The sequence below is a fragment of the Pelobates fuscus genome, chromosome 5 (assembly GCF_036172605.1).
Source record: "Pelobates fuscus isolate aPelFus1 chromosome 5, aPelFus1.pri, whole genome shotgun sequence".
Taxonomy (NCBI): domain Eukaryota; kingdom Metazoa; phylum Chordata; class Amphibia; order Anura; family Pelobatidae; genus Pelobates; species Pelobates fuscus.
The window spans coordinates 13,140,166-13,284,344 of NC_086321.1; the positions used below are offsets into that span (position 1 = coordinate 13,140,166).

Consider the following 144,179-nt stretch of genomic DNA (forward strand, 5'->3'; position numbering starts at 1 on the left):
AACACACACACTCACTAACACACACACTCACTAACACACTCACTAACACACACACTAACACTAACACACACACTCTAACACTAACACACACACTCTAACACTAACACACACACTCTAACACTAACACACACACACACACACTAACACTAACACACTCACTAACACTAACACACTCACTAACACACACACTCTAACACTAACACACACACTCACTAACACTAACACACACACTCACTAACACACACACTCACTAACACACACACTCACTAACACACACACTAACACTAACACACACACACTCAGTAACACACACACTCACTAACACTAACACACTCACTAACACACACACTCACTAACACACACACACACTCACTAACACACACTCACTAACACTAACACACTCAGTAACACACACTCACTAACACACTCACTAACACTAACACACACACTAACACACTCAGTAACACACACACTCACTAACACCAACACACTCACTAACACTAACACACACTAATACTAACACACTCAGTAACACACACACTCACTAACACTAACACACTCACTAACACACACACTCTAACACTAACACACACACTCTAACACTAACACACACACTCTAACACACACACTCTAACACTAACACACACACACTCTAACACTAACACACACACTCTAACACACACACTCTAACACTAACACACACACACTCACTAACACTAACACACTCACTAACACTAACACACTCACTAACACACACACTCTAACACTAACACACACACTCACTAACACACACACTCACTAACACTAACACACACACTAACACTAACACACACACACTCAGTAACACACACACTAACACACTCACTAACACTAACACACTCACTAACACACACACTCACTAACACACACACTCACTAACACACACACTCACTAACACACACACTAACACTAACACACTCAGTAACACACACACTCACTAACACACTCACTAACACTAACACACACACTAACACACTCAGTAACACACACACTCACTAACACTAACACACTCACTAACACTAACACACTCACACGTTTTTTGTTTGTTTTTTAAATTTAATCCCCCCAGCCTCCTTACCTGTGGGAGAGCTGGGGGGATTCCCTGGGGTCCAGTGGTGTTGCTGGCCCTGCTGTCACCCGGCTTGCTGGCGGGCGCGCGAGGGAGCACTCAGTAACACACACACTCACTAACACACTCACTAACACTAACACACTCACTAACACACACACTCTAACACTAACACACACACTCTAACACTCGCGCGCCGCGTACTGATGCCGGAGCCGGAAGATGACGTCATCTTCCGGCTCCGGTTTCAGTGCGGTGCGCGAGGGAGCTGAAGAGGGAGCACCCAGGGGACAGTGCTCCCTCGCGCGCCCGCCAGCCAGCCGGGTGACAGCAGGGAGAGCCTCGGGGGGCCCGGAGGTGGCCGGCTCCCGGGCCCCCCAGCAGAAGAGGCTGGCCCTGTGGGTACATACCTGGGTCGCAGGGCGGCTGGGCCCCCTGGTGGGCCGGGCCCGGTCGCAGCCGCGACCCCTGCGACCCTGGTATGTATGCCACTGCATAGACACATACATACACACATACATACAGAGACACGCACAGACACACATACCCAGACAGACACACACAGACACATACATACAGATACATACACACACACATACATACAGAGACATACACAGACACACATACACAGACAGACAGACACACAAACAAATACACACATACATACAAACAAAAACACACATATACAAAATGTTTAAAACACCCTCCTGTTTCCTACCTTTTGGGTGCAGTAGGGTGACTTTCCCTGGGGTCCAGTGGTGGCTCAGGCTGGTGGGAATCCCGGCTCTGTCTGGTTTGCCACGCGGGCTGGGGCCACAACACATGGCGGTGAGCACAGGCTCGCAGGGGTCCGCAGGGCGGCCGGGCCCCTTGGCGTGATAGGCCCGGTCGCAGCTGCGACCCCTACAACCGCGGTATATACTCCACTGCCACAGACCTTTCCAAACTCTTTTACCCCGCATAATATTAATGAACTCCAATTCCACAGGCTGAAGCAATATCACTGGTTATAGAACATACAGTGTTACAGTTTCTTAATCAGATGTTTGGAAATCCATAGAGTATAAGATGTTCATTGATTTTAAGATTCTGTGTTCACTTTAGACAGAAGCCTATGGTGGGAAAATAGAGTTTGGGACACACGGAACAGAGGGATGGAGGGTGTGGCGAAACCAACCTCGCCACTGGGCCCTGGAGAAGCCTGTTTGCTAGCCTCCTACCTGCTGACTATGGCCCCTGGGTTATTTGGGGCATATTGTACTTTATATTGCTGCTACTGGCCCTTTAAAATCAGCGATGGACATATTGGGACTACTGTCCCTTTAAGACTGTGGAGCATATTCCAGTATACTGCCTTTAATATTACATATGTATTTATGTGTTGAGTTTAACCTGGGATATGTATGCAGCATTCATCTGATTGTTCGGTAGAATCACTCCCTTCAGTATATTGAGTGAAACTACCGAACAACCAGACCACCCAGGAATAAGTGCGCCTCCAATTACAGGTTGCAACAATGTTGCAAACGGGTAATTGGCAATCCGTGTAATGTGTTCTTTGTCCTCTGGGTGGCCGCCATTCGGGAAACAAACACGTGGCGGCGGCCATCTTAAACTACCGAACAGCGGTGTTTTGCCGTCGAGTGTCTGGAACTAAAATCGGACACTTGACTAGGCAAACACCGCTGAGACCTCCATACTTCCAGAAATTCGTATAGAAACTACCGAATGACCCGCCGTTCGGTAGAAAGAACCCCACAAACAAGGGAATTCATTCAAGCCCTCTCCAGGCTCTATAACACAGGCAATTCGTCTGTTTTCATTCCCTTGTTTGTGACCGACCGCAGGGCCAAAATGCATGGAACTGTTTTCGGATACTTTACCCATGCGGTCGGTCAAATCTTTGGAACCCCATATCTCACGAACCATTCATCCGAATGACTTGAATTTTGAATATGTTGTCCCCCTGAATAAGGGCTATCCAGCGATGCTGGATTTAAAGGTGTACCCCCGGGTTTTGGGGTACATCCAGAACTTGGCTGAAAAGGTGTACCGGATAATTGGGTTTAATGTTATCTGAGGGGAGGGGATGTGTGGGCTGAACCATGTATGTGTATTCATTTTATGCCTCCCCCTGGGTGTGGACTGTATGTGTATTATTGTAATAAAAGCCGGGCTGGATGAGCCAGACCAGAGTTCCTGTTTTACCCTCAAAGTGATGTGTTGTCTCATTATTGGGGGAAGGATTTATTGCATGCTGTTCCAGTTGACTGCTAGGAGTACAAGCCTATTCGTATGGTTCTTATTCAATGGTCTACAGCATTCATATGCTTGGGAGATTTTAAAGGTTTCTCGGATTCGGTGATTGTGGTGTCTGCCAGAGTGCTTGGAGTCCTCAGGAAGCACTAGGAGCATCCATTAACGGAGGTACTCAGTCGGGGTGCCAGGTGATCCGTTACAGAGGGCTTTGCTCAGCTTACATGATAGAGAGGGAGTGGGGTATAGTGACACAAGAGGAAAGGGTAGGATGTATTTCATGTAAGTAGGTTACTGGAATCAGGGCCGGATTTAGATGAAAAGAGGCCCTAGGCCAGTGATGGCGAACCTATGGCATGTGTGCCACAGGTGGCGCGCCGGGCCCTCTCTGTGGGCACGCGGCCATAGGTTCACCATTAATGCAGAGTAGGCACCTGCCTGCCCAAAACGTCAGGCGCCTACTCTGCTTCCGTGTCAGGAGGTAAGGGGAGGGATCTGTGAAGCAGCTCCCCTGTCCTCCCGCGCGATGCTGTGTGGAGCGTTGCAGCGCGTTACCATGGTAACGCTCCACATAGCATCGCGTGGGAGGACAGAGGAGCTGCTTCACAGATCCCTCCCCTTGCCTCCCGACACGGAAGCAGTGCCCCCTCCTTCATTAAAGGTAAGCAGGAGGGAGGGGGGATACAGATTTAGTATACTTTTTTTTTTTTTTATACGTTTACCCACCACCACACCCCTATCACCCCCCCACCACACAGCTCCCCTACCCCCCCACCACACCACCCCTACCCCCCCACACAGCACCCCTACCCCCCCCAGCAGTACCCCTACCCCCACACACACAAACAGTACCCCTACCCCCCCCACACACACAGTACCCCTACCCCCCACACAGCACCCCTACCCCCACAGCAGTACCTCTACCCCCCCACACACAGTACCCCTACCCCACCCCACACACACAGTACCCCTACCCCCCACACAGTACCCCTACCCCCCACATAGCACCCCTACCCCCAGCAGTACCCCTACCCCCCACACACAGTACCCCTACCCCACCCCACACACACAGTACCCCTACCCCCCACATAGCACCCATACCCCCCCAGCAGTACCCCTACCCCCACACAAACAGTACCCCTACCCCCGACACAGCACCCCTACCCCCCAGCAGTACCTCTACCCCCCCACACACACAGTACCCCTACCCCACCCCACACACACAGTACCCCTACCCCCCCACACAGTACCCCTACCCCCACATAGCACCCCTACCCCCCCAGCAGTACCCCTACCCCAACACACAGTACCCCTACCCCACCCCACACACACAGTACCCCACCCCCCACATAGCACCCATACCCCCCAGCAGTACCCCTACCCCCACACACAGTACCCCTACCCCCACACAGTACCCCTCCCCAGCACCCCTACCCCCAGCACCCCTACCCTCCCCACACCAAGCATCCCTCCCCTCCCCTACCTCCCACACACAGCACCCCTACCCCCTACACACAGCAGCCCTAACCCCCACACACAGCATCCCTAACCCCCATACACAGCACCCCTAGCCCCCCACACAGCAGCCCTACCCCCCCACACAGCACCCCCACAACACACACAGCACCCCTACCTCCCCACACAGCACCCCTCTCACACACACACACATACAGCACCCCTCATACACACACACACACACACACACACACAGCACCCCTCATACACACACACACACACACACACACACAGCACCCCTCATACAGCACCCCCCCACAAACACACACAGCACCCCACACACACACAGCACCCCCCCACACACACACAGCACCCCTCATACACTTACACAGCACCCCTCACACACACACACACAGCACCCCTCATACACTTACACAGCACCCCTCACACACACACACACACACACAGCACCCCTCACACACACACACACAGCACCCCTACCCCCGCCCAGCACCCCTACACCCCACACAGCACAGCACCCCTACCTCCCCACACAGCACCCCTCTCACACACACAACACCCCACACACACAACACCCCTCATACACACACACACATACAGCACCCCTCATACACACATACATACAGCACCCCTCATACACACACACAAGCACCCCTCATACACACACACACAACACCCCCCCACACATCACCCCTCGTACACACAACACCCATCATACACAAACACAGCACCCCTCGCACACACACACACACACACACACACAGCACCCCTCACACACACACACACACAGCACCCCTCACACACACACACAGCACACCCACAGCACCCCCCCACACACACACAGCACCCCTCACACAGCACCCCTCACACACACACAGCACCCCCACACACACACACACAGCACCCCTCATACACACACACAGCACCCCTCACACACACACAGCACCCCTCATACACACACACAGCACCCCTCACACACACAGCACCTCACACAAACAGCACCTCACACAAACACTACACCCCTCAATGCAGTATGTGTGTGTATTCAGCAGTCTGTGTGTGTGTGTGTGTGTGTGTGTGTATGTATTCAGTAGTCTGTGTGTGTGTGTGTGTATGTATTCAGCAGTTTGTGTGTGTATGTATTCAGCAGTCTGTATGTGTGTACTCAGCAGTCTGTCTGTATGTGTATTCAGCAGACTGTGTATGTGTGTATTCATCAGTCTCTGTATTCAGCAGTCTTGTGTGTGTGTGTGTGTGTATTCAGCAATCTGTGTGTGTATGTATTGCATTTGTTGGAGATACTAATAAATATAAACTTAATTGTATCTATTTATATCATTATTTAAATTGTATTTGTATCATTGAACTCTCTGTTGTGTTCTTCTTTTAAAACAAAAGTTGTTAATTAGTTCGGACAACAGTATGAGTTGTTTTATCTAAACTTAAACCTCAGTATTCAGGTTTAATTGCCGTGTTGGCACTTTAAGGAAAAAAAAGTTGGCGGTGTATTGTAATGTATTGCGGTTTGGGCACTCGGGCTCAAAAAGGTTCGCCATCACAGCCCTAGGCTATTCCACTTATGAGGCCCTTTCACCTCCCATTTTTAAGTTTGTAAATTACATGAGAGACAATAAAATACATCATTACTGTGATATATATCAATATGTTAAATGAAACATGTGATTGGTACTAACCTTTATAAAAAATGTGGCACGGATAATAAATTTAAAAAAAGTCGAGATGGGGGGGGTGATTGTAAGAGGGAGGGGGGTGATGAGGAGAGGGGGGTGATTGTGAGAGGGAGGGGGGTGATGAAGAGAGAGGGGTGATTGTGAGAGGGAGGGGGGTGATGAGGAGAGGGAGGTGACTAAAAAAATTACCTTAAATCCCTGGTGGTCCAGTGGGGGCTGCCTGGTGGTCCGTGGGGTCCCTGGTGGTCTGGTGGCCCTCATTTCCGGTCTGCAGCTCTGCAGAGCTGCAGACCATGGATCTCGCGAGACCCAATCAGAGCATTGCAGTGGTAACCCGCGGCAACGGTCTGATTGGGCAGTGCACGCGAGATCCATGGTCTGCAGCTCTGCACATTGCGGAGCTGCAGACCGCGATCGCGGCAGGAGGGGCATTGCAGTCTGCCCCGGGCACCCTCTAGTAAGTGGCACCCGAGGCGGACTGCCCCTCCCCGCCCCCTTAGTACGCCACTGGTCATATCATATGCGTAGAATTTCTCCTTATTTCCGGTTCAGTGTTTTAGTGTTCACTGTTTTTAGAATAGTGTAATTTTAATTTTGCTAACAATTTGAATGTAGGCCCCTCTTGATCTTGAGGCCCTAGGCTGAAGCCTAGTTAGCCTATAGGAAAATCCGGCCCTGACTGGAATAGTTTACAATGAAGGGTTAGTTTATTGACACAGTTGCAGGTGAGGAAACAAGGTTGGTTACTAAGGTGCGGGGAGGGAAAGATATTAACAGTTTAATTGATACCTTTTGAAGGAAAGAGACTGGGTGAGAGTCTAACGGAGAGGGGAGGGAGCTCCACAGGAATGGTGCAGCCCTCGATAAGTCTTGAAGGCGAGTATCAAAGGTGGGAGTACGGACAGAAGATAGATGTAGGTCTCCGGCAGAGCGCAGGGGCCTAGATGGGACATACTTGTGTAGTAGGGAGATTTTTAAGCAAGTACTAGAAAATGAATCTGTATAAATAATACATTATTCAATAACAGTTACGTATTGAGAGCTTGTTTTATTCTGTGTCTGATGTCATCATTTCAAGAATGTGGACCTAATAAAACCAACTCCCTCGCTAATTCTGCAGCTCAAGAATGAGTAAATATGTCAACCAGTTTCTGGCCATTAATACCTCTCATATATTTGCACCTGGAATATGTAATGAAAGTAATTAAGTAATTTCATTTTTTAATTCTCTGATAAAGCTTTTTAATGATTTTAGAGAAAATGCTTTGTTTTGTAAAGTCTAGAAATAACCAGGAATACAACTCTCAATTATATTCAGGGCTATCTTTAATAGTGTTTGGACCCTGGGCTAACATTTGCTTGGGCCTCGTGGACCACACATACACACACACACATACACACACACACACACACATATATATTATATATCCACACATATGTATGTGTGTATAAAACTATGGTTATATAGCTGGTGATATATATATATATATATATATATATATATATATATATATATATATATATATATATAAATATTCTATAAACAAACCATACAATGTATATTACAAGGGTATGCATATTATGACTGAGGGGGCCTGTATACAATATGCTGGCGGGGTAGGGCTGTGTGGGTGGGTGAGGGCAGTGGGGACTTTTTAGCTGGCCGTGGGAGGTTTGTGTCTGGTTGGGGAGCCTTGGGGGGCTGTTTAGCTGGCTGGAGGATTGGGGGAGCCGAGGGCCTGTTCAGCTGGCTGGGGGTTTGAGGGAGCAGAGGAGCTCTTCAGCTGGCTGGCAAATTGGGGAAGCTGAGGGACTGTTTAGCTGACTGGGGGGCTGCCCGCTGACCTGTGTCTTGAGCACACGGGTTGCCTGCACGCAGGGGAGGAAGGTGGAGATTGCGCAGTCACAGTCTGACCTTAGAGTGATTGTCTCCATGTGAGACATCACGCCACACGCAGGGGAAGAGCAAGTTTAGGTGAGTGCTGGCGCAAACGCTCAAACTGCCTTGGGGCCCCCAGGAATAACTGGACCCCGTTTGCCACTTGTTAAAGATGGCCCTGGTTATATTATGTCTTGTGTTTTAAATTTAATACGAGTGAATAGCAATATCGTGACAGTGGCGGATCCAGGGGGCAACAGGGCGATTGCCCCCCCTCCGAGAAACTAGTCTGCTCTGTGCTCTCCCTCTCCCTTGCCTCCCCTCTGCTCTCCCCTGCAGGGGAGAATACTAATTATTATTTTTTTGTAAATATAATTTTTGTTTTTATCAGCAGTCATACAAGTATAATATGCTCAGAAGATGTAATTCAGGACTTGCAGGTCCCTTCCACATTCAAGAAGAACAAGTGCAATAATCATACAAAATCTTTAGCCATATGTAGGCACGCAGGCCCCAAGCATCTGAGGACTTGCAGGTCACTTATTGTGTCCCATTACCGTGGTAACATTGATAGTATATTGTAGGGGTCTTGGGTCCTGATATTCCCACCCTTGCATTCCTGCTTTGTAAGTTTAATGTTGATTGTTATATTCTACTTAGGTATGTTACATAACTTCAGGAGTGTGTCAGTGTGGAATTCGCTGGTCTCAAGTGTGCCATTTAAGGTTTAGTGGCAGTCACATAGGGTGAGTGTGCCTGCAGGCTCGCAGGCCCCTGTCAGTTAAGGGCTTGCAGCACCCCTATCTCGTCTTGTAGCAGTTTGTTACAGTGGCATGGTATGCCTTAGATCACAGGGTACCTTCGTTATGATTTTCCATATATTAACTTATCGAGAGAGTCCACCCAACAGACCTCTCTGTCGAGTCCCAGTGGCCCATTCAGAGTCTCAGTCTACGCGTGAGGATAAGGTATGAAGGGGAAGGCAGGGTAGAAGGGGTGTGAGGGTGTCGGGGAAGGCAGGGTAGAAGGGGTGTGAGGGTGTCGGGGAGACGTCAGCGTCTTTGCCTTGGGTAAGGTCGTGATCTGTCCCTGTCATTTAGTAGCATTTTGTTGTCGTAAGCAGCCACTTTGTCCATGTGTTTTGGTATGATCGGTGTGTGCCCGCTGCGGTGGCGTGAAGGTCTTCCATTGATCTTAGCTCTTCCATTTGGGAGAACCATGAGCTCAGCGTAGGGGTTACCTGTTGTTTCCAGTGTTGTGGGATTACTAATTTGTTCACAATGTGGATTGTGCAAGATTTCTTATAGCGGGTTCAAGGGGTCTTGGTGTGATGTAGAAGCATTTCTGCAGGTATGAAGGGGTAAACTTTCCATGAATAGCTCTAGCACTGTGTATATCCCCTTCCAAAATGGGAGGATCTTCTTGCATCCCCACCATATGTGGAGCAGTGTGCCTCTCTCCTCCCCGCATCTCCAGCATAAAGGGGAGTGCTCCGGGGTGATAGTGTGAAGGGTTGAGGGAGTACGGTACCATAAGGTTAACAGTTTGTAAGCTGTCTCTTGTGTTTTGCTAAAGCTGAAGCAATGGTATGTGAGATAACATATTGTTTTCCACTCTGCCTTGGTAAAGGTGCGGTTTAGAGCTGCCTCCCATTTCCCCTGGAAGCTTGGTTGTGCAGTAGGAGTATGTGTCAACAGTATGGAGTATATGAAGGAGACCCGATGAGCCAATGGTTCTGGGTCTAGGCAAGTGCTTTTGAATAAGGTAGGGGCCCAGGATATTGCTGTCCCTTCGGTAGGTGTGGCAATAAAGCTCTGTAATTGTTTATGCTTCAGTCACATGAGAAAGGTTATGTTGCCACTCATGTCTTTTAGGGTCTTCAGTCCCTCTGTGGAGTATGTATGTGTCAGGGTACCTGAGGTCTCTACCTCCGAAAGAGGTAGAGACTTAGCCGTTCATCCATCCGGACGGTCTGATTTCCCCCTTCCTCGCGGTTTATCCGGTCATGCAAAGCCGGCCGCGAGGGAGTGACTCCCTTTTATAGCATGACGTCCGGAGGTCGACGTCAGGACGCCAACCCGGAACGACCTGTCACTCAATTGCTTCAGGACCAATCAGGACGCCTCGGAGGCGTGTTTACTTCTCTGAACAGGGCATTTAACAGTGCTTCTTTCATTAGCTCATTGCCCTGTCGTGGTTCTAGCTTGTTCTAGTCACTCAGTGCTCGTGTATTCTAGTTATCCCTTTTGGTTTTGACCCGGCTTGTTTGCTCTACTCTGCTTATCTCTGTTACCCTTGATTCGGCTTGTCTCTCGCTTACCTGTCTTCTGTTACCCTCGACCTCGGCTTGTCTTTGACCATTCTCTACTGTACTACTTACGTTAGTCCGGCCATTCTAAGGTCCGGTATACGTATCTGGCTACTGTTTGTACTCTGCGTGTTGGATCCCTGTCCCGATCCTGACATTACGACAGAGCCTGAAAGCAGATATGACATCGGCGACAGGGAACTGTTAGCGGTCATTAAGGCTTTAAAGGAGTGGAGACATTTACTAGAAGGGACATTACACCCTGTTACTATTTTAACGGATCATAAGAGTCTTATATTGGGGAGGCTAAGCGCTTGTCCGCCAGGCAGGCTCGTTGGTCCTTGTTCCTCACTCACTTTAATGATGTACTTACTTATAGACCTGGTTCTAAGGACCTGGTTGCTTTGTCTCGTCAATATGAACCGTTCACTGTAACTGAGCCAGTCCTTTCCTCCATAGTTCCTAAGGGTAATATCATCGCTAACACGACTCTCAGGATTCACTCTCCGTTGCTTGCCGAGATCATGAAATTTCAGCATCTTGCGCCCAAACAGACTCCTGGGGATCGACACTTCGTTCCTGCCACTCTCGAACTAGAAGTATTACGCTGTTTCCACAACAGCAAGGTGGCTGGACATCCTGGCATTCGCAAGACGTATGCTCTGATCTCTAAAGATTTCTGGTGGCCTGAGTTACGTAAAGATATTAAAGAATTCATCGGGGCATGTGAGGTTTGTACCAAGACCAAGCAACCTCATTCGCTTCCATGCGGATTTCTGCACCCTTTAGAGGTTCCTGAAAAGCCATGGTCCTGTTTGGCTATGGACTTCATTGTTGATTTGCCTGTCTCTAAAAAGCAGACTGTTATCCTCACTGTGGTGGACAGATTTACTAAGATGGCTCACTTCATTCCCTTACCTAAACTCCCATCTTCGCCCGAATTAGCGGAGATATTCGCTAGGGAGATTTTCCGTTTACATGGGATACCTTCCCAAATTGTATCTGACAGAGGTTCCCAATTTGTTTCCCGTTTTTGGAGATCCTTCTGCTCTCAACTAGGCATCAAATTGAATTTCTCTTCTGCCTACCATCCTCAGTCCAATGGAGCTGCTGAACGCACCAACCAAAAGGTTGAACAATATTTACGTTGTTTCGTTTCTGAACACCAGGACGATTGGGTCGGTTTGATTCCTTGGGCGGAGTTTGCTCACAACAATCTCGTCTGTGATTCTACGCATTCTAGCCCCTTCTTCATGAATTATGGCTTTCATCCTTCCATTCTTCCTTCGGAGCTCTCTTCCCAAGGGGTACCGTCGGTGGATGTCCATGTTGCCAATTTAAGGAAGTTATGGGACCAGACTCGACAAATTCTTCTGCACAGTTCTATGCTGGTTAAAAAACACGCTGACAAACGTAGGAGGGCAGCACCGGTGTTTGTTCCTGGCGATAGAGTATGGTTAAGTACTAGAAACATTCGGTTAAAAGTGCCTTCCATGAAGTTCGCTCCTCGCTATATTGGACTTTACAGGGTACTGACTCAAATTAACCCAGTTGCGTATCGTCTAGCTTTGCCTAAGGCCTTACGCATTCCTAACTCATTTCATGTTTCCTTGCTAAAACCACTAGTATGTAACAGATTCTCCTCCACGATCGCCCCTCCTCGCTCTGTTCAGGTGGAGGGTCAGGAGGAGTATGAAGTCAATTCCATCGTCGATTCTCAAATCTCCCGGGGGAGAGTACAATATCTGGTCGATTGGAAAGGATATGGTCCTGAGGAGAGAAGTTGGGTACCTCAGGAGGAGGTTCATGCTCCCCGTCTCCGCAGGGCATTTCACTCTCGCTTCCCTTCTCGTCCTGGTGCCTTCCGCCCGGTGGGCGTATCTGAGAGGGGGGGTACTGTCAGGGTACCTGAGGTCTCTACCTCCGAAAGAGGTAGAGACTTAGCCGTTCATCCATCCGGACGGTCTGATTTCCCCCTTCCTCGCGGTTTATCCGGTCATGCAAAGCCGGCCGCGAGGGAGTGACTCCCTTTTATAGCATGACGTCCGGAGGTCGACGTCAGGACGCCAACCCGGAACGACCTGTCACTCAATTGCTTCAGGACCAATCAGGACGCCTCGGAGGCGTGTTTACTTCTCTGAACAGGGCATTTAACAGTGCTTCTTTCATTAGCTCATTGCCCTGTCGTGGTTCTAGCTTGTTCTAGTCACTCAGTGCTCGTGTATTCTAGTTATCCCTTTTGGTTTTGACCCGGCTTGTTTGCTCTACTCTGCTTATCTCTGTTACCCTTGATTCGGCTTGTCTCTCGCTTACCTGTCTTCTGTTACCCTCGACCTCGGCTTGTCTTTGACCATTCTCTACTGTACTACTTACGTTAGTCCGGCCATTCTAAGGTCCGGTATACGTATCTGGCTACTGTTTGTACTCTGCGTGTTGGATCCCTGTCCCGATCCTGACAGTATGCCCAAGTCGGGGTAGGGGGTCATCTACGAGTGTTTTAAAGGCGTTTGGGTCTAGCCCTGGCGGAGAGTCTGTGTTGTACGTCAAGGGGAGTAGGGGGGATGGGTATGTCGAAATTGCGTGTTTTCCCATGGTACGATGTCACACCGGTAAGGTGGCTCTGGTGTACGAGGAGCAGTTTACCACATCCCCCATGGCTCCGGGTGGTAGCCATGGCAGCAAAGCAATGGGCATGCGTGCCGCATTCTCCTCCGCTTGTTTCCATAGTTTGTGTACCTTTTGATTGGACAATTCCATGATCCGCAGGAGATGACAGGTCTTGTAGTAAAAGGAAAAGTCAGGCATTGCCAGGCCACCCTTATCTTTTGGTTGTGTTAAAAGAGTATGTTTTAATCTGGGCCTTTTACCATTCCATTTCATTAAGGTCCCCACCCAATGGTCATGGGTGGGGCCTGGGGGGGGGCACTAGGTCCCCCCATTTATATTAATGGCTCAGGGTGACACTATGTCCTCCCCATTTTTGTTATTTGGGTTCCTCACCATGGGTGAACGGCACCATGGGGGAACAGCACTAGTACTCGCGGCCAGGGCCGGATTAACATAGGGGCTGAAGGAGCTGCAGCTCCAGGCCCAGGCCCATGGAATAGGCCCATTGATTTAAAAAAAAAATATATATTTTTTTTTTACATTTTTTTTTTCCCCACACACTACTCTTAGGGATTCCACCTGGATTTTATTCTATTGGCACAGCCAGTATTTGAAGCTGCCTGGCTGGTGCCAATAGTGCAGTGATACTGGCAATACAAATGCTGGTATTTTCCTCAGTATACACAAGAGACTGCTATGCAATTGACCAGTAGGGGGTCGCTGTGTGTGGAGACAGGCAGGGATAGGAAGTTCCAGCATATCCCTCCCTGCCTATCTATACTCACTGATCTGCAGGGGTGCAGCTACAGAGAGTCCAGATAGCAACTTCCACCCTACAGAGACAGCCTACAGCTCAGCGAACTAAGGAATGGGGGAAAGGCTGCAAGGAGACATACACTGAGGCACTAAGGGACATTGGGAGACTTTATGATACAGACACATGGGGACACAGGAATCCATCTATACAGCAGAATCAAACTAAGTAGTTTTTTGGTGATTTTACAGCATTTTCTCTTATGTCACTCCTTGTGATTTACATCATGTGATGTCACCCATACATATTTAATTATGCAAATTAGCAAGGCCGGTATGTGTTTCCAAGAAAGGTGGCAACCCTAACTACTTTTCACATACTCTTACTTAAGTATGGAAACTTAAGAGGGATGTATGGGAACAAAACTTGTGTGAACTGGCTGACAATGAATATGGTTAAAGGGACCCTATAGTCACCAGAACAACTACAGCTTATTGAATTTGTTCTGGTGAGTAGAATCATTCCCTTCAGGCTTTTTGCTGTAAACACTGTCTTTTCAGAGAAAATGCAGTGTTTACATTACGGCCTAGTGATACCTTCACTGGCCACTCCTCAGATGGCTGTTAGAGATCCTTCCTGGGTCATAGCTGCCTAAAATACATCCAAACATTCAGTATCTCCTCCCTCTGCATGCAGACACTGAACTTTCCTCATAGAGATTCATTGATTCAATTAATCTCTATGAGGAGATGCTGATTGGCCAGGGCTGCATTTGAATCATGCTGGCTCTGCCCCTGACTTGCCTCTTTGTCAGTCTAAGCCAATCCTATGGGGAAGCACTGTGATTGGATCAGGCCACCAATTCTAATGATGTCAGCAGACTGCTTGTTTTTCTGAGTCTAACAGCATGCAGAGTTACAGCTTCAGGCTTGAATACAGTAAGATTTTGCTATATTTATGGAGGCATGAGGGGCCCAGGGGGGCTAGATGGTGGTGTTAACACTATAGGGTCATGGATTTATGTTTGTGTTCCTGACCCTATAGTGATCCTTTAAGGTAATGCTGACTTTGGTCTCTCTAACACTGTGGCATGTTCCCTTTCTTCTACACTCACTACATACAGCTTTTCTCTGTCCCAGACTATATACCAGGAGCTTCTGCCTGCTAGTAAGAAGGTAAGGAGACAAGTGGACCAGCGAGTGCTAGGGGACAGTCCTTAGAAAGCTTTGAGCGAGCGCATCATTAGATGCATTTATGTCAAGCTCAGGGTGCTGTCTGCATAGTATGCCCTTAGTTGGCCAACTGCATGATAGGCAGGCAGCCTGACATGCATTCATGCCAGGCTGGCCTTCTAATTCTTTGGGCAGACATGTCCTCTTTTTGGGCATGTTCGCCCCTTTTGGCAGGTTACATGACTTGTGTCAGTGGCACACCCTTTTACCGTGCCCATTGACTTCCTACTTGACTGGACACTGCTGTTAGGGGTTATGGATTTACTTGAAAGATGAAAACATAAATTAGAGATTAGCCTAGGGTATGTGTTTTCTTATAGCTGCTGTTTTCTTTCTCTCCAGCACCATCTCCATCAGATACATGACGCTTGGGAGTGTTTTACTGTTTTTGGTCAATATGATTCTGTAATTAGGCCCGTCATAATTGTCAGCACCAGGCCCACTGGGCTCTTAATCTGGCCCTGCTCGCGGCATACCGGAGGATTTAACCTCCCTTTTCTGAATAAGGGGGTCATAGTGATCCCCATAGGTTTTAATACAGGGGGTGTATGAATAGTGATTTATTACAAGGAGGGAGATGGTAGTGCTGCCAGATCTCTCCTTTCTATTTTTATTTTTTTGCACATGCGCAGTGGTATTTTTGTCCTAATGAACAAAAACTAATTATTTTTTTACCGAATTTCGTCTGAAAACGAATGGTTTACGGACGAAATTCAGAAAGGACGAATTACATTTTTATTAAGTACGACTTTATTCGTACGAAACGAAAATTACACTGGTGCACGTGTCTAGTTTCCACACGCGGATTCCAAAAGTTGTTCCCATCCGGAACATTCTTCCCAAACAGACTGTTGGTTGTCTCCCTGGCAAGTTGTGTATTAGGACTCCTTCCTGCTACTGTTTGTGATTTCCATTTGTGACCACCAGCCACTGCTATTGAACTTTCTTTATATTTTTCTCAGTAACTTTTGACCTTTTGTACTATTTCTGTCAGTAGACCATAGAGGGGGCCCTACGTTAGGTTTGCTCCCTTCAATATATACCATCTTTTTAGTTTTGGTTTCTCTAGCGCTGTTTCCCCAATCCTGTACTTTCTTACCCTATAAAATATTAGATATCTTTCTAAATATGAAATCATTTGTAAAGTTTATCCAAAAATATGACATCATTTGAAAAGCGCATCCGTAATTTGACAAATTTTGAACGTACATTTTTTTGAAAGATATAGAGCATCCCATAAAAAAAGGGTAGCACAAATTATAGGTGTATTTCAATGTTTTATTTTGATTTAATTTCCAGAAACGTTTCTTCCGTTTTACAGCAATATGAAATGCTTATTTAGGTTTCTTTCAGAAAGAGATGTTAATGTGAAAACTTATTCAATACTGCCCCCTAGTGCTATATTCTTAAAAAAACATGAACCAACAAATATTGGTCATTGCATTCTTGGCTGTGTGGCACCCGGGGCACACCACCCACCCGCTCACCTCCTGTTAATACGCCACTGGAGAAATGTGAAAACATTTTAGAACTGTATAGATAATCCTAAACCCTTAAGGACCGGACTTTTTTTGCGATGTTGTACATTTGCGACCAGGCATCTTTTTGACACTTTTGTGGTGGTTGTGTTTAGCTGTAATTTTCCGCTCTCTCATTTACTGTTCCCATACAAATTATATATTGTTTTTTTCAGGACAAAAGGGGCTTTCTTTACATACCATTATTTATATAATCTCATCTAATTTAATTTTTAAAAAATGAAAAAATATGATGAAAAATTGAAAAAAATACATGTTTTTTGACTTTTATGTAAAAAATCTTTTACTCATCTACAAAAGCGAATGAAAAAAACTGCTAAATAGATTCAAAATTTTGTCCTGAGTTTAAAAATACCCAGTGTTTACATGCTTTTTGCTATTTTTTTGCATGTTATAGGGCTATAGGTACAAGTAGGATATTGCGGTTTCAAAACCTATATTTTTAAAATGTATCAATAGTGACATTGTAACACTATTATCTGTCATAAATCGCTAAATAACACCCCACATGTAAATATTTTTTTTAAAGTAGACAACCCAGGGTATTCAATATGGGGTATGTCCAGACTTTTTTAGTAGCCACTTAGTCGCAAACACTGGCCAAAGTTAGCGTTCATATTTGTTTGTGTGTGAAAAAAGTAAAAAACTAAATTGAACGCTAATTTTGCCCAGTGTTTGTGACTAAGTGGTTACTAAAAAAGACTGGACATAACCCATTTGCAATACCTTGGGTTGTCTACTTTTGCAAATGGTATGCCATCATGGGGGTAATTCTCATTCCTGGGCTACCATACGCTCTCAAAGGCAACGTAACCAACCTGGCCATTTTCAATGTAAAAATATGATCCATATATTTGACCCTGTAACTTTCAAAAACGCTATAAAACCTGTACATGGGGGGTACTGTTATACTCAGGAGACTTTGCTGAACACAAATATTAGTGTTTCAAAACTGTAAAATGTATCACAACAATTATATCATCAGTAAAAGTGCTTTGTGTGTGAAAAATGCAAAAAAAGTCACTTTCACTGACAATATCATCGCTGTGATATGTTTTACTGTTTTGAATCACTAATATTTGTGTTCAGCGAAGTCTCCCGAGTAAAACAGTACCCCCCATGTACAGGTTTTAGGGTGTCGTAGAACGTTACAGGGTAAAATACAGTGATAGCAAATTAAATTCTCTGGACTTTCGGCCTGGGTTGGCAGGCAGGTCCCTTACATTGCAATCAATAAAATAACTTAATTATGTAAAAATATTACATAAATATGCACGTAGAATTTAAATATATATGCATATTTGTATATTTGAAGTCTACGTGTATATTTATATAATTATTTATGTAATTTTGTATATGGACATATGAATAGTTCGTATTCTTTTTATTTATTTATATATACATAGATATATATACAATTTCATTCTAAGTGTATTTTGATATAAATATATATATATTAATATCAAAATACAGTTAGAATAAAATTTCGTATAGATATATAATTTTTTTTTAAATTTTTATTATTATTTTTAATTTTTTTAGTTTAATTTAAATTACTTATTATTTGTAGTTTATAATAATATATATACAATATATATAGTTATTATATATATTATATATATACACGTGTGTAATTTAATTATAAGTGTATTTTTATATTAATATATGTACATATTAATATAAAAATACACTTAGTATGACATTATATATATGATATTTAGACGTATATTATATATATAATATACGTCTATATATCATATATATATATATACACATATATAATTATTATTTTTATTTATTAACTTTAAACTTTATTTTTTTTATGATTTTACACTAAGCAGGGAGACTGCCTGTCAGCACAGACAGTCCCCCTGCAGGCAGAGACTAGGACACCTATTGTGACCATGTGGTCGCCCTGTTGGGCGATCACATGGCCACAGGGGTCCTAATCCGCCATGGGGAGACTGCCTGGGCTGCAGGCAGTCTCCCCACAACGGGAGCACCGCCGATCGCCGCCGGGGGAACGACGGCGATCGGGTAAGTACATTGGACCGTTAGGACGGTTCAGGACCGTCCTCGGTCGGCAATGCAAAAATGCCGATGACGGTCCTGAACCGTCCTCGGTCCTTAAGGTGCTAATATCAGTAAACAGTCACCAAACGTATTGTTTTAATATCTCAGGTTTTATTTCATCGAATTTAATTACTAACAAAGTCAAGAGATTATTTTTTTGGTAACCTACACATGGTCAATTGTCATATCACAAGTCTCGTCCATTAGTGAAAATACAAAGAGGAGCCAAATTTGGCAAATTCCAAAAATAACTAGAAAAATGAAACATTAAGACTCTGGTAGATATGTTTTTTACTTTATGTAAAACATTGCAAGATGCAGCTGTGATAGCTCACTTGGTTAATACACCTCTTAAAATAACTGTTTGGTTTGCAGGTTCTATGCCCAGTAGGGTCTTTTCCTACATTGAGATGGGTAGTGATGTCACCTATTAACTGTATTGAATAATCTTGGGAGATACAGGCTATGGAAAAATAAATTAATATCGTTATCATCTCTATATTTACATACGCAGGGCCTACGTATTTGGCAAATATGGACAATAGCTATATTAAAGGACACTTACTTTCTATGCTTTAGTTTAAATTAAACATTTATTTCCCCGACAAGACTGAAAAACAACAATTTCATTGGAGAGAACTGAAATAAAATGACATGTTGCCTATATATAGAAATCTATAGTAAAGTAACACAGAGTTGTCCATTGCCTTTTGCTTAGAAAACCAGACATCAATCCGAAGGTTTAATGTGGACAAGACAAGATCCAACACGTTATGAGGAAGTATGGAAATGCTTCACACTTACTGCATTAAAGGGACATTTTTGGCCTCACGACCACCCACAGCGTAGTGCAGTGTTTATGGTGCAATGGATGTTTTCCTTTTGCCATTTAACTAACGTCTCAAATTGACACAACAGAGCTTTAAACCGGAGAGTAAAGTTCTACATTGAAACTCTGTCAATCCGAGAGAAAGGAATTAACCTCCTTGCTCTCAACTTTCATACTGGATTATTCACTAAGATGAGAACTGTCATGACGTGGAGGGAGTCCCAGATGCTGACGTGGAGGGATTCCCAGATGCTGACGTGGAGGGAGTCCCAGATGCTGACGTGGAGGGAGTCCCAGATCCTGACGTGGAGGGATTCCCAGATCCTGACGTGGAGGGATTCCCAGATGCTGACGTGGAGGGAGTCCCAGATGCTGACGTGGAGGGAGTCCCAGATGCTGACGTGGAGGGAGTCCCAGATGCTGACGTGGAGGGATTCCCAGATGCTGACGTGGAGGGAGTCCCAGATGCTGACGTGGAGGGAGTCCCAGATGCTGACGTGGAGGGATTCCCAGCTGCTGACATGGAATGAGTCCCAGATGCTGACGTGGAGGGAGTCCCAGATGCTGACGTGGAGGGATTCCCAGATACTGACGTGGACAGGGTCGTCTTTATGCATGGGCATTCTGGGCAGTTGCCCTGGGGCCCCACAAGGATAGAAGTCACACAGCATTGCCCATGCTACAAGGCCGACAGGGAAGATACTTTCATTTCCCCTGGCGGCCCATGCAAAGCCGTCCTCGCTGTGTGCCTTTCTAGCCGATTGGGAGATCTAAGATATTCCTCACCTCACCACCCTCTGGGCACTTCATGCTTGAGAGGGGGAAGAGAGGACACGGGAGGCAAATAGATCCTCTCACGACCAGGCTGTGTGGAACGTAGCCACGCGTTACCATGGCAATGCTCCACACTACTCACAAGAGGAGAACAGTGAAGTCAGCCTAAAGCCAGAGGAGCTGCAGGCTAAATTTCCTTTGCCAACACTGGGCCACCAGAGATTTCCAAAGGTAGGAAGAAGAGGGGGGGAGGGGGGACGGGGACATAGAGCTATTTCTCTTTTTTTTTAAATTAAAAAGAATAATATATATATATATACATACAGTTGCAAGAAAACGTATGTGAACCCTTTGGAATGATATTGATTTCTGCACAAATTGGTCATAAAATGTGATCTGATCATCATCTAAGTCACAACAATAGACAATCACAGTCTGCTTAAACTAATAACACACAAAGAATGAAATGGTGCCATGTTTGTATTGAACACACCATGTAAACATTCACAGTGCAGGTGGAAAAAGTATGTGAACCCCTAGATGTCAGCCAACTGGAGTCCAATCAATGAGATGAGATTGGAGGTGTTGGTTACAGCTGCCCTATAAAAAAAACACACACCAGTTCTGGGTTTGCTTTTCACAAGAAGCATTGCCTGATGTGAATGATGCCTCGCACAAAAGAGCTCTCAGAAGACCTACGATTAAGAATTGTTGACTTGCATAAAGCTGGAAAGGGTTATAAAAGTATCTCCAAAAGCCTTGCTGTTCATCAGTCCACGGTAAGACAAATTGTCTATAAATGGAGAAAGTTTAGCACTGCTGCTACTCTCCCTAGGAGTGGCCGTCCTGTAAAGATGACTGCAAGAGCATAGCGCAGACTGCTCAATGAGGTGAAGAAGAATCCTAGAGTGTCAGCTTACAAAATTCACTGGCAAATGCTAACATCCATGTTAGCAAATCTACAATACGTAAAACACTAAACAAGAATGGATTTCATGGGAGGATACCACAGAGGAAGCCACTGCTGTCCAAACAAAACATTGCTGCACGTTTGCAGTTTGCACAAGAGCACCTGGATGTTCCACAGCAGTACTGGCAAAATATTCTGTGGACAGATGAAACCAAAGTTGAGTTGTTTGGAAGAAACACACAACACTATGTGTGGCGAAAAAGAGGCACAGCACACCAACATCAAAACCTCATCCCAACTGTGAAGTATGGTGGTGGGGGCATCATGGTTTGGCGCTGCTTTGCTGAGTCAGGGCCTGGACGGATTGCTATCATCAAAGGAAAAATGAATTCCCATGTTTATCAAGACATTTTGCAGGAGAACATAAGGCCATCTGTCTACCAGCTGAAGCTCAACAGAAGATGGGTGTTGTAACAGGACAATGACCCAAAGCATAGAAGTAAATCAACAACAGAATGGCTTAAACAGAAGAAAATACGCCTTGGCATGACCTCAAGAAAGCGATTCACACCAGCCATCCCAAGAATATTGCTGAACTGAAACAGTTCTGTAAAGAGGAATGGTCAAGAATTACTCCTGACCACTGTGCACGTCTGATCTGCAACTACAGGAAACGTTTGGTTGAAGTTATTGCTGCCAAAGGAGGTTCAACCAGTTATTAAATCCAAGGGTTCACATACTTTTTCCACCTGCACTGTGAATGTTTACATGGTGTGTTCAATAAAAACATGGCAACATTTCATTCTTTGTGTGTTATTAGTTTAAGCAGACTGTGATTGTCTATTGTTGTGACTCAGATCACATTTTATGACCAATTTGTGCAGAAATCCATATCATTCCAAAGGGTCCACATACTTTTCCTTGCAACTGTATATATAGTGTATATATACACTTTGCTCTCTTATCACACGCCCGACACAGAGTATAGACCCTATTCACACACACTGCACCCTACTTACACACAACATTGAACCCCAGCACACACACTGCACCCCCTCATACACACACCACACACTTCACTCCCTCACACACCATACTGCACACCCTCACACACACACACAGGGCACCCCTCACACGCCCACACTTAACCCCACACACAGAATAGACCATATTCACACACACACTGCACCACCTCACACACACTACTGTCTGTGTGTATTAAGCAGTCTGCATGTGTCTGTTCTCAGCAGTCTGTGTGTGTATTCAGCAATCTGTCTGCGTATTCAGCAGTCTGTTTTTGTGTATTCAGCAGTCTGTGTGTATTTGTATATTCAGCAGTCTGTGTGTGTATTCAGCAGTCTGTGTGTGTCTGTGTATTCAGCAGTCTATGTGTCTGTGTATTCAGCAGTCTGTGTATGTCTGTGTATTCAGAAGTCTGTGTGTGTGTATTCAGCAGTCTGTCTGCGTATTCAGCAGTCTGTGTGTGTATTCAGCAGTCTGTGTGTGTGTATTCAGCAGTCTGTGTGTGTATTCAGCAGTCTGTGTGTGTCTGTGTATTCAGCAGTCTGTGTGTTTGTACTCAGCAGTTTCTCCGTGTAAATGTATTCAAAAGGCTGTGTGGCTTTGTGTATTCAGCTATATGTGAATGTATTCAGCAATCTGTGTGTATGTATTGAATTTGTTGGAGGTACCAATACATATAAGCTTAATGTTATTGATAATTTAGATTTGTATTCCTGTGAGTGGTTGTGTAGGCAGGGCCCCACTGCTTTGCCGGGGGTCCTATAATGCTGTTCAGATGGCCCTGGACGTGGAGGGACTCCGAGGTGCCCCTTTCTGGGAGTTAACTATTGCAAGTCCAAGAACTGTTCTTGTCTGTGATGATTTGTGCTGGGCGCACTTGGCCTCACTCAGTGTTTGGACCTGCAAGCATTTGGAGCAGTGTGTGCAAGGGCCTTCTCATCAGCAGTGACTTATCAGCTAATTGGTGGCAGAAGTTCAGAGTGACAGGGCTTGAGGGAGGAGTTATAAGCTCCATTTGTCAGTCTTAGAAATTATTTAGACAAAAGACCATAGGAACAGTATTCTGGTACTATAACTGCTACAATAAGCTGAAGTTGTTATACTTCCTAGATTGTACCTTTTATAATAGAACCAACCTATAAAATAACGCACGCTATTAATTCCAGAGGAAATGGTGGAAATTGCGTTCTATTATTTACGAAATAGAATTCCGATTTAACAAAAGTAAAAAAAAAAACTGTTTGTAAAGTTAATTCTACAGATATTGAGTGAAGTCCAATTACATTACGTTTCCATTGTTATAATAAGTAGTTGCAAACAACAAATATGTTTTCCCAATCCCACCAAGTCAGCCCTTAAACCACGATGGTTAATAGCAAAGCCTTTTCTCTTCTACTAACTAGTAAATCACTCCCGTTATCTGACCAAAGAGTCTAGTGAGCAAGACTTCCTGGAGAGTCTGCCGTATGGGAGGCCACATTTGCCGTTCGGCAGCTGCCTACAGGCACCTGTATACTAGAGTCCCCCTACCCTGACTACAAACACACATTTTTTTTCTTATTTAATGTGTTTTATGCACTTTTTCAATTTTGCAACATGATGATTAGACGGTATTATTTGTGGTGGGAGGAGGTAAAGCTCTGCAGTATGATAAATTAAGAAGAACAAATGAATGACAAATATATTCTAAAAACAGATTAAATGTGCACAAATCGCTTCCCATTTTAATATTTCAGAACTTTCTAAGTAAACTTAACTTTTTGCATTTAATTTATTTTCTTACTAATCTGCAGAGACTAAAGGACGCCCTCATTCTACTTTATATATTTATTTGTTTGAATAACCTTGCCGAAAGTTAAAGATTTTCTTTTTTTCCTACCATTAGATCAAAAGATCTCGTTTCAGATTTTGTCAGTGTTAAGTTTACGTTAATTACAATTATCTTCAAAGACCTTCGTTAAGGTTTCATTGATGTGAACTATTAGCCTCTTTGCTAAAAAAAACCCACAGATCATCTACACATATTTAAAGTAAAATATCCTACTAAGAATTAAGAGGGCTTTGCTATTAGTACATTTATTGCACGTTTAACTCGTCTGAGACTACCCTGCTTGCCCTAAGAAACCCCCCCACCACCCAAAAAAAACTTTAAAGACCAACTGTACACACAAAATCCAGGTGCCATGTGTATTTCTAGGGGGACTAGCACCCCAAAATAAATATGTTACTTTTAATCATGTATAAATTAAATATGAAGCTAAACTGTTGATAATGTCCCTTCAATGCCTAATTGCGTAATTCCCATAGTCTGCCTACACAGGGATGTTAGGACAAGCAGAGATTTATACGAGTAAACTTTGGTTATGGCCTTCAGCAAGCAATGGTCTCCCTAATGAGTAGTTAGCTGTCTTTGGCAAAACGTGGCAGTTCAATCCCAGTGTGTAAATGGAGTTCCCCGTAGGCCTCCAGAGCGAACGTAGGGTGGGCGGCCTCTGTAAACCTGTGTCTGAAGGTGAACAGCAAGTTTCCCTTCTGGACGTTGTAGAAAGAAAGTCTTCCGGTGGTGTAATCCAAGAGAATCCCGACCCGGACTGGAGGCTCCGTCAAGTGAACTTCACCCAAAACTTCATTGTGGAGGAACTTGTAGGAGAAACTGAAATGATAGATAGATAGATAGATAGAGAGAAATAAAGTAACAAGCCTTTCTGAACTTGTGTTTTGACCTAGATCCCTTTAATTGCACGTCTCCTCCCTTACATGAATCCACCAAGTGTGGGACGTTAAGCAATCACTAGTGAGCTTGAATGAGGATACTGTATTTCACTCAGTCCTGTTCCTCATACTGATAAACTAACATGCAACATATACTGTCCTATTCACTGATTTCATCAATCACTACAGCAAAACTGCGGGGCGAGCAAGGGGAAGACATTGGGGAGCAGGTAGAGGTGCAATAATGGCAGATATCACTTGGAGTGGATTTTATTGAACCATTATATGTAGTTTAATTACCTGTGTGTCTGTAACACAACCAATTGCTAAATATGTAACGTGATTTGGATACCTATATAAGAACTCTTAAATAAATAATTTAAAATGGAAAACAATGTTAAAGTGGTGTGAATTGTTCCTCTGCACAGCAGATCCTATTTTCTCAGTATTTGGGCACTAAATCTTCAAACTGACAGGCTGATATAAAAGGAAAAATATCCCTTTCATCTTTTTTTTTTTTTTTTTTTTTTTTTTTTTTTTTTTTTTGAATTTTTTATTTTTGCAGTGCATATGAGGGTAACATACAAGCGAGCGGTACCCCAAAGGCAGTCCGCATGCATATTTCAGCACAATGTTAACAGAACAATATGAACAGTGGGGTATGTCATAACAGTGCACTAATTTTTTTTTTTAAATGCAGGGTTTTCAAGTTTAAAGCATGCTAGTTAGATATACATATCATGAGTTTCTCAAGCTGAATTAAGCCACCAGGTGTGCGGCCCACGGGTTCACCTGCAAAGTTATCTGTCGCTGGCCTAAGCAGTAAGATAGCGCCTCACACCTTTAAACATACATTCTTGCCATTGCTGTCATATGTGACTATCTACGTGATAAACAGGTTGCCACCAACTAGGTTCCACTCTTATATGCAAATAGTTACTGATTACCCTGACTGTGCGTTTTAAGGGCAAGCCTAGTACAATAAACATGCTTGACAAGATGGAGAATGGGTGCAGGCTGTATTAGCATGTCCAACCTGGTGGGTCATGTCAGGGTCTATTAACTTACGACCGTGAATAACTGCTCTGGAGTGTACACAGAGGCTTTAGTGCGGATGGCTAGGGTCACCACCAGCTCCAACCGGGCACAAAGTGAGAGGCAATGGGAATGCAGTCTGTGCTTAGTTGTGGGGAGAGTCCCTGCAGGTCCCCTGAGCTCTCTTCATAGCCTCCCGGTTGCTGTGTGCGTCGAGGAGTCTAGCTTCACAGACCCTCGTTTTCAGACAAGGGTTGTAGCCCTGCGTGGTCGGTGGATGAGGATGTTGTCCCTGTGTTTTCTTCCAGCCCCGATTGGTGGTAAGGCGTGCTCAGTCGGAGGTTATCGCTTTGGCATGGGCAGGTGGAGTAGGTGTGGGCTGTAGGGTTTTCTGCCTGTCTTCGTTCCAAGGCTTGTTCCAGCGCGGCCGTCGGCCATTTTGGTGCCACCGCGTGGGAGCTTTTCTTCTGCGGCTTCAGGCCGCCCAGGCAACACGTGCAAGGCGTTAGCCCACCTGATGGGGACCGGGATGACCCCCCCGGCCCACAGGGGGGGGAAACGGGACCGGGCAGGAGCCAGGCCGGCATTAATAGATCGGGACGGAGAGCAAGGCAGCGGCCGTCCGCCCCACTCCCCGCTCGGGTAGGCCTCCATCTCCGATCCCCAGAGTCTCTCACCAGGACCCAGAGCCACCCGTGGACGGGCGCTCCAGCTGCACCGGGACACTCCAGAGCTTCGTGCCATGGACCCCCGGGTTGGTACAAGTCGGGTAGGTTGGGTATATACCCCAGTGTTTAGGTTTTCCTCGGGAGCCCAAGGGATTTGCAGCCTGTCGGCATGGCCGCCCGGCCCCGCCCCCCCTTTCATCTTTTTTTTTCCCGCAAAAACAAGGTGACAGTTTTCCTTTAACCGATGATGGGATTAAAAAGGTGCATTATTTTACGATTTTTGCTTAGGATTCAGCTTGAGACAGGGCAGCCCAACCTGTCTATATTAATGTTGACTTTCGTTAACTAACAAGCATACCCTGTAACTCTCAACTACCAGTACATGTCTAGAGAACATTCCATCTGAACATTGCCACTAGCATAACCGACGTGTAGGTGTAGTTTTCTTGATGTCTTACTCCACACATAGAGTGTACATGTATAGCCTGAATTTATTCCTGAAGTTATCTTGTCCTCAAAAAAAAAAAGTGCCAATGTTTCTGATACCATGCCAATGTTTTATTATCTCTGTTTTTGAATAGCTGGCAACTACTGTTGCGGTATCGCAAGCTCGTCTGTTATAACGTGCACTACAAAATTAAAGAAAAAAAAAATAAGGTGCATTATTATGTGTGTTTTATAGATAGAGAGCTTGCCACTTAATAGGCATGTGCATGGGGAAAATTTTCCGTTCGGTTCGGCATTCCGAAATTCGGGATTACGCAATTCGGGACTTTGGCAATTCGGCACTTCAGCACTTCAAAACTTCGGCACTTCGGAAATTCGGTAACTTTGTAAATTCGGTAACTTCGGAACTTCAGAACTTCGGCACTTCGACACTTTGGAATTTCGGAACTTCGGCATTTCGGAATTTCGGGACTTCGGCACCTCGGGACTTCTCACGTTATTAGGGAGTTATCTACCAAAAGGCTGAAAGACCTAAATTGGTCTTTCACCCAAATTTACTAATACTAAGTAAAAATTAGCAGCCTGTGACTGCTCACTGCTCACTGTTTTAAAAACAAAAACAAATAGTGCCCCCCCCAGCCCCCACCCCTGAGCGGCGGGTGGGGGTCCTAAAGTAAAATGATGGCCCCCACCCCTGAGCAGCTGTTGGGGGCCCTAAATACTAATAAGGGGGGGGACCTAATGTCCTCCCACCTGGCCGCCACCCCGCCGCTCAGGGGTGGGGGCCAGGGAGGAGGACATTAGGTTCCCCCCCTTATTCCAATTTAGGGCCCCCACCTGCCGCTCAGGGGTGGGGGCCAGGGGGAGAACATTAGGTCCCCCCCCGTTTAGAATTTAGGGCCCCCACCCACCGCTCAGGGGTGGGGGCCAGGGGGGAGGACATTAGGTCTCCCCCTTTATTCTGATTTATGGCCCCCACCCACCACTCAGGGGTGGGGGCTCGGGGGGAGGACAATAGGTGCCCCCCCATTATTTTACATTAAGGCCCCCACCCACCACTCAGGGGCTGGGGCCAGGGGGGAGGACAATAGGTCCCCCCCATTATTTTACATTAGGGCCCCCACCCGCCGCTCAGGGGTGGGGGCCAGGGGAGGCAATAGGTCCCCCCTTTAGTTTGACGAGTGGGGGCTCGGGAGGGGGGGCCTTATTTTTATAAACAAATTTTTAATAGATATGCCCCTACTCGCGGTATAGCGAGTAGGGGCATAATTTACTAATACTAAGTAATCTTTACTTAGTATTAGTAAATTTGGCTGAAAGACCAATTTAGGTCTTTCAGCCTTTTAGTAGATAGCTCCCTAATACCATGGGAATTAGGGAGTTATCTACTTATTCATTCATGTCATTACATTGACTGGCCAAGTAACTTACATTTTATATGAATGTATGTTACTTGATTGTTGTAAGTGTTGCAAATGCTTACAGCTGAATCCTGGCTATGTTTGTATACTTTTTATTTAAAATTGTATACAATGTAACATTCTTCTTCTTGGGGCGTGGTTTGGCCGTGAATGAAGATGGCCGCGTAAAGGACGAGCTCCGACCCACTTAGCAAATAAAGCAGGCTTACCCATCAGCACGGCACGAAAATGGGGCGCACTAAACGCCCTGACGGCTCCCAAACACCCAGGCATCCAGCGACTGCCACACACACGGGCCCCATGGATGGATATCTGGCCCCGGCACCCGCCGAATACCACGAGGCTGCGGGCGCAAGCATGGCCGACTCCCCGGCCTGCTCACCAATACCGGAGACGGCTGCACCCACGCTGGCGGAGATCAGTGCAGACATAAAGGCAATTAAAGCCCTGGTAGCAGCAATGGTCACCAAATCTGACATGCAGACCCTATCTGAGAACCTACACTCGGCGATCCGCACAGAGGTAAACTCTATTAAGGCCGAAATCTCCACACAGGCCTCCAGGATACAGGCAGCTGAGGCCTCAGTGCAAGCTGTTGGGGAGAGGGTTGAGGCTTCAAATCTGGCTATACATAGACAAGGCAATATTCTCCTACACCTGAGACGCCAAACTGAAGATCTTGATAAGAGGGACCGCAGATCAAACATTAGGGTCCGCGGCCTACCAGAACCCGAAGGGGCGGAGGCCGTGGAAGCAACACTACAGACGCTGTTCCGCGACATATTGGGCCCAGAAGCGCCAGACTCCATAACGTTTGACAGGGCGCATAGGGCTAACAGAGCACGCACGTCTGATAACACGCCGAGAGACATTATATGTTGCCTACACTCCTATAAGCTGAAGGAGAAAATAATGAACAAAGCCCGCGCAAGGCCCACCTGGCGTTTCAATGGCGCAGAAGTTGCCCTCTATCAGGACCTATCTCCCCTCACGCTTGAGGCTCGTAGGGCCCTGAGACCCATCACAGCGCTACTCAGAGATAGGGGGATCCCATACAAATGGGGTTTCCCCTTTATGCTATTGGCCAGACACCATGACGACTGGTTCCCGCTACGCTGGCCAGAAGAGGTGCCCAGGTTCCTACAGCGCCTCAACCTCCCGCCTACAGAGGTCACCGACTGGATCCTGGGGCCACTAGACCAGAGGCAGGGAATTCACACCCCGAACTTGCAGCGAAGACGACGAGACGTCACACCTAGGCGCCCACAGGCCCGCAGGCAACTGATGCCCACGGACCCGGAGGAATAAAGTTCTGCTCCCCACTTATATCCACCAAGCAAGGAAGACCGACCAGGACACACCAACATACCACGGCCCGCTGACAACCACAGATGACAACGCCATCCCGTGTACATCAGATGCCAGATAAGTACTGTTTACGCATACACATGTAAGGGGTCTTATCCATGACCGGGTGTTACAACACTCTTCTAACACGCCCTTGGGTAAGGAAGGCTACCCCAAGTTGATTGGGGAGGGGGGCCTGACGGGGGGGGGGACGCACCATTTGGCCTACCCGTGGGTTGGGGTACTTGCAGGGAATATCCCACATATGCACGTAGGACACAAACTATGTCGCTATACGGGACTGTTGAAATGCTGTATACACGTGCACATATATGGAGACTTACGCATGGCCGGGTGTTGCCACACATTCCTAACACGCCCCTGGGGAAGGGAGGCTGCTCTGAGTTGCTTGGGAGGGGGGCCTGAGGGGGATGGGATGCACCACCTAGCTTGCCCGCGGGGTGGGACTCTTGCAAGACATGCCCCACTTGTGCACGCGGAACACGAACTGGGTCGCTTCATGAGACTGTTGGTTACTCACGGGACGCTCCAGCACTTGATATATTGTGGTTTTACTGATGCTACAAAAGTGATTTGGTCTGGTCATATTAATAACTTACCACTGCCTAAAGCACTATAAGAGGGACGGATAGAGGGAGGTGGGGATCGAATGGGGGATTTCTATGTGTATGTAGATCTTATTTCGTTGATACTGATATGCCGGGCTATAATGGGTGAGATAGCTTTATGGGTGGGAGAATGGCAGGGATGCTATAGAGCCCTAGGGCTACGAAGGGGATAGGGGTCACGCAGTGAGCTTAACTGGGACTACACCTATGAATACGCTAGTAGCACCAGATTTCTAGGGTTGGGGGGGTGCGGGGGGGTCGGGCTGGGAGGGGGGGCGGTTGGTTTCTGAATAATACTAAGGTGTGATGTCATATGTTTACTATGTAGCATTGTTTGTTCCTTGCACTGTACGATAGGAACCAATTGAGACGTTCACCCATGGCGGACAAACGCACACATACCCATGCCACCTGACACCTCCCCCCCCCCCTCCCCCACGGACGACCAGCTCCGCTTCCTGTCCCCGGAATAGGGGACCAGGGACGGAGCCCGCTGTGGGAGACAGGGAGACTCTGATCGAACTCCCTGCGCGGCCAGCCCGGCCAGACACGACCCACAATTCGAACTACCTTAAGACAACAATGGGCTACCCGCCCCGACATAGGGTAGGACCAGCAGCCACTCGCACCGTCTATCCCTACAGTTGTTGACCCATACCCCCATACTACGTGACCGTACTAATCGATATTTTCACAAGTATTGGCCATTGAATTCAAATTAGGAACACGTGGGACACGGACACTCCTCTGAGAGTACACACACTACTACACCACTGGACACTGTGCCTCTACTACCGACCGGACAGTGACACTGGACTTCTTCGGCCACACCGCCACCCCGACATACACCTGTGTAGACCACATTACTGGGGGCCCCAACACCGTGGCTGCCCTAGCTTGCTAGGGAACGGTACGGTCTTGTAATCCACCCAGCTACACAGGACACCCTCGTGTTGAGGGGATAACTCTAATTCTTATTGACATCGTAACACTGAGCACTTACACCAGGGGCCTCCTGGGACGGGCTGAACTGGGAGTGGGCCGAGCCGCCCCCAACTCGTGGGACTTGTAACTTACGAAGGTTCTACCTTTCCTCTTCTTTAACTGCACTTGTATCCTTCTTTCCCATCCATCCCACCCCCCCCCCCCTCTCCCACCGCTATTCAGTGTGCGCGAGGGCCACTGGACCCAGAACACCTGAACACGACTGCGGAGACACCAGCGACTTCGCCCGCACTATCCCAATGGCGTACACAGCAGCGCCTCTACATGTCCTCACGCAGAACTGCCGAGGCCTTAACTCACCTGAGAAGCGCGCACACCTCCTACAAGAACTTCATCGCAAACGGATCTCGGTAGCAATGTTACAAGAAACGCATCTCAAATCCTCGGATACCCATAGACTGAAAGACAGAGATTACCCAATCAACTACCACAGCACTCATCCCGAAGCCCGCAAGGTAGGAGTTGCGATATTGTTGGCCGCTAATCTGGCCTTCACTTTGCTAGACCAAAAGACAGACCCCAACGGTAGGTTTCTCTTTATCAAAGGCACGATTACGGGGAAGACATACACCTTTGCCTCTATCTATGCGCCAAACGCAAAACAGGCGATGTTCTTGTGCAAAACATTCCGCCAACTGGCAGCATTCACGGAAGGCTCCCTCATTATAGGGGGGGACTTTAACGCACCACTTGATCCGTTGCTGGACTCCTCGACAGGACACAGTAGTATCCCACAAACCGCGATTAGGGTCATCAAGAAGACCATGCGGGACTCGAGATTGGTGGATGCGTGGCGGACCATGCATCCAACAACCCGAGATTTTACGCACTATTCAGCCATACATAGGAGATACTCTCGCATTGATTATGTTCTTATCCAACAAGAAGGCCTCCAACACCTACAGTCGGCTACAATCGCACCTACACCGTGGTCGGACCACAGTGCAGTGTCCGTGAAGCTTGACTCCCCGCTGTTCAGGCCCACCAGGACGGAGTGGAGACTAAATGAGTCGCTCCTATCGGACCCAGGTGTGCTGGCTGACCTGACAGAACACCTCACTAATTACTTCAGGGAAAACGACACGGAAGAGGTATCAAAAGTGACGCTATGGGAGGCACATAAGAGTGTACTTCGAGGTCACCTCATTAGGATTGCTTCCCGTAAGAAGAGGGAATCGCAGCGACGTATGTTGGAGCTCACCGACCAAATCTCCCGACTGGAAACACAACACAAACGATCACAACTTGAAGAACACTATCGCCCACTTTTGGATGCTCGCCGACAACTGGCAGACCTGGTTTCCAGCAAACACCATAGGGTGACACAACGATCCAAGGCCTTCTTCTACATCCACGCGAATAAGGGTGGGAGACTCCTGGCCCGCATGATCTGGCCCCAACAAGCGAGGGCGCAGGTCCATGAACTTCGGAAGACTGATGGCACACTTACTCAATTCCCCGAAGCAATTGCCACTGAATTCTGTAACTACTACAGACAATTATACAATTCCACACCATCACTCCCCGACGCCCACGGAGCGAACCTACAAGACGCAACATGGCGTTACCTACAAGGTTTCCAACCTGACGCTCTAACACCAGAAGAAGCAGAACTGCTGGAGGCCCCGATCACCATGGAAGAGGTACAGGCGGCGATTAAGGCGGCGAAGAGAGGGAAAGCTCCGGGACCGGACGGACTCTCGGCGGGATATTACAAGTCATTCAGGGACATTCTCGCGCCACATCTAATGGCAGCCCTCAATCGACTCCAGCAGGGTGACACGTTTCGTCAGGAGACGTTGGCAGCCACCATCACGGTAATTCCTAAACCTGGCAAAAACCCCGAAAACTGCAGCAGTTACCGGCCGATCTCGCTTCTCAACGCGGATGTGAAACTCTTCACCAAGATCATTGCCACCAGACTACAACAGTATGTACCACGCTTGATACACCCGGACCAAACGGGTTTCGTTCCGGGACGGGAAGCCAGAGATTGCACGCTCCGGGCGTTTTCCATACAAGCATTAGCCCTTAGGGAGAAACCGGGCCTACTAATGCTCTCCACGGATGCCGAAAAGGCTTTTGACCGGGTAAACTGGAGCTTCATGATGGCGACACTACGAAAAGTGGGACTAGGAAGAGGGATGATGGCTTGGATAGAAGCGCTCTATACAGACCCTTGCGCTAAAGTACGGGTGAATGGCGCGCTTACGGACACCTTCACCATCCACAACGGCACGCGAGAGGGTTGCCCATTATCGCCACTCTTGTTTGCCATCTCGCTGGAACCGTTCTTGGATAGGGTGAGGCATACCCCGGAGATCAGAGGGTTTCGGCATGGGACCCAGGAACATAAGGTAGCTGCATACGCAGACGACATGCTCTTCTTCGTGAACGACCCAGCTGATTCCCTGCCGGCCTTGATGCGAGAATTCGATGCGTATGGCCGGTTATCGGGACTGAAGCTCAATCTAACTAAATGCGAAATATTAGATGTCTCGACCCCGACGAACGTAGGAGAGCAAATTCAGCGTGAGTACCCCTTTCATTGGTGTCAGGACCAGATGCGATACCTGGGAATCTGGATACCCAGGAACCCGAAAGAAATGTATGCCAAGAATTACATCCCCCTTTTGCGCACAATACTAAACCACCTCAAAAGCTGGAACTACGACCACATCTCCTGGCAGGGACGTATATCGGTAATAAAGATGAACATTCTCCCGCGGCTACTTTACTATTTTCACACCATCCCCTGGCACATCCCGACAGGATTTTTTACATCTCTTAAGTCAGCGGTGATACAATACGTCTGGAAGGGAGAAAGGGCTCGACTCAGCTTTGACAAGTTATGCCTACCCAAGAATTGGGGAGGCCTGGCTTTGCCAGATATTCGCAAATACTTTCATGCCACGGTACTGCAGCGGATCAGGGATTGGCATGTGGCACCTGACACCAAATTGTGGGTGGCGTTGAATAGAGAGGGCATAAACAAAGCCCTCCACAGACTCACGTGGCATACTTCGGCGGACGTAACGTCAATGCTGGGCGCTGAATCACCCGTCGCTCAAACGTTGAAGACATGGTCTCACTTGAGACGAAACCAACGTATCTCCCCACAGCCGAGCCCCCTGATACCGATCACCTACAATTCGGAAATAGGCGGAGGACTTCCCCGTTCTTCCTGGCCAGTTGAAGGAAATGGAGACTTTGTCCCGATATCCGAGGTCCTCAGTAATGCGGGAATACGGAACCTTCGGGAATGGAGTGGAATACCACATCCGACACTAATGCATAGATTTCATTATGCGCAACTACGACATTTTTACTACAACCTCCCCAACAGGGTAGCGGTACATAGGGAACAAACGTGGTTTGAACGCTCCTGCATGACCGGCTCAGCTGCCGATGGCAGTGTCTCAGTCATATATCAACAGCTAATAACGGGAGAACGCTCGAGGAACACGGCGTTCAAGAGAAGATGGGAAGAGCTGACGGATAGGACGTTTACTGACACAATGGGAACAGATATTGATTCTGCAGCACAAGAGCTCCATCAGTACCAACTACCAGGAGGTCAACTTCAAGCTGCTTTCCCACTGGTACAGGACTCCATCCCTACTACATAGAATATTCCCGGGATCTTCAGACACATGTTGGAGATGCGAAACCCACACAGGCACAATAAGACACATCTGGTGGGAATGCGCGCGGATTAAGCCGTTTTGGGAGGATATACAACGGGAGATGAGGATCATCCTGGGAGATCTACCTGACTTCACCATAGAAATGGCCCTACTCCATCACACCGAAGGCTCAATAGCCCAATACAAGAGATCGATAGTTCGACACCTACTAAATGCGGCCAAAGCATCCATACCCGCTAAATGGAAGCAAACACAACCACCGACTGTGACGGACTGGCTTCAGAGGGTAGAGGACATACACACGGCCGAGGCGCGATATGCAGAACTGCTAGGAAGGAGCACCAAACATGTCGATGCCTGGACCCCGTGGTATGTATACCTCTCACGTCCGGGAGCAGGGAGACCATGAAACACACCGTTTTACACGGTCCTGGAGTGCCCGGGCATGCGCTGATGTATGGTGCCACATCTAAACCCAACCCCCCCCTCCCCCTCCACATCTACCTCCCCACCCCCACCCCCCCCCCCCCCCACCCCTCTTTTTCTCCTTTCAACAACATACAAGGTTTTTTACTCATCCCCACGCGACCTATCTCTGGGACACAGTGGCGGCGGCTCGGACTGCCCCGGGGAGGCCAGATCGGGGGTACCTGACTGTGAGGATGCGTGAGCTATAGGCGAACTATGCAGTAGATCCCAGGGAGGCGCTCCAGTGCCATCACCAAAAACTGAATACAGGGACGACTAGGGAACTGACCGAACTGAGCAATGACTCCACAGTATGACACACTAGACCGACGAGAGGAAGGGAACATAACATACGCCCTGCGACACTCCAAGGCACTTCATCAGGCGTCTGACTGACGGACTACTGAAGTAGACAGACGCACCCAAACCACTCCTGTAACACGGGTGACTACTGGAGGTTTCACCTCCAGGGGACCCCAGACTAGGACGAGGATTTGGGGGTGACACCCTTAGTGGTGCATTGTATGTGCTTGGAAATCACTATCTCACCTGCTACACAATGTACTTAGCTCATCAATAAATACCCACATGTCTTTGACACCGCTCCCACTTGGGATTGCGCAGGGGCCCTCAGCCATATATGTTGCATCTAACCATGACTGTGACTATAGCTACTACCTACTCTCCCGGCTATTAGATTTATAAACCGGGTCACCTGGAGGTGCCACGGAACGGGGGCCCTGAGATATCCCATTGTTTAGCTTTAATTGAGAGGTTATTGATGTTACTGGAACTGTTTTAGCTTTTAAAGATGCATCTATCTATATTCGTTTGATTGTTTACTTTGCTCATATTGCCTACGCTTTATTGGTTGTTTAACAGCCATATGAGGCTTGCTGCATATCAGATGATCAGAAGATAATAATGCTTACTTTTGATGTTAATTTACGAACTGACTTACCGTATATACACTGTTGTGGTGTATGACTATGTGTGTTTCTGTACTCACCTGTTCGTCATAATAAAGAATTTACAAAAAAAAAAAAAAAAAGATTATAAACTTAAAAAAAAAAACATTCTTCTTCTTTCACTGGGTAAGTATATTAGTACTTAAGCAATACTGTGCTTCGGAACTTCGGCACTTCGGCACTTTGACACTTCGGAAGTTCGGTAATTTCGGCACTTCAGCACTTAGGAACTTCGGAAATTCGGTAATTTCGTAACTTCGGGACCTCGGCAATTCGGCACTTCAGCAATTCGGATATTCGGAAGTACCCGAATGTCCAAATTGCCCGAAATTCGTCCGAATTCATATTCGGACCGAAACGAATTGCACATGTCTACCACTTAACCCGTATCCAAACATTGTCCTTGATAACTATCATTAATGTATATATCTGTTGGTGTTACATAGACACAGCAGATATATAGGGGACTTAATGATCATAGACAGACAGACAGACAGACATTACCCCTGTTTTAAACTTTTATTTTACACTTTTTAAATCATGGTTGGTTTCTGGTCGTTGTTCTTTTCGATCACAACCTACATTCCATTGCTAAAAGTACAGAAACACAATGCATGTCTGTGCTCATTTACATGTCAAGCTGGGAATTCTGGGAGCATTTTCTAAATATATAGTTTCTTGGAGTTACCGGGCCCGATGGGGATTTTCCATGGTCCTTCTTGATATATGCAGATGATGCACAACAGTAATTTCTGAATCTGCATAAACCTGCATTGATTGATTTTTCTAGTGTTTGATCTCACCACAAATGACTTGAATACTTAATTATGTTTAGATAGAATGTGTATACATACCTTGTTGAGCTGCTGTAGCACTGCATACACCATGATGTACATTCCTCTACAAATGGACTTTCATCTGCAGAGGGCTGAAACGTAGCACCCACACTGTATGCGCTACAGCCGGTAACCATCATCTCCCAGTAATGACGACCAGTGGCCGGGAGCAGCTCCCCCAGGACCAACGGGATCCTAGAAGGTAAAAGCATATTTCATGGCCGTTTGCTCGGGTTCCAATGCAAACCAGTTAGTGCTTTAACTAGTTATATTAACGTACATAATATGATGGGTGAGGTCTCTGTTGGACTATATTCTCATACCCAATGGTCTCCAGCTTTTTACACTGGTTGGAGGTCATTCCCTAATGTTCTTTACACCCACCATCAGTGGTCCTCACTTATGTTTCCTCACTGGGTGTACGATATATTACCAGGGCTTACAAATTGAAGTACTATTCTACTAATGAAACTAAAAGGTACTCGCCACTGCAAGCCATAGAACTCCCACGGGGGGTGAAGTTCTACATTTTGTACATGTACATTTTTAAAATGTTGGTGTAGCAAGAAGCATGGCATGTAAAGCTAGCATTCCCGATACTTACCCAGAAATCTCACTCTGTTCTGAAATACTAATCACCGTTCCATCAGGTGACAGATCCAAAGCTGGATGAGCCATATCTCTCAGCAAATGAAACCGGGTACCTGGAGATTAAATAAAATAATAGATATATTAATGGGGAATTAGTAGATCTACAGGAGCAAGATTAAAAATTCCCAGGCCATGAAACAAGTACACCATGTAAAAAATCCTCTTCTTTGGGTTATTCTAGTAAAATGATCATTCCTGGATGTTCTGAGATCATGGAACATGGATTGCCTCACCTGCCCCAGAAAAAAACTGACTGAGATTGTTTCCTGTAGACGTTTGTAAGACCTCAGAATGGTACAATTTCCACGTCACCCTACCTTTTGTTGAAATAAGAGCTGCTTCACTCTGCTCACTTGTCCCAAAGCTGTTTGTAGCTCTCACATAGAAGAAGTAATTTTCATTCGGCTGCAGAGACACCTTCAGTTGTTGGCCTTTGACTCCGGATACAGATCTGAAATGAAATGTGTTAGTTTGTTGCAAATGACATGTCTGTGTGAAGTATGTGCTGATCGTCATGAAACCCAATGGGAATTATTTTATCTATTTCCTGATTGTTATGAACCCCAATGGGAATTAGTGATGTGCATGGGCAAAAAATTTGGTTCGGTTTGAAAATTCAGGTAAGTAAATTCACTTAATTTTCCTTCTGTCTCTCTTGTTTTGCCAGTTTTCAGAAATCCGAAGCACTTTGGAACTTCGGCAATTCGGAACTTCAGCACTTCAGAACTTGCACTTTGGCACTTCGGACATTTGTAAGCATCCGAATGTTCGAATTTCACCAAACTTGTCCCAATATACATTCGGAACTAAACAATTGCACATGTCTAATGGGAATTATTTAATCACTGGGCTGATACTTCCCCGGTTCAAAGTGTATTTAAAATTTTAGGAGAACAGGAGAAATTATTTAAGACAGTTTTGTTTTCAGTTAGGATATTTCAGTCTAAAATTTAAAATTTACTATAATTAAGCCATCACAGTCAGGAGATTTGAGAAACAGCCATGAATTATTAAATTATATCATACACCACTCTGCTACAAGGCTTGTGACGCACAAAACTACAGACAGAGACTGTAAACTGTCGGCAAGGTGTGCAAGATGACAGCAGGTGACATCATCATTGTGTGATGGCAAGTGACATCATCATTGTGTGACAGCAGGTAACATCATCATTGTGTGGATCCAGGTGACATCATCATTGTGTGACTGCAAGTGACATCATTGTGTGGAGGCAGGTGAAATCATCATTGTGTGACAGCAGGTAACATCATCATTGTGTGGAGCCAGGTGACATCATCATTGTGTGACTGCAAGTGACATCATCATTGTGTGGAGGCAGGTGAAATCATCATTGTGTGACCATGCAGTAGATGCATCAGTGTGAGCGATCTTAGGTCAATATCTGATCCAAGATCACTCAAAATGAGCGTGTAAATTTTGGACCCCCTGTCTGTCCGTTCCACACAAAGCGTACCTGAGACCCTCTCCTTCCGAGGAGTACTGCTTGCACCATTCCAGCGTGAATGAGTCCGTGTACTCTGGATGGGTCGTGGTCCAACGTATAACAGCGGTATCCCAGCACACCGTACACTCCTCTGCCTTAATTACAGGTGTAGATGGTGCTGTTAATGAACAAATTATTATTATTATATTATTTATAGAGCGCCGTCAAATTCCGCAGCGCTTTACAATGGGTGGACGAACAGACATGTAGTTGTAACCAGACAAGTTAGACACACAGGAACAGAGGGGTTGAGGGCCCTGCTCAATGAGCTTACATGCTAGAGGGAGTGGGGTAAAATGACACAAAAGGTAAGGATAGTATTAGACTAGTGACAGTTGCAGAAGAGGAATCAGTTGGGAGCTATTAAGATTATCAAATCAGAGATTATCACAATAAAGGTCCATCCAGCTAACCTGAGTTTATTTTTATTGATATAATAGTTTGTACACCCAGAGCAATTTATTTTTATTTATTTAAGAGCACTTATACTGATCATATTCTGATAGATAGGGAGATATATACACTGAACAGAATTATAAATGCAGCACTTTTGTTTTTGCCCCCATCTTTCGTGAGCTGAACTCAAAGATTTAAGACTTTTTCTATGTACACAAAAGGCCTATTTCTCTCAAATGTTGTTCACAAATTTGTCTAAATCTGTGTTACTGAGCACTTCTCCTTTGCTGAGATAATCCATCCACCTCGCTGGTGTGGCATATCAAGATGCTGATTAGACAGCATGATTATTGCACAGGTGTGCCTTAGGCTGGCCACAATAAAAGGCCACTCTAAAATGCGCAGTTTTACTGTATTGTGTCGAACCGAGGTGGTCCGAAAACCAGTCAGTATCTACTGTGACCACCATTTGCCTCATGCAGTGCAACACATCTCCTTCACATAGAGTTGATCAGGTTGTTGATTGTGGCCTGTGGAATGTTGGTCCACTCCTCTTCAATGGCTGTGTGAAGTTGCTGGATATTGGCAGGACCTGGAACACGCTGTTGTATACGCCAATCCATAGCATCCCAAATATGCTCAATGGGTAACATGTCCGGTGATTATGTTGGCCAGCTTCCAGGAATTGTGTACAGATCCTTGCAACATGCATTATTATGCTGCAACATGAGGTGATGGTCATGGATGAATGGCACAACAATGCCTGCCCATACTATAACCCCTTGGCCACCATGGTCCACTTGGTCCACAACATTGACATCTGCAAACCGCTCACCCACGCGACGCTATACACGCTGTCTGCCGTTTGCCCACTGAAGTCGATTATGCAGATGAACTGCAGTCAGGTCGAGACCCCGATGAGGACAACGAGCATGCAGATGAGCCGGTTTCTGACAGTTTGTGCAGAAATTCTTTGGTTCTGCAAACCGATTGTTGCTGCAGCTGTCCGGGTGGCTGGTCTCAGATGATCTTGGAGGTGAAGATGTTGGATTTGGAGGTCCTGGGCTGGTGTGGTTACACGTGGTCTACGGTTGTGAGGCCGTTTGGATGTACTGCCAATTTCTCTGAAGCGCCTTTAGAGACGGCTTATGGAAGAGAAATGAACATTCAATTCACGGGCAACAGCTCTGGTGGACATTCCTGCAGTCAGCATGCCAATTGCACGCTCCCTCAAAACTTGCAACATCTGTGGCATTGTGCTGTGTGATAAAACTGCAAATTTTAGAGTGGCCTTTTATTATGGCCAGCCTAAGGCACACCTGTGCAATAATCATGGTGTCTAATCAGCATCTTGATATGCCACACCTGTGAGGTGGATGGATTATCTCAGCAAAGGAGAAGTGCTCACTAACACAGATTTAGACAGATTTGTGAACAATATTTGAGAGAAATAGGCATTCTGTGTACGTAGGAAAAGTCTAAGATCTTTGAGTTCAGTTCATGAAAAATGGGGGCAAAAACAAAAGTGTTGTGTTCATAATTTTGTTCAGTGTAATTAGACGTACCAGCTAAAAAGTAGTTTGAGGACCCACGGGCTTTAGTCTAAATTTGTAGCATTTTTAAACTATGAGAGGGAGTTTAAAGGAGTTCACGAAGAAAAGATTATTTGATTCTTTAATAAGAAAGATTCCAAAAGCAATATGTATTATGTAGGTTAAGGCTGGCTGGGTGTTTCAGAGGTTCTGGGGATCTACGTTTTGTCATCCACGATCTAAAATCGATCTCTTCATCTTTCTAAGCACCCCTCCCAGCAAGAAAGGCAGCAATTAGATAAAATCCATTTAAACATACTATTAAAAAAATCGTACTTTTAACATAATCAGAGGGAACAATCTCTGTTTTTGCACTGTAATAAAAAATGACAAATGGAAATTTGGTAACAAGGCACATTGTTCTAATTGTGTTATGGAAGCCTGTGATACCATTTTATTTTTTTTACCAAGAATAGTTCTGTAATAAAAACCGTGCCAGTCCCTTGCTAATCCAGGGAAAGATGCCTCAAACATCCAGCCAAAATTTTTAAGGGCTTAAGTCGAAATCCTAATCTTTGCGTTCAATGCCAACAGTTAAATGGAGCCAAACTGTCCTTTCTCTAGAAAATGTGTTACAGAGAAACTCAGACAGGCCATAACTGCCGAATGAAAACAACAAAAATGTGCACAAAGTGAGCATGTGTAAGACAGGGGAAGCAAGGACATGTCAAGGGCAAAAGCAGAGTCACGTTAGAAAGTCGTTCTTGGATGAATGTTACACACGGAGAGCATTCCAAGCCGCGTATCAGAATTCACACATGTAAACTACTCGCAAACTTGTCAGGACATTCCCTTCCTTATTGAGGAAACAAATATGATAGAAAGAAAAATAACTGATAAATAACCTTCACGGTATCTCTAAAAAGGACTGTAACTGCGATATTGTATTTTGTATATGTCCAAGATTTAGTCGACTAAAAATAAACTAAAACTAACACAATTCAGATGACTAAAATACGACTAAAACTAAAATGGGCTTTTAGTCAGAAGACTATGACTAAAACGAAATAGAAATTTTCCCTGCACACTGCACAGAGGGGCTGTGGAAGGGGTTGAAGGGGCAAAAGAGACAGACCCGGGGTTGGGAGAGAGACACCGAGAGGGGCTGGGAGGACACGAAGAGACTATGACTACAACTAAATAGAAACTAACACTGCTGTACAGGGCAATTTTGGGCAACAGATCGTGAAAACAGGCAAACTGCAGTTTGCCTGTTTTCACAATCTGTTGCCCAAAATTGCCCTGTACAGCAGTGTTAGTTTCTATTTAGTTGATTGCCAGATGCAGGAAATTCCGCTTTATAAATACCGGATCCAGGCATGAGCGAGGTGTGGTGTTAGTAAATGAGCTATAGTGATGGCGTTAGTGAATGAGCTATAGTGATGGTGTTAGTGAATGAGCTATAGTGATGGCGTTAGTGAATGAGCTATAGTGATGGTGTTAGTGAATGAGCTATAGTGATGGCGTTAGTGAATGAGCTATAATGATGGTGTTAGTGAATGAGCTATAGTGATGGCGTCAGTGAATGAGCTATAGTGATGGTGTTAGTAAATGAGCTATAGTGATGGCGTTAGTGAATGAGCTATAGTGATGGTGTTAGTGAATGAGCTATAGTGATGGCGTCAGTGAATGAGCTATAGTGATGGCGTTAGTGAATGAGCTATAGTGATGGTGTTAGTGAATGAGCTATAGTGATGGCGTTAGTGAATGAGCTATAATGATGGTGTTAGTGAATGAGCTATAGTGATGGCGTTAGTGAATGAGCTATAGTGATGGCGTTAGTGAATGAGCTATAGTGATGGTGTTAGTGAATGAGCTATAGTGATGGTGTTAGTGAATGAGCTATAGTGATGGCGTTAGTGAATGAGCTATAATGATGGTGTTAGTGAATGAGCTATAGTGATGGCGTCAGTGAATGAGCTATAGTGATGGTGTTAGTAAATGAGCTATAGTGATGGCGTTAGTGAATGAGCTATAGTGATGGTGTTAGTGAATGAGCTATAGTGATGGCGTCAGTGAATGAGCTATAGTGATGGCGTTAGTGAATGAGCTATAGTGATGGTGTTAGTGAATGAGCTATAGTGATGGCGTTAGTGAATGAGCTATAATGATGGTGTTAGTGAATGAGCTATAGTGATGGCGTCAGTGAATGAGCTATAGTAATGGCGTTAGTGAATGAGCTATAGTGATGGCGTTAGTGAATGAGCTATAGTGATGGTGTTAGTGAATGAGCTATAGTGATGGCGTTAGTGAATGAGCTATAATGATGGTGTTAGTGAATGAGCTATAGTGATGGCGTTAGTGAATGAGCTATAGTGATGGTGTTAGTGAATGAGCTATAGTGATGGTGTTAGTGAATGAGCTATAGTGATGGTGTTAGTGAATGAGCTATAGTGATGGCGTTAGTGAATGAGCTATAGTGATGGTGTTAGTGAATGAGCTATAGTGATGGCGTTAGTGAATGAGCTATAATGATGGTGTTAGTGAATGAGCTATAGTGATGGCGTCAGTGAATGAGCTATAGTGATGGCGTTAGTGAATGAGCTATAGTGATGGTGTTAGTGAATGAGCTATAGTGATGGCGTTAGTGAATGAGCTATAATGATGGTGTTAGTGAATGAGCTATAGTGATGGTGCTAGTGAATGAGCTATAGTGATGGTGTTAGTGGATGAGCTATAGTGAAGGTGTTAGTGAATGAGCTATAGTGATGGCGTTAGTGAATGAGCTATAATGATGGTGTTAGTGAATGAGCTATGGTGATGGTGTTAGTGAATGAGCTATAGTGATGGTGCTAGTGAATGAGCTATAGTGATGGCGTTAGTGAATGAGCTATGGTGATGGTGTTAGTGAATGAGCTATAGTGAAGGTGTTAGTGAATGAGCTATAGTGATGGCGTTAGTGAATGAGCTATAATGATGGTGTTAGTGAATGAGCTATGGTGATGGTGTTAGTGAATGAGCTATAGTGATGGTGGTAGTGAATGAGCTATAGTGATGGCGTTAGTGAATGAGCTATAGTGATGGCGTTAGTGAATGAGCTATAGTGATGGTGTTAGTGAATGAGCTATAGTGATGGCGTTAGTGAATGAGCTATAATGATGGTGTTAGTGAATGAGCTATGGTGATGGTGTTAGTGAATGAGCTATAGTGATGGTGCTAGTGAATGAGCTATAGTGATGGTGCTAGTGAATGAGCTATAGTGATGGCATTAGTGAATGAGCTATAGTGATGGCGTTAGTGAATGAGCTATAATGATGGTGTTAGTGAATGAGCTATGGTGATGGTGTTAGTGAATGAGCTATAGTGATGGCGTTAGTGAATGAGCTATAGTGATGGCGTTAGTGAATGAGCTATAGTGATGGTGTCAGTGAATGAGCTATAGTGATGGTTTCAGTGAATGAGCTATAGTGATGGTGTTAGTGAATGAGCTATAGTGATGGTGTTAGTGAATGAACTATAGTGATGGTGCTAGTGAATGAGCTATAGTGATGGCGTTAGTGAATGAGCTATAGTGATGGCGTTAGTGAATGAGCTATAGTGATGGCGTTAGTGAATGAGCTATAGTGATGGCGTTAGTGAATGAGCTATAATGATGGTGTTAGTGAATGAGCTATAGTGATGGTGCTAGTGAATGAGCTATAGTGATGGTGTTAGTAGATGAGCTATAGTGAAGGTGTTAGTGAATGAGCTATAGTGATGGCGTTAGTGAATGAGCTATAATGATGGTGTTAGTGAATGAGCTATGGTGATGGTGTTAGTGAATGAGCTATAGTGATGGTGCTAGGTAATGAGCTATAGTGATGGTGCTAGTGAATGAGCTATAGTGATGGCGTTAGTGAATGAGCTATAGTGATGGCGTTAGTGAATGAGCTATAATGATGGTGTTAGTGAATGAGCTATGGTGATGGTGTTAGTGAATGAGCTATGGTGATGGTGTTAGTGAATGAGCTATAGTGATGGTGCTAGTGAATGAGCTATAGTGATGGTGCTAGTGAATGAGCTATAATGATGGTGTTAGTGAATGAGCTATGGTGATGGTGTTAGTGAATGACCTATAGTGATGGTGCTAGTGAATGAGCTATAGTGATGGCGTTAGTGAATGAGCTATAATGATGGCGTCAGTGAATGAGCTATAGTGATGGTGTTAGTGAATGAGCTATAGTGATGGCGTTAGTGAATGAGCTATAATGATGGTGTTAGTGAATGAGCTATAGTGATGGCGTCAGTGAATGAGCTATAGTGATGGCGTTAGTGAATGAGCTATAGTGATGGTGTTAGTGAATGAGCTATAGTGATGGCGTTAGTGAATGAGCTATAATGATGGTGTTAGTGAATGAGCTATAGTGATGGCGTCAGTGAATGAGCTATAGTGATGGCGTTAGTGAATGAGCTATAGTGATGGTGTTAGTGAATGAGCTATAGTGATGGCGTTAGTGAATGAGCTATATTGATGGTGTTAGTGAATGAGCTATAGTGATGGTGCTAGTGAATGAGCTATTGTGATGGTGTTAGTGGATGAGCTATAGTGAAGGTGTTAGTGAATGAGCTATAGTGATGGCGTTAGTGAATGAGCTATAATGATGGTGTTAGTGAATGAGCTATGGTGATGGTGTTAGTGAATGAGCTATAGTGATGGTGCTAGTGAATGAGCTATAGTGATGGCATTAGTGAATGAGCTATGGTGATGGTGTTAGTGAATGAGCTATAGTGAAGGTGCTAGTGAATGAGCTATAGTGATGGCGTTAGTGAATGAGCTATAATGATGGTGTTAGTGAATTAGCTATGGTGATGGTGTTAGTGAATGAGCTATAGTGATGGTGCTAGTGAATGAGCTATAGTGATGGCGTTAGTGAATGAGCTATAGTGATGGCGTTAGTGAATGAGCTATAGTGATGGTGTTAGTGAATGAGCTATAGTGATGGCGTTAGTGAATGAGCTATAATGATGGTGTTAGTGAATGAGCTATGGTGATGGTGTTAGTGAATGAGCTATAGTGATGGTGCTAGTGAATGAGCTATAGTGATGGTGCTAGTGAATGAGCTATAGTGATGGCGTTAGTGAATGAGCTATAGTGATGGCGTTAGTGAATGAGCTATAGTGATGGTGTCAGTGAATGAGCTATAGTGATGGTGTCAGTGAATGAGCTATAGTGATGGTGTTAGTGAATGAGCTATAGTGATGGTGTCAGTGAATGAGCTATAGTGATGGTGTCAGTGAATGAGCTATAGTGATGGTGTCAGTGAATGAGCTATAGTGATGGTGTTAGTGAATGAGCTATAGTGATGGTGTTAGTGAATGAGCTATAGTGATGGTGCTAGTGAATGAGCTATAGTGATGGTGCTAGTGAATGAGCTATAGTGATGGCGTTAGTGAATGAGCTATAGTGATGGCGTTAGTGAATGAGCTATAGTGATGGTGTCAGTGAATGAGCTATAGTGATGGTGTCAGTGAATGAGCTATAGTGATGGTGTTAGTGAATGAGCTATAGTGATGGTGTCAGTGAATGAGCTATAGTGATGGTGTCAGTGAATGAGCTATAGTGATGGTGTTAGTGAATGAGCTATAGTGATGGTGTCAGTGAATGAGCTATAGTGATGGTGTTAGTGAATGAGCTATAGTGATGGCGTTAGTGAATGAGCTATAATGATGGTGTTAGTGAATGAGCTATAGTGATGGCGTCAGTGAATGAGCTATAGTGATGGCGTTAGTGAATGAGCTATACTGATGGTGTTAGTGAATGAGCTATAGAGATGGCGTTAGTGAATGAGCTATAAAGATGGTGTTAGTGAATGAGCTATAGTGATGGTGCTAGTGAATGAGCTATAGTGATGGTGTTAGTGGATGAGTTATAGTGAAGGTGTTAGTGAATGAGCTATAGTGATGGCGTTAGTGAATGAGCTATAATGATGGTGTCAGTGAATGAGCTATAGTGATGGTGTTAGTGAATGAGCTATAGTGATGGCGTTAGTGAATGAGCTATAATGATGGTGTTAGTGAATGAGCTATAGTGATGGTGCTAGTGAATGAGCTATAGTGATGGCGTTAGTGAATGAGCTATGGTGATGGTGTTAGTGAATGAGCTATAGTGAAGGTGTTAGTGAATGAGCTATAGTGATGGCGTTAGTGAATGAGCTATAATGATGGTGTTAGTGAATGAGCTATGGTGATGGTGTTAGTGAATGACCTATAGTGATGGTGCTAGTGAATGAGCTATAGTGATGGCGTTAGTGAATGAGCTATAATGATGGTGTCAGTGAATGAGCTATAGTGATGGTGTTAGTGAATGAGCTATAGTGATGGCGTTAGTGAATGAGCTATAATGATGGTGTTAGTGAATGAGCTATAGTGATGGCGTCAGTGAATGAGCTATAGTGATGGCGTTAGTGAATGAGCTATAGTGATGGTGTTAGTGAATGAGCTATAGTGATGGCGTTAGTGAATGAGCTATAATGATGGTGTTAGTGAATGAGCTATAGTGATGGCGTCAGTGAATGAGCTATAGTGATGGCGTTAGTGAATGAGCTATAGTGATGGTGTTAGTGAATGAGCTATAGTGATGGCGTTAGTGAATGAGCTATATTGATGGTGTTAGTGAATGAGCTATAGTGATGGTGCTAGTGAATGAGCTATAGTGATGGTGTTAGTGGATGAGCTATAGTGAAGGTGTTAGTGAATGAGCTATAGTGATGGCGTTAGTGAATGAGCTATAATGATGGTGTTAGTGAATGAGCTATGGTGATGGTGTTAGTGAATGAGCTATAGTGATGGTGCTAGTGAATGAGCTATAGTGATGGCATTAGTGAATGAGCTATGGTGATGGTGTTAGTGAATGAGCTATAGTGAAGGTGCTAGTGAATGAGCTATAGTGATGGCGTTAGTGAATGAGCTATAATGATGGTGTTAGTGAATTAGCTATGGTGATGGTGTTAGTGAATGAGCTATAGTGATGGTGCTAGTGAATGAGCTATAGTGATGGCGTTAGTGAATGAGCTATAGTGATGGCGTTAGTGAATGAGCTATAGTGATGGTGTTAGTGAATGAGCTATAGTGATGGCGTTAGTGAATGAGCTATAATGATGGTGTTAGTGAATGAGCTATGGTGATGGTGTTAGTGAATGAGCTATAGTGATGGTGCTAGTGAATGAGCTATAGTGATGGTGCTAGTGAATGAGCTATAGTGATGGCATTAGTGAATGAGCTATAATGATGGTGTTAGTGAATGAGCTATAGTGATGGCGTCAGTGAATGAGCTATAGTGATGGCGTTAGTGAATGAGCTATAGTGATGGTGTTAGTGAATGAGCTATAGTGATGGCGTTAGTGAATGAGCTATAATGATGGTGTTAGTGAATGAGCTATAGTGATGGTGCTAGTGAATGAGCTATAGTGATGGTGTTAGTGAATGAGCTATAGTGATGGTGTTAGTGAATGAGCTATAGTGATGGTGCTAGTGAATGAGCTATAGTGATGGTGCTAGTGAATGAGCTATAGTGATGGCGTTAGTGAATGAGCTATAGTGATGGTGTCAGTGAATGAGCTATAGTGATGGTGTCAGTGAATGAGCTATAGTGATGGTGTTAGTGAATGAGCTATAGTGATGGTGTCAGTGAATAGCTATAGTGATGGTGTCAGTGAATGAGCTATAGTGATGGTGTTAGTGAATGAGCTATAGTGATGGCATTAGTGAATGAGCTATAATGATGGTGTTAGTGAATGAGCTATAGAGATGGCGTTAGTGAATGAGCTATAAAGATGGTGTTAGTGAATGAGCTATAGTGATGGTGCTAGTGAATGAGCTATAGTGATGGTGTTAGTGGATGAGTTATAGTGAAGGTGTTAGTGAATGAGCTATAGTGATGGCGTTAGTGAATGAGCTATAATGATGGTGTTAGTGAATGAGCTATGGTGATGGTGTTAGTGAATGAGCTATAGTGATGGTGCTAGTGAATGAGCTATAGTGATGGCGTTAGTGAATGAGCTATGGTGATGGTGTTAGTGAATGAGCTATAGTGAAGGTGTTAGTGAATGAGCTATAGTGATGGCGTTAGTGAATGAGCTATAATGATGGTGTTAGTGAATGAGCTATGGTGATGGTGTTAGTGAATGACCTATAGTGATGGTGCTAGTGAATGAGCTATAGTGATAGTGAATGAGCTATAGTGATGGTGTTAGTGAATGAGCTATAGTGATGGTGCTAGTGAATGAGCTATAGTGATGGTGCTAGTGAATGAGCCATAGTGATGGTGCTAGTGAATGAGCTATAGTGATGGTGTCAGTGAATGAGCTATAGTGATGGTGCTAGTGAATGAGCTACTTTTAGAAACAAAGCGTTTTTAGGTTTTTCTTTGAAATCCCTGTAACTTAGCGTTCTGTAATATAAATAATAAATATATAAAAATTGTAGCACAATGTATGAATGTTCCAAGTGTGGAGTCCTTTTTGTCATACATACCAGTCCTGAAGGAAGCACGATCACTGGGGAAGCTGCACCCCGTGTTATTTACAGCCATCACCCAAACGCTGTAACATTTATCTGGCTCTAGGTCCTCCAGAATACAGAAACTTTCCTTCACCGTCACTCGGTACTCCTCCAGCAAGCCTGGAACAGTCAGACAGGGATCTCACTGTAATGGACACAGCATGGCATGCATCACGCACAGATATACTGGGGTGCCGCGGGCTATATGGAGGCGCAGAACATCATCATATATTGTCCTACAAAGTTCACACAATACGGGTAATTTACTAAACCAGGAATGGCAGGAATTCAACGTTTAAGCCAAAACAGAGAATATTCCCCATTCTGCCATTTTGGACTAAGATGTGAATTTTCATGAATGTAGGTCCATCCAAGTGTGCGCAGAAAATGTGTTTGCTCATTAAATAATATTTCTGAAAAAATATCCATAACAGTTTGATTATTTCTCAATCTCTTGAGCATTTAAATGTAAAAATGATCCTGGTATAAAATGATAACACCAGGTCAATAACAATTAGCAGTGTCGGGTAACGTTGTGCCCTCCATGCCCACTGGGCCGCTTACCATTGTTCTCTCTGTTTCCTTGAGGTTCCTCCATGCAGTACACCTGGAAGCAGTCGATAACATCCTCCTGGCTCATAGACCAATAAACAGTAATGGTGGTGCTGGTAGCAGAACTGCGCTCCTGTGCCTTTAATTTTGGTGTGTGAGGAACTGCTGTAAAAAAAAACATTGTTACAAGATTTTCATCTGCCATTTGTGCTTCTACAAGCAGCAACCTGCCAGTCTGTGTTCGGTTCGCCAATAAAGGAAGATTAAAGAAATGCAACAAAAAAAACAGTAGATGGGAAAAATAAAATTAAATGTAGAAATTCTGTCCGCCATATTAGTTCCCTGTCAGTCAATGTTATACGCTCTGTCCTGTAACTGGGCGTCTCCATCTTAGCTCCCTGTCAGTCATTGTTATACACTCTGTCCTGTAACTGGGCGCCGCCATTTTAGCTCCCTGTCAGTCATTGTTATAAGCTCCGTTCTTTACACCTGGCAGTGAGCATAGAGAAAGGATACAGAGGATAGAAATTAAACAATGTTTCTATTTCACCTCTTCATTTGCATTGTGTGCCCTGGCTATGCCTTGTTTGAACTTAATAGTGATGTTATTTGCTAAATCATTAATTTAAATTTAAAAGAAAAGATATAATGTGGCGAAACCAACCTCGCCACTATGAGCTGGAGAAGCCTGGTTGCTCGCCTGCTTCCTTTGGACTATGGACCAGACTTTAAAAAGCTTATTTTCCCTGCAGAAAGGCTTATTCGTGCCTTTTCTGCCGGGGTGTTCGGTAGATTTTATCTACCGAACAAACTAACGAATGCGGGACAACCTGGGAGCTGGAGTGTGCCGTCAATTGACCGCCCAGAAGCTGCGGTTAACCGCAGCTTAATTGATGAACGCTGGGTGGTCTTTGTTCGTCGACCGAACACGTGGCGGCGGCCATTTTACAAGTACCGTACGGCCAGCGGTGTTCGGCACCTAACTTATGGAACTATAAACGGACACTTATTTGCACGAACACCGCTGAGCCGTCCGTCTCCTGGTTCCTATTCGTGGGGATGTAGCCGAACAGCCGTTCATACGGTAGTTTGTTTCATGTGAATTGTAGTAACCCAGATAGCTATGCCATGGAGCCTATTTGTGTGATTAAAGACTTTGGCCCCATGGCGATTAAACTGTATTCGGTTGGTCTGAGTGCCATTCACCTAATAATGTGCACTCAGACCTGAGCTATCTGGGGATATGTAACATGTCTATGTTTAATGTATAACAAGTAACTTTATATATTTTAAAACATAATACTGTATTTAGGTCCCCACATGTGTAATGGAGTTTTGCCTTTGTCCTGGGAGATAATTGAATTACTTCTCCAATTATCTCCAGGGCAGAAGGGAGGAAGCCAGGATGCATTGTGGGGATGTTTTGCTTCTGTGTGTCTGTAATTGGTTTATGTCTGTCCTTTGTTACAGTCTTCCATTTGGTCCCCTAGGGGAGTGTCCACCAGGTGGGAGACCTGCATAAATACTGGGCAGGTAGCCCTGAGTAAATGAGATTCTGCTTGACCCTCAAACCGATGTGTCATCTCGTTTTTGGGGGAATTGGATTGTATGCCGACTGCCAGGAGTGTAAGCGGATTGTATGCTTTTCCTGTTCGGCTGATTCCAGGGTTCGTGTGTTTCCAGTTCGGGAGTTTCCAGAATTCGTACAGTTTGCAGTTCGGGAGATTGGTGCTTGCAGTAGCTGCTGGTCTATGGAAAAGGGGATTATCGCCTAAACTGGGTTATATCCTCTTGTAAGTAAAACGGTCCGTTACATATAATTTAAAGAAAAAAAAGGTTAACACAAGTTCTATGTGATTTTCAATGTTTTATCCAGTGTGTAAATTGCAGAGAAGTAACCATTTCTTTATAAACTGTTTGATTGTTAGTGTGATCTGGATCTACCACGGGTTCCGTTTTGACCCACAGATTGATGATGTATCCATTCATCACTCAAAGAAATAAGTAAGAGGAAGCAGACTGTCTATGGTTTCTTAATGCCAGCTGTCTCCTGACATCCCATATGGAGCTGCCCAGGGCTCCCTTTTCCTCACAAAGCTCTGTGAGGTCCTTCTCCATCCATCCCTAAAGCTCCCCTCTAATCTCTCTCAGCTCCTCTAGCATCAGAGCCTCTATCAGCGCCTGTAGATCCATGGAAGGATCTCTGTTGACCATGGTGGAAGGAGCCAGCTATGAACTAACACGGCCTCGGGTGTGGAAGACACTGCAGGGCCCTTGTGTTACTTTATATCATATTCACCCTACTATGTACTAAGATGTATGTGGCTTTGTCAAAGTTAACTCAAAACTCAACTGAAACGAGCAAAGTATTTGCCATTTTGAACAAATGGTTTTTCAATATGTTGATTTTTCTTGCGCATTCAATTAAACATATAGAAACAAAAAAGTCAGAAGAACAATTTACTTTTTAACGCAATTTTGTAAATGATCGCCCCTGTTCTACAAGGTTATGTCAATCCAGAGCTCACAAGCAGCTCGTACAGAGGCAAATCCTTAATCCAGTAAATATAACTTAATTAGCATTAACTCTTTACTAATTCATTTCAGAAATCATTTATTTTATGAAAATGTAATATAGGCAATAACAGGTATTTTATTTGCTATATACCTGAAGTCTAGGTGATCCACTATAAATCAGCATGCAGATACCTCTCCAAACAGGGCCATTTGGGCACATTGAGTATTAGCCTAAATCCTAGCCGGGCTTATCTGCTCACTCGGGCGCTCCTGCCTGGGAATCTCACAGTAATAAGAGGATATAAAGGTTTATATTGCAGGGAACACATTGATCGATTGGCTTAATGTATTGCAGAACTTAATACTCTGAAAGTCTTTTTATAAAAATAAAGGGCAGTGCTTGAAATACTATAACCCTGTAGCAGCCGTGGGAGGGCAGGATTGGCCAGTGCAATGAGACGAGGCCGGGGGAGAGTGCTACCTACGATGACATTGACAATGTGCAACAGTCAGCAATATCGAATCGCCATTGTCAACTATTGTAGATATCATTCACTGCAGCTCAATGACAAACACCGCTAAGCAAAATATCTTTATTATTCTTCTGCTTAAATTATATTTTCTACAGACTGTAAATGGGCTGGATTGTGTATTCAACTGGTAACCATAGGTGTTATTGTTGGGGGCATTGGTATTGATGTCCTGGATTTTGGACACTTTGGCCCCAGATCTCAGATAGTAGTGGGAATCAGGAGCATGTTAGTGCTTTTATTTATTATTTATTAGCTGCACTACTACAATAAGCTGTAATGATACAATGAGCTGTAATGATAGAATAAGCTGTAATGATACAATGAGCTGTAATGATAGATTTCCATCTGCCCAATCTTTTAATAATATGCACTGGAGTGTCAGTGTTGAAGGAGACCGAAGCTGCCCCTATTCTAAATGAAAGACCCGAGACATGGATACAACCCAATCTTAGGAGTAGTGTTCTGATGTAGAAGATGAATTTAGCCGTAGTCAGAGGGATTCAGTGAGAGTAGTGGTGAAATGTGTGTGGCATGACTGAGTGTGGATAAGTAAGAGTCAAGTATTTTAACTGGGCACTAGTTCTAGGTGGGATAAAGTGGTATAGCGGATGGATGAGTAGTTTGGTTCGTTTTAGAGGTTTGTAGAGAAAGTATATAGTGATCATGATTTTTAGCGATATCCAATATTTTTAAGGTGGTCTCAAACAAACATAAAATGCTATATAAAATTTGTGGGAATATCGAATAGTCGTGTACAGTAAATCAGAGAGGGCTCAGAATATCGAACCATCGATCGGTAACCTGGATGATGTAGGGGGTCTATCTGTTTTATTAAATACGCGGTAATATGCTTTTAATGGGATAGGACGTTAGGAAAGGTGTGTGATTGGGATAAGTGGTTGTGGCTGTATTTACCTTATCCTGGGACCGACCTGGCTCCTAAGCTTGAGCCGCGCGTGGCTGGATCACTCCTGCTTCCACACGAGCCGCATGCGGCTTGATCTCCTCTTCTGACTTAGCCGCGTGCACTGACCGCAGTGATCGGTCATGTGGCCCGCCTGGCACTAGAAGCACGGCTCTAGTCACGAGCTCACTCTTAAAGGGGCAGTGGGAGCCAAAAGTTGATCCAGGCTCCCATTGGCCCACGTCATTCCAGCAACCCCACACACGAACGTTTTGGGGGCCCAATAGCTTGCATTTAAAAAAACAAAACTTTTTTGACTGTAATATAATAGCAGTCAGTTTCCTTCACACGTGTGCGTTTCAGGGCCTGCCAGGGCACAGTGTCACACCAGTGCAACTCATATCTGGTGTAACAGTAGTGTACATTAAAAAATAAACTAGAAATTTGACTGTGAAATAATAGCAGTCAGTTTCCTTCACACGTGTGCGTTTCAGGGCCTGCCAGGGCACAGTGTCACACCAGTGCAACTCATATCTGGTGTAACAGTAGTGTACATTTAAAAACAAATACAGGGGGCTTGTTGTCACCTTTCGGGGACCCTTGGTGTTGTACGTGGCTGGGTGGAGGAAGAGACCTTCAATGACATCAGTGAGGACAAGGAACGGGACATGGCTAGCTTGGTATCCAACCTTGTGCAAATGGGGAGTTTGAGGTTGTGCAAATGGACTGTTTGCGGTTGTTTGCGGTGCGTTAAACGGGGAGTTTGGTCTTTCACTGTGAAGCGGGCGTAACCCTTACACTACCTGATCGATACAACATCATACCTGATGTTTTAAAGCACGTTATTCCAAACAATTTAGGAATGTTAGGTGATTTATGCCCTTTATGGATTAAAACCAGACTCTGCATCAACTATGTAATTTTCCATGGGAGTTTTGCCATGGATCCCCCTCCGGCATGCCACAGTCCAGGTGTTAGTCCCCTTGAAACAACTTTTCCATCACTATTGTGGCCAGAAAGAGTCCCGGTGGGTTTTAAAATTCGCCTGCCTATTGAAGTCTATGTCGGTTCGCCAGGTTAGCCCGTTCGCGAACATTTGCGGAAGTTCGCGTTCGCCGTTCACGAACGGAAAATTTTATGTTCGCGACATCACTAGCGGTAATGATAGAATAAGCTGTAATGATACAATGAGGTGTAATAATACAATAAGCTGTAATAATACAATGAGCTGTAATGATAGAATAAGCTGTAATGATACAATGAGCTGTAATGATACGTTATATAAATAGTTAAATAGTTATATAATTATTATAAATGTAATACTAAGTTAAAGCTATCTCTTACCTGGGGCACATTTCTCTGTATTCACGTCTTCTTTAGTAGATTCCCCCGAGCACTTTTCAAAGAGTGATTTGGCGTTGGGCATCTTGTCAAGTGACAACATATTCTCCAGAGCTACCATTAGCCTGCATGAAACACCAAGACCCCATAACTCACACTGCTAGCCCACAGGACCACCTTATAGGGACACACTACTGGAGGGGGAGGGGGCTTTCTCCAACATATCTTAATCCATGAACAAAAGAATTTAGGATGTGTGTGTGTGTTAGCTAAACCAGGCGAGAGAAGTGACTACACTGTGTTTTCCTCATGGAAATGAATAGGGGCTTGTGGTGTATTGCGCAGTGCAGTCCATAGGGCCATGTGCCATACAGCGCATACAGCATGCTGTCTGATAGAGTGAGAGATATCTCCAGGAAGGGAGAGGAGTAGCTACTGAAAGATAATACGTATCAATCACTCTGAGTGCATGAAGCGCTGTATAGCTAGAGCGCCTAACACAAACACTGTCAGTTATTCTGCTGCTGGTTCACAAATAAACTGCCGATCAGTAAATCATTAAATGGTTAGAGGTGAGTTGCAGGTTTGTGCACTTTTCACCAATTTTTGCTAACTTGTTCCTCATTTGGAACCTAGTGACCCTGCAAAACACAGAGGGGTCAATTTGAAAGTTTTCCCAAATCATCTCCTTGGCCTGTATTTTTCCATGTGGATTTCAATTCTTCAGAATTCACTGTGGTTTGTCTATAATGTATCTCTCTTCAAAATAGTGGTCAGACGCAGTAGGTTGCAGGGGTGGCAGGGGTGGCAGCTGCGACCGGTCCCGTCATTCCAGTAACGTATGGGGGGGGGGGGGGGGGGCAGGGCAATTTTTGCACCGGGGCCCCGTGGTTTCTAGTTATGCCTCTGGTCAGAAGGTTTAAGATATAAGACAAACATAACAAAATGGCAGATTATCTTATCGCCATTTGATTAGTACTGAGCACATACACACAGTTAATGCTTTGTTAATGCTGAGTAAAATGCAACGGAGGCTATTCACTGGAGCGGATCATTATTCTGCCAAGGGTTTTATCTGCACATTGTGCTAACTGGACACCTTGGAAATGTATAGATTACAAGATATTTCAAAAAATAACATTGTTCTAACAGCCTGCATGCTAGCTGTTTGATAGGTCTATTTATTTATTTGCCTCACCCAACATCCTTGATAATATGATTAAAGGGACACTAACAACTTAGCATATGTGGAGAGTTTATGGCACAGAGAGTACCCTGTGAGCACTCTGAGAGCGGCTTAGAACTGCAGCGATTCACAAAAAGAGTGCAGTGCCATAAGCCAGCCCATCAGAGCTGTCAATCAGGAAGCCAGAATCTGGGCTTTCTCTAAGAATTTGGAATATTTACTAAAGTGAACTTTAAATTTAAAGCCACAGTAGCCAAATTGGAAGAATAGCTGACCCAGAGAATTTTTCCAATTCAACTATTTTGAAATTGAATTTGTTGGATCCGCAAGGAGATAAGTGTAAGACAGGTTTTAGGTTGATTTCTATAATTCTGACTGTCTGCATCCGGCCTATCAGAGACCGTCTCGTTATTTACACCATGACGAGACCGTGTGACAGACTTGGGGACTGATATTGCGCAGTGTCCAGTAAATAGCCTCCACGGAATGCATGCATTAATTGCACTCTGTCCACACCATGCCAGCGAGTTTGGCAGTACCTCTTATTCATCTCATCGTGTAACTAAAAAAAGAAAAATACGTCTGTGAGTCGGACAGCGCTAAATAGATTGTGCTCTGACAGCATTACTTGGCTAGCAGCTGGCAAGATCAGACACATCACAGCAAAATTAAACAGACATGGAAAATATTACTTAGGAACAAATGGAGTTTTGATTTTTAGGAGAGATTTACAAAAAATATTTATTTTAGCCTAAATTTCAAATTTGATTTTTAAGTCACTACGATTCAGTGTTTATTGTATAACTCCCACCGAACATATTGTGATAAATGTAACAATAATGGTAAATAGTGATAACAAGAACTAAATTGGCAAATCACAGATCAAAACATCATAAAATTGGGAAAATCAAAATTGGTCCTGTGTAGTGACTGTGGTTACAAGATTCTGAACACCTAAAAAGTGCGAGTGCAATTAAGATGGTGTATATTTAAATTACCATGTATTACAAGCACTTACAATTTTAGTATTGGAACATAAAAAGGAATAAAAGAGAGAGGAAAACGATACGTATAGTGTGGTATGTAATCCAAATAACAAATATTAAAAACAAAAAATAGTGGCTTTTATAAGTGACCCTTAAGGACAAAGCTATTTAAGCACAATTTGGATTTTGCTGTATTTTTGTAATTGCCTGTCTTTTGTTTTTAAGATTTGTTATTTGTATTAAATACTACATCATACCTGTCTTTTTCTCTCTCTCTTATGTAGGCCATTTCCATGTCCCCGGCCGGATGCGATTGCAATAAGCTGATAACACTCAGGGCAATAACCCCATGCCCTGACGGTTCACTCTGTGTTTGGGCTGTCGTGAGTGGGGTCAGCCTGACAGACTTTTCGCTACATCTCTTATTGTCTTTCTGGCATGAGGGGCCATGGTTAAGGAGGCAGGCTTATGGTGCAGAATTCTGCAAAACATCTATGTATTTCTTGCAACAACAGAGAATAGGAGAACTCTGTAAACGGGGAAAAGCCTAGAGAAACTCTAGTTTTCCTTTTGGTTAATCCCAGCTCAGGTCTCGAAAAAGCTTTTTGCTCACTAGTGCCATTGCAGAGAGAACCTATAACATTTGTATATCTGACTGAGCCCACCTATAAATGCCAGTCATTTCTCTCTGCACAAGAGATTCTGCAAACCCTAGGCTATTGCTTCGGCCTTCTTTGGGCTTCGTCATTAAGGTGTAGCTAATACCCCTTTAGGCACAGTGAGCACGGGATCCACGTCTGGATTACCCTTTCAGCTCAGGGAGAACCGAAGCAAATGCATTGCAACAAAAACATAGAATATGAAAACTTTGAGAAACTCAGTAGCTTGCCCTTCGGTTATTCACCACAAAACAAATGCAGCATATTAATACGGCAAAAATTTATAAAATGCATTAAAGTTGTATTGGTGATCGAATTGTCCCTTTAAGTAGCAGAGTTTGTAAAGAATGGATGTCGCTATCGATAAAGTCAATCGTCTCTCTACTAACTGCTTCACGTCACCATTTTCTTGAAATGACTTCCCATTGGTGGCTTCTATGATTCGGGGGTAAAACATTTCTCATTATTGAGGCATATTATGTAGCCGAACATATCATTCAGGGTGAGATATAGAACACGTTGACTTACGCTAAGAAACACAACAGGATCTGTCTCTTCCAGCTCCTGCACGGTTCTCTCCAGGATTTCTTTAGACAGGTCGATGTTTTTCTGGAAGTTAACAATCTGATCCTGCAGATATTCCAGTTTAATCTTCTTTATTCCCTCAAAGCTTTCTCTCTGCGCTGTGTGCTGAGCAAAGACTTTCTGGATCATCTCTTCATTCTGCTCTTGTAAAACCTTCTCTGTTTCTGTGTAAATTTTCTGCAACATATTAAATAATTTAACCATGAGTTACAGACAATCTAAATCCAGAGGACTGACAACCAACCAGGACCGATGGTCAGCAAATAAAAAAAGTTGCCCTGAAGTATGTATAATTCACACGCTCCACGAAGGAATCAGTTCATTAGAGGGATACTCTAACCAGCAAAACATCTTTAAGTTAATGAAGCAGTTTTGGTGTATAGAACATGCCCCTGCAGTCTCACTGCTCAATTCTCTGCCATTTAGGAGTTAAATCACCTTTGTTTCTGTTTATGTAGCCCTAGCCACACCTCCCCTGGCTATAACTAAGCCTACATGATAAAATGGTTTCAATTTCAATCAGACTTTACAGCACATTGTGTTGACTTTAGAAGTTCTTATCTCCGTCTTAGTTAATTGAGCTTTAATCACAAACAGGGGTTTCCTGCAGGTTATTAACATAGCAGGAAATAATAAATAAATAAAAGATAATGGAGTTACTTGTTTGAAGCAGTGTCTGAAGGCACCGATCTATGGCTTTCTCATAAAACTATCGCTCACTTCCAGGTTCAGCCTTTCTTACGTATTTATTCTGATCTGAACTTTAGCTGCACATCTATAATTGCTGCTTTAAGAACATTCTCCTTAACAACACAATAGATAAACAGTTTTGTACGAAGAAACTCGCTTACTTCAACATCATTGAATAGGGCTTCCACTCTGCTGACAAAATCCTCTGTTTTCAATGAGTTTTCTTGAAGTTTATCATATAAATCCTCCAAATTGGTCTAAAAAAAGAAAGTTAAAAATCATTCGACTCACCCCGATATTATAGTATCATAATCCCACTAAATATTAATTATAGTATAAATTATAGTATCATAATCAAACTAAATAATAATTATAGTATAAATTATAGTATCATAATTCCACTAAATAATAATTATAGTATAAATTATAGTATCATAATCCCACTAAATAATAATTATAGTATCATAATTCCACTAAATAATAATTATAGTATAGATTATAGTATCATAATTCCAGTAAATAATAATTATAGTATAAATTATAGTATCATAATCCCACTAAATAATAATTATAGTATCATAATTCCACTAAATAATAATTATAGTATAGATTATAGTATCATAATCCCACTAAATAATAATTATAGTATAGATTATAGTATCATAATCCCACTAAGTAATAATTAAAGTATAAATTATAGTATCATAATCCCACTAAATAATAATTATAGTATAGATTATAGTATCATAATCCCACTAAATAATAATTATAGTATAAATTATAGTATCATAATCCCACTAAATAATAATTATAGTATAAATTATAGTATCATAATCCCACTAAATAATAATTATAGTATAAATTATAGTATCATAATCCCACTAAATAATAATTATAGTATAAATTATAGTATCATAATTCCACTAAATAATAATTATAGTATAAATTATAGTATCATAATCCCACTAAATAATAATTATAGTATCATAATTCCACTAAATAATAATTATAGTATAGATTATAGTATCATAATTCCACTAAATAATAATTATAGTATAAATTATAGTATCATAATCCCACTAAATAATAATTATAGTATCATAATTCCACTAAATAATAATTATAGTATAGATTATAGTATCATAATCCCACTAAATAATAATTATAGTATAGATTATAGTATCATAATCCCACTAAATAATAATTATAGTATAAATTATAGTATCATCATCCCACTAAATAATAATTATAGTATAAATTATAGTATCATAATCCCACTAAATAATAATTATAGTATACATTATAGTATCATAATCCCACTAAATAATAATTATAGTATAAATTATAGTATCATAATCCCACTAAATAATAATTATAGTATAGATTATAGTATCATAATCCCACTAAATAATAATTATAGTATAAATTATAGTATCATAATCCCACTAAATAATAATTATAGTATAGATTATAGTATCATAATCCCACTAAATAATAATTATAGTATAAATTATAGTATCATAATCCCACTAAATAATAATTATAGTATAGATTATAGTATCATAATCCCACTAAATAATAATTATAGTATAAATTATAGTATCATAATCCCACTAAATAATAATTATAGTATAAATTATAGTATCATAATCCCACTAAATAATAATTATAGTATAAATTATAGTATCATAATCCCACTAAATAATAATTATAGTATAAATTATAGTATCATAATCCCACTAAATAATAATTATAGTATAGATTATAGTATCATAATCCCACTAAATAATAATTATAGTATAAATTATAGTATGATAATCCCACTAAATAATAATTATAGTATAAATTATAGTATGATAATCCCACTAAATAATAATTATAGTATAGATTATAGTATCATAATCCCACTAAATAATAATTATAGTATAAATTATAGTATGATAATCCCACTAAATAATAATTATAGTATAAATTATAGTATGATAATCCCACTAAATAATAATTATAGTATAAATTATAGTATCATAATCCCACTAAATAATAATTATAGTATAAATTATAGTACCATAATTCCACTAAAAATAATTATAGTATAAATTATAGTATCATAATCCCACTAAATAATAATTATAGTATAGATTATAGTATCATAATCCCACTAAATAATAATTATAGTATAAATTATAGTATCATAATCCCACTAAATAATAATTATAGTATAGATTATAGTATCATAATCCCACTAAATAATAATTATAGTATAAATTATAGTATCATAATCCCACTAAATAATAATTATAGTATAAATTATAGTATCATAATCCCACTAAATAATAATTATAGTATAAATTATAGTATCATAATCCCACTAAATAATAATTATAGTATAAATTATAGTATCATAATTCCACTAAATAATAATTATAGTATAAATTATAGTATCATAATCCCACTAAATAATAATTATAGTATCATAATTCCACTAAATAATAATTATAGTATAGATTATAGTATCATAATTCCACTAAATAATAATTATAGTATAAATTATAGTATCATAATCCCACTAAATAATAATTATAGTATCATAATTCCACTAAATAATAATTATAGTATAGATTATAGTATCATTATCCCACTAAATAATAATTATAGTATAGATTATAGTATCATAATCCCACTAAATAATAATTATAGTATAAATTATAGTATCATCATCCCACTAAATAATAATTATAGTATAGATTATAGTATCATAATCCCACTAAATAATAATTATAGTATAAATTATAGTATGATAATCCCACTAAATAATAATTATAGTATAAATTATAGTATGATAATCCCACTAAATAATAATTATAGTATAGATTATAGTATCATAATCCCACTAAATAATAATTATAGTATAAATTATAGTATGATAATCCCACTAAATAATAATTATAGTATAAATTATAGTATGATAATCCCACTAAATAATAATTATAGTATAAATTATAGTATCATAATCCCACTAAATAATAATTATAGTATAAATTATAGTACCATAATTCCACTAAAAATAATTATAGTATAAATTATAGTATCATAATCCCACTAAATAATAATTATAGTATAGATTATAGTATCATAATCCCACTAAATAATAATTATAGTATAAATTATAGTATCATAATCCCACTAAATAATAATTATAGTATAGATTATAGTATCATAATCCCACTAAATAATAATTATAGTATAAATTATAGTATCATAATCCCACTAAATAATAATTATAGTATAAATTATAGTATCATAATCCCACTAAATAATAATTATAGTATAAATTATAGTATCATAATCCCACTAAATAATAATTATAGTATAAATTATAGTATCATAATTCCACTAAATAATAATTATAGTATAAATTATAGTATCATAATCCCACTAAATAATAATTATAGTATCATAATTCCACTAAATAATAATTATAGTATAGATTATAGTATCATAATTCCACTAAATAATAATTATAGTATAAATTATAGTATCATAATCCCACTAAATAATAATTATAGTATCATAATTCCACTAAATAATAATTATAGTATAGATTATAGTATCATTATCCCACTAAATAATAATTATAGTATAGATTATAGTATCATAATCCCACTAAATAATAATTATAGTATAAATTATAGTATCATCATCCCACTAAATAATAATTATAGTATAAATTATAGTATCATAATCCCACTAAATAATAATTATAGTATACATTATAGTATCATAATCCCACTAAATAATAATTATAGTATAAATTATAGTATCATAATCCCACTAAATAATAATTATAGTATAGATTATAGTATCATAATCCCACTAAATAATAATTATAGTATAAATTATAGTATCATAATCCCACTAAATAATAATTATAGTATAGATTATAGTATCATAATCCCACTAAATAATAATTATAGTATAAATTATAGTATCATAATCCCACTAAATAATAATTATAGTATACATTATAGTATCATAATCCCACTAAATAATAATTATAGTATAAATTATAGTATCATAATCCCACTAAATAATAATTATAGTATAGATTATAGTATCATAATCCCACTAAATAATAATTATAGTATAAATTATAGTATCATAATCCCACTAAATAATAATTATAGTATAGATTATAGTATCATAATCCCACTAAATAATAATTATAGTATAAATTATAGTATCATAATCCCACTAAATAATAATTATAGTATAAATTATAGTATCATAATCCCACTAAATAATAATTATAGTATAGATTATAGTACCATAATCCCACTAAATAATAATTATAGTATAAATTATAGTATCATAATCCCAATAAATAATAATTATAGTATAAATTATAGTATCATAATCCCACTAAATAATAATTATAGTATAGATTATAGTATCATAATCCCACTAAATAATAATTATAGTATAAATTATAGTATCATAATCCCACTAAATAATAATTATAGTATAAATTATAGTATCATAATCCCACTAAATAATAATTATAGTATAAATTATAGTATCATAATCCCACTAAATAATAATTATAGTATAGATTATAGTATCATAATCCCACTAAATAATAATTATAGTATAAATTATAGTATCATAATCCCACTAAATAATAATTATAGTATAGATTATAGTATCATAATCCCACTAAATAATAATTATAGTATAGATTATAGTACCATAATCCCACTAAATAATAATTATAGTATAAATTATAGTATCATAATCCCACTAAATAATAATTATAGTATAAATTATAGTATCATAATCCCACTAAATAATAATTATAGTATAGATTATAGTATCATAATCCCACTAAATAATAATTATAGTATAAATTATAGTATCATAATCCCACTAAATAATAATTATAGTATAAATTATAGTATCATAATCCCACTAAATAATAATTATAGTATAAATTATAGTATCATAATCCCAATAAATAATAATTATAGTATAAATTATAGTATCATAATCCCACTAAATAATAATTATAGTATAAATTATAGTATCATAATCCCACTAAATAATAATTATAGTATAAATTATAGTATCATAATCCCACTAAATAATAATTATAGTATAAATTATAGTATCATAATCCCACTAAATAATAATTATAGTATAGATTATAGTATCATAATCCCACTAAATAATAATTATAGTATAAATTATAGTATCATAATCCCACTAAATAATAATTATAGTATAGATTATAGTATCATAATCCCACTAAATAATAATTATAGTATAAATTATAGTATCATAATCCCACTAAATAATAATTATAGTATAAATTATAGTATCATAATCCCACTAAATAATAATTATAGTATAGATTATAGTATCATAATCCCACTAAATAATAATTATAGTATAAATTATAGTATCATAATCCCACTAAATAATAATTATAGTATAAATTATAGTATCATAATCCCACTAAATAATAATTATAGTATAGATTATAGTATCATAATCCCACTAAATAATAATTATAGTATAAATTATAGTATCATAATCCCACTAAATAATAATTATAGTATAAATTATAGTATCATAATCCCACTAAATAATAATTATAGTATAAATTATAGTATCATAATCCCACTAAATAATAATTATAGTATAAATTATAGTATCATAATCCCACTAAATAATAATTATAGTATAAATTATAGTATCATAATCCCACTAAATAATAATTATAGTATAAATTATAGTATCATAATCCCACTAAATAATAATTATAGTATAAATTATAGTATCATAATCCCACTAAATAATAATTATAGTATAGATTATAGTATCATAATCCCACTAAATAATAATTATAGTATAAATTATAGTATCATAATCCCACTAAATAATAATTATAGTATAAATTATAGTATCATAATCCCACTAAATAATAATTATAGTATAAATTATAGTATAAATTATAGTATCATAATCCCACTAAATAATAATTATAGTATAGATTATAGTATCATAATCCCACTAAATAATAATTATAGTATAGATTATAGTATCATAATCCCACTAAATAATAATTATAGTATAGATTATAGTATCATAATCCCACTAAATAATAATTATAGTATAAATTATAGTATCATAATCCCACTAAATAATAATTATAGTATAAATTATAGTATCATAATCCCACTAAATAATAATTATAGTATCATAATCCCACTAAATAATAATTATAGTATAGATTATAGTATCATAATCCCACTAAATAATAATTATAGTATAAATTATAGTATCATAATCCCACTAAATAATAATTATAGTATAAATTATAGTATCATAATCCCACTAAATAATAATTATAGTATAAATTATAGTATCATAATCCCACTAAATAATAATTATAGTATAGATTATAGTATCATAATCCCACTAAATAATAATTATAGTATAGATTATAGTATCATAATCCCACTAAATAATAATTATAGTATAAATTATAGTATCATAATCCCACTAAATAATAATTATAGTATAAATTATAGTATCATAATCCCACTAAATAATAATTATAGTATCATAATCCCACTAAATAATAATTATAGTATAGATTATAGTATCATAATCCCACTAAATAATAATTATAGTATAGATTATAGTATCATAATCCCACTAAATAATAATTATAGTATAGATTATAGTATCATAATCCCACTAAATAATAATTATAGTATAGATTATAGTATCATAATCCCACTAAATAATAATTATAGTATAGATTATAGTATCATAATCCCAATAAATAATAATTATAGTATAAATTATAGTATCATAATCCCAATAAATAATAATTATAGTATAAATTATAGTATCATAATCCCAATAAATAATAATTATAGTATAGATTATAGTATCATAATCCCACTAAATAATAATTATAGTATAGATTATAGTATCATAATACCACTAAATAATAATTATAGTATAAATTATAGTATCATAATCCCACTAAATAATAATTATAGTATAAATTATAGTATCATAATCCCACTAAATAATAATTATAGTATAAATTATAGTATCATAATCCCACTAAATAATAATTATAGTATAGATTATAGTATCATAATCCCAATAAATAATAATTATAGTATAAATTATAGTATCATAATCCCACTAAATAATAATTATAGTATAAATTATAGTATCATAATCCCAATAAATAATAATTATAGTATAAATTATAGTATCATAATCCCAATAAATAATAATTATAGTATAAATTATAGTATCATAATCCCACTAAATAATAATTATAGTATAAATTATAGTATCATAATCCCACTAAATAATAATTATAGTATCATAATCCCACTAAATAATAATTATAGTATAGATTATAGTATCATAATCCCACTAAATAATAATTATAGTATAGATTATAGTATCATAATCCCACTAAATAATAATTATAGTATAGATTATAGTATCATAATCCCACTAAATAATAATTATAGTATAGATTATAGTATCATAATCCCACTAAATAATAATTATAGTATAGATTATAGTATCATAATCCCAATAAATAATAATTATAGTATAAATTATAGTATCATAATCCCAATAAATAATAATTATAGTATAAATTATAGTATCATAATCCCAATAAATAATAATTATAGTATAGATTATAGTATCATAATCCCACTAAATAATAATTATAGTATAGATTATAGTATCATAATCCCACTAAATAATAATTATAGTATAAATTATAGTATCATAATCCCACTAAATAATAATTATAGTATAAATTATAGTATCATAATCCCACTAAATAATAATTATAGTATAAATTATAGTATCATAATCCCACTAAATAATAATTATAGTATAGATTATAGTATCATAATCCCAATAAATAATAATTATAGTATAAATTATAGTATCATAATCCCACTAAATAATAATTATAGTATAGATTATAGTATCATAATCCCAATAAATAATAATTATAGTATAAATTATAGTATCATAATCCCAATAAATAATAATTATAGTATAAATTATAGTATCATAATCCCAATAAATAATAATTATAGTATAAATTATAGTATCATAATCCCAATAAATAATAATTATAGTATAGATTATAGTATCATAATCCCACTAAATAATAATTATAGTATAGATTATAGTATCATAATCCCACTAAATAATAATTATAGTATAAATTATAGTATCATAATCCCACTAAATAATAATTATAGTATAGATTATAGTATCATAATCCCAATAAATAATAATTATAGTATAAATTATAGTATCATAATCCCAATAAATAATAATTATAGTATAAATTATAGTATCATAATCCCAATAAATAATAATTATAGTATAAATTATAGTATCATAATCCCAATAAATAATAATTATAGTATAGATTATAGTATCATAATCCCACTAAATAATAATTATAGTATAGATTATAGTATCATAATCCCACTAAATAATAATTATAGTATAGATTATAGTATCATAATCCCACTAAATAATAATTATAGTATAAATTATAGTATCATAATCCCACTAAATAATAATTATAGTATAAATTATAGTATCATAATCCCACTAAATAATAATTATAGTATAGATTATAGTATCATAATCCCACTAAATAATAATTATAGTATAAATTATAGTACCATAATCCCACTAAATAATAATTATAGTATAGATTATAGTATCATAATCCCACTAAATAATAATTATAGTATAAATTATAGTACCATAATCCCAATAAATAATAATTATAGTATAAATTATAGTATCATAATCCCAATAAATAATAATTATAGTATAAATTATAGTATCATAATCCCAATAAATAATAATTATAGTATAAATTATAGTATCATAATCCCAATAAATAATAATTATAGTATAGATTATAGTATCATAATCCCACTAAATAATAATTATAGTATAGATTATAGTATCATAATCCCACTAAATAATAATTATAGTATAGATTATAGTATCATAATCCCACTAAATAATAATTATAGTATAAATTATAGTATCATAATCCCACTAAATAATAATTATAGTATAAATTATAGTATCATAATCCCACTAAATAATAATTATAGTATAGATTATAGTATCATAATCCCACTAAATAATAATTATAGTATAAATTATAGTATCATAATCCCACTAAATAATAATTATAGTATCATAATCCCACTAAATAATAATTATAGTATAGATTATAGTATCATAATCCCACTAAATAATAATTATAGTATAAATTATAGTATCATAATCCCACTAAATAATAATTATAGTATAAATTATAGTATCATAATCCCACTAAATAATAATTATAGTATCATAATCCCACTAAATAATAATTATAGTATAGATTATAGTATCATAATCCCACTAAATAATAATTATAGTATAAATTATAGTATCATAATCCCACTAAATAATAATTATAGTATAGATTATAGTATCATAATCCCACTAAATAATAATTATAGTATCATAATCCCACTAAATAATAATTATAGTATAAATTATAGTATCATAATCCCACTAAATAATAATTATAGTATAAATTATAGTATCATAATCCCAATAAATAATAATTATAGTATAAATTATAGTATCATAATCCCACTAAATAATAATTATAGTATAAATTATAGTATCATAATCCCACTAAATAATAATTATAGTATCATAATCCCACTAAATAATAATTATAGTATAAATTATAGTATCATAATCCCACTAAATAATAATTATAGTATCATAATCCCACTAAATAATAATTATAGTATAGATTATAGTATCATAATCCCACTAAATAATAATTATAGTATAAATTATAGTATCATAATCCCACTAAATAATAATTATAGTATCATAATCCCACTAAATAATAATTATAGTATAGATTATAGTATCATAATCCCACTAAATAATAATTATAGTATAGATTATAGTATCATAATCCCAATAAATAATAATTATAGTATAAATTATAGTATCATAATCCCACTAAATAATAATTATAGTATCATAATCCCACTAAATAATAATTATAGTATAGATTATAGTATCATAATCCCACTAAATAATAATTATAGTATAAATTATAGTATCATAATCCCACTAAATAATAATTATAGTATCATAATCCCACTAAATAATAATTATAGTATAGATTATAGTATCATAATCCCACTAAATAATAATTATAGTATAGATTATAGTATCATAATCCCACTAAATAATAATTATAGTATAAATTATAGTATCATAATCCCACTAAATAATAATTATAGTATCATAATCCCACTAAATAATAATTATAGTATAGATTATAGTATCATAATCCCACTAAATAATAATTATAGTATAAATTATAGTATCATAATCCCAATAAATATGGAATTGTAAAGAACTGAAAAGTCAATTGCAAAATTTAGGTCAAAATAGCTTGTTTGGAAGAGTTTCTCTAAATTTAGAGTATAATGTAATTATAATTTCACTGCAATTTAGCATTTAGTTTACAATCCTCAATAAGTCTACATGTGTGTTTCTTAAAGGATCACAGCCCGCTGTAGTGGTTATGGTTCTGGGAGAACCATGGAGCTGTCCCCTGGTAATGGAGCACACCGTTTGGTCTGCCAGGTGTGGAGGGTCCTCTCTTGCTGGCTGTGACATGCACCCAGTTACTGCAGAGCTACAGAAGCTGGATGCTGATCCTGACGCGCTTTCATTGGCTGAGAGGGTCAGCTGACATTCTGTGCATGGGAATTTGCATTAGCTATCCCAGAACTCTCGTTTCAGGACGGCTGATGATGCCCACGGAGAGTTACGCCTCCAGCAGCCAAGGGGTTAAACTCTCTATGTGCAGTGTTTCCAGGCACCATGACCACTTCAAATGACTAAAGTAGCCATGGTGCTTGGAGTAACCTGTTAGCTTCAAATTTAGGATACAAAATCAGGTTCCCATATTATTTTAGTGGCTGGAACCCGCATATAATATTAATCACACCCCAAGTACCAGCCCACGATAAATTGACTACTGAGGCTGCACTGTTAGTTGCCACAGACACTGGGAAGAGTCTAAAGAAAAGGCTTTGCTTAGTTTTTCTATATTACAGCTGAGGAATGGGTTTCCAAGCCAATGTTGTGAATAGAATTTGGGTTGCAGTAAAAAACAAAAAATAAAACTTTGGTTTACACTACAAGCCAACCGACTTCTTCCCCAGTTCTACTCTGCCACACTTTGTATCTGCACCATGTATCTCACTTGTCCTTCTCCCCTTTAGAATATCAGTCCAGAGACTGTTCCACTTTAATCGTTATTAAATCAATACAAATATTTCCTATATCTTACGTTAAGCACAATCCGGCAAAATACAAATCATCAAAACATGAACAGAAACATTGAAAACCCGTTCAACCACCAATTAAAAGACTTTTTTCTAACAATTAGTCAATAACCCCAAATAATGTTAAGTGTGAACAACACAATGTTAACTAATAATCCCTCATTAATCAATCACACCAATAGAATTCCCAATAACTACAATATAACACAGCAAAATCAATGACATCACCAATACACATTTGCACAATACCTGAAACGTCCGTTGTATCTATATTAAAGAAACACACACTGCAATGTCTATTTGGAACGTAATGGGTTAATTATCACCTGTCACCCATTTGTTCCTCATCAATACATTGACTTTCCATAGCCATCAATCTATGAAGTTATCAAAAACACCCGAACAGGGTTTCTATTGTTTATACTGTGCTATCGACCTATCAATCCTGACGTTGAGATTGATAATGAAATAGACAGATAGACAGACAGGCAGACGCATACAGACAAATCGAATATTACGTAATGTTAGGCGATGAGAGGCTCAATTAAAACAGAATGGAATAGAAAGTCAGGGGGAAAAAAATACATAACGGAAAAATAAAATAACAAGAGAGAAGAGAAATAAGGAAGAGTGTGAGGATGTGCTAGGTAATGGTAGCTGCATGGATTACAGAAAGAATGGGTGACGAGGGTTGCTATGTATGAGGAGACAGACAGAAAGCGAGGAGAGACGTAAAATTACACAGTGAGAGAGAGAAAATACATTGTAATACATTGTCCTAGTACAATTAACATATTAAACTTCACATATACTCAGTGAAGGACTTACTGTCATCTCAGTGACCGCGTTGTCTATCGTTGTGACATCATGGTCCTTATGGTCACCAAAAATCTTATCAATGGCCAATATGGGTATTTTACAGGTATAGCAGTAAGTGTCAATCTGAGCTGTTTTCCCGTCTGTTAGAGACGGTTCCGATAACTCTGATGATTTTTCATGCTCTATAATCTCAAAACCAGACTCTCCGTGGTCCATTGGGCCACCTTGACCAACATCCATAACCATTTCAAACTCCCCATCACTGTCATGGCCCAAATCTTCAAACTTAAGCTCCTCATCTAGCTCATCTAGATCATCCTGACTTATGACCACAAAGTCTAAAGATTTAGCTATGTCACTTTCTAGGTTCTGGCTTTCTCTTTCTTGTGAAACACCTGCTTTCAATCCATCCTTGTTCACTGATCCTACATCTTTCCCTTTTGCTTCTTTGAGTATGGCCTCAACAATGTCAATCATTTCTTGAGGTTTTTTTTCTCTTTCTTCTTCCTCCGAAAACTGTTCATATACCTGGATGCCAACAGGTGGAAACATTTCAACATGTTTTTTACCCTGTGCTGCGTTTTCGTATTCTACTTCTTCTGCGGGTGGAAGGTCATAAAACTGCTCGGTGAGTTCTCTTTGGTGAGGCTTGAATTTGTCAAATGGTATTTCATCTTTAAGGTTATACTTTTCAAAATATATTCCTGTTCCATCATCATCAGATATTCTGCTGTGAAACGAGCCTTCAGAACCATTGTTTTCTTCATCAGAAGGGTTGTTCTCATCTTTTGTGGCTTTTTCATAAAGATCTTCGTAGAGAAATGCTAAAGCAGGTGGTTCTTGTAGGAGCTCTGGGTTTATTGGATAGGAAGTAGGAAAGTAGAAAGATTTTGATAACACTCCTTCTTCAGCATTAAACAATGTTGTTACATCTGGTTTCACAGCATCTTCTTTTGAATTCTCTTTACCGTCACTTGGACTTTCCCGTAATGAGTTTCCAATGGGATTAACAAATTCATCTTCACTTTTTGTCACACCATAGAAGGATTCATCAAAATTCTCCAAGTAATAGTCATATTCGTCAAATTTTTCTTTTTCTGTCGTAGGGTAACATGTCTCTTGCTTAGCATTAACCATTTCAGCTTCCAAGGATGGTTTTCCCATTCCACATTCAATGGGAATTTTGTCATCAACTAAAGTAAATTTCTCAAAGTAATCAACCTCATTTGTACTTTTATCTGGATTAAGTTGCTTTGTGTTCTCTGAAGTGTCTTTGTTCATGTTTTCCAAACCATTAGCATTTTCTCCTGGTTGTGCTCTTATTTCACGATTTCCTTTCAAACTGGTGTCACGTAATACACTAGGCTTGATGGATGAAAGATCAGATTGGTTACTGGACTTTGTCGAAAGCTTTGGTTTTTCATTAAAATATTCTAACTTATCTTGCATTTTGTTACTTGCTTCCTGATCAACTGACAATACCAAGTGTGGTTCTAGAATATTTACCATCTCTGAACCTTCTGGAACAATGCTGAATATGTCTGGTTGTTTCTCAAGAGGTTTTCTGCTGCCAGTGTCACTTTCACGGTGTTTTGATTTCTGCTCTTCGGGGGGAAGATGTTTATTCACATTGTCTGAAACAAGTTGCTCTCCTTTCAAATTATTAGTAGCTAGTTGAGTCAAAGAGTTATTTGACACATCAAAATCTTCTGTTGGTAGATTGCCAGCTGTTGGAATATCAGCTACCTCTTGTTTTTTTATTTCATCTTCTAAAGCAGAAGGTGAGATTTTGTGAAGATCTGTTGTTTTTTGGCCTATTTCCACTGTTGTTTCTCTAATACGTTCTGCAAATGGTTGACATAAGGGCAAATCAACCAGACCTTCCTTTGGTAGGTCATTTCTTGAGACAATATCTGATTTAATATTGTCAGATTCTAGGTTGGAACTTTCATTTTTATCTGTAAGATACAACAGTGAAGAGGTAGGTTGTGTAGACAATGACTCTAAGACAGTCAAATTCTGAGTATGAGATCTTTCTGTGTCTAACCTGTCAGCTGAGAGTGGTTGAACAACTGTTTCTTCTGTTATAAGATTATCTGTCGAGGGTTTATGTGATTGAATGACAGTTAGGTTTGCTTCAACCCAGGAATTTGATAAATTAGATTTTTCTTGTTCAAACTCTTCTGACAATATATTTATTGTTTCATCCAAAGGAGATACCACGGTCTCGAAATCTTTTTTGTTTAATGAGCCTAATTGAACTGTTGGGACAGATTTTACTTGTGAAGCAGTCTCTGCTGCAGATAGTGATGAAGACTCTTCCAAAAACTTCTCTTTAATGTCAACATTTTGCTCCGGGACAGTCTTCAACTTGTGAATTTTGGAGTCTACAAATTTCTTTCTCTTTATTGCAGTTTCTTCACTTGAAACAATAGGAGAAAATGCTTCATGCCCACCGCTGATTCCACTAGAGTCATGAAGATTGTTTGATCTTTCAGCAAGTTTAAATGATTGACTTTTAGCTTTTTCTATTGCACCTTTAACTGCTTGCTCCATATTTTCTGCACACTCTTCCTTTTGATGACTTAACACACTTTTCTTTGGATGCAAAGAGTGCCGTGAAAATTGTGAAGATACCCTGGCTCTTTTTCGGCGTAGCTTGCCCTCGTCCATGATGAATATCACCTTTCCAGGAGTACCCACTGAAGAACTATCCATACTGTACACATCGGAGGTAGTGCTGGCTTCGGAAGCCCATGGTGTGGAACATCGACTTGAGCTGGTCTCCCAGTGAATTCCACTGTCTTCACACTGCACTGTTACCATAGAAAAGGAGGGGTTGGACATAAGGCATTGTAGTTTGGGTTTTACATCTTCAACATCAATAGCATCCTTTAAACTGAAAAGGAAAATCAGAATTAGTACCGGTGACAATGCTATGGCTTTGTAATCATCAGACAACAAAAATATTTAATCATATGTGACTATAAAAAGACACCCTCACACTACGTATATATGTAACAGACTGAAAACATTGAGATTCCTATGTTTATGAATTCACACCATCAATCCAGTACAAAGAACGTACATAGCCAGGTCTAATGATAAATAAATCTGAGCTGACTGTCCTTGTACCTACCTCCTACCAGTCAAGGGATCTATCACACCAAACAGTATTTAAAGGGAATCCTTCTCTAAGACAGGAGATGACAAGATCCATATTATATATGCAGTAAGTAAACATACTTCGGCACTCTGAGTGCACAAATGAATGTAAATAATGAGGAATTACAGGGTGAGATGGGACCAGGAAAATCAGATAGAAAGATATGAAGCAGAGTGAACTTATGATGGTCGTCATAATACACATTAGAAATCAATATGTCTTGCCCTTTACAAGGCTCGGAGCAGTGACAGTATCAGGTCTGAATGGCTGGTACTGGGCTTTCTCACTGATGTTATAGCAAGAAACCAGGTCCCCTAATTGGGATATTTTTCTTGTTCTGCCATTAGTCATTTTTATACTAGATGCAAACTGTGTACAGGATCTCAATACGTGTATGATCAAAGTTGTTTTTTTGAATGCTTCTGTTTGTGTTGTTTGTATGGGAAGGCTATGTGTGTTTTGTGTGGGGAGTGGATTGTTTTTGGGGTCATGCATGTGTCATCAGCTGCTTTTAGGCAAACTGTATTTAGGTGGAGAGGCTGAGTGTGTTAAGTAATTTGTGTATGATGTGTGGCTGAGAAGGTTTTGAATTTGGGGAGTTTAGAGTATTTGCATGTTATATATTCACAAATGGCTCTCAGACATTGTAGTAAAATAGAACTTCTCTTTACTTCAGTACACACACATAATGACATAACACAAGAGAGACTAACACAACAGAACAAGTGCATAACTTCACTGTGCTGCCATCTACTGGAAGGTGGACTGCATAAACCCCAATACATAACACTCCTCCCCCTAGACCTCAAAGTCTTTGAGATAACTGGGAGGTTTAATATTTCGTCTTGGGCGCCCCAAAACCACGTTTGGAACTGCTTCACCTGGACCTTCAGTTGTGCCCATCCCTTCTTCCTGTGCTCTGTCAGATGGACCACACAGAACTAGTTCTTCAACAACAACTCCTGGAGAACTGAGACCTGTATCATCCAGTGGTTCAACACCATCTGGTATCACATAAAACCCAGTATGACTGGGACCGGCAGCAGGCACAATCTCATCACTCCGTTCCCGAATCTGATCGTAATATTCTACCATCACGAATTTGTACTTTGTATGACAAAGGTCCTGTGGCCATAAGTACTTTTGCAGGTATCCATTTAGGCCCAGAAACATAGTTCCTGACATGCAAATACTGCAAATGCAAATACTCTGGTAGAAGCATTATAGTTCTTATTGAATTGCAATTCTTGCTTCTCTTGTAACTCAGTTGTCAAATCAGGATGTAAACGATCCAGACAAGTTTTAAGACGCCGGTTCATAAGGAGCTCTGCTGGACTACTACCGGTGCTTGAGCAAGGTTTCACATGTTGTTGCAGAAGGAAATTTGCAAGTCTACGATTCCAATCTCCTTCAATAATTCTCTTTAATGAGTCTTTGGTAGTCTGAACCATACGCTCAGCTTGACCATTTGATGATGGGTGAAATGGTGCAATAGTAACATGTCGAATAAGATTACTTGCCATGAAAGTTTTGAATTCTGATGAGGTAAATTGTGTTCCAACCAATGTGTAGCAAACAGCCTCCTTAGAATCTTTATGACTGTGACTGAGGTAGCAGATGTAACTGGAACAACTTCTAACCATTTTGAAAAGGAGTCAACAACTAAAAAAAACATCTGTCCGTGAAAAGGGCCAGCAAAATCTATGTGTAAACGGGACCAAGGTGACCTAGTCACTTCCCAAGGATGTACTGAAGCTTTAGGTGGAGAATGACGAGTAGATTGACATGGTACACAGTTCTTCACCCACTTTTCAATAACTTCATCCATTTTAGGCCACCAAACATAACTTCTGGCTAAAGCTTTCATGCAAACTATTCCAGGATGTCCTTCATGAAGAGCATGCAATACTCAAGCTTGTCCTGCATTTGGAATTACCACTCTGTTTCCCCATAATAGGCACCCTTTATTGGCAGATAGTTCATGTTGGCGCACTACAAATGGTTTGAACTTGTCTTCCACTTTTGATTTTGGCCACACCCTCCAAACCCAGTTGAGCACACAGGACACCAAAGGATCCTAGGCAGACATACACGCAATGTCAATTGCATGTAACGGAGGGTTTGGAATGGATTCCAACATGAGGACCTCAGACATAGGAGGAACAAGGAAGTCAGGAGAAGGCAAACGTAATCGGCTTAATCCATCAGCATGTGTGATATCCTTGCCAGGACGATACTTGAACTCACAATCATAGGCATTCAGCATAAGGGACCACCTGAGCATGCGTGGTGAAATTATTTGAGGAGTGGGAGTATTGCTGGTGAACAGACCCAGTAAAGGTTTATGATCTGTTATAATAGTAAACCTCCGCCCATACAAATAGTCATGAAACTTTTTTACACCGGACACAATAGCTAAAGCCTGCTTGTCAGTTTGGGCGTAATTACTCTCTGTAGTAGATAAAGTCCGTGAATAAAACGCAATAGGAGCCTCAACCCCATTTCTCAAAGTGTGGCTCAATACAGCCCCTATGCCATACGGAGAAGCATCGCAGGTGAGGTTGAGCGGTTTCTCCAAATCATAGTGTACAAGCAAACTGTCAGAAGACAACAGGTTTTTAGCAGCGCTGAAAGCGGTAGTATGAACGTCAGTCCACTCTTATGGAGCATATTTATCTAGTAGACGATGCAGAGGTTCAGCAACAGTGGCTTTATCAGGCAGAAAAGAATGGTAAAAATTAAGCAACCCTAGGAAAGCTTGCAGTTCTTGTTTGTTTGTTGGAACCGGAGCTCTATGGATAGCTTCAACTTTAGAATCAGTTGGATGAATGCCCTGTGCGTCAACTTGGTAACCAAGGAAATCCACGCTGCTTGCACCAAAAACACACTTTTCTTTTTTAAGTTTTAGACCAGCATCAAGAAAACGTTGCAAAACAGCTGTGCAGCCAATGACTGTATAGAATCTGCTCCAATAAGAACGTCACCAAAATAAGGCACTACACCTGGAAGTCCAGATAAGAGGTCCTCCGTTAAATTCTGGAATATGCCAGGAGCAATGGAAACTGCAAACGTCTTGCTCGGAAAGCTCCTTTGTGTGTTATTATCGTTTGTGCATCAGCAGCCTCATCATCCACAGGTAACTGCTGGTAGGCTTGAGCCATATCCAACTTGGCAAATACTTTTCCTTTTGCCAAAGTAGTAAGAATTTACTACTGGAATTTGATAGGGATGCTCTTGCAACGCTTTGTTGATTGTACATTTGTAGTCAGCACAGATTCTGACATCCCCATTTGGTTTCATGACCGGAACTATGGGTGTAGACCCCTTTGGGTGTGTTACGGGTTCAAGTATACCTTGTTCCACAAGACGTGTAATCTCAGCATCTATTTTTTATTTTTTTTTTCAATTCTTTATTTTTGTGTGCAAGTGCTTGACAGACATATTTAACGTGCCACAACAGCACACATACGCTTTTCATCATAGATAGTATCTTGGCACATGGAAGTTGCACATTTTTTATATTAGACATAAATGACTAGGATACGGAAAACATAAATGGTTGATACTTCATGCTTATCCAACTAACAATATACGGGGTAGGTGTAAGAGTTGTCAGATTATGCAGGCTTAATCCAGGGATTTATGACATGAGTATTTGTACGATTTGATACAGGAGTAGTTGAGAACACAGGCAGACCATATACAGTGTGGTTGTTGGCTATGCCAAGGATTTTACAATATAACAAGGTAGGTATATCTCAAACGTTGGTACATTTTTAAGCAGTAACTATCTTGTGACATGCTGGCTAGACATTGCTTAGGTAGGGCTACTGGAGTCGGGCATATCGCTGTCGGCTGACTTAGGTCAGTGGGTGCAGTAGGCAGGACAGTCAATACCGTTGCGGTGCGGAGCCAGGGGTACTAGGTCTTAGGCGGCAAGGATGTAACTTAAGGCTGCGGCCTTCTGTGATGCGTAAAGTTGGGCTATGACTCAAAGATAATATGTTGGACCTGGAGACACTGCGGTCTAGCTCAATATACAGTGACAGGGATCTGCAGGCATTTGCAAGCATCTCAGGTACTCATCTGAGTGGCGGTTGAGCTTCTCCTCCCTGTCTGGGGCCATCATCAGGTGCATCGCTTGTAGGCTTGATGTAGCATGGGGAGGGTGCCTGGTGAAGGCTCTGTGCGGTATACGCTCATGGCTCCCCTAGTTGCAGACCGAGGGTTCAGGAGCTTTTCCAGCCCCCCTCTCTCCCCGGCTGTGGTAAGAGGTGACATTGTCTCTGAATTTGCCCTGTGCCATCCTGTCGTGCTCCTCCGCAATCAATGCAGTCGTGTCGGCAGATCGCGCACGTGGCTTGCATGCGGCAGCCATCTTGAGGGGTGCTGCTTGGTGAGTATCAGCTGCAGGGTGGTTGCTGTAGGCCCATAGTGGTGTGTTAGTGGCCACCTGTGTAGACCGGGATGACCCCCCCGGTCCAGAAGGGGGGGGGGGAAGCCAGACGCCGGCCGGAGACCCGGGAGAGCGGCCATCTCGTCCCGGCTCAAGCCCCTACACACTCCGGGCCCCTGTCGGGCCACTATTGGTTCCAGGCACGGTCTTTAAAGGTGTCCTCTCGTACCCCATCAGTTGGGGATCAAGGTGGTCACCGTCGTGGTTTTCAGGTTAGATTTGGCCTGAAGTTAGTGACGGTTTTCCGGCCCCGGAGCGGGAGCTCAGACATGGCACGTCTGATCCCTTCGGCGGTCAGGCCCCGCCCCCCTCATCATTTATTTTTGATCTGAGAGCTAATGCAATTTTGCGAGGCTTCATACGAATTGGGGATACTGTTGAATCTAATACAAAAGAAACAGGAGGGCCTTTAAACATGCCAAGACCTTCTTCAAAAACTGCACTAAATTTATCAATCACATTCTGTAGAATATCTGTGGATACATTATTAACTCCAGTTAATGAAATTCCTTAGGGTTCAAACCACTCTCTACTTAGCAAACTTGCTCTTTGTCCCTTAGTAATTATTAAACGTAAGTGTCCATTTACTGACATTCCATCCTCGTCTCCAGTTTAGAGTATTAGCATGTTATATATTCACAAATGGCTCTCAGACATTGTAGTAAAATAGGACTTCTCTTTACTTCAGTACACACACACAATGACATAACACAAGAGACACTAACAAAACAGAACAAGTGCATAACTTCACTATGCTGCCATCTACTGGAAGGTGGACTGCATACACCCCAATACATAACAGGGAGGCTGTGTGTGTTGGGTGGCTGAGAACATGTTGAATTTGGGGAGGTTGTGTATGTTGTGTGGCTGAGAATGTATTGAATTTGGGGAGGCTGTGTTTGTTGTGTGGCTGAGAACGTTTTGAATTTGGGGAGGCTGTGTGTGTTGGGTGGCTGAGAACATGTTGAATTTGGGGAGGCTGTGTGTGTTGGGTGGCTGAGAACATGTTGAATTTGGGGAGGCTGTGTGTGTTGGGTGGCTGAGAACATGTTGAATTTGGGGAGGCTGTGTGTGTTGGGTGGCTGAGAACATGTTCAATTTGGGGGGGCCGTGTGTGTTGTGTGGCTGAGAATGTTTTGAATTTGGGGAGGCTGTGTGTGTTGTGTGGCTGAGAATGTTTTGAATTTGGGGAGGCTGTGTGTGTTGGGTGGCTGAGAACATGTTGAATTTGGGGAGGCTGTGTGTGTTGGGTGGCTGAAAACATGTTGAATTTGGGGAGGCTGTGTGTGTTGTGTGGCTGAGAATGTGTTGAATTTGGGGGGCTGTGTATGTTGTGTGGCTGATAATGTGTTGAATTTGGGGAGGCTGTGTTTGTTGTGTGGCTAAGAACGTTTTGAATTTGGGGAGGCTGTGTGTGTTGGGTGGCTGAGAGCATGTTGAATTTGGGGAGGCTGTGTGTGTTGCGTGGCTGAGAATGTGTTGAATTTGGGGAGGCTGTGTGTGTTGGGTGACTGAGAATGTGTTGCATTTGGGGGGGCTGTGTGTGTTGCGTGGCTGAGAATGTGTTGAATTTGGGGAGGCTGTGTATGTTGTGTGGCTGAGAAGGTTTTGAATTTGGGGAGGCTGTGTGTGTTGGGTGGCTGAGAATGTTTTGAATTTGGGGAGGCTGTGTGTGTTGTGTGGCTGAGAATGTGTTGAATTTGGGGAGGCTGTGCATGTTGTGTGGCTGAGAATGTTTTGAATTTGGGGAGGCTGTGTATGTTGTGTGGCTGAGAATGTGTTTAATTTGGGGAGGCTGTGTATGTTGTGTGGCTGAGAATGTGTTGAATTTGGGGGGGCTGTATATGTTGTGTGGCTGAGAATGTGTTGAATTTGGGGAGGCTGTGTTTGTTGTGTGGCTAAGAACGTTTTGAATTTGGGGAGGCTGTGTGTGTTGGGTGGCTGAGAGCATGTTGAATTTGGGGAGGCTGTGTGTGTTGCGTGGCTGAGAATGTGTTGAATTTGGGGAGGCTGTGTGTGTTGGGTGACTGAGAATGTGTTGCATTTGGGGGGGGCTGTGTGTGTTGCGTGGCTGAGAATGTGTTGAATTTGGGGAGGCTGTGTATGTTGTGTGGCTGAGAAGGTTTTGAATTTGGGGAGGCTGTGTGTGTTGGGTGGCTGAGAATGTTTTGAATTTGGGGAGGCTGTGTGTGTTGTGTGGCTGAGAATGTGTTGAATTTGGGGAGGCTGTGTATGTTGTGTGGCTGAGAATGTTTTGAATTTGGGGAGGCTGTGTATGTTGTGTGGCTGAGAATGTGTTGAATTTGGGGAGGCTGTGTATGTTGTGTGGCTGAGAATGTGTTGAATTTGGGGAGGCTGTGTGTGTTGTGCTTGACTCTATGTGTGTTGTGGATAAGTCTTGTGCATGTTGTGTGAGGGGAGGCTATATGTTGTGTCCAGCCTATACATTACAATATTAGAATTTATATATATGTATTTTTTGACCCCACCTTCTGTTTATTTTGGGTGGGAGGCTGTAAACTCAATTACTGATGGTCCAGTGGGGCAGTGTTCATGCTCTCTATTGGTCTGCTCCTCTGGTGTAAGCATGTTATATGAAATGATACTGAGTGACTCAGAGTGCTGTCTGGGTAACTTGGATGACACACTCAGACTCATTCAAATAGGGCCGTAATTAATGTGGGGCATACAAGGCAGCTGCCCTGGGCCCAGTTACTCCGGGGTAGCCCAAAGCAGCTGCCCCAAAGCCCCCACTGCTCACAGTAATTTATTTTTTTCCCAGGGCCTGTTGGTGCTGGTGGTGTGACTGCACCACACACTAAGTAAGCAGGGACCCATTCAAGTGCTGTGGTACATTAAAGGGACACTATAGTCACCAAAACAACTTTAGCTTAATGAAGCCGTTTTGGTGTATAGATCATGTCCCTGCTGCCTCACTGCTCAATTCTCTGCCATTTAGGAGTTAATTCACTTTGTTTATGCAGCTCTATGGGCACATTCCTGCATGTGACTTACACAGCCTTCCTAAACACTTCCTGTAAAGAGTCATCTAATGTTTATACTTCCTTTATTATAAATTCTATTTAATATAGAATTTCTAATCACCCGCTCTGTTGATAGCTTGCAAGACCCTGCAGGAGCCGCATGTATGTAATTAAAGTTCAATTTACAGAGCAGGTTTTTAGCCCCTAAAAACCGACATAATCCTCGCCTGACAACTGGCAACTGTGCCCCAGCACAGGAGGCGACCCTGGTCCTGAGGTGAGGCTTGCCGCAAGCTTTTAGTCCCTCGGTGGGGCGATCCCTGTCACACAAGATGGAGACCGCTCGGGCGGTGAGCGGGGTGGACGGCCGCTGCCCAGCTATCCTGCCCACCAGAGGTACCGCAGAACCGAGAAGCTAGGCTGGTCTGACCCTGTCCCCCCCCCCCCCCCTATGGGCCAGCGGGGGTAATCCCGGTCCCCACCCTATGACCCAACGGGATGCCATGTTAACGGCGAGAGTCTGCTCCCAAAATGGCGGAGACCGCATGGCAAATATTTCAAGCGCGGGAGCAGCCGGACACAGTCTCCTCTCCTGAAATTACACTGACGGACTGCAGACCCTTAATGAGCAAGAACCGGCGAATAAGTGCTGAGGTCCCGCAAGCAAGAGAGGAGCAGCGCCGATGCCCGCAACGCAAGAAGGTATTAACCCTACAATGGGACAAAGCTATAAGACCCTAGAAAACCTTACCATGCCGCACAACTAACTGCACGGGGGTAGAAACAAAACGCCTCACAACTGGAAACCATCATGCTGGGATTCTCCCCCCGTTAAAGACAGGCACCAGGCTGGATAGCAAATGCCCCATAAAGGAAACATCGCCTCCCCATATGGACACCCAATGGGACTGTATATATACCCAGTCATAAAATCTTCAGTCCCACAGCGGCAGAACGCGCTGCATACAGACGGGCCACCCAGCACGCCGACATGGACCTTCGCCTGACTGATATGGGTCCAACATGGGGTGGACATTTTAAACAGTGGAGCATAGTCTTAATGACAGCACTGCTTTTATGTTTTGCTCTATGTCTCTAAGCGACCCACATCTTAAAGATAGCGTAACAAGCAACCATTTCATCACTGCATAGGCAGGCAAGTGAGATGTAACACCACCAAGTCAATTATTAGAATAATCTTATATGTACATTCTCTGCACAATTTACAGAGCAGAATATAACAACTTTTTAAGTAAGTTAACATCTGATTGAAAATAAAATTATTTTGTTCATGCTGGCTGTGTCAGTCACAACCAGGGGAGGTGTGGCTATTACTGCATAAACATAAACAAACGTGGTTTAACTTCTAAATGGTCGAGAATTGAGCAGTGAAACATCAGAGGCTATACACAAAAACTGCTTCATTAAGCTAAACTTGTTTTGGTGACTATAGTGTCCCTTTAACAGTGCGACTGGCCCCCTTTCTTTTGGCAGCATGACAGATGCGAGTCCCTTCCTCCCAGATAGACTGGAGCTGCAGCCTGTGTAGGAGAGAGGTAGAGAGGGTTGGAGGGGGAGGGGGAGGCGGCAGGAGTGCCAGAGAATAACTCCCAACAGCCTCAGCCACCATACTGGACTCAAAAGCAACCCTTTTGCACCTAAAAGGTAGGAAACTGAGAGGTGGCTATACAAGTGTAAATATTGCATGTGTGTCTCTGTGTCAGTTTGTCAATGTGTGTGTGTCAGTATGTCTGTTTGTGTGTGTGTGTGTGTGTGTGTCTGTGTCAGTATGTCTGTCAGTATATGTGTCTGTGTGTGTCAGTATGTCTATCAGTGTGTGTCAGTATGTCTGTCAGTGTATGTGTCTGTGTGAGTGTCAGTATGTCTGTCAGTGTGTGTGTTGGTGTGTGTCAGTATGTCTATAAGTAATTAGTGTGTGTCTATGTATCTGTATGTAGTCAATGTGTGTATCTATGTATCTGCCAGTGTGTCAGTGTGTGCATCTGTGTGTGTGTGTGTGTGTGTGTATCTGCGTGTGTGTCAGGTGTGTGTATCTGTATGTTGTCATTGTGTGTATCTGTGTAACTGTATGTAATCAGTGTGTGTATCTGTGTATCCGCATGTCTGAGTATCTGCATGTTTGTCAGGTTTTGTATCTGTGTGTCTGTATGTGAGTCAGTGTGTGTATCTGTGTGTCTATATCTGCATGTGAGTCAGTGTGTATATCTGTGTATCTGCAGTGTGTGTGTGTGTGTATCACAGTGTGTGGGGCAGTGTATGTGTATATGTACATGCATCTCATACATTCAACACTACACACTAATGCACCCCTGCATTCAAACTTCAACACTACATACAAACACACTCCTGCTTTGAAGCGTCAGCACTACATACAAAAATGTAGTGGGATGGTGACAGTGGGGGGGTGGTGGTGGTGTGGGAAGTGGTGACAATAGGGGGAAGGTGACAGTGGGGGGTGACAGTGTGGGAAGTGGTACTAGTGGTGGTGATGATGATAGTGGGGGGTGATGACAGTGATGGCGGTGACAATGGGGGGATGGTGACAGTGGGGGTGGTGGTAGTGTGAGGGGATAGAGTCTGCAGCTAGGCCGGGTGCAAACCATGGATCTCGCGATCTCCGGCACAGCGTTGCCGTGGTAATCCACGGCAACGCTGTGTTTTGCTGGAGATCGCAAGATCTCTACTCCATGGTCTGCAGCTTTGCACGCGGCGGAGCTGCAGACTGGAGGCAGTGGCAGACTACACAGAGGGACCCAGCTCCCGGCGGCATACAACGCAAGCCTCCGGACCCCCTCCTGGTGGCGGCCCGACACCTCAGTTGACCAGGTTAATCACCGGTTCGGCAAACTTGTTACATTTTAGTATCAGGTTTGTGGGAACCGGTGAGAACCGGCTGAATCCCACCACTGGTTAAACACCAAAATTATATATAAACACACCCCTAGTTTCAAAAACCAACACTGCACATAAGTGTATGCTTGCATTCAAACGCCAACACCACATACAAACACACACCTACATTCACACAAATATACTCCATACAAAAACATGCTGACATTCAAACACACAAACACTGCTTAGTGCTAAATACAACCCTGCAAGCATTGGCGGATCCAGGGGGGGGGCAACGGGGCAATTGCCCCCCCCGAGAAAATATTGCTGCCTGAGGCTCTCCCCTGCCGGCCCACGTAGGGCTGGTGCTATCCAAGCACCAGCCCTGCTGATTGCCTGAACGGACCGGAGATCAGTGATCTCCCTCCCCGGCCCACACAGGCAGATTGCTGAGCGGCCGGCAGGGGAGGGAGTGAGAGAGAGAACCCGGGGGAGCTCTTACCTGCAGCTCCGCCGGGTTCTCCTCTCGCGAGCACGGAGCGTTACCATGGCAACGCTCCGTTCTCGCGAGAGTGAACTCTAGCCTGAGCTGCAGGTTAGAGTTCACTCCCCCACTAGAACCACCAGGGAATGGAAGAGAAAGCAATGTCTCCCCTCCCTCAGCACAGGTAAGAAGGGAGGGGGGACATTAGCTTTATTTATTTAATTATTATTTAATAATGAAAACAAAAATATATATATTTTATCTGCCCCCCTATCCCCTCACACACTGCACCACACAGCCCCCCTTACCTACACAGCCCCCCCTTACCTACACAGCCCCCCCTTACCTACACAGCCCCCCCCTTACCTACACAGCCCCCCCTTACCTACACAGCCCCCCCCCTTACCTACACAGCCCCCCCTTACCTACACAGCCCCCCCTTACCTACACAGCCCCCCCCTTACCTACACAGCCCCCCCTTACCTACACAGCCCCCCCTTACCTACACAGCCCCCCCCTTACCTACACAGCCCCCCCTTACCTACACAGCCCCCCCTTACCTACACAGCCCCCCCCTTACCTACACAGCCCCCCCCTTACCTACACAGCCCCCCCTTACCTACACAGCCCCCCCTTACCTACACAGCCCCCCCTTACCTACACAGCCCCCCCTTACCTACACAGCCCCCCCTTACCTACACAGCCCCCCTTACCTACACAGCCCCCCCTTACCTACACAGCCCCCCCTTACCTACACAGCCCCCCCTTACCTACACAGCCCCCCCCTACCTACACAGCCCCCCCCTTACCTACACAGCCCCCCCTTACCTACACAGCCCCCCCTTACCTACACAGCCCCCCTTACCTACACAGCCCCCCCTTACCTACACAGCCCCCCTCTTACATACACAGCCCCCCTCTTACATACACAGCCCCCCTCTTACATACACAGTCCCCCCTTACATACACAGTCCCCCTTACATACACAGTCCCCCTTACATACACAGTCCCCCTTACATACACAGTCCCCCCTTACCTACACAGTCCCCCCTTACCTACACAGTCCCCCCTTACCTACACAGCCCCCCCTTACCTACACAGCCCCCCTCTTACATACACAGCCCCCCTCTTACATACACAGTCCCCCCTTACATACACAGTCCCCCTTACATACACAGTCCCCCTTACATACACAGTCCCCCTTACATACACAGTCCCCCCTTACCTACACAGTCCCCCCTTACCTACACAGCCCCCCCTTACCTACACAGCCCCCCCTTACCTACACAGCCCCCCTTACCTACACAGCCCCCCCCTTACCTACACAGCCCCCCCTTACCTACACAGCCCCCCCTTACCTACACAGCCCCCCCCTTACCTACACAGCCCCCCCTTACCTACACAGCCCCCCCTTACCTACACAGCCCCCCCCTTACCTACACAGCCCCCCCTTACCTACACAGCCCCCCCTTACCTACACAGCCCCCCCTTACCTACACAGCCCCCCCTTACCTACACAGCCCCCCTTACCTACACAGCCCCCCCTTACCTACACAGCCCCCCCTTACCTACACAGCCCCCCCTTACCTACACAGCCCCCCCCTACCTACACAGCCCCCCCCTTACCTACACAGCCCCCCCTTACCTACACAGCCCCCCCTTACCTACACAGCCCCCCTTACCTACACAGCCCCCCCTTACCTACACAGCCCCCCTCTTACATACACAGCCCCCCTCTTACATACACAGCCCCCCTCTTACATACACAGTCCCCCCTTACATACACAGTCCCCCTTACATACACAGTCCCCCTTACATACACAGTCCCCCTTACATACACAGTCCCCCCTTACCTACACAGTCCCCCCTTACCTACACAGTCCCCCCTTACCTACACAGCCCCCCCTTACCTACACAGCCCCCCTCTTACATACACAGCCCCCCTCTTACATACACAGTCCCCCCTTACATACACAGTCCCCCTTACATACACAGTCCCCCTTACATACACAGTCCCCCTTACATACACAGTCCCCCCTTACCTACACAGTCCCCCCTTACCTACACAGCCCCCCCTTACCTACACAGCCCCCCCTTACCTACACAGCCCCCCCCTTACCTACACAGCCCCCCCTTACCTACACAGCCCCCCCCCTTACCTACACAGCCCCCCCTTACCTACACAGCCCCCCCTTACCTACACAGCCCCCCCTTACCTACACAGTCCCCCCTTACCTACACAGTCCCCCCTTACCTACACAGTCCCCCCCTACATACACAGTCCCCCCTTACATAAACAGTCCCCCCCTTACCCACACCCCCCTTACATACACAGCCCCTCTTACATACACAGCCCCCCCTTACACACACAGCCCCCCCTTACACACACAGCCCCCCCTCTTACACACACAGCCCCCCCTCTTACACACACAGCCCCCCCTTACACACACAGCCCCCCTTACACACACAGCTCCCCCATACATACATAGCCCCCCTTACACACACACACAGCCCCCCTTACACATAGCCCCCAATACACTCACTGCCCCCCATACACACACACAGCACCCCTCACACAAAAACACACTGCGCCACTCACGCACAAACACACTGCTCCCAATACACACACTGCACCATTTACACACAAACACACTGCTCCCAATATACATATTGCTACCCCATACATACACTGCACCCCTCTCACACACGCACTACCCCTTCATACACATACTGCGACCCTCACACACACTGCACCCCTCACACACATACACACTACAACCCCTATCCCGGCAGACATGGGTAAGTTATCAAATTTTTTTTAAACAGTTTGACTACTTACTCTGGGAGGGCGCCACAGCAACTCCTGGCACCAAAACCACTACAGAGAGCTGTAGTGGTTATTGTGCCTGGATTGTTTCTTAAAATAATCTGCCAGTGCCCCTCCCGAGATTAGCTTCTGGATCCGCCACTGCCTGCAAGCATGGGGAAATGGTAGAGCCCCAACCGGCAAAGCATTGTTGGAATTGCATGACCGATGGTGATCTACCTTTTGGTCACCATTTCGATAGAGGGGCCCAAATAAATTCTTGTACCAGGGCCCTCCGTACTTTAGGTCCGCCACTGCTTTGGGGTGTAGTTGAACAAAAATTGTAGTCCAGGCACTCAAGGATCAATTCAGCAGGTTTATTGGAACAAAGTGAAACGTTTCGATCCCACAAGGGATCTTTCTCAAGGGCATTATTTCATGCAAGGAAATGAGGGTGCAGGGGTAGAATGCTTGCCCAGGGTCTAATGAATTTTAAAGACAACCCTGCATTCAGAAGCTCCAGGATGGCAATGGAGAGAAGACCACAAGCTCCCTATGTATAGTGAGGGGGTGCTGAGCTGGTCAGGCAGAGCTTTATTTAAGTGAATAAAGCCCAGTGTGATAGCGGAGAGGTTCCCGCAATGTATCTAAGTGTCTTCTTCCTTGGAGTCAGTGAGAGGAGAACCACGTGGCCGCCAGTCACAGCCCAGCTTGGAAATAATTTATCACTGGGTAATATGAAACCACAGACAGGACAAGTCAACAAACATACAAATAAAACTGAGTCCAATGAAACCGAGAGACTATGACTTGGAAGTTACATCATTTACAGGTTATAATAGCATCCATTCTGAGGGACAATCAGTCAATTTATTTAACTTAATGTATTTAGAGTGATCTGAAAATATAACCAATTACTCAAACAGGGATTTATTTACTGTCATTGAACTCTATTGAATTAGAAACCTGCTCCCTCAATCGGTAAAATCTTTATTTGCTCCTTCCTTGTAATCACAAGTAGGATAGTTATTTCTGTACTCCCCTGGAGGGTCCCAAATTGTGGCCACATAGATAGTGGTTTGTACCTCTGGCACACAGTGGGTTAATGTGGCAGTGGAGCTCTGTGATACAGTCATACAACTGCACATCACTGTGAGTTTTGTTGATTTGGAGTGTAATACACTAATACCCAGCCCACATTATGCAAGATTTACTGCTGTGGAGCTCTGTGATAGTTATACACATGGCACGTTACTATTCGTTCTGTTGCTGTGGTGACACACACATTGTACATTGTGTGATACTTACTGCTGGCTGTGGAGCTCTGTGATAGTTATACACATGGCACGTTACTGTTCGTTCTATTGCTGTGGTGACACACACATTGTACATTGTGTGATACTTACTGCTGTGGAGCTCTGTGATAGTTATACACATGGCACGTTACTGTTAGTTCTGTTGCTGTGGTGACACACACATTGTACATTGTGTGATACTTACTGCTGTGGAGCTCTGTGATAGTTATACACATGGCACGTTACTGTTCGTTCTGTTGCTGTGGTGACACACACATTGTACATTGTGTGATACTTACTGCTGTGGAGCTCTGTGATAGTTATACACATGGCACGTTACTGTTCGTTCTGTTGCTGTGGTGACACACACATTGTACATTGTGTGATACTTACTGCTGTGGAGTTTTGTGATGAACTACACATCATATAGAAACATAGAATGTGACGGCAGATAAGAACCATTCAGCCCATCTAGTCTGCCCAATTTTCTAAATACTTTCATTAGTCCCTGGCCTTATCTTATAGTTAGGATAGCCTTATGCCTATCCCACGCATGCTTAAACTACTTCACTGTGTTAACCTCTACCACTTCAGCTGGAAGGCTATTCCATGCATCCAATACCCTCTCGGTAAAGTAATACTTCCGGATCACTGTGAGTTTCATTGCTGTGAAGCTCTGTGATACACTCATACACATGGTTTTTTTACTGTGATTTTTTTGTTGCGGTGGAGCTCTGTGATACACTCATACACATTGCACATTACTGTGAGTTTTATTTCTGAGGAGCTCTGTTATTCACGCCCAGCATGCATTGGGAGCTTTTAGCAGTGACAGATAGGGAAATCTGACCCCAGAGAGAAACTGTTTCACCTGAAGAGCTGACTGCTATAGTCTATCATAAATCTCCTGTTGCAGAGATCCTCCACCTGGACACGTGCCCTAACACCACATTGTACTGCTCTGGCTGTAATGGCAGTGGTTGTTACGATCCCCCTGGCATCGTGTGGGGCCTGGTATGTGTCACCGTGATGCCCACTGCCTTAAAACACCCACACTGTACGAACACTGTCCATATGTGAACAAGTGTCAGCCAGGAGAGAGGGGGGGCACAGCTATCCCCCAGCTGTCATTCCTGCTGTCTCTTTAAATAGAAAAACATTTCCCCAGCCCGAGCAGACCCTGTCATGAAATCAGCCATTTACATTGTGTACCCTGCAGTCAGGCTGCCCAATCCCTGATTTTTCATTATGTCACTGGCCCTTGCTATACACGCAGGTCTTCCCTGTCTGCTACGGCAGTGGGGGTCACAGTCTGTACCTCTGGGTAAGCTCCTCTTTGTCTTCTGCATTCAGGACGCTGTCAGGGGGGGCTTCATCGTCCAGGCAGAAGGAAATCTCAGACGCTCTATCACATTCTGAAGGAAGCAAGCTTTCCATGTTCCTGGTCGAAAGAGCCCCTTGTTGGGCTTGGATTTTTCACCCAAGATCAGACCTCCATATAGCTCCCACAAGAGAGTGGTGTCGTACGCACAGCAACAGCAGACGGACTCGAGACTTCTATTCCCCTGACTCAGGGCAGTCTTAAAATAGACTGCAAGAGAAAACAGGACACTCAGACACACAAGCTCCACACAGCCGCAAGTTCTTTCTGTGCTCCTCTCCTGGCTCCTAGAGGCCTACATCGTCTCAAACACACCGTATATTCCTTCTAATCATGGATTGCATGCAGCTCTCTACTTTCAGTACGGGTTTAAAGTAGGACTATAACTTCTCTTCGAATCAGTCCATTAAACTACTCACCTATAACTTGTGTTATCCTATTTTACATTCGATGAACCTTTTCTTTTAAATATATATAATAGATTTCTACAAGTAGTATAACAGTGCAGATCAGTCAAGGCACGACAAGGGCACAATATGTAAATGAGGAGGACAGAAACGTTGTTTCATTTATCCTCTTCTTTAAACATGTTTAATGGTAGAAATGAGAAACATTTATAACGACTGATAGAGAATCCCGGTTGCAGGATATAAACGTATGGATTTCTATAGTTGGTGTTATTCTCCAGACCTCACAAACACATATTTGTGAAATTTGATAAGTAAATAAATTATTACAAATCAGGGGAAATGAAAGTTTTCCTTTAACTTCTCATTTATTAAATGAGTCTGTTTGCCGAGTGTAGCGGACCACGGGTAACCTGCTAATTCCTTCCTTCAGCCACTCAGGAACCATTAACACCAACCGACATCCATTCCCCCGGTAACCAGACGAAACATAGTCCTAGGAGTCGATTTTATTCAGGTCTCACACGGCTTTTATGCCCAGTCCCCTACATAGGGTTTACAGTACAATAAACCAGGGGTTTCAATCCCATGATCTTCCATGCCTGAGAGATAATTGCGTGAGAAAAAAACTCTAATCCAATTATCGCTCAGGTACAGAAAATCCAACAAAATATACTGTACCCCAAAAGTGTCCCCACCATACTCAGAAACCCCACAAAAAGTACATTAATTTATAGCCCCGATCCGAGTGTATAATATATCCAAGAATCACTCAGATCGGTTCTGTGAAACTGGAATGCCATCAAGGTAAAGTTTTGACCGGCCAGACACGAGGAGCTAGCCCAAAACAGTTCCAGGAAAATAGGTGCCCTGGCCGGTCTCCGTTTGTGAGGTTCCTGTACGAACACCATGCAAGGGAATGTCTTCATTTCAGGATACGAATGCTCCCCCTGTTTGGTAGTTCATATCTCCCGAACTTCGTTTGTCTAGGTGGATGGGAAATAGAATGGGCAGTGGTCTAACCATTATGGGGGTTCATACGAGTGCCTAGCTGAAAAGGATTTCAGGCACTTGACGACCACGCTGCCCACGTTTGGGAGACAAGATGTCTGCCAAGTGTTCGGTTATACGAAATGGTGGCCACCCAGGGGAAGCATTCATTAATTACTTCCCTTGCATTTTCGCACTTAAGTTGCTGGTGTTAGTGTTTTACTGGGGTACAGGGTGGTCCTCGTTCCGGAGACAAAGGATTCTATTCGTATGACGTACTCCCGAACGAAAAAAGGATAAAACATATGAAATAAAGGGGAATATATACAAATAGGTGGTAAGTTCCTCCACACTGAGATTACTGGGAATGTTGGAGAATTGATAAAGGAATTGCACATTTTAGGTCAAAATGACAGAATGGTAAAAAAAAAATACTCCAAATATGTTTTCTAATCGATTATTTTTTCTTAACCTCTTAAGGACACATGACATGTGTGACATGTCATGATTCCCTTTTATTCCAGAAGTTTGGTCCTTAAGGAGTTAAAATGTGGAATTCCCTTTCAGTTTCTGGTTTAGTACTGAGGGGATTTATAAATGTATATTAATTCAGTAAAATAGATATTGATCACTAACCTTAAAAATAGTTAAATTGTGTTATACATTGGAATATTTATGAGATATTGAGTTTGATTTACCAGCCGGGGTAGATAGCAGCTTAACTCATAAGATTTGAGAATATTTTGCATCTGGTGCTACCGCCACCTTAAAGGACCACTCTAGTGCCAGGAAAACATACTCGTTTTCCTGGCACTAGAGTGCCCTGAGGGTGCCCCCCTCTTTAGGTTTAAGCCTCCCATATAAAACATTGCTGTTTACATTGCAGGGTTACAAACGCCTCTAGTTACGGTCCTACTGATAGCCACTAGAGGCGCTTCCTCCTCCAGCACCGAGTCAAACTCTATTCTGACATCTAACCTTCATTAGATTGGAGTGGCTGCAGGAACTGGATCTCATCTCTGGAGGCAAGTAAAACCCTTTATTTTTTATTTAGATATGGAGGGCCTGCGGAGAACACAATAGAAATACAGGTTTGTATGGTGTTCCTCTAATATTGTTATCTTTGACATTGTATATTTGCAGCCACTCTCCTGTTAACATACCTAGCATCACCAACGTGAACAGGGGCCGGTCGTGCGCGGCAGCCTTTTAACAATGCGACCGAGCCCCGTTCAGCAATACCCACCGGGCGGCCCTAAGTGCATGGGCTAGCCGATGGGTCTCCTCAGAGTGCGAGCCATCCCAGACCACTTACTATTCACTGTCCAGTAGCTTTGTAACTTACTACACTACAGACTGTTGACATCTTGTCATAGCACTACTCAAGCATGACCATGGAGGGATATTGGCAACTCAGCACGGATAAAAAATAATTCAGTACAAAAGTAATGAACTGACACCAAAAAACAGCAGGTGGAGGAGTAAGATCAGCATTCGGTTAATGTTCCTTTCTGACATCACATTGAATTAAATCAACACTAAGACCCAAGCAGATAATATGGCTTGTTAGATGTCTGCTGGACCCCAACAGCCATTTTACTATGACAATACTTAGTACGTAATCCTCAAGGGGGCATCGTAACAGTCAGGGACGTATTAGCCACGAGGCAAACAAGGCATTTGCCTTGGGCGGCATTTTCCAGGGGGCGGCAAAAAACGCCACCCCCAAATGCCCAGGGCAAATGCCTTGTTAGCCTTGTGGCTAACTGACAAGCCCTCTGGGCGGGCGATCTGCTGGGCGGCGCTGGCGGGCGGCTGGCGAGGGAGCACTTCCTCTGAGCTGTCTGCTCAGCTCCCTCGCGCACCGCAGAGTGAGGCTGGGAGCCGGAATATGACGTCATATTCCGGCTCCGCCTCCCAGCCTCACTGTGCGGCGCGCGAGGAAGCTGAGCAGACAGCTCAGAGGAAGTGCTCCCTCGCCAGCCGCCCGCCAGCAGCCACTGGACCACCAGGGAGAGAGGGAACCCCCCCAGCATTCCCAAAGGTAAGGAGGCTGGGGGGGGGGGGTAAATAAAAAAAAATAAAAAGTGAGTGTGTGTGTATGTCTGTTAGTGTGTGTGTGTGTGTGTGTATGTCTGTTAGTGTGTGTCTGTTATTGTGTATGTGTGTGTATGTCTGTTAGTGTGTGTGTGTATGTCTGTTAGTGTGTGTGTGTGTGTATGTCGGTTAGTGTGTGTCTGTTATTGTGTATGTGTGTGTATGTCTGTTAGTGTGTGTCTGTTATTGTGTATGTATGTCTGTTAGTGTGTGTGTGTGTATGTCTGTTAGTGTGTGTATGTCTGTTAGTGTGTGTATGTTAGTGTGTGTGTGTGTATGTTTGTTAGTGTGTGTCTGTTATTGTGTGTGTGTGTATGTTAGTGTGTGTATGTCTGTTAGTGTGTGTATGTTAGTGTGTGTGTATGTCTGTTAGTGTGTGTGTGTATCTGTTATTGTGTGTATGTCTGTTAGTGTGTGTGTGTATGTCTGTTAGTGTGTGTGTATGTCTGTTATTGTGTCTGTGTATGTCTGTTATTATGTCTGTGTATGTCTGTTAGTGTGTGTGTATGTCTGTTAGTGTGTGTGTGTATGTCTGTTATTGTGTGTATGTCTGTTAGTGTGTCTGTCTGTTATTGTGTCTGTGTATGTCTGTTATTATGTCTGTGTATGTCTGTTAGTGTGTGTGTATGTCTGTTAGTGTGTGTGTATGTCTGTTAGTGTGTGTGTGTATGTCTGTTATTGTGTCTGTATGTCTGTTATTGTGTCTGTGTATGTCTGTTAGTGTGTGTGTGCGTGTCTGTTAGTGTGTGTCTGTTAGTGTGAGTGTATGTGTATCTGCTAGTGAGTGTCTGTTAGTGTGTGTGTGTGTTTCTGTTAGCTAGTGTATGCGTATCTGTCAGTGAATGTGTGTGTGTGTGTATTTAGAAGGCAGGGCGGGGGAAGGGTTGGGTGGGGGTGGCGCGGGCGGGAGGGGGGCACCTGAGTTTTGTCCTGCATAGGGCAGCACAAAACCAGGATACACCGCTGGTAACAGTAAGTAGTAGAGCTGGCACGTAACCTCCCATATTAACATCAGGATCGACTAATATTGGGCTGCGTTATATCGTGATAGCTTCACACAGTACGGCCACATTGCCAGACCAAACCACTATATTTTATCGAGATGGGTGATTTTATGCGGCTTTGAAAGATCTGAAATAATTTCCATTTTGTCTGTGTGCTATATTTCAAGTGAGGGCCTACGGGTCTAACAGAACACAGCGCTGTTCATCAGGATAACGACACTGGCACTCCATCAAACATTACACTGCAGATATTGGACTTCAGAGTACTTTTTCCCAATAAAGGGTGTTGTATGTATTTAAAGGTACATTCCTCTGGCCAAAATAAATAAATAAAAATCACTGTTTAGAAAATATATCGAGAGAAAAAAACGGGTCGCAAGAGTATTCTGAGAACGGACAGCAGCTGAAATAGCCTGCCCTTCGGTGGGTCCCCGCTCAGAACTCAAGCTGGTTTTAGCTCATCTTGTGCCATTACAGAGAGAACATATCTGAAGCATATCAGACTGGTCCCACCCATAAGGGCAGTCCAGATCCGAAATGCCAGCAAGTTCTCTCTGCACGAGAGATACAGCAACCCCTATGCCTCACTGATGATGCCTAACAAGGCTGGACCGATCGTCTGGGGTTGCTGTATCTCTCGTGCAGAGAGAACTTGCTGGCATTTCGGATCTGGACTGCCCTTATGGGTGGGACCAGTCTGATATGCTTCAGATATGTTCTCTCTGTAATGGCACAAGATGAGCTAAAACCAGCTTGAGTTCTGAGCGGGGACCCACCGAAGGGCAGGCTATTTCAGCTGCTGTCCGTTCTCAGAATACTCTTGCGACCCGTTTTTTTTCTCTCCATAAGTTTAAAGGGTAATCCAGACGTGGACCCCTTGCTCACGGTGCCTAGAGAGATATCAGCTATGCCTCACTGATGATGCCTAACAAGGCTGAAACGATCGTCTGGGGTTGCTGTATCTCTCGTGCAAAGAGAACTTGCTGGCATTTTGGATCTGGACTGCCCTTATGGGTGGGACCAGTCTGATATGCTTCAGATATGTTCTCTCTGTAATGGCACAAGATGAGCTAAAACCAGCTTGAGTTCTGAGCGGGGACCCACCGAAGGGCAGGCTATTTCAGCTGCTGTCCGTTCTCAGAATACTCTTGCGACCCGTTTTTTTCTCTCCATAAGTTTAAAGGGTAATCCAGACGTGGACCCCTTGCTCACGGTGCCTAGAGAGATATCAGCTATGCCTCACTGATGATGCCTAACAAGGCTGAAACGATCGTCTGGGGTTGCTGTGGGGTGCAGAGAGAACTTGCAGGCATTTCGGATCTGGACTGCCCTTATGGGTGGGACCAGTCTGATATGCTTCAGATATGTTCTCTCTGTAATGGCACAAGATGAGCTAAAACCAGCTTGAGTTCTGAGCGGGGACCCACCGAAGGGCAGGCTATTTCAGCTGCTGTCCGTTCTCAGAATACTCTTGCGACCTGTTTTTTTCTCTCCATAAGTTTAAAGGGTAATCCAGACGTGGACCCCTTGCTCACGGTGCCTAGAGAGATATCAGCTATGCCTCACTGATGATGCCTAACAAGGCTGAAACGATCGTCTGGGGTTGCTGTATCTCTCGTGCAGAGAGAACTTGCTGGTATTTCGGATCTGGACTGCCCGTATGGGTGGGATCAGTCTGATATGCTTCAGATATGTTCTCTCTGTAATGGCACAAGATGAGCTAAAACCAGCTTGAGTTCTGAGCGGGGACCCACCGAAGGGCAGGCTATTTCAGCTGCTGTCCGTTCTCAGAATACTCTTGCGACCCGTTTTTTTCTCTCCATAAGTTTAAAGGGTAATCCAGACGTGGACCCCTTGCTCACGGTGCCTAGAGAGATATCAGCTATGCCTCACTGATGATGCCTAACAAGGCTGAAACGATCGTCTGGGGTTGCTGTGGGGTGCAGAGAGAACTTGCAGGCATTTCGGATCTGGACTGCCCTTATGGGTGGGACCAGTCTGATATGCTTCAGATATGTTCTCTCTGTAATGGCACAAGATGAGCTAAAACCAGCTTGAGTTCTGAGCGGGGACCCACCGAAGGGCAGGCTATTTCAGCTGCTGTCCGTTCTCAGAATACTCTTGCGACCTGTTTTTTTCTCTCCATAAGTTTAAAGGGTAATCCAGACGTGGACCCCTTGCTCACGGTGCCTAGAGAGATATCAGCTATGCCTCACTGATGATGCCTAACAAGGCTGAAACGATCGTCTGGGGTTGCTGTATCTCTCGTGCAGAGAGAACTTGCTGGTATTTCGGATCTGGACTGCCCGTATGGGTGGGATCAGTCTGATATGCTTCAGATATGTTCTCTCTGTAATGGCACAAGATGAGCTAAAACCAGCTTGAGTTCTGAGCGGGGACCCACCGAAGGGCAGGCTATTTCAGCTGCTGTCCGTTCTCAGAATACTCTTGCGACCCGTTTTTTTCTCTCCATTAGAAAATATATCCCCAATGAAAATATACAAGCATTTAATTATGTTTGTTTTTTTTTTATTGGCAGCATATCTATAAACAGCTTGTAAAAGCTACACATCTCTTGTTATTATTTTATTATTAATATAGCGCCAACAAATTCCGTAGCGCTGTACAATGGGTGGACTAACAGACACATAATTGAGATCAGACAACTGGACGTACAGGAACAGAGGGGGTTGAGGGCCCTGCTCGATGAGCTGACATGCTAGAGGGAGTGGGGTATAGTGACACAAAGGGTTAAAGTAGGGGGAATAAATAGTTTGTTAGAGAAGGGTTTATTGAGTGCTTGGTAGGTCATTTTTGACAGTTGCAGGAAAGGAGTCATGGGGTGGGGGATGAGAAGCCTGCTGACAGTGTAATTGATACGCTTTAATGAAGAAGTGAGTTTTCAGAGATTTTTTGAAGGAGTGGAGGCTGGGTGAAAGTCTGATTGAGGAGGGAAGGGAGTTCCACAGAAGAGGTGCAGCCCTGGAGAAGTCTTGAAGGCGAGCGTCAGAGGTGGGGATCCGGACAGAGGATAGGCGTAGGTCTTGGGCTGAGCGCAGGGGTCTCGACGGGACATACTTGTGTATGAGGGAGGATAGGTATGTTGGAGCAGCATTATGTAGGGATTTGTAAGCAAGCGCCAGAATTTTGAATTGGGCCCTTTATCTAACTGGAAGCCAATGCAGGGACTGACAGAGCGTGGAGGCGTGGGAGGTGCGACCGGACAGGAAAATAAGCCTCGCAGCCGCATTCATTATAGATTGCAGCGGTGCAAGCTGGGAACATGTAAGACCGGTGAGAAGGGGATTGCAATAGTCAAGGCGAGAGAGAACAACAGCATGAACCAGTACCTTTGCTGCGTCCGGCGTTAGATTTGGGCGGATGCGCGCTATGTTCTTGAGTTGGAAGCAACAGGATTTGGCTATCGATTGGACATAGGGAGTAAAAGAGAGGTCAGAATCAAGAAGAACCCCTAGGCAGCGAGCCTGCGAGGTAGAAGTGAAAGTAGCGCCGTGGACTTGGATGGAGACAGACACAGGAGTAGCAGCACTTGAGGGAGGAAAAACTAGAAGTTCTGTTTTGGACAGGTTAAGTTTATGGAAGAGAGCAGCCATCCAGTTGGAAATAGCAGAGAGGCAGTCAGAAACACGAGTCAAGGTGGGTGGAGAGAGATCAGGGGAGGACAGGTAGATTTGTGTGTCATCTGCATATAAATTATATTGGAAGCCAAAGGAGCTGATGAGTTTACCAAGGGAGGCAGTATAGATAGAGAACACTAGGGGTCGAGGACAGAACCTTGGGGGACACCGACAGAGAGGGGTTGGGGAGAAGAGGCAGAACCAGAGAAAGAAACACTGAAAGAGCGCTGGGAGAGGTAGGAGGAGCACCAGGATAAAGCAGTATCCCGTAGACCAAAGTTACGGAGAATGTGAAGAAGCTGTTGATGATCAACAGTGTCAAAGGTGGCAGAAAGATCAAGGCGGATTAGGATAGAGTATTGGCCGCGAGATTTAGCAGCAATTAAGTCGTTGGATACTTTGGTCACAGCAGTTTTGACAGAGTGACCAGCGCGGAATCCAGACTGAAGGGGGTCAAGCAGAGAGTTGGATTCGAGAAAGTCTGTCAATCTGGCGTACACAACTCTCTCGAGGATCTTGGAGGCAAATGGCAGTAGCGAGATAGGGCGGTAGTTGGATGGGGAGTTGGGATCAAGGTTGGGCTTTTTCAGAATCGGGGTTACAGTTGCATGTTTGAAGGGTGAGGGAAATGTGCCAGAGGAAAGGGAGAGATTGAAGATTTTAGTGAGAGGAAGAGCAAGAGAGGGAGACAAAGTGCGGATGAGATGCGAGGGAATAGGATCAAGGGAGCAGGTGGTGGGGTGGGAGGACAGGAGCAGCAGGCTTTGCAAGCCCTCCCCTTCTCACCCCGCCCAGACCTTCTGTTGCTGTCCAATCACAGACTTCTTAATGCAACTCAATGAGTTTTTGCAAGGCAGGTGTTCTGGGAAATTGCTGCCACTTGAGTTTAGCTCCACTGAGCTAACCAAACAAGGAAGTAACAGAATCATCTGATTGACAGCCAGAGGGGTGTAGTAGCAATCTCAATTTATAAAAGTGACAATTTCTATTTAAATCTGTAGATTTTGTAAAATTAAAAAGAGGACATATTCTTCACACATAAAGCACCTCGGTCCCTTGAACATCCCCCCTAGACACTTCAGGTGCGAAAAAATAGTACATATCACTGTAAAGGTGTTAAAAAAACAAACAAACAAAAAACAACACAAAATGGTTAATCCCCATTGGAGCTGGCAGCACAGATCTAATCACCTTTCCTTTCTAAATCGGAACAAGAGAGGTCCTCCCCACATTGTGGAAAACAAGGACAGAACTTCAACAAATGTACTACCATCATTCTTAACCACTCTCCAAATGCCCTGCTTGTTTTACTCCCCAGTGTGAATCTCTATCAATGCCAACTGCATGGACATCCGAAACAAGGTTGTGGCACACACCAAGCATGGTATAACACGGACCCTTAAACTCTGTAATTATTACACAATGAACAGAATGTTCTTATAGATATCTTATAGATAACCAGGGCCCAAAGAATAAAATGGTAAAAGTTTGTTTTACTTTTAATCTTTTTTTTTTTTTAATCCAGCAAATAAAACAAGTTTGCTAAATAAAGTACACATTTTTTACAATTTAGAAATTATTTATACTATTTTAGAATGTGTGTAATAGTGAATAGATTTTATGGTCTGTTACAATTTAACTTGAATGAAGATAAAATTTGAAAAAGTTGGTCGATGGCATAACTTTATACAAAAACTATTGTTCTGATAGGAAGCGGTATATTTAGGTGTCACTCAGTATAAAGCCACATTATTTATACTTGGTGGTATGGAGTACTGTGATAAGAAATTAACATTAATGAGCAACTAAATGATGTGGCATCTGATAAGGTTAACGACAGTTACTCAATCACGGCTTAAATTAATGCGGCCGAGACCATAACTCATTTCTTTTATATACTGTAACACTTACAATGACCATATCATCAGATCACCAGTAAGTATATGAACATAATTGGGAGTCTGTTAAAGTTTTATAAAGACAATATTTATATAAAAAGAAAAATGACTGATTAAACTCTTCTGTTCACACATCTTTAAGGCATGCCCATCTCACACTGCCTAATGAGCTTTAATTAAGATGAATCTTTTATTTGACACTGGCTGACAGATATTTACTCTGTTGGTAAAATAATCTAAACTGGCGTAGTGCTGGATTGTGGATCTGATCTGCTGGCAAAAACAATCACGCTCTGTGTGGCATCTCAGTCTGAGAAAGGCTCGTTTGAGCTCAAACATTGCCCTAGGTGGGAAGAATTAAAGGGACACTGTAGGCACTTTAATAATTCATCTAATTGAAGTGGTTATGGTGCCTGGAGTCCCCCACCATGTAAACCATTTTCAAGCCGTTTAACACAGAATGAGGTTCCCTGGTTTCTCACAGCCCGCCTTAACTGGAGGTGTGACTAAGGCAGAGATTACATACTTCTTTCTGGACATACCAATTAATACCTAAAAGGGTGCGGTCATAAACTGACAGCAGTAAACCGAGACTCTTTGCCAACCATTGCTGCTCAGGCCAATGCTTCTTCATAAGCCCAATCAGCACAGAGGGGTTAGGATGCTTGGAACTCTTGTTTAGCAATAAAACATTCAAAATGGTTTAACACTGAATGGAAAGACCGCACCAGGGGACTCCAGACACCATAAACACTTCAATGATATGAATCAACCATAGTGCCTACATTGTCCCTTTAAAATACGGTAACATATACTGCCCTGGCCTGTTCTGTATGCTGTTGGTGCTCCAGACATTGCGGCACTGGGTGAGTGCTGAAGCAGTGTGCCAAAGCATATCGTCCTATGGTACAACAGTTAATGCCATTGTTCCAGCTTTGCAAAGGGATAAAATGAACTAGCTATTGATCAATGAATTCTGCAGAATTTACACACCTTGAAGGGGATAGGCTGGTTTAGAGGCAAGAATGTCCAGGACCAGGGTTCCTTAGGTCACAAGGAGCTGGATTTCAAACATTATTACTACATTTTGCATACAGCGGTTGTGAATTGCATGTGTTTGTGCAGACAACAGACATTACTTTGCATGTTTGGAAGATTACTAGGACCCTTCCATCGATCACACCACCAGGAAGACTAGAATTCCAGCTACCATGGTGTCATTCATTTTGTGAGACGATTTAGATTTAATCTGGACTGTGCTCTTTTTCTGTACCGTATGTTAGATTTTATTTTTCACACTGAATTGACTTCAGAGCTGTACACAAAACATGCGTGGTGAGTGTTAGCTGGTGGTCCAGTTAAATTTGGGAGCCAGTGACCTAATCCCTTAGTCCAGGGCAGCCCAACAGGTAGATCCCCAGATGTTGTAGAACTAGAACTCCCATGATGCTTTGTCATTCTAAAGGCATGCAGAGCATCAAATGAGTTGTAGTTCCACAACATCTGGGGATCTACCTGTTGGGCAGCTCTGCCTTTACTTACCATAGAGACTGGAGACCACGGTTAGGTTTTCCAAATTGAGTTGCTAGCCAGATGTGTAAAGGTATTTGTCATATTGTGTGTGCGTGCATGGACTATGTGTAATGTCAGAGTGCACAAATAAACAGGGATGTGTGTGTGGAGAGTAAGTGTACAAGCTTGCAGGAGAGCATGTGTGAGCAGAGTATCAGTGTGCGTGAATGTGGGTGTGGAATAAGGCATACGTCTGTGCTCCCCTTGTGTTTCCCAATTAATTTCTTCCCAACACAGTCAGTCGACCATTCTCTTACTTCAGCCAAAGCCTATTCCCATCCTATTAGCTAGCACCCCCTTATAGCTAGTAGCCCATATTTTGGCCGTCAGGCTATTCCCCTGACAGTGTGTTCACAGTGGGGAGGACTCATCTCCCACCAGAGTGGCGTGAAGTCGGTGTGCTGCCTATAGGAAATTTTATCACGAGTCACAAATGGTGGAGTGGGCAGCATCATTGCTGTTAGAAACACAGATTCATTCTCTTTGTTGAGGTTCTGCTTCCACAGCTACTGTTGGCCAACATCCTACTTACAGCCACATGCAGAGCAGAGTAAGGACTCAATTTCCACTCACCTTTTGTAAGAGACCTGCTTGAGACACATTCTCCCTCTGCGATCAGGGTCTTTGTAACCCAGAACTATGTCCAAAAAGCTTTATTTATCTTTATATATTCCTCATCAAAAATGGCTCTCCTGTGCTCAACTGAAACCGTCGTAGAGATAATGAAATATATAAAACGCAGTATTTTGTACATAAACTTTATTCCATGTAACAATACAAAAAGGGAAACAAAATCAAAAAGAAAACAAGTATACTTTACTCCTCATGTTAACGCAAAATGCAGTCATTTTAACAGAGATTATTCTCGAACAACAAATATGACAAAATGTTCACACTGTGCTCAAACAGAACGTAAACATAAAGAGAAATCTCGTTTTTCAAAGAAAAACAAAAAAGTTAAAAATATATCCTGGATTTGCCACCTACATCCCTCTGGCACTCAAAAGGTCAAACATATATTAGAATACATATGTCAAAATATTTACATAGAAAGTGTGGAGGAGGGGATTGTTTATTTAGCAGCAATAACACATACTACCACTATTGGAGGGGAGAGCGCGGCATAGAAAGATATCCCTTCTATTACCATGTGGAACCAATGGCAACGCGAGCAGCTTCCGTACACATCACACATTATCACACAAAATCATACGGCCTACAGCTCTTTCAGGCTATGGTTTAACGTAAAGCAAATCTGCTGGGATCGGTGGAAAAAAGATCCAATGAATCCTGAAACCGTAATTAAAAGACAACGGTCAGCGCCAAAAATACATTTTTATTTATTTTTTTTAAATATAATTGTCTTTTATCAAGTCTAAAATAAAGTATATGTAAAAAGAAAGTGTGAGGAAAACTCATCCCTCCCTTTAATATATGATGGGATCCTGCAGCCATAAACATACACCTCGGGTCAGACAGTTAGTCTCTATGGTCTTCTCTCTTTCTGTGCAGGGAGTGAAGCAGGAAAGACCATAGAGACTAACTAACCATTTTCAAACACTGTCTGACCCAAGGTGTGTGTATATGGCCGCAGGATCCAGTCAGATATTAAAGGGAGGGATGTGTAATTCATATAAAAAAAAAAAAAAATTTTTTTTTACTTCTACTTTATTTTAAATGTAATAACCCTTTCAGCAAGTTTTAAATGGTTTGCGGTTACAGTTGTCCTTTAAGAACACAGCAGTGTCTGAGGTAAACATATTAAGGAGTTGAAGCAGTTTCTAGATCACATTTTACATACATGTAGAATACACGGGAAGATATGTCACTTATCATTGCGAGACAAAAGAGGGGTAGCATTTGATCAATGTGTAGTGCAAATTCATAGCACGTTCAGCATAAAAAAAAGACAAAAAAATATAAATCTGGATACTCAGACAAAAGGTCTGCGGTTTGTGAATAAAGAGGACTTCAGGTTCCAGCATTTCAAACAGTGGTCCATACCAGACATACAATAAAACTGCTATATTGTAAATGAAATCCTTTTACTAAAACAAAGACCTTATTTTATCACTATCAGAGGCAGCGGTTTAAAAAAACAAAAACAAAAAAAAACCAACCCAATATGAAGAGTCCAATCAAGTCTTCAGTTGTGTAAGCATATTGCAATGTAAAAAAATGATATATATTATTTCTATTTTCCAGGAGAATCCAGTTCTAAGACACTTATCTCTTCTGCATCCCGATAATTCTTTGAACAGGTAGCACGCTGTTTAAATCTCGGTTGTCCCTCAATCTCACCCAGGCCTAAAATTAGACACACAATTAGTTTTAGAATAACTATTTTTACCATGTAGGCATCAACTCAATATGGTTTGATACATTTTCCAAATTATTTAATAATTTTTTTTTTCAGATTTAAAAAACAAAAAAACAAAAATGCATTTTAATAGTTTATCCAATAATATGCAATTATTTGGAAAGGTTGTCCAACAGTATTAAGTTGAGGTCTTGGTTTGCAAATAATTGTCCTCTGTGTTAAAAAATATAACACTAAGATGTTGTGGATAGCATTAATTAAATGTATCACAGTGCTAGTATTTGTGGTTCAGATTATCAGAGTGGGGCTGAACAATTATTATTATTAGCATTTACATAATGTCAACATATTCAACAACAAATAAAGTGCACACAGAATATTAACAATCTATGAAGATGAGGTCAGTGATTTGAAACGGGGTATCCAAGTTCTAAAGAAGTGTTGTTAACCCTGCTCTTCCAATTATCTGCACATTGCAACATATTTAGTGCCCACTATCAGCCAACAATGAGTATTTTAGGGTAGGTTTGTAGATGCTAGTATTTGTGTGTAAGTGCTCATTAGTGTTCAGAATAGAATAATTGAATAAAGTAAAAGAAGTCCTAAACCAGGGTACGCTGTAATACCATTACCAGATCTGCATTAAATATGAGTGGGGTTTTTCAATTAATGTTAATCACATATTAAGCAGAGTCGCAGCATTGCCTCAGTCTCATTATGCTTAGAAAGGCAAGAGGGCATGGGAAGTGAAAGTCATGTTTTGATAGTGACCTTTGCTGCCTTGGCTTGCTTCTACGACACATTATCCTGTTTAGGGACTTTCCATGCGCAGCGCAGAGTGGAAGGGTGGGGACTAGTTTGTGCTCTCTGACATATTTGATCTATGCATCATTAACATGTCAACAGGTCTTGGTTGAGTTTACTCACCTTCAAAAATTCTTCCTGAATCAGATCAAATTTCTGCTTCTCGTGGACCGCTCGAGCAGTGTTTGTTCTGTCAAATGGTTCTAGAATGGGAAACCATCATCTTATTAACCACAAGTACTCCCAAAAGTGGAATCAATAGCTCATATCCTGATTAGAGGTTTTTGTTTTTTTCTATGTCCAATTTTCAATTCATCAATGTGTAAACATAAGATTTTTTCTAATCTGTTTCACTTTAAACTGCTGACATGATCTTGCAGGCTTCAGATTCTGGTGACAATTTCAGAATGCACTGCATGAAATTTGATGGAATGTGGGGGGTTTAACATGAGAAGCCAAAGCATATTCTAAAACAAACCCATATGGTTAAATAATTCAACATCAGAAAGGAGGAAATGCCTAGAACACACTCTTACAAGAACGCAATTACACAAAACTATATTTATAAGAAGAAAAACTACCACAACAAGAGGACAGTCTTATATTAGAGGGGCAAAGGTTTAAAAATAATATCAGGAAGTATTACTTTACTGAGAGGGTAGTGGATGCATGGAATAGCCTTCCAGCTGAAGTGGTAGAGGTTAACACAGTAAAGGAGTTTAAGCATGCGTGGGATAGGCATAAGGCTATCCTAGCTATAAGATAAGGCCAGGGACTAATGGAAGTATTTATAGACTGGCTTTGAATAAATTAAATCACCTATTGTGTTTACAGTATAAACACACAAACAATATGTAGAAACGTAGCGAACACTATAATAAATGAACTTGGCTGCAAGCGGAACAGAAAGGAACCATGAGAAGCAGCAGGTTCCTCACTTTTAGAATACATCAGCAAGAAGCCAGACTGCACGTTCATATAGGGAGATAGAACAGAAAAGGGCCACGTGGATGGAGGTGACAGGGAAACGTGCAAATTACATTTCAGTAAATAGATAGATTTATGGAAGTGGTGACCGGTAACTGAGGTTTCCCGGCCATTAAAGATATTAAGTTGGGTGTTAAGGTTGGGATAAACATTCTCCTCTTGGCTCCAGGCAGACAGAGTAATCGTTAACGCAGACGGTTTCACTGGCAGGTAAGCTTACACTGCGAGCACATGCAGTGGGATTAAACTGTAGTCCATGCAGTCACCCAAAAGTGATAAAGAGCAAATGGCTTATATTTAAAGGGATACTGTAATTACCCAAACTGCTTCATTCACCTACAGTCGTTTTGGTATAGATCATGCCCCTGCAGTCTCACTGCTCAATTCTCTGCCATTTAGGAGTCAAATAACTTTATTCAGCCCTAGTCACACCTCCCTGCATGTGACTGACATCGCCTTCCTAAACACTTCCTGTAAAGAGAGATGTTTCACAGAACACAGAACTTAGTGATGATAATGATGCAAATCTACTGGAAGTCCAGGTTAAACACCTGCTGAGAGGATTAAGTAACCACCTTCCATGTGTGTTCCCATCCTGTTCACATCCTTAGCAGATAATGTATTTAACTGGTCTGTGATCTCTTCAGCTATCTCAGATTGTGAGTCAGCCTGGTGTGGGAGACGTGAAATTTAAATTTTATATATAGAAATAAAAGGGGAACTTGGCACTCAGCTGCTTCCTCACAGGGAGATGGGGATTAATAGATCTCTTACAAATTTCCTTATTTGGAGAATATTTACTTGTGTATTTGGTTCTCCATGAAGCTGGTTTTAGTGTCTGTCTGCTAGGAAACATCTCTAGGAAACATTCTTATTATCAGTCTATTGGTAATATCCTTCATTTGCAATGCTCAACATAAATATACAATAAAACTAAGATGTATAAATGATTACCAAAAGCAGAGCAAGTACAAGAATCTATCAGATTTATGAACCATTAGAAATTCAAATTTCAGGGGCGGGGCCTGGCCGCCGAGCTAGCCGGTCGCACCTCACAACAGCTCCGGCAAATCTTGGCTTAAAAACCTACAATATGGATCGGTTGAACTCCCCTCGTTGACCTACCGCGGTGGGCTGGCACCTATGGAGACACTGGACCCGGGGAGAGGCTTGCAGTTGCTGTTTTAGTCCCCCGGTGGGGTACGCACTGCTCCTTTTGGATGAGGCCTACTCAGGCCGTGAGTGAGGCGGACGGCCGCCGCCCTCTATCCTGCCCAATGCTACTCAGCCAGGCTCCTTCGGCTGGGCGACCTGGGCCCTGTTCCCCCCCACTCTGGGCCGGTGGGGGTGATCCCGGCCTGCACCCTGTACGCCCTGTGGCTCCTGCTACATCGGAGCTTTTGAGCCCCCGACAGCCGCCAAACCACAACTCTGACCGCACCTAAAATGGCGGCGCAGCGACCCTGCTGGCTCACACGAGCACCTCTGGCTTCCGAGGGGATGGTACCCTCCAGAATCCCACGCAAGCACTGCACGCCTGCAGAAATGGATCAATGCCAACTGACCCACAGCCTCAGTGATAGCTGTACAAGCGATACCACGACAAAAAGGCGGGAGCGACTACCTGCTAACCAGCAAAGCACTGACCCATCGCTCCAGACCCAGCAGACCCCTCGGACCTGCCCAGATGACTTTCACACCATAACTCCAACCCGAGGAGCTGTCCTACACCGCCTCCATAACGACGCAGTGAAACCAGTAAGCCGGACCGCAGGGAGTAGGCACCAGACTGCTGGAGGAAAGAGGTGGAAGAGAGCTCCACATCACAGCACCAAACAATTCTGGACTCACTGGGGGAGCGAAGCCTGCATAACTCACCTCCTTGGGGTTCAAGTACCTGGCAGCATGCCGCTGGGGTGTCGGGTGCTCTTATACTCCAATAGTCATATAGTTTTAAGCGAATGACCTCAGGACTCTACCTGCATACTAAGCGTAATTAGCAAGGGCAACAGCTTAAGGGCATAATTTAGCAACAGCTAACTCATGAGTGAATATCATAGTACTAAAGTTCGCAAGCTTGTGTTACAATAGATAAGTGATTACTAGTACTGTTTTATAAAATGTGCAATACATTTACAATCTTAAGCGCACTTAGCTGGTTATACGCATGTCTAGCCTAGCATGTTATGCCATAAAAATGATGCCTAGAAGCCTGATATCTTCATGTAACATAAAAAAAAAAATGTGCTGATTGCCCGGCTATTGTTATATTGCAAATCATAATGCCACACTAGAATGCCAACCTAGCACCATAAAGCGGTGATCACCTTACTATAATATAACGATTTCTCTGTTTAGCCAAAGCCTGTTATAACTATATAAAAATGTGCAATGTCTCATGCCACTGTCAAACGTATGTGCATCCACAAACACGCTGTTGTGGCGTATGTCAATAATATGTAATAAACTGCACAAAAAAATAAAGAATTAAAAAAAAGAAATTCAAATTTCAAAGCTTTTTTCCAATCCAGCTACTGTTGCCTCAAATGTGAAACTCACTTTAAATTCCAGACAATTCCCAAGACTTGTACCCAACAATTATCCCCAAGAATGAAAGACTTCAACCAAATACCATTATTGCAATTTCTGTTAGTATAGTGCATGCATTTTCTACAGAGCTTTACAGTTTGACAGCAAATAAATGAATATGTATTAACATGAATAGAATGCTTACAATCCAGAGGAGGTATAGGGACACAGAATGCAAGGAGGGCACGACCCAAGCATGCTTACCATCCAGAGGAGGTATAGGGACACAGAATGCAAGGAGGGCCCGACCCAAGCATGCTTACAATCCAGAGGAGGTATAGGGACACAGAATGCAAGGAGGGCCCGACCAGAGCATGCTTACAATCCAGAGCAGGTAAAGGGACACAGAATACAAGGAGGGCCTGACCCAAGCAAGCTTACCATCCAGAGGAGTTATAGGGACACAGAATGCAAGGAGGGCATGACCCAAGCAAGCTTACAATCCAGAGCAGGTATAGGGACACAGAGTGTGAGATCACCAGTTAGAATGCCGGTATTTAACGGAATTAATGATGCTGAGTGCCCACATCACATGTATGTGTGTTAACTTGTGTAAAACAATGGATATAGAATGTATTTTACCTTCCACACAGATATATTTGTTCCTCCATTCAATGCCGTCTGTCCGTGCCATAGCTTTACCCTCACGTACAGAAACAGTTCTTTTACCCCACCTAAAATTTAAAAAAAAAAAATAATATATATTTTTTTCTATTACCATAGTAACAGTAAACTGAAGTGCTTTTGGGGTGTGGAGTGGTCCTTGAACCATGGACGACCATTACCTAAAGCTCAAGGACAGATGATGCCACAATGTGTGGACAGGATGTGTAGACAGGAGTCTACAGATAATTTTTACATGTTAAAACAATCCAAGGTAAATTTAGAACATGGTGTGACAAGTTTTCCTAGAATCTAGGGGACAGGCACATTTTCTCAGACTTCATATTGCCAGAGATAAATCTAAATCACGCACAATAAATTACTACATTAGAGTTAAATTGAGATGTTGGTTTAGTCGTGGTCTCTCTCTCTACCACTTTTCCCCCCCTCACAGAATATGGGTGCCCAGCTTTCATTTCTGGAGAATGCTGAAAGGTTATGTGTAGAACCGTCACTCTGATCAACAAACCGCAGGCTAAAAACAGATTCACAAACATGTCTACGCTAAGTATCTGAGAAAAAGGTAATCTGACATTTAATGCCCAAAGTGCGCAGATTCACCATCTGCATGTGAACCACCACTGACACCATGCATGAGACATTCAGTTTAATGCATCCAATACAGGCAATATCTCGCTTATATGGCAGGTTAAGTTTAAAAACACCTTCGTAAAGCGAATCACAGGCTTTTTTCATTTGCGAGTACATGTAAAAGCCTTATATCATGTTTTTCATTAAGTGTGCAATAGTAGTAGACTACATCATAATTGCATACAAATAAATATAACAAAATGCTGCCACCATAAGTACTGCTCATCTTAAAATAGTGGTGACTCATCATATGACTATAACGGAGCGGCATTAGAACCCCTGTATTAGTGAAGTGCTGTATGGAGAGGTAGTACGGTTCTTCTAGTTCATTACTCACTCAAATTCAATGGCAAAATATTTTAGGAAACCCACAAGAAGTTCGCCAAGGGATGCTCCATTTTTGGAAAAGTACTGCGGAACATTGCGAGGAGCTTGATGGACAAGGTGCAACTGCATAGTAGGATTAAAACAATCCTATCAGGATACAAAAAAAAAAAAAAAAAAAAACAGAATCACAATAAAGCATTTAGAGGGATGTTTTCAACAATTTGCAGTCAATGAAGCTTTATTATACACAGATAATACAGAAACAGCATCCACTGTATCGAATTTACATTGTAAAAATTACCATCTTAGTGGCTTTAAATTTCCAGTACAATCCTAGTAGCCAAGTCAGAAAAGTTACTCACTACAGCAGGAATGGAGGGTCCTGATCCAACATATTGTAAAGGGGGGGTGGGGGGGGAAAAGGTGAACATTTCCACACTCTGCATAAAATTGGTATCATTTTGAAGATCAGCCGAATAAAATGGATATTATGCTAGTAAATAACCAAGATGTTACATCAGCAAAGTATCAGTGAGACTGGTTTGAGGAATATACCGTAAATTACCCCAATGATAAATAAACTGGTTCGTTTTGAAACGGCTCATTCGTGAGCTGGAAATATAAACCTTCCAATACTGATGTCACACGGGCATTTCACTTGTCTAAGCGCTAGTTTTAACTAGTACTGGGTCACATTATCATGGCATATATACATAGAATGACCTTGGCATCCACGGAGACTGGCACAGTTAGAACAATCCAAATTTAGCCATCTAGCACCCTCAATGGGGAATATTCTCAAACAGAGAAGCTTAGATGCTTCACTGTGTTTAATAGGAAATTGAGACGAGCACAATGAAGAGGACAAACGTTATTAAAAGGTCAAAATGTACAAGGCATTGGCAGCATGAAAAGGTTTATTTCTACTGGAAACATCCAAGGACATACCCACAATACCATATACAATGTATAATACATATTACAAATGAAGTTAAAATTACATCACTTAGGGTACATTCCCATCAGAAGTTAAATGAACACTTTGATTTATTTTACTAACATGATATACCAAAGATAACATATGTATTTTTTCCAGTATGTTTTCTTTTGGGGTATATGAAAAAATATATTGCATGTAAAATCTGCTGTACACACTCCATATACATGGTGTTCCGTTAAATGAAAAATATATTTTGTAGGAAAGGATTTAAAATATGTGTATTACTTTATAATGAAGGGACATTTAAATGCCTTGGGTTTTACAGTAGTAATACTTACTGGGTAGATTTTTTGAAGAGATGGAAGAATGGGTTCAGGTTGGGCTGTAAAACAGGAAGGGGAGGAAAGACAGATACATGAATCTCACTAATGGAGGAACCAAATATACAAGAAATCTGCCATAGGCACGCACATCAACATTAGGTCCAAGAAAAATAATTTGGGAATGTACAGCCGAACCTTTCCAACTGGTAAATCTAAACCGGTTTCATAAAACAATTGGTTCCACTTTAATTTAATTTGGCATTATACATTCAAACCTTGTAAGCCAAGATGATGGAGCTGGGGGGGGAGGGGGGGGGGGGGGGGGCGGCGAGGAACAGAGGTGTTCGTGTAACTTCAGCTTTATCCAAATGGCTGCAGAAGGACCGAGCTGTGTGTCAAACAGTTCCCAGCACCTACAGACTCACAGTACCATAACCACTACAACAAGCTATAGTGTGTATTGAGCTTAGAGTCCCCTTTCCAGAGTTATTGGTCAAGGATGGGAGAAGTCCCCACATACACTGACCGCGGAATATACGGTGCACTGGCAGAGAAAGAACCGAATTAAAAAATAACCATCATCTTTCTCTGCCAGCGCAGAGGGCACAGGGTATTGTGAGGTTTATATATCGACATAAAATAAAAGTGCAGTTAGAAAGGCACATTTTAAAATAAAAAAGGTAAATATTGAATATATGAATAAAAAGTATACAAGTCCCAACTCCGGCACTCTCACCAAAAAAAACTAAACAGAACTAACCAGGGTGCTCCCTAGTGCAAAGGTATAACAGGTCAAAGAAGGAGCCCTCACAGGGTTTTTTTAGTGAAAATGCCTCCTGGGGTCTAAATCTTGATAAAGAAGACAGGAGGATCAAAATGTTGATTTTCTTTGCGGTTTCTATGAATACACCTTTCCACTAAAAAATACTGTGAGTGCTCCTTCTTTGACCTGAGAGATACGAGAGAGAGAAAGAAAGAGAGAGAAAGTAATCTTCCACTTTATAATTGAACACTTATGTCCCTTCGTAAGAATAAACTATATGGAAATAATGTAAAAATACAGACTTTAAGCCCCTAATTTTGTGCTGTCAGTTGGTCCCCTTCCAAGAAAAGGCATTGTATGGTAATATTGTACACAGTTACACACTCCAATCAGAGCACAATGTATAAAAACAGGAAGAAGGCAAGGAAGGGAATGTTAAAATCCAGATCAGTAAATGTTCCTTTATTGCGTTTATGTAAAAATCCATGTGATTACCAAGAGCTGTCAATACTACTGCAAACACGTATCACTTTGCAGCCATACAAGGTAGCAGAAACCTCTGCAGAGACTTCTTCCCCCTCACTCGAGCCCACTCTGTTCTCTCAATGGCTTGCAACAAAGCCCTTTTGCCACCTATGTATGGTTAATCATGGAAACAGTGTCTTTCTTCACCAACAATGACTGTTCCACTGCAGAGTCTGTTGCAGCTGTGAGTAACAGGCCCACAGGGAAAAGAGAAGCTTTACATCACGCTCAACCCCCACAAGACCCGAGACACTGCTAGCTTTCCAGCCACATCTTTAGAAGGATGTTAAAGAGACAGAGGAAGCAGAAAATCGCTCCCATCCTCTGCTCAGGGACTGGGGAAAGTGTGGAGTGTGCAGATGGTAACCAGAAGAACTTACTTTGTAAATAGTGCAAAACCATTAAAACAAGACTGTAGCTGCTCAGAGTCCCGCGACTGGCATCGTTAATCCCATGATGACTTGCCCACTTTTTAACAACCAGTACTAGAGGCCGGACACGGTTCTCCACTGTAAAAAGAGTGAACAGGAGATTTATAGACCAAGTCAGAGATAAATGTCCGGCAAGCAGTATTACTCAATTCCTCTACAGCCTAGATATAAGGAACCAGATATAGACAATAATAGAGAACGTGTGACATGATATGGGTGTCATGGAGGTGCAAAGTTCTTTATTCACGTAACAATACTAAACGAGGGGATGGGTACGGTATGTTATATGGGGGGGCTGTATGCCATGAGTGTAGTGTGGGTAGAGAACAGAGCTATATGCCATGAGTGTAGTGTGGCTAGAGAATAGAGCTGTATGCCATGAGTGTAGTGTGGGTAGAGAATAGAGCTGTATGCCATGAGTGTAGTGTGGGTAGAGAACAGAGCTGTATGCTATGAGTGTAGTGTGGGTAGAGAATAGAGCTGTATGCTATGAGTGTAGTGTGGGTAGAGAACTGAGCTGTATGCCATGAGTGTAGTGTGGGGAGAGAATAGAGCTGTATGCTATGAGTGTAGTGTGGGTAGAGAACTGAGCGGTATGCCATGAGTGTAGTGTGGGGAGAGAACGGAGCGGTATGCCATGAGTGTAGTGTGGGGAGAGAACGGAGCGGTATGCCATGAGTGTAGTGTGGGGAGAGAACGGAGCGGTATGCCATGAGTGTAGGGTGGGTAGAGAATAGAGCGGTGTGAAATGAGTGGGTAGAGAATAGAGCTGTATGCCATGAGTGTAGTGTGGTTAGAGAATAGAGCTGTATGCCATGAGTGTAGTGTGGTTAGAGAATAGAGCGGTATGCTGTGAGTGTAGCGTGGGTAGAAAATAGAGCCGTATGCTATGAGTGTAGTGTGGGTAGAGAATAGAGCTGTATGCTACGAGTGTAGTGTGGCTAGAGAATAGAGCTGTATGCTGTGAGTGTAGTGTGGGTAGAGAATAGAGATGCATGCTATGAGTGTAGTATGGGTAGAGACCGTTAATAGCAATATAAGAGAGAGAGGGGTTAAATGTAATGCATAATCCATATATCATAAATTCTTGTACACGTCGTTTATCACTAAAATAGACATTTTTAGAAAATTCGCTAAAAATTACTAAGTTCATGGAGAAACTACAAATGGGAAGAAAACAAAAAACAATGAGAAGATTGAAAAGAAAGCATGGGACTTACTGTGTGCATAGGTTCTGAGAAGGAATGTATTTCTGATCCCTACAACATTGTTTACATTCAAGTCAAACTCCACACCACTAAAAAGGAAGAAAAAGACTATCATTACTGCCAATAGATGGAACCTTATCCCATAAATCAAAACCACTGAATCCACAACAACCCAACATTGAAACCAAAACCAAGATTGAGACCTCCTACATTACAAGGCATATAGAAGAAGATTTGCACACATATTTTCTCAACTGATGTGGGTTAATTAAGTGAAGCATGCATTTATTAGGGTGTTGGGTGCTCAATGAGAAAAACCTGTTCCCCTAGAAGGTACAATACCAAGGAAAATAAACCAAAAGCACAGCAAAGATTATTGCACAAACATGTTTTCTATTACTCAGATATTGAAACACATAAAGACAGTGTAAATGTGCAGAGCAAGCATATAAACATACACAGAGCTACATGAACCTTAGTATAAAGTGCTCACAGTATAAACGTTGTGAAGGACTATCCCCTTCACTTTCAACTCTTTTTGCATTTCTGAATTTGTATGGAGTTTTATTTTGTTTATTTAGTTTGGCTTCCGAACCGAGACCACCCCAGATACCCATTAGAATGTGGCACTCTCCCGAACACCATGGACCTGCTGCCCGTTCCCTTTCAATGACATCTACACGAACAGCATTCTGTCTACCTTATGCGGTTTTCGTACAAAACCCCACAAACGGAGACCGGCTCTTGCCACAATTTCCCTGGAACTATTTTGGGCTTGAACCTTAGTGGCAGTCCGGTCAGAATTTTCCTGCAATGGCGATCCAAACTACTGAACGAATCTGGGTGAATTTTGGATATGCAACATCAGTGATATTGTGCCTGTGAGAATTATGTGCTGGTTCTATTGGAAAAAGGGTATCCGTGGCGGTGGTACCTTGGCAGACCGTCACAAACGCATTGACCAGCGTTACATCAGGATTCTCTAACATAAGAATATTACAAACAGACACACAGAGCAGAAAAAAATAATCATAGAATAAATACAATTACAAGTTTACCTGACTTTATCCCTGAACTTCACAATTGGCACTTTAGCTCGGATTAGCTGAGGTCTCTCTATATATGCTGTGAATCAAAACAATGGATTATAGAAACCTGAAATGGTCCTTCAATAGTACATAGACTGCTGCCGAAACACAAAAGCCATTATCCATCATTCTATTATTCACTTAAAGAAAAGTTATTTCCAGTAAGTTTTATTTAATTAACACTAACGATGCTCCCTCTGTTACTACTACTTTGGATGTCAGAGCTAAAGCTACATCGTTATCAATAAGTGACTACGCATTACAATATGAAAGACATTTTGTATCCATGGCCAATGCTTTTTGTAACCTCGCTCATACTTCAAGCTCTGACACAGTCAAATATGAGCATATATAAAGAGAAGATTTATTAGAAGTATTTTGTGGGGTTAGTGGTACAGACTTCCCTCCCATTTTTTTTTTTTTACTAAATCTATTTTTGCAGTATTCTTGTGATTACAGGGGTTCTTGAGGGGAGCCCAGAATGTATAACCTTAAAAGGGAAAGAAGCATGGGTAATATTAACATTAAAAATTAACTCAAAGCACAGGGTAGAGTTGCAAAGATGCCAAAATAGGAAATCTTTTGTGCAGAACACATTTCGCAACATGTACATGATCATTTTCCAGAGACAAGTGCTTACAAAGTCTGGTGTAGAAGTGTTTTTGGAGTAAGCTGAGTATATGCCTTGCTTCGGTTTTCTGATTGACCTGCAGGGATGTAAAATTGTACAAAGTAAGCAGCTTTATTTTTCCTCTTCTCCAAGCACTAAAGTAATACTAATCCTCTTCTCCAAGCATTCAAGTAATACTAATACTATGAATCCCCTCCCCCAGCCACCCTTCATCTGATCCCTAGTATTCTTACCTGACTGTTTCTATTTTGAAAAGGTTCAGGTATGTACGGGCAGGTTTTGATGCACATTTTGTTAATGTATGTGATTGCCTGAATTTAAATAATAATTATAAAAACCCAAAAACCTGTAAGTTTAAAGAGACCGTGTAACTTCTCTATTATAGTTTCTCAAGTTATCATCCTAGTAGACACTACAGAAGCAATTACTGGGGAAGGAGCACAGCAGAGGGACCTTGAAAAATACAATTCCCCCTCTGAAGCTCTACAAAGGAAACAAATCCAATATTTTTTGACAAAGCATAAATCATGGTTAGCGAGGGAAATACTAAAAGTTCAATGAGGTATAGCTTCAGTCTGTACTGTTTGCAGTAATTCTGCCGATTACATTTAATGCTCCAGAGACTGACACAGAGTGATGTTACAGTTAGATTACAGGTTTGTCTCACCCATACCTTGTCAGTGATTAACTAAACATCACATCGCGATGTAGAGAAAGGAAACATGGTATAAAAGGTGCAATGCATACAATTACATAAAAAGTCATTTTCACAGCTTCAAATACTCTGCACAAGGCTGCCAGGACAGATCTTTTGAACTATACCTCAACTTTGAGTGGTACCATGGTGACATTGTGAGATAAAAAAAAAAAAAAAATGAGCATTTCAATACTAGATTCATTGTATTCCAGAGCACTAACTGCTATACTCATTTAACATTAGAAACTCAAAGTGGGAAGAAAAAACAAGAAAGTAGCAGTATGTCTGGTGATACAAGATGAAATCCTGGCGCTCTGGGAGTACCAATATACGTGTCGAAACGCTGCCTCTCACTTTGCTAGCATGCTGAGATTTTGCTCATTCCTATATTCAGTGTGGTCTGGTTGAACAGGACTCCTTCCTTCAAGCACCCACACCAAAATTTGGATTGTAGGAGTGCAAAACATTTATTTATTTTTACCGAATTAACTGCTATTTTGGGTCCGAAAGTACACTATTCTGTTACGTATTCATAAACAATATTATATATTTGTTATATACATGGGTGTAAATATGTAAAAGATTTTTTTTTTTGTGCAATACATTCCATTACTTTAACATAATTCATGCAGCTGCGGTAGGTAACGTTACTTACCGGCTCCTCTTTCATAACCAAGCACAGATCAGCATCACTGCTCCTTGTGCCAAATCCATTCAGGGAAGAGCCCACTAGGTAAAGCCTGCTCTCTGGACAAAAAGCAAACGTTCATTAGGATAGGGAACAAACGAGACAGACACAGTATTAAACCACACGCCATGAAAGCAGCACTTACGGGGGAAGATTTGCTGAATTTCCCTCTGGAGTTCTGCTCGACAAACATCTTTCTTCTTCAAGTCGCTTATCTGCTGCTGACATGCTTGGAACAAGTCCAATATCTGCTGGCTCAACTGTAATACAATCACAAAATAAATCAAACCGGAAATTCAGAGTGTGTATAGATATTTATATACATACCCTCTCACAATTAATCTCAAATAAAGAATATTAATAATGAGAGCTGGTCACCAAATGCATTTCTAGTTCTTTAGCTAAAAAGGTGTAAACAGACAGTGTCCCTTTTTCAAGAGAAAATAAATAGACACAAAGACAAAAATAAATGGGTAACTACAGGCTCCCACACACATTAGATGCACTGTGTAGGTTAGGTTACAGTTTGTTATACTGGGTGGGTTTATATCATTAAAGGGGCACTCCAGGCTCCCACACACGTTAGATGCACTGTGTAGGTTAGGTTACAGTTAGTTATACTGGGTGGGTTTATATTATTAAAGGGACACTCCAGGCTCCCACACACGTTAGATGCACTGTGTAGGCTAGGTTACAGTTCGTTATACTGGGTGGGTTTATATTATTAAAGGGACACTCCAGGCTCCCACACACGTTAGATGCACTGTGTAGGTTAGGTTACAGTTTGTTATACTGGGTGGGTTTATATTATTAAAGGGACACTCCAGGCTCCCACACACGTTAGATGCACTGTGTAGGCTAGGTTACAGTTCGTTATACTGGGTGGGTTTATATTATTAAAGGGACACTCCAGGCTCCCACACACATTAGGTGCACTGTGTAGGTTAGGTTACAGTTAGTTATACTGGGTGGGTTTATATTATTAAAGGGACACTCCAGGTTCCCACACACGTTAGATGCACTGTGTAGGTTAGGTTACAGTTTGTTATACTGGGTGGGTTTATATTATTAAAGGGACACTCCAGGCTCCCACACACGTTAGGTGCACTGTGTAGGCTAGGTTACAGTTCGTTATACTGGGTGGGTTTATTTTATTAAAGGGGCACTCCAGGCACAGTGTAGGTTAGGTTATAGTTAGTTATACTGGGTGGGTTTATATTATTAAAGGGACACTCCAGGCTCCCACACACATTAGGTGCACTGTGTAGGTTAGGTTACAGTTAGTTATACTGGGTGGGTTTATATTATTAAAGGGACACTCCAGGCTCCCACACACGTCAGATGCACTGTGTAGGTTAGGTGACAGTTCGTTATATTCTGTGGATTTATATTATTAAAGTGTTAGGGGCACACTTTCTCACACATTGGATTACAGTTTGTAATTTTAGTTAAAAATAACCCAAGGTAGGAAATTAGGGAAAATGTGTATATATTTTTTTTAATTTAAAGAAGGATCCAGCCTTACTTTGTAATATGCAGTTCTAAGAAGAGTCACTGCACACAAAGAATCTATCAGCCTAGAACAGGAACAACCCAAAAAGACTAAATTTGGACTTTATGGACATTGAAACATTGGGTTTTTACGAATTCCTATAGCAGGCTGCTTGGTTCCAGTGTGTGCCCGGACTCTTCTTGGAATTATCTACTCCAGGAAGTGTGCCATTGTTGTCGCTGAAGCTCTGTCTGTGGATCTAGGTCGATATGTGCGATTCCCCTCTGTACAGTTTTATGAACACGTGCTCCTTTCAACTGCAACATGTCCTCAACATGACTTTAGATTACACATTAGTAACTGGATCTGATGTAAACATGCAGTTCCAAATTTCTAGAACTGAAATGTTTGACTATATGCATCGCAATCCCACATTAATAAACTCAATACATTGTATAACTCGTTCTGCCGATTTGTGCGACAATGTAATTACAGGACCCACCATTGTGACATGCTAAAAGAGCTAAACTGGCTGTCGCTGGAATCCAGACGCACCCTTCATCTTTCCAGCCTTGTGTTTAAGAGATTTTCTGGGAAACTCCCACCCTACCTGAGCAGAATGCTTTCCCCGACTGTTCCCACCTCCTATAACCTCCGATCCGGTGCCAGCACTTTATTTAATCTACCTCAATACAAAAAGAAAGCAGCCCAATCCTCCTCCTCCTACAGAGCACCGCAATTGTGGAACGACCTCCCGCACACTTTAAAATCTTCCCTAGGCTTAAAGTCCTCTAAGAGATCCCTCTCAAAACAGAATGCACGTGTCATGGTTGATTATATATTTCCTACCTGTTCTATGTTACAATTTGTATATATTGTGTATTAATATTGTTTTTGTATTTTACTGTACCCCAATTGTAACAATGCAATGATTTGTGGACCCAGGACATACTTGAAAACGAGAGAAATCTTAAAGTATCTTTCCTGGTAAAATATTTTATAAATAAATAATATTTGAATAATTAGTGTTACTGGGTCAATACGGAGTGTAAAGACATTTAAACAGGTCATTTACAACAGACCTATTGAGACTGGACAAAAGGTAGTTTCTCTTACAGCAGTGTTAATGGCTCTTTACTATAAAAATGTGGTCTGGATTTTTTTTTAAACATAATATTGAAGGCTATAATTAAAAATGTACATGGGCTGTTTTTCCAATGAGTTGCAACAATAGTCACATTTTGACAAAATCAAGGAGATGATTTCCAAATTAACATATGATCGCAGCTCAGCAGATTCAACTCTCGCTCAGTTTCCCAATCTTTGTGTTCAATGGATTGTTATGGCACTCAATACAGAAAAAATTGGCATCTATAGAGGGTTATAGCAAAAATCCAACTTCTACAAATCAAGGCAGCTTTTCACATGCAACAGGTCTGTACAAAAGCCTCCATCACAAATGAATTACACGGAAGTCATGCAGTTTGAGCACCATAACCATTAAAGGCCATTATAGAAGGCTCAAAGCACATCCCTATTTGAGTGATTTGACCAACGTGGTGATACCCAAGGCACCCACAAGCCTGGCCACTTTCCTTATTGCTAATGAGAATTTAAACTTTATCACTCCAAAAACCTCGCTCAGTGCTTTATGTGTGATCCCGCTTTTTAAATTTTACAAAAAGTGCAGATTTCATCAGAGATTGTCAGATTCATAAATAAACCTTGTTAAACCCCTCTCTCCCTGGCTGCAGTCAGCCAGCTTCCTGGTTTGTTTAGCTCATAATAATGTTATTAGCATTAGCAAGTTTGACCATATTGGATGCCACGGACAGGCTGAGAGTGATAATGTGCCAACTCCTTACCGGTACCATAATCAATGCAACAGCATGGAATGGTCATGGTGCTTAGACTAAAGCTTTCAGGCTATTTAAGAACTTACCTTCTCCTTAGCAATTGGTAAAGTAAGCTCAACATGGTCAAACAGCCACGAGTCTCTGGAAGATGAAGCACATCCATTGATCTCAGGAGCAGGAGACTGCAGCAGCGGCAATGCAATAGACCCTGGGAAAGATCTTCTGAGGTCATCTCTTAAAGGCACGGATTGGTGAATTGCAGGCGAAGATTGCGGAGGCGTATGAAAACGCTGTCTCTTGACGTCATAAATATTTCCCTCATCGCTTCTCCTCCTAAAAACAAAATGGACACCTTCTTTCCAATCTGTGACATTAGGAGCTCCACCACCCAGCAACAAATATACAGCAGCAACAAGCAGTGACTCTAGAGAAGGAATGATACAAAGTGCTCTGGAAAACGGGACAGCAACTCGCTTCCAGGATCTCAACACAAACCTTTCAAATTCTAGAACTGCTAAAAACAATTATTCAAACGACTACTAAATAATGGAAATATTAGCTGGAAAAGGTAATAAAGAAAAGTGCACAAATTGAAACATTTCTGTGAATAAAAATATTATTTAATAAAAGAAATAAAATAAAACTGGTTCCAAAAGCTTACCGTAATAATGATTCAATATGGAGAATCTGTAGAAGTAAAAATGGTAATCTGGGCAAAAAAGAACCTGTATTCACTGTGCACGTCTTTGAAATGTATTCAGATAAGCTTGTTACTGGCAGTCGTCAAACATACTGCACTTAGAACCAAGTAGGTCCAAAGAGAGGATAAAACATGCCAAGCACAGAAAATAAGTCACATTTTAAGTTGTGTGTAACATAATGTGTTTAGAATTAATATGTAAAATATATATCACACTAATAACCATTGTACACAAATAATATCGTGTCGGAGTATAGATTGTAGATGCATGCTTTAAACTTGAGAAAGGGAGAATCTCCCAAAAGCTCGTCATTCTGAATAAATAGGTATTACAAGATTCTGTTACGAAAACCCTAAACATTTGTTCCCTTTCAGAAACACTGACAAGTTAGAACTGACGACAGCAACAAGGGATTTGACTTAACCGGGTCCTAAAGGGATTTGTAAATAATAAGGTCTCTCGACCTTCTATTGTGAATGTAAAAATATCTCAGAGCCAGAAGGCTTTTCAGAGACAATTAAACGGGTCCCAGGCGGACGCTAAAACTGCAAGGTTTCTCCCCAAGCAGCCAAGCAGTTCACACAGTAAAGTTAGATGGAGATTGTGTTTTGAATAAATAATTTCAGTCTATTTTATCTTATGTAATGAGTGCCTTCAAATGTAGGGTAACGTTTTTACTGATTTTCATTGTTAATTTTTCTTATTTATTTTTTTAAATAGGCATTTTTATCCCCATGATTGTTCCGGTTGTCTGCTTACAAGTAAAATATTAAAAGGACATTGAAGGCCCTGTAATTGCGGCATCTCACTAAAGTAGTTATAGTGTCTGTAGTACCTTTGCGCCATTCCTTTCATTCAGTGTTAAACAGTTTTTAACCCCTTAAGGACCAAACTTCTGGAATAAAATGGAATCATGACGTGTCACACACGTCATGTGTCCTTAAGGGGTTAATGCTAAACGAGAGTCCCACTACCTCATGCCCTCTGTGCTGCTTTGTCTAATGAGGAAGTATTAGCGTGAGCAGCAATGGACAGCAGTGATTGTGTGAGTGTCAGCTTATATTGCAGGTATGCATTGGTATGGCTTTAGAAGGTAGTGTGTGATCTCCGCTTTGTCATACATCGAGTGGGGGTCCGGGCTGTCAAGGATCCTCAATCGGTATTAAACTGCATAAAAATAGTTTAACATTGAATAACGAGACAGCGTCCGGGGACTCCAAGCACTGTATCCAATTCAATGAGATTAAATGGTTATAGTGCCTAGTGTCCTTTTAATGTTCAAATAAATAGGGAAAAAAAAGCCACCTCCCCAAAGCAGCATTTATATAGTCTTTTTGACACATTTCTGTAGTATGTCATTTAAAATTTTCCTCACAGACATACCCACAAGCCATCAGACAGCCGTTGCCAGATTACTTGACTCTGAAGCCTGTGACTCTAGTGACTGCAATGTCTCATTCTTTATAATCCACCATTGGCACCATCATCCTCAGACTAGTTTGTCTATTTGTACTGTTTGAACGTATAGTCGATTCTCCATTGCTCTCCTCTCGATTTCAAAGTTAGAGACTTTCACTATAGTCACCAGACCCACTATACTTTAATGTAGTGGTTTTGGTATGTATAGTGTGTCCCTACAGGCTTTTCAATGTAAACGCTGCCATTTCTGCGAAAAAGCAGGGTTTACATTGCTTGCTAGCGACACCTCTAGTAGAAGTCACTCAGATGGCCACTAGAGGTGCTCACTCACATTCTGTGTCGTCACGCTCTGCATGGAGGCGCTGAAAGTTTCCATACAGATGCATTCATTCATGTTTTAGATTACCTATTTCGGTGTTTGGTTTTTGTATTTAGCTCCTGTATAGGTAAAATAAATAAAAAATAAATAAAACAAACAATCGGTCAGTTTTACACAGAGGAAACTGTTTCCACAGAGCTCTGACGCTTTGTTCAGGATTTTGCAATGTTTTTCTAAAGCTACTGAGATTCCACCAGAGACCAGGCTTTGCTCCACAAATACACTCTCCAAGGAGACACCAGACGCTTTGGAACATTTTACCAGTAAAACGTATGGTATAGTCTAACGAAGCTATTGGCATATATAAAGCTCCATCATAATACGTAGAATTTTATAAAAAATTATCTTTAAAGTACACTCCAAGTACCATAACCCCAACAGCATTTTGTACACTGCAACTATAAACACTAAATGAAATGGGTGAACGCAAAGTGTGTTGTGGGACATATTTAGCAAAAGGTGTTTACAGCAAGCGTCGTAGCTCACACCCAACTCTACATGCCATGGAGACAGCCCTACATACCATATCCTGCCAAATCAGCAATTCTGCAGAGCCTCCAGCCTTGATGTGGAACAGGAAATATTGAAAAAGCTCTCTACAAGGTCTTGGGGAAATTTTATTTCGAAATGCTCCCAGGCATAAATGCCACTACAAGTTCCCTTATTCAGTTTTATCTATAGTAGAACACGTTAAATGGTACACATATTTGGACTGTAGTTTAATTTGTATTCTTGTCACAATGCCTTGCCTATTAAACCTCATGCAGCCCACCGCTGTGTTAATGTGGTTCAGTAAGATAACACTGGCACATATGGATGTGTGCTGACTACTGGTAAATTCAGGAAGAACAGCCTATCCCAAAATACTTCATTGAAAACACAAGAAGCGAACTGGACTTTAAAAGGCTCAAATATCCAAAATACAGGTGCGACTTTAGAGTGGATGCAATCCGCTGACAAGATTTATCCACACATTTTGGAACCAAATTTTACTTCATCCAGACAAATGCATTCTGTGCAGATCATGAAATAGAAAAGCAGAGGCTGAATATCCAACCACTCATGCTTAACATGATCATAGAGAACCCATTAAGTGCTAGAAGCTAAGGTAGCTTACTGTATATGGCAGAGGATTCCATGTAGGAGTACTCACATTTTAAACACTAGAGAATAGAAACTCTATACACGATATTGGTTTACCGAGATCTACACAGCCTATATGAAAACATATAGGACAGGGGGACACAATCTTCACACACAAAGCACTTCAGCAAGCTGGTGTACTCTACTGGTTTGGAGTGTCCCTTTAAGTACTGTATTCAACATGTTAGTAAACCTAAATGAAATCTGCCAGCCTCGATCACCTTACAGAGGTTACACTGATGTATCACTCACCTTCAGTCCACCGACACACCTACTACTGTCGACACTGATTGGACAGGCTTTGGGACGTTTCCTCACGTAGTGCACACCTCCTTTTGGACGTCAACACACTAGCTTGTTGACAGCATGCTGGCGTCTGAACAGATAGAGGTCAGTCACTCCATTTCCATACTCCCTAGCCAGTGAGCTTACATAGTAAACCCAGTGCATGCGCTGTATTTGGTACGGGTGGAGAGAAAAGCTAGGTCCCTTCTCTTCCTGTCAATCAATTTATCAGCATAGTGTCTATGCTGAAGAATTACATTACAGGTAGGAGAAAAAAAACGTATTCAATCTTTTATTTTGTTTCCCAATCTATACCTTTGCTAGAAAAGCTGCTAGCACAATGTATAGATTAATTTCCACGTTCTCTCTAAAAGAGCATGAGTGGTTTGAGGAGGGTGACAGATCAACTTTAAGTCAAATATTTCACAATAGGCAGCACACTCCGCAATAAAAAGAAAGAACTTACTTCCGGTTCTGGAACGTGGAAGATGAAGAGCCAGGACTGACCATAGGGTTGTGATTTCCATAAGACCATGGTTGTGGTGACATTGGTGGCAAAATGTTCCCATTCATGAGCATTCTAGAGAGACTGAGAAAGTTCAGGTGTTAGTGAAGAGATGAAACAAGCATGAAATTAACAAGGACAGACCTACACGCCCGACAAAGACGAGACAGATCAACAACGATGGTGGGGAAAACCAGCACCTGTGGCCTGAAAGCACCAACATTATGTGCACAATAGAAATATATCGGGTTAAGTTACGCTGCTCACCAAATGGCAGGACAACTTCCATTTATTGCAGGTACACTGTCAGAAACTTTAATTCCATCATCACTGGACCTAGGCAAAGACCACAATTTAACCATTTCTTATTTTCTGAAATACTGTCATTGTATCATTGCTCCTTGACCAATGGCAAGATGATCTAACAGGAGTATATAAAACATTCACTGAGCCAGTATCCACAGACTTGGCTTGTAAGCAGGAGTGATATATGCCTGGGCTATACAAGCAATAGCCATGTCTCAGAAAGAAAAGATGCCTAAAAGAGACCATAAAAGAAGATCATTTACAGCAGGTTGGACAATTCTCATTAGCAAAATGAAATAAATCAATCACTGATTGTGTACTTCGATAACAAACTAAGCACCACAACAGTTATCAAATTGTACACTGAGAATCCTTAAAAAACATCACATCATATATATTATAACAAAATTAGGATGTTGGGTTTTCCAGGATGGGTACAATAATTGGAAGTTTTCTAATTAAGAAAGCTCAAGGAAACACGATATAAAAGAGCTACAAAAGACCAATACACAGGGTTAAAGGAACTCCAAATCAGTATTCCTAACATTATAGTGCCCTTAGAGCCCCCCTCTAGCAGATAAAGAGGTATAAAGGGTTAAAAACCAAAAACTAATTACGCTAAGAGTGAGAATGTCCTGTGTCATTAATGGGAGTCAAACTTCATATTATATTACAGGAGAGGACAGGGCGTTATATAATATTACAGGAGAGGTAGTGGAGGGAGCCCAGGTGGGCGCCCGGGAGTTCTATTAAAATCCCCTCATGGAGAGCTGAGCCAGGCAGGCGGCTTACTGAGTGCGCAGAGGGAGACAATCATCTCCCTTGCGCGTCCCGCAGTGCTGCCAGGACCAAGTATATGAAGTCACTCTGGTGACTATAGTGTCCCTTTAAGAATCATTTTTGTCATTGAAAAACCTGCTCCTCACTTTATTTAGCTGGCTCCTAGATTCCGAACAAATTAGTCCAGGTTTGCATTATATTGTAGGAAGCTCCCCAGCAGCTCCATTCCTCTAATCTGCAGGACATTCCTCATACCTCATGCGTATCAGCAGAGGATGATGAGAGATGTAGTCCACACAAAGCTTGCAGTGCCCATGGTTAGCAGCCACTCTGCCATTGGACTACAACTTCCATGACGCTGTGGCAGGCAGTGCATGCTGGGAATGGTAGTTCACACACTCTCCCATTGGACTATAACTCCCATGATGCCCTGGCGGGCGGTGCATGCTGGGAATGGTAGTTCACACAACATGCCATTAGACTACAACTCCCATGATGCCCTGGCGGGCGGTGCATGCTGGGAATGGTAGTTCACACAACATGCCATTAGACTACAACTCCCATGATGCCCTGGCGGGCGGTGCATGCTGGGAATGGTAGTTCACACAACATGCCATTAGACTACAACTCCCATGATGCCCTGGCGGGCGGTGCATGCTGGGAATGGTAGTTCACAAACTCTCCCATTGGACTCTAACTCCCATGGTGCTCTGCCATTAGACTCTAACTCCCATGGTGCTCTGCCATTAGACTGACTCCCATGATGCTCTGGCGGGCGGTGCATGCTGGGAATGGTAGTTCACAAACTCTCCCATTGGACTCTAACTCCCATGGTGCTCTGCCATTAGACTCTAACTCCCATGGTGCTCTGCCATTAGACTGACTCCCATGATGCTCTGGCGGGCGGTGCATGCTGGGAGCGGTAGTTCCCACTCACTTGGTGCCGACATGTTTCTGGAAGCTGAGCTGGGCCTGCAGCAGCTGGCTGGGGCTGTACCCGGAGTGGGGCAGCGGGGGGCGGCCGGGGGAGTTAGGGAACATGCTCCTCGCGGATAGGGACACACATCAGCCTGGAGGGGCCGGGGCTCCCGCCGCTCGCTCGGTGCTCCGTCCGGACCGGAGGAAATGGCGGCCACCAGCTGGCTGCTCGCCGCGATGACGTCACGCCACGGCGAGCTCTTCCGGGGGAGCTGGGGAAGATCGGCCGCTGCCATGGTAACCACGCGACGCACCGCCCACCAATGGGAACAGCCGAAATCTTCCTGCTCATCACTTGTAGCGCTCAGCCGGAGCGGGACTCCGAGCAGCGCCACCTGCCGGCAGCCTCCAGGAGTGCAGCCCTCATTGCACTCAGTGCTTCCAGGCAGGATAGAGGGAGCCATGCTAATAATTAATTAATATTAAATAATAAATATTAAAATAATAAATATTATAGCTTCCAGGCAGGATAGAGGGAGCCATGCTAATAATTAATTAATATTAAAATAATAAATATTAAAGCTTCCAGGCAGGATAGAGGGAGCCATGCTAATAATTAATTAATATTAAATAATAAATATTAAAATAATAAATATTATAGCTTCCAGGCAGGATAGAGGGAGCCATGCTAATAATTAATTAATATTAAATAATAAATATTAAAATAATAAATATTATAGCTTCCAGGCAGGATAGAGGGAGCCATGCTTATAATTAATTAATAATATAAATAATAAATATTAAAATAATAAATATTATAGCTTCCAGGCAGATAGAGGGAGCCATGTTAATAATTAATTAATATTAAAATAATAAATATTATAGCTTCCAGGCAGGATAGAGGGAGCCATGCTAATAATTAATTAATATTAAAATAATAAATATTATAGCTTCCAGGCAGGATAGAGGGAGCCATGCTAATAATTAATCAATATTAAATAATAAATATTATAGCTTCCAGGCAGGATAGAGGGAGCCATGTAAATAATTAATTAATATTAAAATACTAAATATTATAGCTTCCAGGCAGATAGAGGGAGCCATGCTAATAATTAATTAATATTAAATAATAAATATTATAGCTTCCAGGCAGGATAGAGGGAGCCATGTAAATAATTAATTAATATTAAAATACTAAATATTAAAGCTTCCAGGCAGGATAGAGGGAGCCATGTAAATAATTAATTAATATTAAAATAATAAATATTATAGCTTCCAGGCAGGATAGAGGGAGCCATGTAAATAATTAATTAATATAAATAATAAATATTATAGCTTCCAGGCAGATAGAGGGAGCCATGTAAATAATTAATTAATATTAAAATACTAAATATTATAGCTTCCAGGCAGATAGAGGGAGCCATGTAAATAATTAATTAATATTAAAATAATAAATATTATAGCTTCCAGGCAGGATAGAGGGAGCCATGTAAATAATTAATTAATATTAAAATAATAAATATTATAGCTTCCAGGCAGGATAGAGGGAGCCATGCTAATAATTAATTAATATTAAAATAATAAATATTAAAGCTTCCAGGCAGGGTAGAGGGAGCCATGCTAATAATTAATCAATATTAAATAATAAATATTATAGCTTCCAGGCAGGATAGAGGGAGCCATGTAAATAATTAATTAATATTAAAATACTAAATATTATAGCTTCCAGGCAGATAGAGGGAGCCATGCTAATAATTAATTAATATTAAATAATAAATATTATAGCTTCCAGGCAGGATAGAGGGAGCCATGTAAATAATTAATTAATATTAAAATACTAAATATTAAAGCTTCCAGGCAGGATAGAGGGAGCCATGTAAATAATTAATTAATATTAAAATAATAAATATTATAGCTTCCAGGCAGGATAGAGGGAGCCATGTAAATAATTAATTAATATAAATAATAAATATTATAGCTTCCAGGCAGATAGAGGGAGCCATGTAAATAATTAATTAATATAAAAATACTAAATATTATAGCTTCCAGGCAGATAGAGGGAGCCATGTAAATAATTAATTAATATTAAAATAATAAATATTATAGCTTCCAGGCAGATAGAGGGAGCCATGTAAATAATTAATTAATATTAAAATAATAAATATTATAGCTTCCAGGCAGGATAGAGGGAGCCATGTAAATAATTAATTAATATTAAAATACTAAATATTATAGCTTCCAGGCAGGATAGAGGGAGCCATGCTAATAATTAATTAATATTAAAATAATAAATATTATAGCTTCCAGGCAGATAGAGGGAGCCATGTAAATGATTAATTAATATTAAAATAATAAATATTATAGCTTCCAGGCAGGATAGAGGGAGCCATGTAGATAATTAATTAATATTAAAATAATAAATATTATAGCTTCCAGGCAGGATAGAGGGAGCCATGCTAATAATTAATTAATATTAAAATAATAAATATTATAGCTTCCAGGCAGGATAGAGGGAGCCATGCTAATAATTAATTAATATTAAATAATAAATATTAAAATAATAAATATTATAGCTTCCAGGCAGGATAGAGGGAGCCATGTAAATAATTAATTAATATTAAATAATAAATATTAAAATAATAAATATTATAGCTTCCAGGCAGGATAGAGGGAGCCATGCTAATAATTAATTAATATTAAAATAATAAATATTATAGCTTCCAGGCAGGATAGAGGGAGCCATGTAAATAATTAATTAATAATAAATAATAAATATTATAGCTTCCAGGCAGGATAGAGGGAGCCATGCTAATAATTAATTAATATTAAAATAATAAATATTATAGCTTCCAGGCAGAATAGAGGGAGCCATGCTAATAATTAATTAATATTAAAAGAATAAATATTAAAGCTTCCAGGCAGGATAGAGGGAGCCATGTAAATAATTAATTAATATTAAATAATAAATATTATAGCTTCCAGGCAGGATAGAGGGAGCCATGTAAATAATTAATTAATATTAAATAATAAATATTAAAGCTTCCAGGCAGGATAGAGGGAGCCATGTAAATAATTAATTAATATTAAAATACTAAATATTATAGCTTCCAGGCAGGATAGAGGGAGCAATGCTAATAATTAATTAATATTAAAATAATAAATATTATAGCTTCCAGGCAGGATAGAGGGAGCCATGCTAATAATTAATTAATATTAAAATAATAAATATTATAGCTTCCAGGCAGGATAGAGGGAGCCATGTAAATAATTAATTAATATTAAATAATAAATATTATAGCTTCCAGGCAGGATAGAGGGAGCCATGTAAATAATTAATTAATATTAAAATAATAAATATTATAGCTTCCAGGCAGGATAGAGGGAGCCATGCTAATAATTAATTAATATTAAAATAATAAATATTATAGCTTCCAGGCAGGATAGAGGGAGCCATGTAAATAATTAATTAATATTAAATAATAAATATTATAGCTTCCAGGCAGGATAGAGGGAGCCATGTAAATAATTAATTAATATTAAAATAATAAATATTATAACTTCCAGGCAGGATAGAGGGAGCCATGCTAATAATTAATTAATATTAAAATAATAAATATTAAAGCTTCCAGGCAGGATAGAGGGAGCCATGCTAATAATTAATTAATATTAAAATAATAAATATTAAAGCTTCCAGGCAGGATAGAGGGAGCCATGTAGATAATTAATTAATATTAAAATAATAAATATTATAGCTTCCAGGCAGGATAGAGAGAGCCATGCTAATAATTAATTAATATTAAAATACTAAATATTATAGCTTCCAGGCAGGATAGAGGGAGCCATGCTAATAATTAATTAATATTAAATAATAAATATTAAAATAATAAATATTATAGCTTCCAGGCAGGATAGAGGGAGCCATGTAAATAATTAATTAATATTAAAATAATAAATATTAAAATAATAAATATTATAGCTTCCAGGCAGGATAGAGGGAGCCATGCTAATAATTAATTAATATTAAAATAATAAATATTAAAGCTTCCAGGCAGGATAGAGGGAGCCATGTAAATAATTAATTAATATTAAATAATAAATATTATAGCTTCCAGGCAGGATAGAGAGAGCCATGCTAATAATTAATTAATATTAAAATACTAAATATTATAGCTTCCAGGCAGGATAGAGGGAGCCATGCTAATAATTAATATTAAATAATAAATATTATAGCTTCCAGGCAGGATAGAGGGAGCCATGCTAATAATTAATTAATATTAAAATAATAAATATTAAAATACTAAATATTATAGCTTCCAGGCTGTAACGTGTATATACCCCTACACGCAGGATCCAGCAAAACAGAAGACAGCACAGAGGAGAGATACGTCTACCGGACCTTAGAGTGGCCGGACTCGACGTAAAGGAGAAGTACAGAGTCAGGAGCGATCCGAGGTCAAGGGCACAAAGAGACAGCGTAAACGAGAACTAGCCGGGGTCTGGTACACAGGAATCAGCAAGCCGGCAAACAGTACAGACAAGGATAAAGCGAAAACGAAGTCAGAATACAAAGCCAAGGTCAAGTACGGAGAAACACAACTGAATACAACAAGCACTAAAGGGAACTGTAGCAGAAACCACGATAGGGCAAGGAACTAAGGGAAAAGGGTAAGTATAAGTAGCCTTCAAACTAACGTGATTGGCTCCTGTCTCTTCCACTCCCCCAACAGGTAAGTGTATGGGGTGATTGGCGTGACAGGAGCCAATGGGAGCCTTTTTGCAATTTAGGCTCCCACTGTCTCTTTAAGAGCGCGCCCGAGATTCGCGGCGCGCTCTTAGCTGCAGGCGGGACACGTGACCGCTTCTCGCGGTCACTGCCCGCCTTCCTGTTTGAGCAGTCGGATGAGCCGCACGCGGCTCGTGCAGCCGCAGGACCGCGCGCGGCTTGAAGAGAGGACCGCGGCCGGCCCCCGGATAAGGTAAGTACCGCTACAGTACCCCCCCCTGAGGACACGCCCTCCGGGCGGGCAGGACCAGGTCTGGCAGGAAAACGCGAATGGAAAGAACGTACAAGGCGGGGAGCATGAACAGCATCCGCAGAAATCCAACTGCGCTCCTCAGGCCCATAACCCTTCCAATGTACCAAGTACTGAAGCCGACCCCTGAGGAAACGAGAGTCAATAACAGCAGACACTTCGAACTCCTCATGACCCTCCACAGAGACAGGAGGGGGAGGGGGTGTACTCCGGGTATAGCGGTTGCGTACGTAAGGCTTCAACAACGAGGTGTGAAATACATTGGGTATACGCAGATTTTTAGGCAGACCCAAGGCATAAGAAACGGGATTAACCTTATGTATAATGCGATAAGGACCAATGAAGCGGGGAGCCAATTTCATAGAAGGCACCCGGAGGCGAATATTCCGTGTGGAAAGCAAAACCCTGTCCCCCACAACATAGGAAGGAGCCGCTCTGCGATGCTTGTCAGCCTGAGCCTTCTGGCGGGCAGCAGAGTCCACCAAAGAACGCTGAACCTGCTCCCAAGTATTACGCAAACCAGCCAAATGCTCATCCAGAACTGGCATGCCCTGTGAGGAGAATGCAGCCGGAAGAACAACGGGATGCTGGCCATAGACAACGTAAAAAGGGCTTTTGCCGGAAGAATCATGAGTGGCGTTATTCCGAGCAAATTCAGCCCAAGGAAGCAGGTCAGACCAATTGTCCTGATGGTGAGACACAAAACAACGGAGGTACTGCTCCAGAGACTGGTTGGCACGTTCAGCAGCTCCATTAGACTGGGGATGGTAAGCGGAAGAAAATGAGAGGGAAATACCCATCTCCGAACAAAAGGCTTTCCAGAACCTGGAAATAAATTGGCTACCCCTATCGGATACAATAGATAAGGGAATACCATGTAATCGAAACACTTCTTTAGCGAAGATAAGAGCCAGTTCCTTGGAAGTGGGCAACTTGCGAAGAGACACAAAGTGAGCCATTTTGGAAAACCGATCTACTATCATTAGGATGACTGTGTTACCATTCGAAGGGGGTAATTCAACAATAAAATCCATTGATAGATTAGACCAAGGTCTCTCGGGAACGGGTAACGGATGCAACAGCCCACAAGGAACTCTACGAGAGGTTTTCATACATGCACAAGTAGAACAAGCACTTATATAGTCAGTAACATCCTTACGTAAGGTATCCCACCAGAAATACCGAGAAACGGCTGACACTGTTTTGGAAATACCAGGATGTCCAGCAGTCTTAGTATCGTGATACAGTGACAGAATATCCCGTCTCTCGGGAACGTCAACGAACAATTTATCATTAGGCCTCTCGCCAGGTGCCATGCTCTGTTTCGCTTGTATGGCCTGCAAGAGGGACGAGGAAATAGACAATATAGTAGTTGCTATTATCCTGTCTGGGGGAATGACAGGAGTGACATCAATCTCCTGTTTGTCAATAGTCTCGAATTGTCTGGACAGAGCGTCCGCTTTAGTGTTCCGGTCGCCTGGCCTATAGGTTATTATATAATTAAAATGAGACAAGAACAGTGACCACCTAGCCTGCCTGGAAGACAATCTTTTAGCTTCGCTAAGGTAGGACAGGTTCTTATGATCCGTAAATATGAGGATGGGATCCTTAGTGCCTTCTAACAAATGTCTCCATTCTTTAAGTGCTAAAATGATAGCAAGGAGTTCGCGATTACCCACATCATAATTCCTTTCTGCTTTGGACATTTGTTTAGAAAAGAAGCCACAAGGATGCAATGGCTTGTCAGGAGACTCTCTTTGGGATAAGACAGCACCTACCCCTATATCGGAAGCATCAACCTCAAGTATATATGGCAATGAGGGGACAGGATGCTGTAAAATAGGGGCAGAGGCGAACGTAGTCTTAAGAAAGTCAAAAGCCTGAAGTGCCTCAGTAGACCAGACACGTGTATTGCCATCCTTTTTAGTCATACGAGTAATAGGCGCTACTATAGACGAAAAACCTTTGATAAAACGTCTATAATAATTAGAGAAACCCAGAAAACGCTGGATGGCTTTCAGACCTTGTGGCAGAGGCCATTCTATGACCGCAGCGAGCTTCTGGGGATCCATCCGAAAACCCTCAGCGGAAATCAAATACCCTAAAAACTGGACCTCGGATTGGTCGAATAGACATTTTTCTAATTTGCAATAAAGACCATTAGCAAGAAGGGTCTTCAGAACTGTCGTAACATGTCTGTGATGAGTGTGAATGTCTGTAGAATATATTAAAATGTCATCCAAGTACACAATAACAAATGAGTGAATAAAGTCCCTTAAGACATCATTAATAAATTCTTGGAACACTGCTGGGGCATTGCAAAGCCCAAATGGCATGACGGTATACTCATAATGACCTGACCGAGTGTTAAAGGCTGTTTTCCATTCGTGGTCCTTTTTTATACGTATCAAATTGTATGCTCCTCTAAGATCTAATTTGGTGAATACCGTAGCATGTTTGAGCCTGTCAAACAATTCTGTTATTAACGGTATAGGGTAAGCATTTTTGATGGTGATTTTATTAAGACCTCTATAATCAATGCAAGGTCTTAAATCACCTTCTTTCTTCGATACAAAGAAGAACCCCGCTCCAGCCGGAGAAGAGGATCTCCTAATAAATCCCTTTTCTAATGATTCTTTAATGTACTCCTCCATGACACGGTTTTCTTGAACCTATAGGGGGTACACCCTGCCCTTGGGAGGTATAGTACCAGGCAACAAATCAATAGCACAATCGTAGGGTCTGTGAGGCGGTAATTTGTCAGCCTCTCTTTTATCAAAGACAGTCTTTAAAGTTAAATACTGAGAGGGTATAGCCGTAGATAAAGGAGGAACAGTAGGAACGTTAATAGAATTCACAGGCGTGACTTCAATAGTACATGACTCATGGCAGGCTTCACTCCATGATTTTATCTGCCCTGTCTCCCAGTCAAAAATGGGATTGTGGGCACGTAACCATGGATACCCTAATACCAACTGTGAAGAGGGAGAGGTGATGACCTGGAACCGAATGGTTTCATAGTGTAGAACCCCTGTGTACATGTGTAGCGGTGCAGTCTCGTGAGTAACAACTGGAGATATCAATGGTCTACCATCTATGGCCTCAACGGCCAAGGGTATCTCCTTCTCCCTGATGGGAATATTGTTTTTCTTTACAAAACCAGAGTCTATAAAATTCTCAGCTGCCCCAGAGTCAACCAGGGCGTATATGTTTTCAACTATACAACTCTCTCCCATATGTAAAGAAACAGGGAGAAGCAGTCGGTTAGGAGGCAATGTAGGAGACTTAGAAATCACACCCAAGGCCAGTCCCCTATAAGGTCTTAGGTGCGAGAGTTTTCAGGGAGCAGAGGACACTCCTTTACCATATGTTCTCTCCTACCACAATATAGGCAGAGTCCCTCTCTTCTCCTATGTAATTTTTCATTATCAGAGAGTTTGGCAACCCCTAATTGCATTGGCTCCTCTTCAGATACTTTTACACTCTCCGGTGGATTAACTCTGGGGTGAATAGGCGTAACAAAACGTCTATTCCTGTTCTTGGTATAGAGCCTGTGCCGAATCCTATTATCTATATCGATGAGGTAGTCAATAAGGTCCTCTAAGGCAACAGGAAGTTCCTTAGCCGCTACCTCATCCAATATAGAATCTGATAAGCCTTCCATGAAGGCAGTAGTTAACCCATTATTGGTCCAATCGACCTGTGAGGCAAGGGTACGAAACTGTATAGCGTAATCAGCCACAGACCTAGAACCCTGTTTAACCCTCATTAATGCTCTAGCGGCATTCTTAGACCTTTTCATAGTGTCAAAAGTTCTGCGAAAAGCTGTTAGGAAACTGTGAAAGTTATGCACCATAGGTCCATTAGCCTCCCAAATAGGGTTTGCCCATTCAAGTGCTTTGTCGGTAAGTTGGTGCATAAAGAACCCAACTTTGGACCTCTCTGTGGGAAATGAACGTGGATACATTTCAAAATGAAACTCTATTTGGTTAATGAACCCTCTGCATGTCTTAGAATCCCCTCCATACCTAGGAGGAGGCGTTAAATGTGCTGTAGCATTAGGCATAGTCGATACTTCAGGAAGCAGGGGTGCAGGAGGGTTAGGTGCGGTTGCTGGAATGGTTCTAGCTAAGAGCGTCTGGAGAGCCTGAGCTATTTGATCCATACGGTGATCCTGCTCTACAAATCTAGCCTCATGGGTCGCCATCTGTTGAGCTAAATCTGCGGGGTCCATGGCCCTATCGTAATGTAACGTGTATATACCCCTACACGCAGGATCCAGCAAAACAGAAGACAGCACAGAGGAGAGATACGTCTACCGGACCTTAGAGTGGCCGGACTCGACGTAAAGGAGAAGTACAGAGTCAGGAGCGATCCGAGGTCAAGGGCACAAAGAGACAGCGTAAACGAGAACTAGCCGGGGTCTGGTACACAGGAATCAGCAAGCCGGCAAACAGTACAGACAAGGATAAAGCGAAAACGAAGTCAGAATACAAAGCCAAGGTCAAGTACGGAGAAACACAACTGAATACAACAAGCACTAAAGGGAACTGTAGCAGAAACCACGATAGGGCAAGGAACTAAGGAAAAAGGGTAAGTATAAGTAGCCTTCAAACTAACGTGATTGGCTCCTGTCTCTTCCACTCCCCCAACAGGTAAGTGTATGGGGTGATTGGCGTGACAGGAGCCAATGGGAGCCTTTTTGCAATTTAGGCTCCCACTGTCTCTTTAAGAGCGCGCCCGAGATTCGCGGCGCGCTCTTAGCTGCAGGCGGGACACGTGACCGCTTCTCGCGGTCACTGCCCGCCTTCCTGTTTGAGCAGTCGGATGAGCCGCGCGCGGCTCGTGCAGCCGCAGGACCGCGCGCGGCTTGAAGAGAGGACCGCGGCCGGCCCCCGGATAAGGTAAGTACCGCTACACAGGCAGGATAGAGGGAGCCATGCTAATAATTAATTAATATTAAAATAATAAATATTAAAATAATAAATAGTATAGCTTCCAGGCAGGATAGAGGGAGCCATTGCTAATAATTAATTAATATTAAATAATTAATATTAAGTAATAAAAATGATAGCTTTCAGGCGGGATAGCGGGAGCCATGCTAATAATTAATTGATATTAAATAATAAATATTAAAATAATAAATATTATAGCTTCCAGGCAGGATAGAGGGAGCCATGCTAATAATTAATTAATATTAAATAATAAATATTAAAATAATAAATATTATAGCTTCCAGGCAGGATAGCAATGCTAATAATTAATTAATAATTAATTAATTAAGATATGTGACAGGGTTGATGTCCCAGGAGGGATAAGCCAAATGGCTAATGATTTAGGTAAACTAGAAAAAGGGTCAGAGTTGTGGCAACTGACATTTAATGTGGATAAGTGCAAGATAATGCATCTTGGACGTAAAAACCCAAGGGCAGAGTACAGAATATTTGATAGAGTCCTAACCTCAACATCTGAGGAAAGGGATTTAGGGGTGATTATTTCTGATGACTTAAAGGTAGGCAGACAATGTAATAGAGCAGCAGGAAATGCTAGCAGAATGCTTGGTTGTATAGGGAGAGGTATTAGCAGTAGAAAGAGGGAAGTGCTCATGCCATTGTACAGAACACTGGTGAGACCTCACTTGGAGTACTGTACACAGTACTGGAGACCGTATCTCCAGAAGGATATTGATACTTTAGAGAGAGTTCAGAGAAGGGCTACTAAACTGGTTCATGGATTGCAGGATAAAACTTACCAGGAAAGGTTAAAGGATCTTAACATGTATAGCTTGGAGGAAAGACGAGACAGGGGGGATATGATAGAAACATTTAAATACATAAAGGGAATCAACACAGTAAAGGAGGAGACTATATTTAAAAGAAGAAAAACTACCACAACAAGAGGACATAGTCTTAAATTAGAGGGACAAAGGTTTAAAAATAATATCAGGAAGTATTACTTTACTGAGAAGGTAGTGGATGCATGGAATAGCCTTCCAGATGGAGTGGTAGAGGTAAACACAGTGAAGGAGTTTAAGCATGCGTGGGATAGGCATAAGGCTATCCTAACTATAAGATAAGGCCAGAGACTAATGAACGTATTTAGAAAATTGGGCAGACTAGATGGGCCGAATGGTTCTTATCTGCCGTCACATTCTATGTTTCTATGTAATTAATTCATATTAAATAATAAATATTATAGCTTCCAGGCGGGATAGAGGGAGCAATGTTATTAATGAATTAATATTAAAGCTTCCAGGCAGGATAGAGGGAGCCATGCTAATAATTAATTAATATTAAAAGAATAAATATTAAAATAAAAAATATTATAGCTTCCAGGCGGGATTGAGGGAGCAATGTTATTAATGAATTAATATTAAAATAAGAAATATTATAGCTTCCAGGCAGGATAGAGGGAGCCATGCTAATAATTAATTAATATTAAAAGAATAAATATTAAAATAAAAAATATTATAGCTTCCAGGCAGGATAGAGGGAGCCATGCTAATAATTAATTAATATTAAAATAATAAATATTATAGCTTCCAGGCAGGATAGAGGGAGCCATGCTAATAATTAATTAATATTAAAATAATAAATATTAAAGCTTCCAGGCAGGATAGAGGGAGCCATGCTAATAATTAATTAATATTAAAATAATAAATATTATAGCTTCCAGGCAGGATAGAGGGAGCCATGCTAATAATTAATTAATATTAAATAATAAATATTATAGCTTCCAGGCAGGATAGAGGGAGCCATGCTAATAATTAATTAATATTAAAATAATAAATATTAAAGCTTCCAGGCAGGATAGAGGGAGCCATGCTAATAATTAATTAATATTAAAATAATAAATATTATAGCTTCCAGGCAGGATAGAGGGAGCCATGCTAATAATTAATTAATATTAAATAATAAATATTATAGCTTCCAGGCAGGATAGAGGGAGCCATGCTAATAATTAATTAATATTAAAATAATAAATATTAAAATAATAAATATTATAGCTTCCAGGCAGGATAGAGGGAGCCATGCTAATAATTAATTAATATTAAATAATAAATATTAAAATAATAAATATTATAGCTTCCAGGCAGGATAGAGGGAGCCATGCTAATAATTAATTAATAAATATTAAAATAATAAATATTAAAGCTTCCAGGCAGGATAGAGAGAGCCATGCTAATAATTAATTAATATTAAAATAATAAATATTAAAGCTTCCAGGCAGGATAGAGGGAGCCATGCTAATAATTAATTAATATTAAAATAATAAATATTAAAGCTTCCAGGCAGGATAGAGGGAGCCATGCTAATAATTAATTAATATTAAAATAATAAATATTATAGCTTCCAGGCAGGATAGAGAGAGCCATGTAGATAATTAATTAATATTAAATTAATAAATATTAAAGCTTCCAGGCAGGATAGAGGGAGCCATGCTAATAATTAATTAATATTAAAATAATGAATATTAAAGCTTCCAGGCAGGATAGAGGGAGCCATGCTAATAATTAATCAATATTAAATAATAAATATTATAGCTTCCAGGCAGGATAGAGGGAGCCATGCTAATAATTAATTAATATTAAAATAATAAATATTAAAGCTTCCAGGCAGGATAGAGGGAGCCATGTAAATAATTAATTAATATTAAATAATAAATATTATAGCTTCCAGGCAGGATAGAGGGAGCCATGTAAATAATTAATTAATATTAAAATAATAAATATTAAAGCTTCCAGGCAGGATAGAGGGAGCCATGCTAATAATTAATTAATATTAAAATAATAAATATTAAAGCTTCCAGGCAGGATAGAGGGAGCCATGCTAATAATTAATTAATATTAAAATAATAAATATTATAGCTTCCAGACAGGATAGAGGGAGCCATGCTAATAATTAATTAATATTAAAATAATAAATATTATAGCTTCCAGGCAGGATAGAGGGAGCCATGCTAATAATTAATTAATATTAAAATAATAAATATTAAAGCTTCCAGGCAGGATAGAGGGAGCCATGCTAATAATTAATTAATATTAAAATAATAAATATTATAGCTTCCAGGCAGGATAGAGGGAGCCATGCTAATAATTAATTAATATTAAAATAATAAATATTAAAATAATAAATATTATAGCTTCCAGGCAGGATAGAGGGAGGAATGTTATTAATGAATTAATATTAAAGCTTCCAGGCAGGATAGAGGGAGCCATGCTAATAATTAATTAGTGTTTGTGACCAAGTGGCTACTAAAAAAGACTGGAGATACCCCATTTGCAATACCTTGGGTTGTCTACTATTGCTAATGGTATGCCATCATGGGGGTAATTCTCATTCCTGGGGTACCATACGGTCTCAAAGGCAACGTAACCAACATGGCGAATTTCAATGTGAAAAAACTGAAGAATGCTGTATTTGACCCTGTAACTTCCCAAAACACCATAAAACCTGTACATAGGGGGTACTGTTTTACAAGTGTGACATCGCTTAATTCAAATATGGGTATTTTATTGCAGTAAAAGCAAACAGTATTATGACATTGACAGTTAGAATGTTCCGTAGAACTAAACAATTTTTTTCAAATTCTTATTTTTTCCAATTTTTTAATATTTCATTCATATTAAATTATGTTTCATAGCTAAATATTTGATGTGAAATGAAAGCCCTGTTTCCCCTGAATAAAATGATATACAATAAGTGTGGGTGCATATAATATGAAAGAGGCGAATTACGCCTGAACAGACATATAGCGCAAATTCCAGTTTTTGTTTACGTTTTGTTTTGATCAGAACGTGCACTATTGACTCCGTCCTGAAGGGGTTAAGGAGAAGTGGACCCAGGACAGAACCCTGTTCGTGGAAAGCACTGATTTCATGTTCCAGCAATGTTAGGGGGTGTTCCTCTGCTTTCCACGATATTCCTATTTTTTCTTTTTTTCTGTATATCTTTACATTCATGCACTGGGATCCATACACAGCTGTTTGCACAATATTGTTCGAATAATTAGTGAAGGCTTTCACGGGGCAGGATGGAAGGGAACCTTCAAGGTTTTCCTACACAGCTGTGTTAATAATTCACAGAAGGAGGTTATCCCATTTGTTGGCTGACTGCACATGCCGTCATTTATAAAGCATTTGTCTATGAAATCCCATCACATTGGACTCCATGGGATTTTATTTTAATTACTAACTTCATTCTTGTACATTTTTTTAAATTTTACTGTCCTTATTTTATGTATCTACTCCTCAGCCTGTACTGTGATTAGAAACTGCCTTTACCAATGCAGTGGCTCTCAGACCTAGCTCTTTTCTACTTGTCCGAAGTTGCAGGGTCCGAAGGTCCGAAAACTCTGTTATTGAAATCCCTGAACAAATCCACCCAGGACACACAGTTCTAAAGTTAACAAACAATGCTTTCTTTAACTCAGGATTTGCCAATATGCATATAACATTAAGCTTGCTGTGACAAATCAATATAATACAAATAACCAAATAATTTCAGAAAACATACAGGGACTTATAATAACATATTTATAAAGGGGTGGGGAAGACAATTAACACAGAATATCTCTTGCAGAATTCGTAATATGCAAATCAACCTGAATATGCAAATGTACAAGCTTTGCTATTCAGGTATTGCATATAGCTGTTACTACCAACAGATGGCGCTGTACAGCCTCCACAGCCAAATCTACCTAGTTGGTATTATTAATATTATTATTGGCATTTATCTAGCGCCAACGTATTCTGCAGCGCTTTACAGTTTTAATAAATTTAACAATAAATGAAGCAATTAGAAAATGTTGCACATAGAAGGCTTATCAATAAACTGCAATCTTTAAGTTTGGATTCCAATATTGTTGAATCGGTAAAACCATGATGGTTGTCACGGGCCCGGCGGCCCACCAGGTGGCCCAAGCATTTAGGGCCACCTGATGAGCCCTATATCTTCAGGGGACCGGTCAGCGCTGCGGCCGTGTAATAGCGCGACCGGGCCCCTTTAAAAAAAATTGCTGCTACACCGCAAGTGCTGCTGGGAGGAAGTGACGGCTGGTCACTTCCTCCCAGCTTACTCCGCGCGGGGGGAGAGAGACAGGAGAGGAGAGGAAAGGCATCTGCTCCCATCATCTCCAGTCACCCTCCTGCAACGAAAAGGTAAGGAAGAGGAGGGTGGCTGAAAAATGAGGTGAGTGTATATATGTATGTGTCTGCATGTATGTATGTGTATGTATGTGTGTCTGTTCGTGTATGTATT

General features: G+C 41.4%; 2 protein-coding genes across 4 annotated transcripts; both read right to left on the reverse strand.

Moving 5' to 3' along the window:
• Positions 1–24,374: 24,374 nt before the first annotated feature.
• Positions 24,375–92,149, reverse strand: CMYA5 (cardiomyopathy associated 5). Of its 2 annotated transcripts, none has more exons than XM_063453579.1 (13): positions 91,860–92,149; positions 72,507–75,396; positions 60,378–60,473; positions 59,470–59,703; positions 57,836–57,858; positions 56,114–56,235; positions 50,828–50,977; positions 50,237–50,383; positions 39,768–39,915; positions 38,610–38,743; positions 38,246–38,345; positions 37,660–37,836; positions 24,375–25,111 (listed from the first exon to the last, which is right to left on the reverse strand). In XM_063453579.1, the coding sequence occupies exons 1-13, from the start codon at positions 91,976–91,978 to the stop codon at positions 24,859–24,861; spliced, it is 4,593 nt and encodes a 1,530-aa protein (XP_063309649.1). In that variant the 5' UTR covers positions 91,979–92,149; the 3' UTR covers positions 24,375–24,858. The 2 variants fall into 2 exon arrangements, with proteins under 2 accessions (XP_063309649.1, XP_063309648.1); XM_063453578.1 differs by having other exon boundaries at positions 50,828–50,980.
• A 12,123-nt stretch (positions 92,150–104,272) lies between these two features.
• On the reverse strand, positions 104,273–129,146 carry TENT2 (terminal nucleotidyltransferase 2). Of its 2 annotated transcripts, XM_063453590.1 has the most exons (15): positions 128,907–129,146; positions 127,151–127,219; positions 126,845–126,967; positions 122,538–122,784; positions 119,249–119,363; positions 119,071–119,162; positions 117,728–117,794; positions 117,058–117,124; positions 116,012–116,088; positions 114,741–114,869; positions 113,088–113,131; positions 111,820–111,956; positions 110,811–110,902; positions 106,776–106,855; positions 104,273–105,835 (listed from the first exon to the last, which is right to left on the reverse strand). In XM_063453590.1, exons 1-15 carry the CDS (start codon positions 129,008–129,010, stop codon positions 105,755–105,757), a joined length of 1,524 nt encoding a protein of 507 aa, XP_063309660.1. In that variant the 5' UTR covers positions 129,011–129,146; the 3' UTR covers positions 104,273–105,754. The 2 variants fall into 2 exon arrangements, with proteins under 2 accessions (XP_063309660.1, XP_063309661.1); XM_063453591.1 differs by lacking the exon at positions 127,151–127,219.
• Between the last annotated feature and the right edge of the window lie 15,033 nt (positions 129,147–144,179).

What these genes read in the sequence shown, in the direction of transcription:
- CMYA5 (XM_063453578.1), bottom strand. Translation starts at nt 91,978, where the DNA reads ATGGAAAGCTTGCTTCCTTCAGAATGTGATAGAGCGTCTGAGATTTCC. An exon ending in AGGAAACAGAGAGAACAATG is followed by an intron (nt 50,384 to 50,827) that starts GTAAGCGGCCCA and finishes TGACTGTTCCAG; the next exon opens with GCTTGCTGGAGGAGTACCGA. An exon ending in AGCTCTTATTTCAACAAAAG is followed by an intron (nt 38,346 to 38,609) that starts GTAGGGTGACGT and finishes TTTAATCTCCAG; the next exon opens with GTACCCGGTTTCATTTGCTG.
- TENT2 (XM_063453590.1), bottom strand. Translation starts at nt 129,010, where the DNA reads ATGTTCCCTAACTCCCCCGGCCGCCCCCCGCTGCCCCACTCCGGGTAC. An exon ending in CAGAAACATGTCGGCACCAA is followed by an intron (nt 127,220 to 128,906) that starts GTGAGTGGGAAC and finishes GTCTTTGCCTAG; the next exon opens with GTCCAGTGATGATGGAATTA. An exon ending in TCCACGTTCCAGAACCGGAA is followed by an intron (nt 122,785 to 126,844) that starts GTAAGTTCTTTC and finishes TTTTGTTTTTAG; the next exon opens with GAGGAGAAGCGATGAGGGAA.